General features: G+C 46.6%; 7 protein-coding genes across 20 annotated transcripts; all 7 read right to left on the bottom strand.

Annotated features, from left to right (window-relative positions):
* Window positions 1–5479: 5479 nt before the first annotated feature.
* Window positions 5480–18330, bottom strand: st6galnac (ST6 (alpha-N-acetyl-neuraminyl-2,3-beta-galactosyl-1,3)-N-acetylgalactosaminide alpha-2,6-sialyltransferase). Of its 7 annotated transcripts, none has more exons than XM_011488480.3 (10): window positions 18146–18330; window positions 17386–17631; window positions 14768–15068; window positions 12588–12753; window positions 9708–9882; window positions 9449–9587; window positions 9269–9372; window positions 8958–9041; window positions 6739–6838; window positions 5480–6660 (listed from the first exon to the last, which is right to left on the bottom strand). In XM_011488480.3, exons 2-10 carry the CDS (start codon window positions 17532–17534, stop codon window positions 6490–6492), a joined length of 1389 nt encoding a protein of 462 aa, XP_011486782.1. In that variant the 5' UTR covers window positions 17535–17631; window positions 18146–18330; the 3' UTR covers window positions 5480–6489. The 7 variants fall into 7 exon arrangements, with proteins under 7 accessions (XP_011486782.1, XP_078793075.1, XP_020567519.1 ...); XM_078936949.1 differs by having other exon boundaries at window positions 14768–15065; XM_020711860.3 differs by having other exon boundaries at window positions 18072–18189.
* A 990-nt stretch (window positions 18331–19320) lies between these two features.
* Window positions 19321–33236, bottom strand: cep131 (centrosomal protein 131). 2 transcript variants are annotated; one of them, XM_023949280.2, is made up of 30 exons: window positions 32887–33236; window positions 30988–31190; window positions 30767–30861; window positions 29789–29894; window positions 29577–29689; window positions 29254–29358; window positions 29011–29181; window positions 28813–28930; window positions 28629–28742; window positions 28150–28339; window positions 27962–28050; window positions 27809–27886; window positions 27519–27708; window positions 27359–27432; window positions 27116–27283; window positions 26839–27030; window positions 26628–26756; window positions 26411–26536; window positions 26200–26316; window positions 26013–26042; window positions 25658–25760; window positions 25116–25317; window positions 24900–25007; window positions 23332–23449; window positions 23166–23240; window positions 22956–23098; window positions 22140–22317; window positions 21862–22058; window positions 21441–21501; window positions 19350–19549 (listed from the first exon to the last, which is right to left on the bottom strand). In XM_023949280.2, the coding sequence occupies exons 2-30, from the start codon at window positions 31174–31176 to the stop codon at window positions 19478–19480; spliced, it is 3651 nt and encodes a 1216-aa protein (XP_023805048.1). In that variant the 5' UTR covers window positions 31177–31190; window positions 32887–33236; the 3' UTR covers window positions 19350–19477. The 2 variants fall into 2 exon arrangements, with proteins under 2 accessions (XP_023805049.1, XP_023805048.1); XM_023949281.2 differs by lacking the exon at window positions 26013–26042 and having other exon boundaries at window positions 19321–19549.
* Window positions 33237–33389: 153 nt separating this feature from the next.
* On the bottom strand, window positions 33390–77009 carry rnf213b (ring finger protein 213b). Of its 6 annotated transcripts, none has more exons than XM_011488510.4 (65): window positions 76885–77009; window positions 75049–75173; window positions 74339–74970; window positions 74114–74269; window positions 71812–71981; window positions 71460–71731; window positions 71138–71385; window positions 69398–69604; window positions 69113–69326; window positions 68970–69025; window positions 68728–68893; window positions 68506–68649; window positions 68330–68428; window positions 68113–68241; window positions 66916–67078; window positions 66679–66846; window positions 66460–66609; window positions 65757–66382; window positions 64530–64689; window positions 64222–64439; window positions 63281–63424; window positions 62781–62933; window positions 60806–62051; window positions 60472–60656; window positions 60235–60387; window positions 56370–60116; window positions 56145–56281; window positions 53727–53825; window positions 53533–53645; window positions 53331–53444; window positions 52820–52872; window positions 52569–52725; window positions 52340–52475; window positions 51717–51905; window positions 51484–51617; window positions 51226–51401; window positions 50046–50252; window positions 49174–49361; window positions 48975–49095; window positions 47968–48071; window positions 47706–47885; window positions 46972–47117; window positions 46754–46853; window positions 46325–46436; window positions 45977–46160; window positions 45699–45886; window positions 45427–45549; window positions 44523–44624; window positions 43695–43937; window positions 43416–43497; window positions 42110–42144; window positions 41931–42034; window positions 41717–41861; window positions 41476–41632; window positions 41291–41385; window positions 40962–41210; window positions 38734–38869; window positions 38566–38649; window positions 36752–36935; window positions 35953–36154; window positions 35799–35876; window positions 35514–35711; window positions 34329–34418; window positions 34007–34176; window positions 33390–33656 (listed from the first exon to the last, which is right to left on the bottom strand). In XM_011488510.4, exons 2-65 carry the CDS (start codon window positions 75142–75144, stop codon window positions 33518–33520), a joined length of 15156 nt encoding a protein of 5051 aa, XP_011486812.2. In that variant the 5' UTR covers window positions 75145–75173; window positions 76885–77009; the 3' UTR covers window positions 33390–33517. The 6 variants fall into 6 exon arrangements, with proteins under 6 accessions (XP_011486812.2, XP_020567708.1, XP_020567707.1 ...); XM_020712049.3 differs by having other exon boundaries at window positions 36752–36932; XM_020712048.3 differs by having other exon boundaries at window positions 44523–44621.
* A 762-nt stretch (window positions 77010–77771) lies between these two features.
* Window positions 77772–81685, bottom strand: LOC144987801 (uncharacterized). Its single transcript, XM_078937209.1, has 3 exons — window positions 81528–81685; window positions 80796–80925; window positions 77772–78297 (listed from the first exon to the last, which is right to left on the bottom strand). Exons 1-3 carry the CDS (start codon window positions 81595–81597, stop codon window positions 78063–78065), a joined length of 435 nt encoding a protein of 144 aa, XP_078793335.1. The 5' UTR covers window positions 81598–81685; the 3' UTR covers window positions 77772–78062.
* A 1157-nt stretch (window positions 81686–82842) lies between these two features.
* On the bottom strand, window positions 82843–94405 carry nploc4 (NPL4 homolog, ubiquitin recognition factor). Its single transcript, XM_023949282.2, has 17 exons — window positions 94218–94405; window positions 92641–92721; window positions 90162–90271; window positions 89068–89295; window positions 88950–88998; window positions 88782–88876; window positions 88571–88694; window positions 88273–88452; window positions 88098–88184; window positions 87783–87854; window positions 87337–87463; window positions 86918–87078; window positions 86723–86794; window positions 86559–86651; window positions 86118–86234; window positions 85934–86036; window positions 82843–84579 (listed from the first exon to the last, which is right to left on the bottom strand). Exons 1-17 carry the CDS (start codon window positions 94230–94232, stop codon window positions 84419–84421), a joined length of 1875 nt encoding a protein of 624 aa, XP_023805050.1. The 5' UTR covers window positions 94233–94405; the 3' UTR covers window positions 82843–84418.
* A 5914-nt stretch (window positions 94406–100319) lies between these two features.
* pde6gb (phosphodiesterase 6G, cGMP-specific, rod, gamma, paralog b) lies at window positions 100320–103116 on the bottom strand. Of its 2 annotated transcripts, none has more exons than XM_004080706.4 (4): window positions 102980–103116; window positions 101683–101897; window positions 101563–101603; window positions 100320–101477 (listed from the first exon to the last, which is right to left on the bottom strand). In XM_004080706.4, exons 2-4 carry the CDS (start codon window positions 101826–101828, stop codon window positions 101401–101403), a joined length of 264 nt encoding a protein of 87 aa, XP_004080754.1. In that variant the 5' UTR covers window positions 101829–101897; window positions 102980–103116; the 3' UTR covers window positions 100320–101400. The 2 variants fall into 2 exon arrangements, with proteins under 2 accessions (XP_004080754.1, XP_011486813.1); XM_011488511.4 differs by having other exon boundaries at window positions 101683–101900; window positions 102980–103097.
* A 5223-nt stretch (window positions 103117–108339) lies between these two features.
* Window positions 108340–109887, bottom strand: oxld1 (oxidoreductase-like domain containing 1). The gene is made up of 2 exons (XM_004080707.4): window positions 109665–109887; window positions 108340–109006 (listed from the first exon to the last, which is right to left on the bottom strand). Exons 1-2 carry the CDS (start codon window positions 109713–109715, stop codon window positions 108668–108670), a joined length of 390 nt encoding a protein of 129 aa, XP_004080755.1. The 5' UTR covers window positions 109716–109887; the 3' UTR covers window positions 108340–108667.
* Between the last annotated feature and the right edge of the window lie 14336 nt (window positions 109888–124223).

Here is a 124223-nt window from a genome sequence, read left to right as displayed (position 1 = left end):
CCACCACACACCTGTACAAGGACAGGACGCTCTCCACCACACACCTGTAGAAGGACAGGACGTTCTCCACCACACACCTGTACAAGGACAGGACGCTCTCCACCACACACCTGTAGAAGGACAGGACGCTCTCCACCACACACCTGTAGAAGGACAGGACGCTCTCCACCACACACCTGTAAAAGGACAGGACGCTCTCCACCACACACCTGTAGAAGGACAGGACGCTCTCCACCACACACCTGTACAAGGACAGGACGCTCTCCACCACACACCTGTAAAAGGACAGGACGCTCTCCACCACACACCTGTAGAAGGACAGGACGCTCTCCACCACACACCTGTAGAAGGACAGGACGCTCTCCACCACACACCTGTAAAAGGACAGGACGCTCTCCACCACACACCTGTAGAAGGACAGGACGCTCTCCACCACACACCTGTACAAGGACAGGACGCTCTCCACCACACACCTGTAAAAGGACAGGACGCTCTCCACCACACACCTGTAGAAGGACAGGACGCTCTCCACCACACACCTGTAGAAGGACAGGACGCTCTCCACCACACACCTGTAGAAGGACAGGACGCTCTCCACCACACACCTGTAGAAGGACAGGACGCTCTCCACCACACACCTGTAAAAGGACAGGACGCTCTCCACCACACACCTGTAGAAGGACAGGACGCTCTCCACCACACACCTGTGGAAGGACAGGACGCTCTCCACCACACACCTGTAGAAGGACAGGACGCTCTCCACCACACACCTGTAGAAGGTCAGGACGCTCCTCCACCACACACCTGTAGAAGGACAGGACGCTCTCCACCACACACCTGTAAAAGGACAGGACGCTCTCCACCACACACCTGTAGAAGGACAGGACGCTCTCCACCACACACCTGTGGAAGGACAGGACGCTCTCCACCACACACCTGTAGAAGGACAGGACGCTCTCCACCACACACCTGTACAAGGACAGGACGCTCTCCACCACACACCTGTAAAAGGACAGGACGCTCTCCACCACACACCTGTAGAAGGACAGGACGCTCTCCACCACACACCTGTAGAAGGACAGGACGCTCTCCACCACACACCTGTAGAAGGACAGGACGCTCTCCACCACACACCTGTAGAAGGACAGGACGCTCTCCACCACACACCTGTAAAAGGACAGGACGCTCTCCACCACACACCTGTAGAAGGACAGGACGCTCTCCACCACACACCTGTGGAAGGACAGGACGCTCTCCACCACACACCTGCAGAAGGACAGGACGCTCTCCACCACACACCTGTAGAAGGACAGGACGCTCCTCCACTACACAGCTGTAGGAGGAGGTCAAGACTGTGATTCCCATCCCAGCACACCTGAGCCTCGTCAGGAAATAGAGGTGCTGACGCGCTTTTTTGACCAGAAAGGAAGTGTTGGTGCTCCAGGTATGGTTGTTGGAGATGTGCACGCCCAGATACCTGAAGCTGGAAGCTACTTCCACCACGGCCCCTCCAATGTGAATGGGAGGACGGGGGTGTCTGTCCTTCTTGAAGTCCACAATCATCTCTTTGGTCTTCTTCATGTTGATGCAGAGGTTGTTGTCTCTGCACCAGCCCTCCAGATGTTCCACCTCCTGCCTGTAGTCGGACTCATCGTTGTTGGTGATGCATCCAACCACAGCTGTGTCATCCGCCAACTTCACAATCAGACAGCTGGGGTGACTTGTGAGCAGTCATGCCTGAGCAGGGTGAACAGGAAGGGGCTTAGCACACAGCTCTGGGGGGAGCCCGTGCTGAGGGTGATCAGGGAGGAAGAGACGTCGCGGATCTTCACAGACTGTGGTCTGTCCATCAGGAAGTCCAAGACCCAGAGTGGGGCTCAGTCCGATTGTGTGTAGTTTTTGGATGAGGGTCTGTAGGATGATGGTGTTGAAGGCTAATGTGAAGTCCACAAAGAGCAGTCAAACGTACGAGTTCTTGTTCTCTGGGTGAGGGTTATGTGGACCACAGAGGAGATGGCGTCCTCTCTGGATCAGTTTGACCTGTGAGCGTATTGGTGCAGGTCCTTGGTGATATCGATGGATTCTGTGATGTGGGTTATAACCAGTTTTTCAAAGCATTTCATGACTATCAGTTTTAGGGCCACGGGCCGATAGTCATTCAGGCCCGTCACTGAGGATGTTTTGGGGATTGGAATGATCATGGTGGTTTTCAGGCAGGTGCGGACCACTGCCTGCTTCAGGGAGGTGTTGAATATGTCTGTCAGCACCTCTGTGAGCTGCTGTGCACAGTCCTTCAGCACCCGTCCAGGCATGTTGTCGGGTCCAGCAGCTCTGTGAGGGTTGATCCTCTGGAGGGTCCTCCTCACCTCCGCGGGCGTCACGCTGAAAACTGTTCGCCAGGTGGGATGGTGAGTCTGGTGCTGGGGGGGGTTTGGAGTCCTCAAAGCGGGAGTAGAAAAAGGTTGAGTGCGTTTGGTAGAGAGGGGTCCTCGGGGCATTGTGCATCTCTGGTTTCTGGTTGGGGTAGTCCGTTACAGTCCTGGTGCTGGTGACATCGTCCGTGCACTTTCTGATGTACCCGAGGACTCCTGATGCATAATCCTCAAGGTCCACCTCCTACGGTGGCCCAGAAGGGTCACAACACAACACATTAACTTTATACACAACACACTAACTTTACACACAACACATTAACTTTACACACAACACACTAACTTTACACACAACACACTAACTTTACACACAACACACTAACTTTACACACAACAGATTAACTTTACACACAACACATTAACTTTACACACAACACATTAACTTAACACACAACACATTAACTCACAACACAACACAATAACTCACAACACAACACAATAACTCACAACACAACACATTAACTCACAACACAACACAATAACTCACAACACAACACATTAACTCACAACACAACACATTAACTCATGGCCCAGAAGGGTCACAACACAACACATTAACTTACCTCACAACACATTAACTCACAACGGAAGTAAAGCAGCAATTGGAGTGCTTTTATTCTGAAATTTCTACTGGGCTGAGCAGCTAACTACCTAACAGAAAGTAATGTCACAGTGAGCTGTGGAGGGAGCTGCACGCGGGCTCCTCTCCTCTCCTTTTTTCCGCTCCGTCCTCTCACACAGGCACGTGCAGTCCCCAACACACGCACACACAGGATGGAGCGGAAAAAAGGAGAGGAGAGGAGCGCGCGTGCAGCGACAGAGGGGGGTGTCAGAGCGGAGGGAGGAGTGTGTGTTCATATTGTGTGTGTTTAGAGGAAGGAAAACCGTAGTAAAGACAAAGTTTCTGGCAACACTGCTGCTAGCTTCTCTTGTAACAATAACATGCTCCCTCCACAGCTCACTGTGACGTTACTCTCTGTTAGGTAGTTAGCTGCTCAGCCCAGTAGAAATTTCAGAATAAAAGCACTTCAATTGCTGCTTTACTTCCGTTGTGAGTTAATGTGTTGTGAGGTAAGTTAATGTGTTGTGTTGTGACCCTTCTGGGCCATGAGTTAATGTGTTGTGTTGTGAGTTAATGTGTTGTGTTGTGAGTTATTGTGTTGTGAGTTAATGTGTTGTATTGTGAGTTATTGTGTTGTGTTGTGAGTTAACGTGTTGTGTTGTGAGTTAATGTGTTGTGTTGTAAGTTAATGTGTTGTGTTGTGAGCTATTGTGTTGTGTTGTGAGCTATTGTGTTGTGTTGTGAGTTAATGTGTTGTGTGTAAAGTTAATGTGTTGTGTGTAAAGTTAATGTGTTGTGTATAAAGTTAATGTGTTGTGTGTAAAGTTAATGTGTTGTGTGTAAAGTTAATGTGTTGTGTATAAAGTTAATGTGTTGTGTTGTGACCCTTCTGGGCCACCGTAACCTCCCCCTCATGCAAAGCTGCCTCCCTGAAGACCTGCCAGTCTGTGTGCTGGAAACAGTCTTGCAGAGCTGATGCAGCCTCACTTCTGTAAATAACAACAAACATTTTTTGAGACAGAAGATTTAAAGACAAGCATGAAAGGCCTCTTTTATTTAAAATCAATATCCAACAGCATCTTGAAGCGAAGACTCATGAAGTTTGAAAGCACCAGCAAAGATAAAGATGAAGAGAAAACAGTGAGTTGTGGCCAGTATCACATTCCCGCCACCAGGGGGCGCCAGAGATCTTTCTGTTTTCATGTCAGTCATATTTAATTTTTAGATTTGGGGCTTTTATTTGTGTGAGAGCAGTGTCCTGATAACATCATCAAAGGAACACAAAAGGAGCAAACAAGAATGCAAATGAAATGAAATGATGGGATTGCATCCAAATGCAGAGATTTGCATGTATTTCAGAACGCATCAGTGTTTGTGTTCAAACACGGAGAACAACATGTTGATCATCAAATGAAAGCAGCATCACACGTGAAGCACCAAAATGACAACAAGGTGCTTTTCAAAGATCTGCAAAATGAGTAAAACTTAAAAAAAAAATAGATCACACCAGAAAAAGTTCATTTTTCCCTCTCAGACACATATTTTACAGTTGAGATGAAATTAAATATCTATAAAACACCAGCAGTTTAGTACAGCGGCAGCAGCAGATGCACTCTCCCATCCCTCCCTCTTCCTGCTTCTTCCTCTGAGAAAACGGTGGGCAATATTAAAACACTCGACCCGTTCCTTCTCAAAGCCAGCCCATCATCACCAGAATATTTTCATATCCAAAGGTAAAACTTTCCCCCTTCCTTCAATGTCTTATTCAGACTTTAGGTGAAGAATCCTCGTCCACTGTTTGTTTCAAACTGTTATTTCACACACAAAAAGTCAGACGTAGAGACGCAGACGGTTTCTGTCACCTTTATTTATGGCTTCATGCTGCTGTTGCCATGACGACAAAGTGCTTCATCTTTTTAATCTGGCCTCTGCATGACTTTTGCTTCATTCTTTTATTAATTTTCTCTATTTAATGCATTTTTTTAATTATAAAAGGACTATTATTATGTTTTTAATATACTATCATATTTATTAGAATATTCATTAGATTTAAGGTTTTATTTTAATCATTTTCTTTTATTCATATGTTTCTTACTTCAGTGTTGCACTACCGGCCCCGCCTGTAGGGGGGGGGCTGTTGCCGCGGTGCTCGTTGTCATTGGGTCGGCTGGGGTGGGTGGAGGGAGGGGTCCCATCTGGGTGTCATGGTACTGTTTTCATTTCATATTTTATGACTATCTTTGTGTTTTGAACCGTAATGAAACAGATAAAGTTAAAGTGTAACGGTGCTCAGAAAGAACCGTAGCAGTTCTGAGAGGATCAGGAGAATCTTCCTGCGCCGCTGGAATATGGACGCCTTTCTGTTGGTTTCCTCCAAAAAAGATTTGACAAAATACAGAAATGAGAAATCCTGAGCTTCTTGGTTTTTGGGGAAAAACTCTGACTTTAAAAATGAGAAACCAGCAAAAAAAAAAAAACATCCAGATTTTGTGAACAAATCTCAGTTTATTAGTCATAAAATGTTTCCCCACATTCACAGCTGAACACTTTTCCACATTTGCAAAAACGAGTTTCAACCTGTGAGAGAATAAAAAAACAAACAAAAACATTGTTAATGATGACAAAGTTTCGCAATAAAGGCCTTCCCTTAACCGAGTTCTATTCTAAACCACAGATTTTCAGAGTCACAGCATGAACAGGTCCGTCCAACACCAATGCGTTACAAAGTTCCCTGATTTCCCTGGTTTGGTCATTTCTCCCCTTTTTGTCCTAAACCTGCAGCATTTTTACATTTTCCTTCATTGCAGTGTAGCGCTCTCATCTGCATCGTCGGGCAGGAGGAGTAGAAGCCGGTTCAGAAGAACAGCTCCACGCTTTTATTGTGAAGGACTGCCGTTACGACGGTCCGCTTTCCAAACGCTCCAAACAGAAAAAGCTCCCCATGGAAACTAGAACTTTGAAATGCGCCGCTCAATACTTCACTAAAAGAAAAACAGCAATTTTGTGTCACGTTGACAGACTGTTAAAGTTTTAAAAAGTTAAATAAATTAGACAAAAACCACGGTAAAAAGAGAAACTCATAAGACACATCTGCAATGACACCCCCTCCCAGAATGAAAAAGTCTTTCCAGAAGCGTCATCCTCAGCCGGGTCTCCCATCCGACCGTTTAACAGCATTTAGGCTCCATCCAGCAGAATCCAACATTTAGGCACAGACGGCTCTGAAAAGGTCAACACCTCCCCTCTAGTGGTTCATCCGCTTCCTGCTGCCGTTCCAAACAAACACTTTCAGCAACATTTTTCATCCATTGTTTTTGTAAACCCACATCACAGCCTACAGCATAAATGATTGACAGCAGCTGTTTCACACTACATTCCCTCAGGAAAAGCAGACCATCTGCGGCATAGTCAGTCCAATCGCCCGCCGCTACGCCGCACTTTCCCGCCCTTGACGTAGCCTCGTGGTAACGCCCCCAGATGCAGTCGTGTGGTCACTTAGTGGCGCATGTAGAGCCGTATCAGGCCTGCTTTGTGCAGCTCCTGCCACAGATCCATCTCCATCCGAAAGTCGTGGTTGGCGTAGAAGGCCACTGGGCGGTAGGTGGTGTCAAAGTAGTGGTCAGAGTAGTTCTTGTAGTCGGGGGTCATGAAGCCGTACGCGCTCACCTGCAGGGAAGAACGGCCGACCGTTCAGTCATCTGTCACCCCCATCAGACAAACACTGCGGAGGTCACCAGAGGTTACCTGGTCGCAGGTGTGCAGGGCAGCCAGCAGCATGACGGCCCCCGTTGAGGGGCGGTAGATGTCCCTGTGTCGCCCCTTCAGGATGCCGGCTCGAAGGAATCTGAGGCGAGGGCAGAACATGAGAAGGGTGGTAGGAGCTCAAAGGGATCAGTGAGTAGAAATGTTCCCAACAGCTGCAGAACGAAGCCTTAGGCTTCCAGACGACCAGACAAAACACGGCGCTGAAGCCTTAGGCTTCCACACGACCAGACAAAACACGGCGCTGAAGCCTTAGGCTTCCAGACGACCAGACAAAACACGGCGCTGTAGCCTTAGGCTTCCACACGACCAGACAAAACACGGCGCTGAAGCCTCATAAACATTTTGTTTATGACCATCCGTGTAAAAGATAAGAAAAGGTGGAAGAACATCAGAAATGTGTCCATTTGGTCGCTGGTGCGTCCCACAGAACCATCATGTGAAGGAAACATGGATCTGGGTTCTTATTGGTTTAGAATAAACTGAAGTTAACAAATATTAACAATAAGAATACATTTTATTTATCAGGCGCCTTTCCAAGAACTTTGGGCTGCCTAACGGGGATAAAAGCTCACTTTGCTATTTCTGATTGTTTTAATATTTGGGGAAAACATGGTTGCTGATAAAGTTGAACAGAAGTTCTCTTTTTCCTGTTCTGCTCTGACTGACAGCAGAAATGGCAGATCGATGGAACATCAGCAGGTCAACAATGGATGATTAATTACCGAGTGATATTTTGGCTCCGGTGGTTTTAGACTTTTGGGCTGGAAAACTACGGAGTGACGTTTATGCCCCACCGTTGCACACCATGAGCTTCAAATGAAAACGTTAAATATTTGCTTTCAAATTTTTTTATTTTTTTATTCAAACAAATCTTTTTGCATGCGTTGTGTTTCGTCTCGCCCTTTTTTCCTAGCTTTGATTTTGCTCTCATAAGTTTAATTTTGACGTGATGAAGCTGCCGTCAAACAGCTGCTGATTGGTCCAGATTCTAACCAATCAAATCGTAGTATTTATCTAACGTGGCGTCCGAGGCGGAAGCAGCTCTTTTTATCTCCATTTAGTCTCTTTGGATGAAGACATTTTCATTTTTAATCATTTTAAAAATAATACTTTTTTTCTTTTTTTAGCATTGATTCATTTTTATTTAGTCAGATTTGTGAATTTATGGCTGAAACTGTAAAATAAACTGTAACGTTTATCTGCTGACATTAAACCAGCAGACCTGTGTGTGATCTGTGAATGCCCAAAGTTTGATTTTCTTTAAGATTTGTTAAAAAAAAATGTAGATTTAAAGCACATATTTCATTTTTGTAATGGATTAACAGCAATAATAAGTAAAATAATGATGGCTCACCAGAGTAGACCAAATGTTTTTAACAGAAGAAACATTTTGAACTTTTATCTTCATTTTCACAGCGTCTTATTTTTAAGAATTCCTGTGTTTTTGTCCAAACTAAAAAAAAAAAACCCTTTAAAAAGCTATTTTCTTTTTATATTTAAACATTAATTGATGAAAATAAAACAATAGTTCAGTTATGAATTTAAAATCGTAATAAAAGTAACTTCCAGCTGAACAGAGTCGAAGCTCAGACGTTTTTTCTGCTGCAGACATTTTAAACACTCTAGTCGCTACACAAACATGAATAAATACTAAACCTGTTTGACTTTAGCTGCTTTGCTGCTCCTTCTGGGTTTTACTCTGAAAAACGGGCCAGAATGGTTGGAGACAGCAGAACCCCGTTGGGACAGAACCGACTCAAAGTCCATGTCTGCCTCCAAGCACCGTCAATGTGAGACAGAGACACCTGATTGGTTACAATCTGGACCAATCAGCAGCTGTCTGATGGCAGCTTTGTCACATCAAACTGAAACTTATGAGACCAAAATCAAAGATAGGAAGAAAGTGAGATGAGACGTGAGCCATCAATCAAAGATGTGACAGCGGGCAGCCCGGCCACGTCACGTCCCGTCCCGTCACGTCACGTCACGTCACGTCCCGTCACGTCACGTCACGTCACGTCACGTCACGTCCCGTCACGTCAGGCCTCAGTCCACCCCCCCCGGGGCTCCAGTCGTTCACTCATACTCAGCAGGTACTAGATGTGTGTACTAGTACTACTGTGGTGCTGTTAGGCACGGGGCGCTTAGTGAAAACCCGTTTTTTGTTCCAATGTCTTCATAAAGGACTTTTCTCTGACCTGTTCCTGAGGTAACGGACAAAATCCGGATGGTAGATCTTCAACTTTTCTGCAGACACGTCCTCTCCAAAGTACTTCCTAGGACTGAAAGGAAAGTTTCAGGTTAGACCGACTGTTAACTTCATCCTAAAGTTTTAAAGACCCACTCTGAGAAAAACCCTGTTGGTGACGGAGACATTTATAAAGAAAACAGAGGAAACCTGAAACATTTCTGAGTATCTCTTTATTCAAATGTGAAACCTGTGGTCTGAAAAAGCAAAAGGTTTGAAGCTCACTGAGACAGAAAACCAGAAGGGGGGGGTGTTTCTTACTCTTGTTTCCTCTCAGGCCCCCTCTCCACCAGAGTGTGGGTCGCCGCCGCCTTCGCCAGCAGGTAATCGCGGTCGTGATCCGGGAGGAAGACGTATCTGGTTTCCTGTGCGGGAGCAGCACAGCGTTGGTGAGTCTCTGCTGCAGCTCTGGGGGAGGAGAGACCCGCGACCCCCCCTTACCTCTGACACGGGAGGCCTGCTGTAGCCAAAGCGGGCGTAGCTCCTCATGGAGTTCATCAGCGTGTTGGTGGAGAAGGTGTAGTGAGTGGTCCGGGAGCCCACGTCCTCCTCGAAGCCCTTGGTGATGGCCCCGTTGGTCCTGATGAGGGTCAAAAACGCAGAGTCAGGACTAATGCTGCCTCTGACCCGAAGTCGCCTCTGCTACTCATCCAAACGACACCAAAACCTTTAACCCCCCCCCGCGTGCTCCTCCTTCTACCTGAAGATGTAGTGGTGATGGTCGATCTCCTTGCCTTTCTTTGAGCCCTTCAGAATCCCGCCGTTTCCGACCACGGCACAGCGCCTGCAGCTGGAGGCGGCGCCGCGGCGCTGCCAGTCGTCCAGCATCTCCCGGTTGGCAGACGTGTTGAGGACGGAGAGAGTTTCCACCAAAGCTGGAGACAAAGGTGGGAAGAAAAAGTTACTGACAGTTCTGCAAACACACGAGAAGCCGCAAAGGCGTGAGCGTCTTCACTCAGACGCCGCCGCAGAAAAACAAACACGGTTCCAGAAGCAGACGATGCTCGAAAAAGCAAACAGACACGGAAGAACCCGTTCAACCTCTAAAGAATATTCATCTTTTTGTCTTCTAGCCAATAAAAACGGTTCTGGACTCAGAAACCAGGAGCAGCAGGAACCGCCGATGCCCGTCGGATCAGTAACTCCAGCGGAACCTGGATCCGGTCTCCACGTCCTGAGTGAGACACAGATTGTGCCGTCGAGCAAAATGAAGGAATGCAGACTGTAAATGGAGCCTGTTCAGGGCGTCTGCATCCTCCTGCTGCTCCATCTGGAAGCTGTGAAGTGTTGAGCTCAGAGGTTTTGGGTGTGGAGGCCACATGTTCGCCACAGCTTCTCCAAACGTCTCAGTAACGGAAGGAAAGGACTTCTTTAACCAGTTTAGATCCTAAAAATGAAACCAACAGTCAGTGGTGCTTAAAGCACACAGAGGCTGAAAACTGAAGGCATTAAAGCCCTGAAGGAAAGTAGTGATGTTCCTCAATGGAATGTGGGACGTTCCCTCTCACGAGTGTGGATGACGGGCTGGACGTCCTTCTATACTTCAGCTTCATGTGAAGGATCAGTCGGTGTTCAGAACAGAACAAATCCAACTTTACAGCACAGCAACTTTGACATGAATGAACTCAGAGCTTCAGTCTGGCTGCTTCCTAGGGAAAGATAACGTTACCTGAACACAGTTACAAGCACAGACGTGAACTTGACTAGAAATGTTGCAACACGTTCAAAAAAGGCATTTTCTGAAGCTTGAGGAAGAAGAGGACTTGGACTTTTTGATGAGTCTTCCTCAGACAGGACTAAAGTTCTGCGGTTCCACTGGACCAGGCAAACAAAAGACGGATCCAGCAGGGAAGTGTCTTTCATACAGTGACACATACAAAATAGTTGGTACCCCTCAGTTAAAGAAAGAAAGTCCACAATGCTCACTGAAATGACTTGAAACATACAGAAGTAACAATAAATTAAAATTTATTGAAAATTAAATAATCAAAATCAGCCATTACTTCTGAGTTGTTGATTAACAGAATTATTTAAAAAAACAAACTAATGAAATAGGGCTGGACAAAAGTGATGGTACCTCCATAAAAGACTGAGATCTAATTGCCCAGGGGGTCATGATGAACTCAGGGATGTCCTTTAATTGACATCACAGCTGTTTTCAAACCCATAATCAGTCAGTCTGCCTATTTAAAGGGAGACAAATAGTCACGATGCTGTTTGGTGTAAAGGTGTGAACCACACTGAATATGGACAACAGAAAGTCAAGGAGAGAATTGTCCCAGGACATTAGAAACAAAATTATAGACAAACATCATGAAGGTAAAGGCTATAAAACCATCTCTAAGCAGCTTGAAGTTCCTGTGAAGGGCTAAGAAGTTTAAGACCCACGGGACAGTAGCCAACCTCCCTGGACGTGGCTGGAAGAGGAAAATTGATGACAAATTGAGGAGACGGATAGTTGGAACTGTATCCAAAGAGCCCAGAACAACCTCCAAAGACATTAAAGGTGAACTCCTAGATCAAGGTACATCAGTGTCAGATCACACCATTCGTGGTTGTTTGGGCCAGAGTGGACTTCATGGGAGACGACCAAGGAGGACACCACTTTTGAGACTGGAATTTGCGAAAATGCATGTTGACAAGCCACAAAGCTTCTGGGAAAATGTCCTTTGGACAGATGAGACCAAACTGGAGCTTTTTGGTAAGGCACATCAACTCTGTGTTGGCAGACTCAAAAATGAAGCATCCAACCAAAAGAACACTGTCCCTACTGTGAAACATGGAGGAGGCTCAGTTCTGTTTTGGGGCTGCTTTGCTGCATCTGCCACAGGGTGTCTTGAAGTTATAGCAAGGTAAAATGAAATCTCCAGATCACCAAGGCATTCTGGGTAGAAATGTGCTGCCTAGTGTCAGAAAGCTTGGTCTCAGTGGCAGGTCATGGGTCTTCCAACAGGACAACCATCCAAAACACACAGCCAAAAACCCCAAGAATGGCTCAGAGAAGTGTTGGACTATTCTGAAGTGGCCTCTATGAGCCCAGATCTGAATCCCATTGAACATCAGTGGAAGGAGCTGAAACATCCATTTGGAGAAGACACCCGTCAAACCTGAGACAACTGGAGCAGTTTGCTCATGAGGAGGGGGCCAGAATACCTGTGGACAGGTGCAGAAGGCTCATTGACAAATACAGAAACCGTTTCATTGCAGTGATTGCCTCAAAAGGTTGTGCAACAAAATATTAAGTTATGAGTACCATCATCTATGTCCAGCCCTATTTCATTATTTTGATGATTTAATTTTCAACAAATTTTAATTTGTCACTTTTGTACGTTTCAAGTCATTTCAGGGAGCATTGTGGACTTTCTTTCTTTAACTGAGGGGTACCAACAGTTTTGTCCACCACTGTAGTTTTCCTTTCTACGGGGAAAGACGGTACTGGACCACTGCAGGACACCAAAGGTGAGACCACAGTGCTTGAAGGTGCAGCCGCTGTCCGGCTGCCGATCACCAAAGACGTCCGCAGGAACCGACACGCGCAGACAGGACGGACCATCACCCCCTCTGTGGAAGAACAACTCACTTTTGAAGTCCACGCCTCCCCAGCCGTGAGTCCCTGGGTAACGCCTCAGACGCTGGTACTGCTCAGGAGTTGCATGTTTGAGCGTCTGCAGGACCGGAATCCGCTCCAGAAATCTGCTCCCAAACGCGGAGCTCTGGACTCGAGCTCGGACGCCGTCTGGGCAGAGCTGTGGGCAGAGAACACAGGCAGGACGTCAGCAAACCACACTTCAGCGCCGACGAGTCCGCTGTGGTCAGGCCCAAAACGGCTCTCAAGTTCACATCCAGACCCACAGAGAGAGCGGCGCTGGAAACCTGCAGCAAAACCACAAGCAGCCATAGAAGAGAAACATCCAACAGTTCCCTCCTGAAGCCGTAGTTGGAGGCAATAATGCATCAGCCGCCTCCTGAGCATCTCTAGAGCTGCAGAAAGCCTTTCAACAGCAGGAGAGACGCTTCCGTTACTGAATAATTAACTTGTGGTTTCAAGCTCAGCTCAGCAGCAGAGACATTTAAAGGTCGTTTCATCCGTGTTCAGGTTGTTCTGGGACGGAAAACCGTTCCAACCATCCTTCACACAAAAACTCTGACCAAAGAACTAAACTTCAAAGAGAGGGAGAGAGACAAAGACAGAGGGAGAGAGAGAGAAGGCATCTAGATAGAGAATGTAATTTGCCTCCGGGGTCGTGTCCTTTATATCTGACCAGTTTGTGCTGTTTAGGCTTGAATTTGATTGGAAGGTCAAAGGTTAGCCCCGTTTATCTTTATACAGCTGTGTGTAATAGCATTTGGTGTTGCTCTTCAGTCCTGAAAAAGAAACCATCCAGAGGAGAAAAGGCCAAAGCAGAAGCCTAAAGCTCCTCCTCGCATTCCACATCACTGCATGCTCTGCTTACGGAGGAGGAGGCGTCTGTCTTCATAACTTCAGAACTTTAGGTTCAAAAATCCTCAGTTGACCCTTGTGCTATCCTAGGGACTTTAACATTGGGTCATCTAGACCCACTAGACAGTGCTCTGGAATCTTTTTTCTTCAATGATTTGTGATCTTCACTGGTGTCCATGGATTACATGAAATCTTTCCACCTTTAACCACCTTTGTCCTGGTAGGGAGAACACGTCAATGGAAGGATCCGGTCATCTTGACCCCATAGGTTAGCACAAGGGTTAAGGAAAAGTGAGAGCTCCCAGAATTTACACACAAGACTTGAACCTCAGGTGGTCACTGATGAAGGACAGGAAGCTGAACACACGCGTGCAGCCAACATGAAAGAACGGTGTAGTTGATCCAAAGAGGATTTGTTTAACAGCAGGAGTGAAAAAGCAAACCTCTAATCGTCCCCAGTCCTGCTGCTTTGCATTCTCTCAAATCATTTACATCTCAGAGCTTCAGGTGAGCCAGACAGGTGCAGACGGGCCGGCGCCTGCTGACGTGGAGTTTGACCAAGACAAAAGCGCTAAAACAATGAAAACGATATAGTTCATGGAAGGAAAAGGGAAGACATTTCTGAGAACGGAGACAGGCTTGGTAAACACCTGGAAAACATCTCCAAACACAATGAGGCACAGCAGAGGTAGAGTCATGGTTTGGTTCACGGACACCTGAACACGGAGCAGCTGCTGCATTTCAGCTGAATCAGGACTACATGAAGGAATACTCAATGTAACTGAATACAAAGATTACTCTTCAATCTCAGGATGAACTAACAGATTCTGAAACTTGATGAGAAGTTTAAATAACAAAACCCGAACTGGAAAAACTAGAACTGATATGTAAACGTTCCTTCAGTCTATGCCTTCTGTAGGTTTAGGGACGTCACGCACAGTAGCAGACTTGAAATCAGATAAGCAGCAGGATTATCAGAGCATTTCAGAGATTCATCTGCAGCAACGGGATCCTGCTGAGGGACATTCTTTTGGTCTCCAGCGCCGTTGTGAGAGCTTTCATGCAAACCTGACTTCTAACTCACAGTTTTCCTGGGCTCACCTGTCCTACTCCTCCTTTAAAGGGACTTTCACCAAAAACTCTTGGATTGAAACCAACCGTCACATGTGCACACGTGACATGTTTACATGTTCCTACCATGCAACAAAGTTCAGATTGTGTGTTTTTAATGGTATAGACGGCGTTGGACCATGAGGTTCTTGCATGATCTGCTAACATTGAGGACGTTTAGGTCATTAAGGGAGTTCTGGATGACTCACCGTGTGCAGGGAGACTCCGTCACTCATGTAGGAGTCTCCAATGTACTGCGGATCTGTGGGTCCGATTGGTTTCGTGGGCAGAACTCTGTTCGACTCGTTTGCCTTCTTCACCTGGTCCGAGCCTGGAGGGGAAGTGGAGACGTTCGCCCGTACTTTTCCGTGCACGTGGGGCTCGGTGGCTGCTGGAGTCTGCACATTGTGGCCTGGTAGAGGTTTCTTGGTGGGGGAGGCGGACAGCAGGTCGGGCTGCCGGTGGGGGTCGTCCCGTCTGCCTGGAGGCTCTTTGGGTTCCTCTGAACTGCTGTGACGGACAGAATACCTTCAGATTCAAACCCACAACTCTCTGGTATCAGGCGGGTTCTCTGCCAGCATGAAGGCAATACTGTTTAACCAAGGAGGGTCTGCCATGGAGAGCGGCTTAAGTATTAACATTTATTCAGGGTGTGAAGTCAGCGTAAAGCATACAATGCAAAACATCCATGGACGTCTTTGCTCCACCCTTTCCCAACAGAGCGCTGCGGTGACCGTCTGTTTCACAGAACAAGGGAATGACAGGAAAATCAAACATGGGTCTGTTTAGTCAGATCCTGCAGAAACCGTTCCCGAGTAACTGGACTGCTTCCCCGTGTCACCAACGTCTGAACTGGCCATTTGTTCAGGCTGGTTGCAGTGTTTAGGCCACGCCCACTGTGGTTCCAAAGGGTTGACGGTTCCAGAATGGAAGATGGGACAAAGCAAGACAATGTGAGCCACAAAGCCGAGACATCATGTTTTTTTTAGCCAAACAAGATCCTGAAGGGAAACAAGGACAAGCGGATCGAGCAGAAAACCGTTCAGGTCACATGACCCCACAGACGACATCAGAGGAAAGCTGGAAATAGGAATCTCTGCACTAACTCTGACAGCAGGGAACCGCAATGTAACCGCAAGTTTCTAAAAGAAAAAAAAGAAAAAAAGCTTTAGTTCAAAATTTGGTTTGTATGGAAGAGAATTGACCTCAATTTAAAAAAAAAAAAAAAAAAGCAAAGTTTTTTTCCTTTAAGAACTCCAAACAGGCTGCATCTCCTCATGAAAGCCAACTATTCAAAGTGGAAAAGCCACATCGGTCCGTGAATTCCTGTGATGTTTTCTGGATTATTCAGGGTGAGTCACAGACAAACAGCTACCGTCTGTCTGGGGGGGGGGGCTTTATTACGGTCCCTGCCTGCAGCTTCACAAGCATCAACATAAAGACAAACTTTAAAACTCAGAACAGATTAATCAAAAACTGCAGCTGGAACCCATTTTCTGCACAACAATCTACAGTTCAGGAACTAAAACACGGATCCGGTCCGTGGCTCGCTCATTTTCATTGGATACCTCTACGCTTGTGTAGGTTTGACACGGAGAGGACGTTCCCACCAGCTCCTGTAGTGGGGGGGGGTCCTCTCCTCCAGCCCGACAGGCTGCCTGGTTTCCAGTCAAACACCGGAAGCCACGCTGATGCAGAAACAGGCATTCAGGGCTCGTAAAGCAGGCAAACAACTGTAACCGACAGCAGCCCGAAAGGTCAAAGGTTTACAAGAAACCAGGTGACACGACAGAGCTGGATTACCAGGAGATCAGCACTTTGAACAGCTGACCCAAAAGATCCGGATGTTGGAAAGAGTTCAGCATGAAAACGGCCCAATGTTTGATCAAAGATTAAAACGTTATCAGCTGCAGACGTTTCCACGTTCACCACAAACTGTGCACGTGGCTGCAACAGGATGTACAGGAGAGCTCGCTTTCCGGTTGAAGTCAGAGGCTCCCACGTCATCAGGCCTGGGCTGAAAAGAAACCCTGTCAGCCATTGTGTCCGTTCCTCTGACCAAATGCAGCCGAGAGGTGCTGCTGGCCTTTAGAGCTGGAGCGGTGCCTGTTGGGACAAAGCCAACACTTCCACGGCGGGCCGAGAAAGCCCTGCTGCCAGAAAGCCGGAGAGCCTTTCACGGCACAAGGAGGGAGAGGAGCAGAGAGTTTGACCCGAAAATGTGCACACATCCACATTTGACTCTGAAGACAACAGAAGAGGACTTGTGTGAGGCGTCAACGCTTTAAGAGGAAGTCTCTGGCTCTTATCTCTGACTGAAGGCCGTAAAGAAACACTTAAGGGTTCAAAGTTTTCTGCATGAAGCCCTTTGCCCCAAAGTCACACGGCAGCAGGAGGGAAAAGGTAAACAAGCCGTGCAGGACGCACAATTATTATGACAACATGACAAAGGAGTGAACTTTCCAACACTGAAGGAGGTTTCTTCAAATGAGAGAGTGAAAGGAAAAGTGTAGACGCTGAATCTTTTGGTGTTTCTTTACTTTATTGTCACTTCCTGTTTGTAGTTTTTTAATCGAGAGGTTCAGGCAGAGACTTCCAGACCCCAAACACGTCTAAAAGTTCTTGATGACACTTTAGCTGCTGGGGTTTCCAGCTGAAACATGATCACCTGGATCATGTGTCCAGCCAAAAGAGCAGGAGGTTCTACGCTCGGTGCTGGTCCAAAACTCAAATTAAGAGCTTCAAGATAAAAAATAAAAGTTTTTTTTAAATCAGAATGTTTGGATTTAGGTCCGAGACAAGTGGTGGACGTGTCTGGATGTCTCACCTGTTTGTCCTCCGGGTCACATCCTGTCGATACCCGTGAGGCATCAGGGATGCAGATGGGGGCCACTGCCGGTTCAGAACCAGGACGTAGATGCACAGAATGAAGCTGACCACCCCCACCGCCACAAAGAACCTCCTCAGCAGCGCCATGGCCAGCAGGCTGCGTGTGCTCGCCGAGCTCCGCCGTGCGCCCGCCGGAGCATCAGGAGGCAGAACGTGGAAGACGAGGAGGACTCGGTCCGGTTCTCTGAGGAGGAGGCAGAACCGAGCTCCAATTAGCCCATGTTGGTCTCAGCCTCAGAGAGAGGAGGCAGAGGAGAGTCTGGAGGGAAACCTTAGCTCTGAGCAGAAACAGATACTCGAATGACAAAAACACAGCAGCTTCTTCATCGTCTTTACCAACCGCCAGCTCGGAGAGGAAGACACTAAACCTCATCAGACGTCATGCTAAGACAGGAAACAAGCAGGAAACTTTTGCTTCTGAGGCTCTGCTCAGGTCTGAGCCTCAAGGCAGGAAGAGCTGAGGATCTGCTCCGCCGTTACTCCTGAAAGGCGGGGGCAGATCCTGGCTCCTCCAGTTGTGACTGAGTGGGGGGAATGGAAGGAATGTGCTGCCCTCGTCCCGTTCTCCTGGCTCCAGCAGCAGAAAACTTTGCTTTCACCGCTTGAAAAGTTTCAAGTGCTCACATAACGGTGCCAGCCGGGGTCAGAAAGAGGCGGGTTCCATCCCCCCCCCCCGAAAGAGACGGCAGAGTTCTCACCGCTGCAGACCTGGGCTGAGTCTCCCTCTCCTCGCTGCACAGCTCTTCCTCTCACAGAGCTCTCCTTGTCATCTGCTGCTCAGAGCTGCCAGCCTCTGCACTGTAGGGGCGGGACCATTGTGGAAATGAGCAACAGCTGCTGGCAATTGGTCCCCCCCCACTTCTCTGAAGTCCTGCGCAAGAATGAAGTGGGGGAAGGATCCCACCTCAGGCAGCTCTGAAATGTTCCCAGCGACCAGCAGCCACGGCGGCTGCAGCTTTTGTCCGTCCTGAGGAGGGAAGAGGCTCGCTGCTGCACGCCGGAGGAAAGAGTTTGCTGGAAGACACAGGAAGTGGGTCACGCTTTCCACACGCCATGAGGGAACCGGCGGCTCTGGTTTCAATTCAGATTCACCACAAAAGCAGCAGTTTTACAAACGTTTATTCTTTCACAGCGTTATAGAACACAAAGCGGCTGTGTGAGGTCACGCCGGGTCAGGGCAGGACCAGCAAACACACACGGGGAGTGATCTGCACTTCTGCACAGGCTTATGCGAGGGGCGAGTGGGCGGAGTCGCCAGCTTCAGAATAGCGTCCTTGTGACCGAGTGATGATAAGCATGTGACAGCGAGCGCCTCACTGTTTCTGACGCATCTGTTGAAATGCAGTCTAACGTTCTGTCGCCAAAGCCACGCCCCCAACGTCATCAGGACTGTGAGTGTTCAGGAGGAAGAAACAGTAACAGCGTCCTCACATCCTGGGCCTTTTCACAGCACGGACTCAGGTTCTGAAATAAATAGAGGAAAGAAAAAAAAAAGGTGGATCTTTGGGACCGGCGTCCGTCTTTGGCGCCGTTGCCCCAGTTTCCTGTCAGCTGATTCCCCACGCCGCTCAGCCACGACCGCTGTAACCCTCTACTTCCACATGTGAAGTCTGACTTCCTCTGTCAGGACGGTTCTATTTTTGACCCCGCCCCCCGCTCTGTCTTCTTAATCCTCTCATACTTTGCTTTGACCTTTGACCTCCTCTCTTCCTTCGTCTTCTCGTCTTTCCTTCAGCTGCTCCAACATCCCTCTGTTCTCTCTTCATAAACATTCTGACCCGTCTCCGTTCTGCCCAGAAGGGGGGGGGGTAATGTTTTGGTCGGTATGGAAACAGGTAAATGGGAAACAGCCCCCGCCTGCAAACCAGCAAACTGGGGGGGGGGGGGGGTTTGTGAAACGCCTGAAACTGTCCAACTGTCCACTGCTTCCAGCAGGCGTCCTCCCACAGCCTCCACATGGACTCAGGGAGGGGTGCGGGTGGGGGGGCTGCAGATCCCGTCCTGGCTGGGGGTGCGGCCCGTCCCGTGCATCACTTCTCCAGCAGCTGCTTCCTCTGCTGCTCCCACAGGGCCTCCAGATGGTCGGCCCTCTTCAAGGCAGCCTGTCGGGAGAGAAGACCTGTTCAGACGAGCCGTCCAATCACAGCGCAGCTCTGGCAGAGGGGAGCTCACACCTGACGGCCTACGAGGGAGCGCCAGGTGTCTGTTTACAGTCTGTCCTGCATGAATGAAGACAACCTGAACGCTTTGTCCAGAAAACTGAAGGGGGGACACAAACATCACTTCACAGGAAGTCCTGCTTCTTTGGAACTGCTGGGTTCCTGAGACTCACAGCGCCCCCCAGAGGGCTGGAGGGAAAACGCAGGTCAGCTAAGAGACCCTAGTTCCCAGAACATCCTTCAGATCTCAACCCAGTAAGAGTCATAGAAACGCAGACGATTCTATGTCAGCGGCGCATGCGGCTCCTTCCTCCTTGTGCTGAGGCTCTCTGTGGTTCAGTAAAATAACCATCATGTTCTGAGATTGTTGTGGTGCCTTCAATACTGTCGGGTAGTGCGAGCCGGCAGGAGGAAGAGAGCAGCGTGAATGGGGGGCGTGTCCCCTACTCTGAACACAATGGTACGTTCCATTTTCATAACGTCTCTTAAGGAGGCTCAAGGGAACTATAAGACACACTTGTGCAGCCGCTCCTCTGTTGGACCCTCCAAGGGCCGGACAACCCAAACCTGCAGCCCCCGTACGGGTCCACCCCCGTATGTGTGCATGTAACTAAGTAACACAAGTAATGCTTTAAAGACCTAATGGGGGGAGGGGGGGTAATTTTGCTTTAAAAAGGTGCTGCCTTTGTTGGCTGGAAACACCTGAGCAGTGGGCTGGGCTCTTGTTTTTACTTCTTTAGCCGTTTCATCCATGTCTGCACTAACACAGTCTGTCTCCCAGGACTACAATCAGAAGCTGAATAACAGGGTGAACCTGACGGGGGCTCTGGACAGGAATGGACGCTGAGGCCCTCAGGGGGGCACAGATTCAGACCAGTTCTGCATTCTTGATCTGAACGCCGATGGGAGCTCCAGAGGAAAAAACGGTTCCCCTCAGTCAAAGACGTGTATGTCTGCAGGGTGAGGGTGCATGTTTGGACTGACGCCGCCCCATGTGGGTCCTGAGTCCTGCCGTTTCCATCAATCAGAGGTTTTGCAACACTTAATGCTCAGGTGTTCTGAACAGAAAGGTCACTGTTCCTCGGGCAGGTGTTCTCTCACCAGGTGTATTATTAACTACATTCCTCTCATGCTCTACTGGGTCCTTGTTATACTTTGACTTGGCCGGTTGTTCTCTAAAATGCCATGGAGGGTCTGTAGCTGCAGTTCTGGCTCATTCACAGCAGACACTGTTTAAGGTGGACTGATCCTCACATCTTCAAACTCCCAGCCATTAATGCCTGATGCCATTGATCCCCCCCCCCCCCCCCCCCCCCCGAGTACCCAGTGTGCTCTGGTCAGAGGAGTTCAGTCAGCAGCCGCCTTCACTCACTGCTGACTGTATGACACTGATGGGGGGGGGGGGGGGGGGCACTGCACACTAAATGTCCAACTATCCACTGTCTTTATTGTTTCTATTGGCTTAACTGATCTACTTTAACACGTTTTACTTATTTAATACACTGATGGGTGAATGGAGGCATTTATGTGCCTCATTGAACATTATCAACATGTTTGAAACCAATAGACTGCCGTGTCATTTCTTTAGAGATCAATAAAGTACCCATCCATCCACCCACCCACTCACACATCCATCCATTTATTCATCCATCCATCCACCCACCCACCCATCCACCCACCCACCCACTTACCCATCCATCCACCCACCCACCCACACAGAAATAAAAAATTTTGAGCCTGCATCAGTGGGAATCAAACCAACGGCACCAAATGCTGTTCTGTGATAGGATCAACCAGGATCCAGATCCAGACTACAGAACTTTAGTCAACTCACCTCATACTGTCCTCTGAGGTTCTTCACAGTTTCTTCTTTCTTCAGGATGGCAGACTTCACCCTGAAAGACCAAAGACAGTCGGTCATGAAATCCCCCTGAAGACCTGAAAGCAGCGCGACTCCTTCAGGAAAGACCTGAAAAAGACGTGAGGACTGACACCAAAGCCCATGGAACCTCGCTTTCTTCAAATGGACGTGTGAGCAAATGTTCCCTGTGAGGCTTTCAAGCTCTCCGTGAATGACGTTCGGTATTTCGTGTCGGCTCCCTCCAGAACGACGAGAGGAGCACGATGCCAGTGGAGGCGGAGCCTTCTGAAAACGCTCTGCACCTTCCCCCTCAAATAAAAACGGGCACAATCCTGCGACAGTGTCTGGCTGTCTGTCAGGGACTGAAACGATCCATTTTCCATCAACCCCTCACCGTTGGTGGACTTCAGCCAGTTCTTCCTCTTTCTCCTGGTGGACTCTGTCCACCTCCAGACGCAGCCTGGCTCTCACTTCAGACACCTCCAGCTTCAGCCTTCGGTTCTCCTCCTCTGCTGCTACCAGGCGCTCTGCAAACTCCTGCCTTATCACCTCCGTGAGGCTGCAGCGCTCCTCTGCTAGCTTGTCCCTGGTCTGAGGAGAAAGCTCCGTGGGAACAAGCTGCTTTGCAGACGGAGGAAAGAGCCGTCTGAAGGGCCCAGACGAGCCTCGTACCTGTTTGACGCCTTCCATCTCGGCTTCTTGTTGCCTGAACAAAGTCTGCAGGCGGACCAGCTGCTCCTCCATCTCCAGCTGCTTCCTTCTCAGCTCCTGCTGTTTCTCCACAGCAGCTCTCTCGGAGCTCTCCAGCTCCCTCAGCTCGGCTTCGTACTTTTCCCTCAGCCGCCTCACCCTGCAGACACAGAGAGTCGGGCTGCAGCAAACGGAGGACTAAACGTCAACTAGGGCTGGGTTTGGAGACAGAAAGGATGAGCAGAAGGAGAAGATCACCTTCATTCATCCATCCATCTAGCCATTCATCTGCCTGTCCATTCGTCCATCCAACCATCCATCCATCAATCCATTCGTCCATTTATCCATCCAGCCATCCGTATATCCATCCATTCGTCCATCCTTTCATCCATCTATCTTCTAAAACCCGTGTTTGTCATGTTCAGGCCATGGGGAGGAGCCTAACCCGGCCACTTGTGGGTGAAGACAGGGGACGTCCTGGACAGGTCACCAGTCTGTGGCAGGACCACAAATCACACTCACATGCACGCCTGGGGACAATTTAGAGTAACCAATGAACCTATGAAGTAGATGGAGTATTCAATTACATAAATTCGATTGAATATTAATGAATCAGTTCGACTGTGAACTTCCACGATTCAGACATTTGGAAGTGAGAACCAGCCCAACATCCCACCAAACCCCAAATCTATGACCAGCAGCCGGCTTAGAGGCGGTGCATAAGTCCCCGCTCACAGAAGAAGAGGGGACACGACCTTCTTCTGACGCTGCTTCAGGCCAGACGGCGCTCAGACACACCTGTTGTCAGCTGCACGCTCACACTCTGCCTTGTCTTTGCTGGTCTCTTCCTCCAGGGTCCAGATGGCGAGCTCAATCTCTTTGTCTCGTTCTCGCCGCAGTTCTTCCTTCATCTCGCGTTCACGACTCAGCATCCATGCTTCCTGAGGAAACACGTCAATGAATTCAAAGAGTTCCTGTTTAAGCTGATAAAGTCTCGTCACTTCAAACCTCTTTGTTCTTGAAACTTTCTTCCCACGTCTGCTTTTCCATGTCCAGACGTTCTTGTAACACTTTCACCTCCATCTAGGCACAGAAACCATGGAGCATGAGCTTCCTGCATCGCTCCGGTCGCAGCGGATAAAAAATAGGATGTTTGGGATTGTTCTGTGATCACCTGGTGCCTCTTTTCTTGCTCTTCTCTGCTCTTCTCCAGCTCTTCCCGGAGAGCTCGCTCTGCCAGACGGCTGTTCTCCTCCAGCTGCCGCCGCAGGTCTTCCAGCTCTGAGCGCTGTCTGTCACAGACATGCAGACAGGAAAATGATCTGAAACAGAGCCGTGAGTCCGTGCATCCCACGCTTTCTGCAACTACAACTAGTGTGGAGCCGTTTTTAAACACCTGGAGAAACTGACTTCAAATCTTCTGTGTTTTATTTGTCGGATGGGCTCCACAGAAACCCAGAAATACGTTTGAATTTTGTGGTTTTACAGAGAAAACAAGAATCGCAAAAAAAGACTAGAAAAGTCAGAAAGAGAGACGATGCAGCCGGGCTGACGAAGCCTTCAAAGATGTCATTGAAACAGTCACCAGCTGCTGGAACCACATCAGCGGAGCAACAAAAACATCAACATACCTAAAACCCATGAAGCTCCTGCCTTAACATAACATTAACCACAAAAGAACACCAACGTCCCTGAACTTCAATGTTTAACATCTGGGAAATTACTCCACCCAAAAGAAAAGAACAAAGGATAGAAACTACAGTGAAAAAAACAAACAACCTGTGTTACTGCTGCACACTGATGAAGCCCCACCAACATGACACAAACCACAAGTCTCACAGACTGCAGTTCCACAAATGACCACTGGAGGCAGGTTGCAGATGAAGCAAGAGTCACATTCACACCAAAAATGAAAACATTAAAATTATATTACTTTAATGTTCATGACAAATCTTTCAGTCTGTGTTTGTGTGTGTGTTATCTGTTTCTTTTAGCTTGAATTTGTACCGTTTGTTTTAGGGGTGCAGAAAAAAAGTCATGAAAAAACTCATGTTAGTAGGAAAACCTTACAGACTCTCCACTGGAAACAGTGTTTTTGCTGTTTTTAACACTTTCTTGTAGCATTTTTCTGATGATGGAGGACATCAAGTTGTTTTCCTAGTTTTCTTCATTCAAATCATTGAAAATCAGGAGCAAATGACCAAACACAGTTGAAATAGATGAGTTGTTGCGTATAAACTACAATTGGCGGTTCAAAGTCTCCATGCTCCGCCCCTTTCTGATGCACCCACCTGCAGACAGACAGGTGGGTGCATCAACCGAGCTTTCCACCTAATGTTAGGTTGGGGTTGGAGGGGCTGTAAGCTAGTGGGGGAGCATGTACACAGATAGATGATGGGAAGGAGGGGGGTTGATGCACCCACCTGTGGCCCCGCCCACAACTCAGAGGTGAATTTCTGAAGAACTCCTGCCACTCTGCAGAAACTATGTCCTAGAAAGCTACACTGGTTTTTTGATTTTGACTGAATACGGCGTCTTCATCACTACACGAGCACTAGGGAGGCTGTTTGTTTCTCTGTAGACGTATATGGCGTTTTGGCTTCTTGGAGCCGACAGGTACTTCCTGTCTGGAACGCCAGGGGGCGGGGTCACTCAGTCCAGTTCTCATATGCAGTCAATGTGTTGGAGGTCATCCCTCCACTGAAATAGGACACTGGTTCCCACCATGACCTTTGACCTCACCTGGCAGCTAGCTGGGTCAGCCTCTCTTTGTCATCAGACACCTCCTTGTAGAGGCGCCTCCTCTGCTGCTGCAGGGACAACTCCTCCTCCTGCAGCTGCTTCTCATAGCTGACACAAAAACAGACGGGAAAACCGTTTGCTGCTGAACAAAGACTGAACCGGCTCAAGACCGTCATGAACGGCCTCTTGGAAGTGTTGCAGGGGAGAGCTGCTCACCGCTGCTTGGCCAGGTCTCTCTCCCTCTGGCATTGCTCCTCCTTCTCCTTCTCCAGCTGTAGGCGGAGCTCCTCACACTGGCGGACGTAGCGCTGTGCGGCGCGTTCATCCGCCTGCAGCAGCTCCGCCTCATGCAGCGTGCGCAGCTTCTTCAGCTCCTGTTTGTGCTTGGATAATAGCTTCTGGATCTCTGGCTCCAGTCCTGAGGAGGGGGGGGGGGGGGGGCAGATGGGCTGGTCAGGACTACAAATGCTGGTTTAGCTAATATTAGCAGTTTTACAATCGTATCGTCTGACCACATCCACATGAATCCACCCATTTCAACCATTTATTTCTATGTCAACTCTTTAATTTAAGGCAGGCATGTCCAAAGTCCGGCCTGTGACTCGCTAACAGCTTTCGTTAGCTACTTCTCACTGATACGTAAACCTGACAACATTTGCAAAGAAAGGTTCAGCGAGACTTCAATCTGCCTTGGGCCAAGAACTGAAACGCATACATTAAAAAAATAAAGAGTCGGTTCTACTGTTCAGCAGGACAACCTTTCACCGTGATCTCCTTGATCTTCTTGGTTTTCTCGTCGATCCACCTTTCCCGCCGGATTTTCTCTGAAGCACTCATGAGGTCTTTTAACTTCTTGATTTCCTGCAGGAGTCAGAAGAAGATGAAACGGCAATTAAGTGTTGTCTTTGTGAACAGGAAGTGACAGAAGAAGCTGCTGATGAGAGGAAGAGGAGGGGAAGAGGAACCAGCACCCCGAGCAGCGAAGGTGCAGGAACGAACGGGGACTCACATGCAGACAAACTGTCCCAGAGAAGTGGTGCGACAGACAAATTAAACCAAAGTCAGAGGGGGATGAGCGCAGCGAGGACAAAGGACAGAAGAGGAGGAAGTTACCTCACATAAGGGGCCGAGAATGTGCCACACCTATAAGGTGAGAAAGAACAGAGACAGGTGAGAGGCGGTGCAGACAAAGAGGATGGGAGAGAAGACAGGAGCAGGTTTAGGTCACAGCAGGAGCAAAGCACAGGCCTGCAGGGAACACTAGATGAGAAGTTCCTTTTTCCCACTGCAGTGAACTCACCATTTCATGCTGCTGCTGCATCTGTGCAATCTTCTGGGTGTATTTCAGGTCCACCTGCTTCAGCTCCGTGACCACGCCTTCACAGCGCTCGCTTAGAGCTTTCTTATCACTGATGAGCTGAAGACACACCACGTTATAGAGGGAAGGAAGCGCGGGTGGTGGCAGCGGTGGCGGCGGTGGCGGCGGTGGTGGCGGCTGCACCGCTGCTCACCTGGTCGATGAAGGCCAGGTGCCTCTGGATGGTGGCTTCGTATTGCTCCTTCTGGAGCTGGAAGCTCCTGCTCAGCTCCCGCTCCATCTCCTTCACGTGTCTCGCCGTCAGCTCCCTCTGCTGGGCCTGGACGCCAAGAGACGCACAAACGTACCACTTTTCTGCATGTTGCCGACAAACAACAACCACCAATCCAGAAGGGACCACGACTCCTCACCAGCGCCGTCTGCAGCATGCTGACGCTGCGCCTCTTCTCCTCCAGCTCCATTTTCAACCTCATCATCGAGCCGGTGACTTCGGCCGACGCCTGTTCAGTGCCAAGCAGCTCGTCCTCGGAGAGCAGCGCCTGAAAGCAAAGCCGACAAACAGCAGCTGAGCAAAACGCCGCCACAGCTCACTGATGCCAAAGGCGGCGGGACATTCTGTACTTCTCTTTGAGACCCTGAGGTGATGGACCGGGGTCTCTCCTGCTCTGACGTCTCCATTTCATCCAGGAAGCTCATGATGCTCTGCAGCTTGGCCTCTGAGAGTAGCGCTCCCCCGTCTGGCAGTGACGTCTGATGGTTCATCTGGCCGTGGCGCTCCAAGTTGTCAGTGGTGAGAGAGTTGGAGTCGGCGTCCTGTGACCATGACGGAAAAGACTTTTTTTCAAGAGTCTCCACGTTTTAAGGAGAACCATGGAGGCTCCTGGACGTTCTCCCTGACCTTGTCGATCCAGGCGTACTTGTCGTTGTGGTGGAACTTTGGCCCTGGAAGCCTTTGTGGCTCCTCCTCCTCCAGCAGCTTCAGGGTATCCAGCAGCTCGTTGAGGGTGGTTTTAGACGGAGGTCCGCTAGGTCCCCGACGTTGCTCCTCCATGCTCACAGCCCGCTCCTAGAGAAAAGACGCACCGGACCATGAGAGACGGCCGGCTTTTGCAGTAAACAGAAATCCTTTTCCGCCCCTCACCTGAGAGCACTGAAACCCTCTGGGATTGGACAGGGCTGGAGAAGCAGCTCTGCAGCCGACGTCCCCCCCATCAGCTGCAGCATTTGGGTTCAAGTTAGTGTCTGTCACACGTGTCTTTCAGCAGAAGCTGGTGTGTTCTCCTGTCACTTCCAGGACAAACCTGGGGTCCTGGTTTTGGTTTCTGCTGGTGACATCAGGCCGTTGTTGCTCGGTGACGGGCTGACAGACAGAGAACTTCTCTTGGTTGAAGACATTTGGAGCGGTTTCTTGCGTCCCCTCGCAGCAGAATGCCTCAGGTTTTCCTGCACTCCTTCAGCTGATAGCGGCTGTGGTCTTCTCTGCGGCCCCCCCTGTGCCACCCCCACACAGGGAGACAAAGGGCCCAGAAATAAGAGCATTTTTCTACTTAAACGTTTACAACCAGCTTAAGAAACGGTCTGAGCTCCTCACCTGAGCAGCGTGAAGGCGGCTGAGTCCAGAGTTTTCTTTATGAATCTGCTGAGGAACATCTCCTCCTGCTGTTTGCTCCTGCTCCAACAGAAACCACAGGAAAGTTGATAAAAAATACACATTAACACCCAGGGAAAGGACGGCTGCTATCACCTGAGAACATGCAACGCCTCTGAGGCCGGAGGAAGCAGGAGATATGGCTCTGAAGCTCAGCTCTTCCAGCTCAGCCACCATGTTGGAGTCTTTGGACACAAATGATGGAGAAAAGGATGAGAGGTTGCATCCTTCCGTAGTGTAACGAAACATGAGGGGAGGAAGGATGGAGGCTGGGACGTGCCGACCTGTGTTTGTGGATTTGGTGTGTGTGGGCGACATCACGCTGTTGCTCTGCAACACTGGCGTGTCATTGGAAGAGCAGCTCCTCGGCAGCTTCTTCCCTTCCGCCGTACCAGCTTGCATCAGGTTTTCTGACTGCACCTCGGTCGCTTGCTGCGCTGCCTCAGAGCGCTTGAGTCTTTTCTGCTGCAGCTCCTGTGATTCGCCACAAGGGGGAGACAAAAACAGGTCAAGGGGGAGACAAAAACAGGCGCTAAACACGGGCTCTTATTTACAACCTCAACAGCAACCGAGCTCTCCTATAAATCCACATTTCACTCATGCTTCAAGAAAGCACTAAAAAATGTAATATCTTCTAGGTTTCCAAAAACAGCTTTACGCCTGGCCGCATATCTAAGGACGTTTGTCCTTTCAACACCTCTGATGTCCAACAGTTCCAACATGAAAAGTGCTGCTAACAAAGTTTTCTGGTGGGAGGGGGCACCTGGATGGCAGCGAGGCGAGCGAGCCGAGCTTTCTCCTCCCGAAGCTGCTTCCTTTCCTCCAGTTTTCTCTGCTGCTCCTGGAGAGCGTCCTCCGCTCTCTTCTCCTGCCATTCCTGCTCAGCAAAGACCGACCGTCAGCGTTCAGGAGCACGCCACCCAACCTGCAGAGGGTCTGGGAAATACCTTTTTTTTACGTGCGAGCAGGAGTTTGAGCGCTGCCTTGTTGCTGTGCTTTTTCTTGGCGTGGCGTCTGTACCAGCGCTGAATGGTGACCGCTGCCTGGTTCACCTGCTGGATGAACCTGCAGGTTGACGGGAAGAGAAGTGCTGAGTCACAAACCACAGACCTGAAGCCAGGACATCAGCGTTCAGGCGCTCCGACCTTTCAGCCTCCTCCTCTGTGGCGTCCCTCCGGCGTGGCGAGGCAGGGCTGCACGGACCGGAGGTTCTGTTGTTGGACGCTGATGAAGAGCAGCAGAAATTCTTCTGGGATTTGGTGACGGAGCTGTTCTCCAGAGACACTTCGTCATTGGCTGTAGCCTTCAGAAGGTTGCTGAAAGAATCACAGACGTCTCCTTAGAGCTGATGGCGTGCCGCAGTACAACCACAGTCCCTGCAGACATACTTGAATGACGGCTTTTGGTTGGAGCTCTTGGGAGTCAGAGGCTTTTCCGAATAGTTATTGTGTAGGATGGTGGTAACCGAGTTGCCCACGGTTCCCTTGTTGCTCCTGTGAAAAGCATCATTGTAAGCAACATCATCCAGGCTTTGACACCCCCCCCTGTGGTTTCTGAACACGAGTTTCTGACTGTTTTCCTGTGAGTAGAATTCCCAAAGGCAGTCATATTAGCTGAGAAGATCAACAGGTAGGAAACATGAGCCACAGCGACGCCGCAGGGAGACATCTGGACCATTGTGTGGCTGCGTGACACAGGGGGCGGGGCCTACCTGTTGTTGGCAGTGAAGGACGCTGCTAAAGGGACACCAGGCTCCTTTTTTTTCAGGCTGGTGGGCGATTCCATGCTGCCGGTATTGTGAGCGGAGGCTCTGGGCTGGTCATCCTGAAAACATCCAGAACACCCTGCTGAAGGGCTTTCATGTCCTCTGAGGTCCTCACTGTAGAGCCTGATGTGTGTGTGAGCGTGTCTCATGGTAAATACCAGAATGTTCCACGTGGTTCTTTCTGTCCTGCTTAAACTCGCCAGTTTCCTGCGTCCATCTGAGCTGCTTTCAAACAGAGTGGAGAACTCCTCAGTCTGGCCGGGACTGGAAGAAGACACGAGCGGTTACCGTTTCTCAAAAGCTGCGTGCATATCTTTTGGTTTTGAAGAAGCTTTGCCGTGTTCTGGTTAAACAAAGCAAAGGTTTAGCGAGGCGAATTTGGCGCCGAGCTTTCACGGCAGCTGAACAAACGTGGCTCGCCCACGTCTTCAGGAATGCAGTGAACAGCTGACGGGCCGCCGTGGTCATATGATGATCCTGAAGGCCTCGTGCTGTGGCCCCTCCTCCGCGGGGCGTAGATGCATGCCAACCCCCCCCAAACACAACAGGAGCTGGGATTCAGTTTAACTATATAAATGGGGGGGGGCAGCTGGCCCAGAGAAAAGACATCCAACAATTCAGGCAACACATTCCTTTAGTTTTTCTTTTGAAAGTGATTGATGGAGAAAGCCGGGGTGTGTGCGCGCGTGTGTGTGTGTGTGTGTGTGTAAAAGACCAGAGGTCAGACCCAATCAGACTGTGGACTGCGTAAAGTGTTGGGGGGGTAAAACTTTAAATCCTCTTAAAGGGGAAACAAGGGAGGGCGCATGGCAGCAGCTGCCGGTCAAAAGACACGAAGCGTGGCTCGCATGCACTCCTGATGGAGGGAGGGGTCATCTGACCTGAGAGGGCCCTCCCCCTCATTACACCGGACAAAGCCAAGCCCTGCAACCCGTCCCCCCATCAGAACCCCCATGGCAGCCTTTCCCATGGCTCCTTTTGTTCTGCCAGCTGTGGTTCTGAGCCTGGAGTCCTGCAGCTCGGCGTTGGACCGGCAGACGGAGCTCATTGTGGACCGCACACACTTGAATGTGTCATTGCAGACGAGAAGAACAAACAGCTGGATTAAACCAGATCCTGATGTTCAGCAGATGTACCTTAAGCTGAGTGTGGCCTGCTGGTTAACCTGAGTGGTGCTGTTGGAACGTCTCAGGTTCTTGACGGAGCGGGAGCTGCCCAGGTTGGCATCACCCTGCAGATGGAAAAAGCTTCTTAAGAAGAGAACTGTGCAACAAAGAGCTTCAGGGAAAATCTTCTTCATTCCAGCATCTGGATTAGATCTGAGCTTCCAACCAATCAGCAGATGTTGGTGGCTCACCAGAGGGTTGCGTTTTGTCCTGCTGTCACCGGCCACAGACACTGATATGGACCGAGAGAAGCACTTTCCCGGCGATGCACTGCTGGGTCGTTTAGATATGGACAGCTGGGACCCGGACAGGCTGAGGTCCAAAGCTTCTCCTGGAGAGGCTTTTGGGAGGGAAGAAGGGCTCTTTGTTGTATGCATCATGCGTAAAAACAAACCTGGAAAAGACAGGCACACAGTTCATTTAGGTGTAGAAGTATGAGCGCCGCTGTTTGGACTGCTGGGTAAGGCAGTACTCTCCTAAGGTCAGCACTGGATCATAAAAACGTTTGAGCACGAAAAAGCTGCAGGTGTGGAGCTAAATTATGTTTCCAGTCAAATTTATTGCCTCAAGTATGTCAGGAATGTCTGCTGAATTTCCCAAGAAAACGTGTTTCGCAACACATTACCACCGCAGGCTAGCTGTTCAGCATCATTAGCTATTCCTTCAGCTAATGATGCTGAGCAGCTAAGCAGAACCTGTGTTCTTACCAAGACATTTACACCGGAGGTTCAGCTTAGCTGCACAACACCATTAGCTGAAGGAACAGCAATTACCTAAGGGACGAGCTATTAGCTAAAGGAACAGCTATTTACTAAAGAAATAGCTTTTGACAAAAAGGAACAGCTATTACCTAAAGGAAAAGCTATTAGCTAAATGAACAGCTATTAGCTAAAGGAACAGCTAATAGCTAAAAGAATAGCTATTAACTAACAGAACAGTTATTAGCCAAAGGAACTGCTATTACCAAAAGAAACAGCTGTTGATTAAAGGAACAGCTATTACCTAAATGAACAGCTATTAGCTAAAGGAACTGCTATTATCTAAAGGAACAACTATTGGCTAAAAGAACAGCTATTAACTAAAAGAACAGTTAATAGCTAAAGGAACTGCTATTACCAAAAGAAACAGCTGTTGACTAAAGGAACAGCTATTACCTAAATTAACAGCTAAATTAGCCAAAGGAACTGCTATTAGCTTAATTAACAGCTATTAGCTTAAAGGAACAGCTATTAGCTAAAGGAACAGCTATTAGCTAAATGAACAGCTATTAGCTAAAGGAACAGCTATTGGGTAAAAGAACAGCTATTAACTAAAAGAACAGTTAATAGCTAAAGGAACTGCTATTACCAAAAGAAACAGCTGTTGACTAAAGGAACAGCTATTACCTAAATTAACAGCTAGTATTAGCTAAAGGAACTACTATTAGCTAAAGGAACAGCTATTAGATAAATGAACAGCTTTTAGTTTTAGCTGAAAGGACAGCTATTAATTAACGAAAGGAACAGCCATTAGCCAAAGAAAGAGCTATTAGCCAAAGGAACAGCTATTAGCTAAATGAACAGCTATTGGCTAAAGGAACAGATATTAGATACAGGAACAGCTATTGGGTAAAGGACAGCTATGAATTAACTAAAGGAACAGCCATTAGCCAAAGAAAGAGCTATTAGCCAAAGGAACAGCTATAATAGCTAAAGACCAGGTATTAACTAACTAAGGGACAGGCTTTCAGCTGAAGGAACAGCTATTATTACCTGTATTGTACATTTTTATAAATAAAGTCAAAAATACCAGCTATATTAGCTAAAGTAAAAGGACAACTATTAGCTTAAAGAACAACAGCTATTAGCTTAAAGACAATTTTGCTACCTGACTACACAATCTCAGTCAAAGCATATTTCTTTCATAAATGTTTAGAACAGCCGAACAGAGATGTGTTTAATCACGTCACACATGTCATGTATGAAGTACATCATAGAGATCATTCTCTCATGTCATCTATTGAATTAGACTAATTCAGTGTCGCTGTTTGTTTCTAAACATCGTCGTTGACATGAACGTGACCTCGGCAGGTTTGTTGACTCTTCTCTCACCGCATTAGACGCGTGGAAATCTTGCGTGGGTTCTTCAACAGGCGAACCGAGCGGACCGTTCCGGTGGGAAACCGCTAAAGCCGACGAAAGCCTCGATTTCAATCTGAGCCTAATCAAAACCTAATGCTCTCATACTTTCATCTGCCGCCAGCAGACAGCAACATTCCTCCATCCCCGCCGCTCTGAAAGGAAGCACGGGCGCCGTTACCGGAGAACCGCCGGTCTTCAGCCGGAGCGCTTCTTCCCAAGACAATCCCTCCGGGAAACGGGGAAAGTTCTCCGCAGGATAAATGTGGTCCCGCAAAGAACGCGGACGACCATCGCTGTGGAAACGATGACTCCGCCCATGTCCGCCTCTGATTGGTGGAATCGTAGCTCTGCTTTCTGATTCTTGGCCCTGATAGGCTGACGGAGCGCGTCCGTCATCAGGCCAAACTACAGGGGGCGTGTCCTCCGATCTGTTTGGTTGGCTTTGCAGAGTTGGCTTTTCCTCCACAACAAAATAAACCTTTGCTTCATCATTTATTCGGGACACCAAACAAACGACACCGTTACAAGCAGAAGCTGTGATTGGTCCAAAACAGAAAGACACTTTTTTATTCAATCATCTGGAATGGCTACACGTCCGTCTCTACTTTCTTCTAAACTCCACAGCAGCCCTCCACACGTCTGCCCCTTGGCCCAGCGTGATCTCCTCCGACAGAGCGTCCAGCCCCAGCAGAGGTGGGGAGTCTTTCTGCTCCAGGTGGGTCTCCAAGGTGGACCTGATGCTGCAGACAGAAACAAACAGCTGTGAGCAGAGCATCTGCTTCATTCCCATAGAGCCCCCCCCTGCAGCTGCTGCTTTCATAGGAGCCACAAGCTGCTCTCCTCTGACAGATGGTGCTCGGAGGGGTCACATTCTCAACCTGGAAGTCAAAAGGCCCCAAATCCCAAAAGGAGAAAGGGGGGTGTCTCCAATCTGTAAATGCCTTTACGCTGAGGGGGTCCCTGGAATGTCTGCAGTTTGTGACTGGCTTTTTTCTAAACCGGGGAGGCAAACCGCTGACCCACTGACCAAACCCAGTCCCACGAACAGAAGCAGCTATTTGGAGCTGATGAGCTAAGGACTTGTGCTTACTCCCAGTGTGGCTGGTAACCAGTGCCGCCGCCCGTCTTCAACAGAAGGATTTCATGCAGCTCCAAAATGAACGTGTCAACATCCGTGACGGCGAGGAAATCCTTCAACTCCTTCCTGTCATCCTGTGAAAGCTTCTGCTGAAACTCTGGGGGAAGCTTTGGAAATGGCTCCTGGAAAAAGACAACATGTCCATCCATTTCACATCTGCTTTGTACATGTCTGCCTTCTACAGTTTTTCTGACTATCAGCAATTTGTTGGTGCTTTTTTAAATTTTTTTTAACAACATCCAGTACAGGAGGAGATTTATCTGCGTTCACCCACCTGCTTCCTCTTAAGCATCAAGTCAGATTTCCAACAGGTGAGGAGCTGCCAGGTGAAGATGCTGTGCTCTAACCTGCTCTCTCCAAGACTCTAAAAGAAATAAAAGGATGAAGAAGCTCTAGATGAGGTGACTGTATTGTAAGACGGTACTAAAACTCCCTGTAGGAGATTAGTTGTTTTTTTCTGGGAAAAGGCTGTAAAACATCTTCTGCTTTTACCCCGACGTCTCCCTCATGTTTGGAATAGAAACAAGCCAGAACAGGTTTGTCTTCACACAAAGTCACACTTTCACTCGTTTTTCTGACGGTTGTTCGTTTTTGTGTCAGCAGAAAAAAGTGGGGTTCATGTCATCGACAACAGCCCTGAAGTGTAATTGGTACAAAAATAAAAGCTCTTTTAAATTCAAACGTTTGACTTTGTTCCCCTTTAACACAGAAAACCTCTTCTAACTAGAAGGAGCTGCATTTCCAGAATAAAATGCAGGCTTGGTTGCTATATGGCTGAATGAAAAGGAAACTTGAAGGGAAATAATTGGCCAAAAAAAATTATTGAGATTGATTAAAGAGAAAAAGCCATTTTTGTGATAAATGTGACCACCGGGTATCGAACCAGCAAAGTTATACACCACAGCTATGTTATGCCATTGCACCACCAACCAGGTACAGTTGACATTTCATACATAATCTATATGATCCTGGAATATCTTCAAAAGTTCAAGGATTTGAAGGACCAAAAGTCATAGCTGGAAAAAGCTGAAAGAGCTGGTTAAAATAGATGAAAAATTGTAGAAGGAGTTAAGCAATTGAATACTTTTTATTATTCAACCAATAAGAGCAGCCGCTTCACCTTCCAGTTAGAACATTCAATGTAGCTGAGTTTTTGTTTCTGTTGTGAAAACAGATTTTACCCACAAATACGAAACTTCTAACTGAAAGAAAGAAACAGTTTCAGAAAAACCTGATGTTACGGGTTATTGTTTTCACTGGAAGTCACAAAACCTTTAAGGCTTTGTTCATCTGCTGGGACGGATGGACATCTTTGTAAAAATACTTGAAGTTATTAGGTCACACTAGGAGAAACCAAATAAATGAAGTAAAAAGGAAAAACTTGTTTTTAGAGCCAGACAGGCGGCAGGATATGAGATGACACCAACCAACAGGTCGTAGCGGCTCTGAGGGCTCTCACCTTTGCTACAGTGCTGGAAATCTGGGTCCGCATGTGCAGTGAGTCGTTCAGGTACGACAAAAGCTGAGCCTGGGGGCTACCGCCCGTCTTCCCCAGGAAGCGAAGGCCAATCTCCAACACAAACAGGGCGTCACAAACGTCCGTGTAGGAGCGCAGCGCTGCAGTCATGGTGCTGCTCACCGAGCCCTTCAGGGCTTTCTGCAACGGGAGGGCGACCAGTCGGAGGAATGGGACCACTCACAGGGGGGGGTTCACCAAAATAAAACACTAAAAGTAAAACACTACCTGGCAGATCTTTCCTCTGACTTCACTGAGAACCAGTGAGAAGTCCTGCAGGTGTCGGTTCAAATACCTGGAGGTGTCCTGATGTGAAGAAAAGAAATAAAGCTCAGCAGAATGCTTTCACGGCCTCTGCGTGCAGACGCGTGTTCAAACGCACGGCCTGGATGAGAGGTTTTCCAGCCAGGAAGCGGCGGCGCAGCTGAGTCTGGATGTGCAGCAGGTCGTAGCTGCTGCCCATCTCTCCGCCTTTCTCCAGGCTGTAGTTGCAGTTTGCCAGAACAAGCGGCAGCAGCTCCCGCTCAGGGTGGCACAGCGTCAGCTGGGTCGCTGAAATCCTCTCCAAAGGGACGCTGAACTCACTGAGGAAACAAAAGAAGCTGTTCCAGGAAGCCAATGGACACAAAAAGATCTACAATTTCCACGACTGTCAGAAGTTTTAAAAAGGATCGATAAGGCTACTGCTTAACTAGAAAGACACAAGGGTTCCAAGTCTGGATAAAATGCAGGGTTGTGTCTGGTGTACAGAAATCTGTGCCAAAACATCCAGGGTTTCTACAGATGTTATTTAAGAAAATCCCATCTAGGTTAGGAAACATCCATGCCAACACTAAATACTGTTAGAACAAGCCCAAGTAATACACAAGCATGAAAAATCACCTTGTGAGCTTTTAAGTGTATTATAATGGTAATGCGTCAAAAAAGCAAGATCTCCAAAGGGGTATTTTGATCTGTTAGTGCATTTCTGAGCAGGTTACCTCTAAAAACCTGCCCTCTGAGCACCAGATGTAGTAGATCTGACTTTAAAAGAATGCAGACTTTCTTTCAGCTTAGTCAAACAGAAAGCCTGAAGCATGGCGTACACAGAACCATCACGCCCGTCTGTAGTTCTGACTTCGTTCTGAAGCGGCAGAGAAACTACCTTTAGCAGAGAGCTCAACTGCTGATGCAGGACTGACCTGTCCGTCATGTGGCTCGCCCTCCTGACCTCTCTCACCAGGCTGTTGTGAGTCTCAGACAGGAAGTCGATCAAAGTCTGTAGACACGAACCCGGTCCATGTCGACGTGGTGCCAGGTACTCCCCAGAGCTTTCCGTTGTCACCTCTTTATGGCACAAGTTCACATCCACCCCCAAATCGGCTGCTGGGGGCACAAAGATGAGAAGTAAACAAGCACGGGCAGTTTAGGACGTTTTCATGCAGAATTCCTCAAACAGAAGAAAAATAAAAGTTACTCTAGTTTGTGCTCTCTAGAAGGCCCCTGGTTCCAGACCCGGCTGGGGGACCAGAACCAGAACACCAATGGGGGACCTGAACCAGAACACCAATGGGGGACCACAACCAGAACACCAATGGGGGACCAGAACCAGAACACTAATGGGGGACCTTTCTGTGTAGAGTTTGCATGTTATCCCCGTGCACAAATGGGTTTTCCTCCCACCGTCCAAAAACATGCTTTATAGGTTCATTGGTGACTCTTATGGGTGCGTGATTGTGGCCCTGTCTTAGACTGGCAACCTGTCCAGGGTGTAACCTGCCTTCGCCCATGAGTGGCCAGGTTAGGCTCTGGCCCCGTGTCCCCGAAAGGGACAAAAAGGGGTTTAGACGATGAATGAATAAAGTTACTACAGCACTTTAAGGTGGCTGTAACGCTCAGCCAAATCTCTGTTTTCCAGCAGGGTAGCTGAGAACACTTGATTACTTTTCAGAAAAAAACCCAGGTATGGGTGGGAAGGAGTTCTACCACGTGGGACAGAAAACACAAATGTTTTTGGAGTACAGTAGTCGAACCATTACCTTATCTGCTTTGAGGACCCGGACAGGACAGCAAAGGACACACAGCTACCCTATCTTCCCTGTTGTGGCCCCAACAGGGGCCCGGGAAAATACGTCAAGCCTGTGCTGACCACCTCTCCAATGTGTTTGATTAATCTTCAAGCTCCCCCTGTCAGAGCCCGCTACCCCCCCAGTCTGAAATCTACAAGTCTACCACCATCAGTGTCGTCTGGGATCGGACAGGCATCACCCCGAGTCCCCCATCATCCCTGTAGAAGCTGTCAAAGGCTGGTTTTTAGAGACTGTACCCCAATTCCTTTGCTCAGAGAAGCCATCTCTGCTGCTTCCAAACTGCCCAGAGTCACCTGAGGCATTATGAGTCTTTGGTAAGGATGCTCTTTGTTATGCAAAGCTTTTAAACTACTACACAAAGAATCCTCTTCCTCACAGACCACCTAAAGTCTGTCAAGGCCAGCAGCACGACCTCATCAGACTGAACGCTCTCCTGTCTCTGCAATGCCATCAATTCACAGATGACCCCCCCCCTCCCTCAAAAAGGACAGAGGTGCAAAGCTGTGAAACACAAAAGGTTTTTATGGTCAGTTACAGAACCCAGGATGACTAACTTGGGTGCTCCTTTCTTTTGAAGTTAGTTTAATGTTGACTCCCTAAAGCAAACGGATTCCTGTCTTCAATGTTGATAAACCTGAGGAAATTTCAATTCAATCAATCCATGAATAGATTTTACTTCCTGGTTGTTCACCTTTTAGCATATCCTTTCAGAGGTCACCACAGCCAATCAGCTTTCACTTATTCACACAGGGGGTTTGGCAGAGATTTTTACACCAGATATTCACACAACCTGATTTGATGCATTTCTCTGTCCCGAAAAGACCATCTTTGTTAGTTGTAATGTAGAATTGATACGTTTACTGATAAAAGTTTGTTCAGTGTCTCTAGTTATGTGAGAAGTGATTTCATGCGTTCATCATGCTTACAGTTGTTTGCCACCTCTGCTCTGAGACAGTTCCACACTGTGATGAAGGTGCCCACTCTGTCAGCGAGGGTCTTCCTCTGGTACCCTGATGAAGATGACAGCACTCAGCTGGGCTCTGCACTAACTACTTCCTGTTTTGCTGGTGCATTGGCAGGAGCGACCACTTTACCTGCAGGGATCTGCTGTAAAACCTGTGCGATTGTCTGAGACATGGCACCTCCGGTCAGGAGAGCGCCCCCCCGCAGCAGGTCACACTGTAACGCAGCCAGGTCAGGCAGGTGATGCAACTGCCTCACACACTGTATCTGAGGACCACCAACACAAACACACAGGTTAGCACTTTTAGACCTTCTATTGGAATTTTCTCACTAACTGAGCAGTGAAGATGTGCTGGAACCAGACCGCGTCCAATGAAAATTGTGTTTTTAGTGTTTTTAACATGTTGAAGCATTTTTCTGATGATGGAGGACATAAACTTCATTACCAAAGTATCGTCTCAGCTGCTTTAACTGAAGTACCGTCCCATTCCTAACCAATAGAGTTCAACATGATGCTAGTCCACCTTTTGCAGCTGTTCCAGCTTCAACTCTTCTAGAAAGGCTGTCCACGAGGTTGAGGAGTGTTTCTAGGAGTTTTGGACCATTCTTCCAGAAGGTCATTGGTGAGGTCACACACTGATGTTGGTGGAGAAGGCCTGGCTCTCTGCTCTAATTCATCCCAAAGGTGTTCTATGGGGTTCAGGTCAGGACTCTGTGCAGGCCAGTCCAGTTCATCACACCAGACTCTGTCCTCCATGTCTTTGTGGACCTTGCTTTGGTCACTGGTACACAGTCATGGTGGAAGAGGAAGGGGCCGCTCCAAACTGTTCCCACAAGGTTGGGAGCATGGAATTGTCCAAAATGTTTTGGTATCCTAAAGCATTCAGAGTTCCTTTCACTGGAACTAAGGGGCCAAGTCCTGACAAACAAGCCCACACCATGATTCCTCCTCCACCAAATCTAACACTCGGTACAATGCAGTCCAAAATGTACCGTTGTCCTGGTAACCTCCAAACCCAGACTCTGGTCCATCAGGTTTCCAGATGGAAAAGTGTCATTCATCCCTCCAGAGAAGGCGTCTCCACTGCTCTAGAGTCCAGTGGCGGCGTGCTTTCCACCGCTGCATCGACGCTTTGCATTCACTTGGTGATGTGTGGATGGATGCAGCTGCTCGGCCATGGAAACTATTCCATGAAGCTCTCTGGGTGCTGGACTTGGACTAATCTTAAGGTCACATGACGTTTGGAGCTCTGTAGCAACTGACTGCAGAAAGTCGGTGACCTCTTTGTGCTTCAGCGTCCTCTGACCCCTCTCCATCAGGTCACGTGGTCTACCACTTGGTGTCTGAGCTGCTGTTGTTCCCAAACACTTCCATGTTGTTCTGAAAGAGCTGACAGCTGACTGTGGAAGATTTAGGACATTTCACCTCTGGATTTGTTGCACAGGCGTCGTCCTATGACAGTTCCAGGCTTGAATTCAGTCCATTCTTTCACTAATGTTTGGAAATACAGTCTGCATGTCTGAGGGCTGATTTGATTCCCCTGTGGTCCGACCGAGGGCTTGGAACACCTGATTCTGATCATTTGGGTGGGGGGCCAATACTTATTGTAATCTAGTTTATATCAAGAAAAATAAAGCTTTAAATCACCTTTCGAGTTTTTCTTTATTCATATTGAGATGATTCAGGAGCAGAAAAAATGCCATTGGAATAACCTTGTAGGTGTGATATTGAAGTTCCTACTGCAGGCCAGAAGCTTCCTGCTCCGCCCCTTTCTGATCATCCACTCTCAGACAAATGGATCCATGACCGTCTTTTGTTTTCCTCGTCTGAGCTGGAATCTGGATCAGAACCGTACGGCTGGATCTTGGGGGGTATTTGGGATATGGTATTATTTCTGTTTTGGTCGTTTTTGTGTGATTGTATTTTAATTCCTCTAATACCACAGCTAAAAATATATCTGTTTAAAATTGCTTTTTCATAATTCTTTTTTATATTCTGTGTTTTATACCAATAAATAAAGTTTATTATTATTTGCCAGATAAGGCTTTGGAGCATTGCTTTGTCTGTGCACGGAGTAAACGTCACGTGAGATTGAAACGATTGCTTCTTAGGCTTTAATTGTCTCAGTTACACACTTTCTTTACCGACTGAATGAGGAGGAGAGGTCAAAGTGATCATTAACGGTGTGATTTAAAACGAGGAATCTGGTTCTATAGATAATGAGTCAATCTGTAGAACAGCAGACAGTTGCCACGCCACCTTCCATGCCAAGCGCTCATGAAGTATCAGCTGTTAGCAGACTGTCAGAAGCTAAAAAAGGCCCTGAAAGGGTGGTCTTGTCTGAAAGGGGCTGCTTACCTTCTTCAGAAACAGGCAGAGCAGGGGTAAAGACAACCGTCCCTTTGTCTCTCCCACCCTCTGTGAGAAGCGCTCTACCGTCATCGTCTCCCGCAGAGTCCAGAAAGATGAGCGGTGAGTGGGGCAGCTGGAGGGGAGGGACAGCATCGTCCCAGGATCCCCGTAGAGCACCGTCATCAGGGGGCTTCCAGCAAGGCCCTCATCAGCACTGATGCTGGCCTGAGCTTCGCTCAAGTTTGTCTTCAGATCCTGAAAAAGGTTCAGTCTAAACTCAAGACTGCAGAAAACATAAAGCATGTAAACTGCTCAACAAGAACTATGCTGCTTACTTGGAGCACTGGCTTGATGGCAGAGCCGCAAAGCAGCTCCTCAAATCGCTGCCGTCCCTGTCTGGAGGACAGGTCAGGTGTGGCACCACGGAAACCTTAGTTAAATGTTCAACATCGTTAATGACACACTCATTTCTGGACAGTTAGAAGCCGGGTATGAAAAAGACCCCCCAGGACCAGTTTACCTGCAGAGCATCTGTTCAGGACCAAATGAACTGTAATTGCAGTGTCATCCATGTTGAGGTCCAGAGTCCGGCTCAGCATCTCCATGTCTTTTTCCAGGTGGTCCCACAGGAAGCTGAGAACATTGCCGGGTCTTGGGTGGATCATGTCTCCAACTTTCTGTGTGGACAGAGCAGGACAGGAGGTTTAGTGTCATGGAGCCGCCGTCTGTGGCAGCGATGTGTTAAATCCACCCAGGCTCACCCTCAGGTCTCTGCTGGTGCCTTGAAGCATGGCGAGGTGCGTCAGCAGCCTCAGGATGCAGGCCTGAGCAGACGTCAACTGTCTCTCGGGAGCTTCAGACCTCCGATGAGCCTCCCCAAGAATGTGTCCCGTCCTGGTCTGGTCTCTAAACCCAGAAACCAATCAGACAGCTGTTTGACAAAAACTCTTCCTGCAGGGCTGGAGACGATCGAACCTCTGAAGGTTTTGTTGAAGGAAGCCAGCAACAGGGGTGTGTCTCTCTCCTCCAACAGGAAGCCCACATTCAAGGCATTTGGATCTCTCCATTGGTTTACCGCACTTACAAACAAAGTAAGAATGAATAAAACATTTTCGGAACTCTTTTTGTCATATTTTGAACAAGAAAAAGCTTACCTCTCCAACAAAGCACACATGTCCGTTGGCACAAGCTGAAAACAAACAGAGACACAACGATAGAAAAACTTTAGCTCTGCTCCTGAACAGGCAGCCTTTGTGCTGCCCATGAGTCTGGATTAAGCTTTCCTGTGCACGAGTCACATGCCCCCCTGTGGCGGTTGACCTGTACGGGCCCTGTGGGTTTTGGGTTGTCTGGGCCCGTAGAGGGTCACGTAGAGGAGCAGTCGCATCTAAAGAGGGGAGCAGGTGGGACTTGCGGGTCCCTTTAGCCTCCTTAAGAGACACCGTGAAAATGGAACGTACCATTGTTGTGTGTGTGGTAAGTGTATCATAGAATATTTATAAGGATAATGGAAGTTACACACACTTTTGACGTCCAGTGATGCTGTAGTACATCAGTCTTTATGCTACGCTTTAGTATGACACGCCTACTTAACCTGCTTCACCCTGCCGTGTTTTTAAGGGTTCCCCATGACCTTTCACCTGCAGCATGCTCGTGGAAAACATGCGCATGAACATTTTCGTCATGACCTTGACATTTCTCAGCTGTGTCAGCTGTGTGCCCCGTACTGATGTTTCACCTGCAGACATGCCGTATCCACCTGTGAGGACAGCTGTGACTCATGCTGATTGTGTAGTTTCTCCCTTTTTCATAGGTTTATCTAAATCTACTTTCAAATAGACAGATAAGCAGATGCAGCCAGACATAAACCACTAGAGCTTTTCTGAATCAGAGTGGGATACTACGGTGGCCCGGAAGTTCAAGTCAGATCAACGACAGTTACTCCCTCTTAGTTCGTTTTCAGACATCAAAATGAAATGTGAGAAAAACGAAACACAAGAAGCTGGAAAAAGTTGGTGCAGATCGCTGATTGGATGATGATGTTTTTTCAAAGCGTCTTTCATGTTTGCAGACTAAGTAAAGTTTTCTGATTAGTACGGAGCTGATCCAGGATCGCTTCATGCCAAATGATTTGTGGTTGAAATGATGGACAAATGTCCAACAGTACCTACGTACCTTTACTGGTTTCTTCATTTGTTTTGTTTTTCCATATTTCATTTTGATTTCCAGAAATTACGTTTGTTGTTTGAACAGTGTTTTTGTTTTTTAAATTGGGTTTTGGTTTCTGGAAAGTTCTTCTAAAATGTAATGTTTGTCTGTTTTGCTTTTGAAATTGTTGTTATGATCTTTACATTGTTTTTGCGTAGAGTGATCTGCACTTCCAGGCCACCGTAGAAACTGGATTAAGTGAGAGTTTGAAATGGTGATGTTATTTTTAAATGGAGGAGGAGGAAGACGTACTGTATGTGTGCAGTCGCTCTCTCTGCAGCCACTGTCGGGCTTCACTGGAATGATCGTCCGGCATGGTTGGCAGAAAATAATTCTTGGAGGAAAAAAGGTTTGAAGTTACTGAGTAACACGAGGACGGGTGGAGAGAATGTGAACGCCTCTCCATCACACTTAAGACTTTCAGTTTCAAAGCTGAGATGAGCCGCAGTTTGCAGACTTCGTGCCAGCAGCTGATGCTTGCATCGTGTTCTGAGGTCGTTCAGAAGAACAAACGAGTGGACGGTGACTCACGGTGGCGTTTGCCGGCTGGAAAGCGATCTCGTTCAGAGGAAGGAGCAGAGGGTTTCCACAGAGGAGCACGGAGCCCAGGTGGACCAGCAGCTCCAGGACCGTTTGTCTCTGTGGGGGGAGATTCAAACTGACGCGGAGATGGGAGGACGGACCGCCAATCTGATTGGACAGAAGAGACGAGCAGAAGTCCACCAAGTCCCTCGACAAGAGGTTTCTGAGAAGGACTTCCAGTTTTTCCTTTTCCTGTCAGTCAGAGCGGGACAAGGATAGAAAAGACGGAATGTTTTTTAAATTGTCCTTCATGGGCCTTGTAATCAATTTATTCACTGAACTTTATATAGTGAAATATCAAAGTTTTATTTTCAGATCGGAACTTTAATAAGAGTTTTTATGCAAAATGGCAAAAAAAGATGGAAGAAATGTGGATAAGCACAATCCTCCTGGACAGATTTCTTTAACCCTTGTGCTATCCTAGGAACTTTAACATTGGGAGGTGGGTCATCTAGACCCACTAGACAGTGCTCTGAACCTTTTTTCTTCAATGATTTGTGATCTTCACTGGTGTCCATGGATTACATGAAATCTTTCCACCTTTATCCACCTTTGTCATGGTAGGAAGAACACGTCAATGTAAGGGTGGGGTCATCTAAGATAGCACAAGGGTTAAACTAAAACAGGTCCAACAGAAATATTCTAATGTGTCACTTGCTCTGTGATGTAAATAAATGCATGGTTGAGGATTCGGTGCTTCCATGCACTGAAATACTCCCCACATCCCTACAAGTCCTTTTTCACAACGACAGAAGGTCAAACCAACCCTTCATATACCTGAGAGGAGGGCCATAGACTGGACTCCGGTGATCTGTAGCGGCAGGTGACGCATCGGTACAATGCCAGAACCACAAGGCCGACCTGAGAGCTTCTCAGCTTCTGGAGAAACAAGACAAACATTCATGTTTGTACAGGAGCTACATTATGTGACACAGCATGGGTGTACTTACATAAACCCCTGATGTATGCTTATTTTGTCTGCTTAGAGGCTCAGGTTTTGCTTTTAGGCTATATTGTGTAATATGAGGCAGTGTGTAGGAGAGTGTACATTGCAGTATATTTACATGTGTGTGTAAAAGAGTCCTAAAATGTTTCTCTGACAATTAAGGAAAGATTGAAAAAGTCTCTCCGCCACTTCAGCTCGCCGGCTGTACAGGATAAATATTTAGGGAACACACTAAAACTAAACTTTTCATACTTTAAAACTTTTAAAACTGAACTTTTTTGTAAATAAATATGAATAAAAACAAAGAAACATCCTTTTTGACTTTAGATGCACGAGAACTATCAGTAAAAAAGAAAAAAGAGCCGAGTCAGTCATCCATCCGTCCTCGGAAGCCGCTGAATCCCATTCAGGGTCACGATGCTGCTGGGCAAAGGCGGCGTTTACCTGGACAGGTGACCAGCCTGTGGCAGGGCCACACACACACACACACATGCACACCAAAAGGAACCCGGTTGGGATTTGAACCAGCACCTTCTCACTGTGAGGTGAGAGCTCTAACCACTGCGTCGGCCTGCAGCAGGTCTTTAGGGAGAAAACAAAACGTCTCTGTTTTCACTTTCACGTTTAGCAGCGTCGCTGTTCAGTCATCATTCCCTCCCCCTGACCTTCATCAGGAGAAACGTCCTATCGAAGCCCTTTTCTTTAGGAAACATCTTTGCCGTCACCGGGGTTTACCTGCAGCTGGGCCACAAGTGTGTCCGAGCGGTTCTGGAGGACAGCCTGCACCAAAGCTTCTTTAACGTCTCTGTAGAGCGTCCCGCAGCACAGGAAGGGATCCACATCTGTTGGACTCATCCTCTTTGGATGAAAACGTAAAATCAGCCTTTCAGAGTCACAAACTCCAGTAAATGGAGCAACACTTTGGTTCTGAGAGATGCACACGCTTCATCTTTCAAAAAGACACAGCAGCGTTCCCTGCTCTTGAACGCCACTTTCGATAGATGTACCTGCATTCGCAGCAGATCTGCGGGGAAGATCCAGCGGTGAACCGAGCTGTTCATCAGGGACAGGATGAGGTCCATGCTGGAGAGCCTGTGAAGCGCTCGCAGCAGGTAGATCCTGACCCAGTCGTTGCCTCCATACTCGCACACAGCCCTCACCTGCTGCAGGAGCACGCCGTCCTCCGCGTCCGCATCTGCTCACACACAATACCAAAGCCCAAACTGTCAACGGACGCCAGCGGACGTTCAGCTCTGACACAGCAGCAGTGAAACGTCAGACACACCTTGACCTGTGGCTCCCTGCAGCTGCCGCGCTGCAGCACTCAGGCAAATTCTCAGCTTTGCGATGTTGAGCAGGAACTCTGCAGGATCCTCTTCTCTGGCTGAAGTTTGCTTCCTGGTGAATCTGCCCAGGAAGCTGACGTCTGCAGACGGTCCTCCATTCATGTTTGAACACAACAGAGAGTCCTGGAGGAAAAAGGTTTTTTTGGGAACCAAGGAGAAATTGGTCTAGAAATAAATCAACAGCAACAGTCGAGACGGGAAGGAAACTTTACAGAATGAGATCATTCTAAAAACTAGTTTTTAAATGTAAAACATCAACAAAGAAGAAGAGGTTGGGAGTTTTTCACCTGGAAGCAGTTGACAAACAGCAGGTAAAGTTCAGTGCGGTCCTCTGCATCTAGAAGATTCTCCTCCAGGTCCTTTAGGAAGGTCTGAATGTGGGTCTTCACCTCCTCAAAACTTACAAATGTAAAAAAAACGTAAGGCAATGTTTGTGGTTTACAGCTCCAGGTCCGTCCTTTTTCATTTGTACACTCCTTAGACATCTGTTGGGAAGGAACTTTACAAACCCACATGTGAAAAAAAACACGATCCCAAATGTTTCTGTGACGTTCTTTGACTTTGACATTTACAGAGACTTTTCACGGAGCATAGATGCCAGCATAGGTGTCAGGGACACCCCTGACACACCTAGATGCTCCGTAGATGCTGTCGGGGACGTCTCTGACAGCATCTACGGGGCATGGATGCTCCTAAATGCCGACGCTCCTCCTCACCTGTACTGCAGCAGCAGCTTAGGCAGCACAGATCGGACCACCGGGCTGTTATCCACACACTCCAGGAAGGGAGTCAGCTTTCTGGTACGGTACACGTCTCCTGCATCACAACAAGACGGGTGGTGAAAAATCTACTGAATCTGTCCCTTTCTCTACATTCAAACAGACAATCCTTCACACATGATAGGTAGGGAAAGGGAGCAGAAAATAAGGCCAACCATTGGCAGAGACCAGCAAAGAGAAGAGCAGCTCCACCACGCCCTCTGCAGGCCTTTGGCCCTCTGACAGCCAGAAGCTGGACACCACCTCCAGGAAGAAGGCGTTGCAGCGGCCCCTGATGGCCGCCTGCTGCTGCAGAGCCGCCCTGAAAGCAAACATTTGGTGATCAGAGGCTGCGGCAGCGCAGCTGGACTCACTCCGCTTCTGACATCTTCAAGCTTCAGCGTCACGCCACGTTTACGCCGGCCTCGCCAACCTCAAGCCTCAAGCAACAACTTCCAAAGAAAAGTCGAAGTAAAATCACATATATGCGCTTTTTGGGCCCCTGCGCTCTAAACCCCTGCAGTCACACGGTTTTGCGTCTGTTTTGAGTTTCTACGGACAAAACGTGCTGCTACTGAACGCGTGCTGAAAGTTAAACCAGTTGAACTTTGACCAATCGGGGACTCGGCTTTGGTAGTGACGTATGGGAAGCATCCTTTCAAAACGAGGAAGTACCGGCTGGTTTGAGGGCTGATTAAAGGCAAAAAAACAGCTTTCCTCTCAGGACAGTTTGAAATCTGCTTAGTGGTATTTATATTCTGTTTAGTAGAATGGCGATGGATGTTGTACAGTACAGTACAAATACTCAATCAACACTTCAAAAAGCCAACTTTAAGGTTTTCCAGAATTTATCATGAGACTCAAAAACTCTCAGAAAAAGTGGATAACTAAACAGATATCTGCAACGTACTTGACTGTGTGGGAGACAGTTGGCGTGAAGTCATTCTGCAGCTCCTTTCTGCACTTGGGGCAGGACCGCCGGTGCTGCTGGATGCAGCGCTGCAGACAGGGCAGGCAGACGACATGCTGGCAGGGCAAAAGCGACGGCTCGCTGAGCTCCAGCAGGCAAACGGGGCAGGAAATGCCGAACCTTGAGAGGAAACAGAGGCTTGTGTGGAAGAGCATTTGAAAAAGCATCTCACATGCGAGGCGTCGTGTGCAGGAGGTCCCACCTGAGGCTCCGGCTGATGCACTCGTCATGAAAAGAGTTGAGGATGCGGATCAGCTGCGACAGCGTGTCCACACTCCCCACATCCGACGAGTCCTGCATCAGCTGCTGGAGGAAAACCAAAATACTTCTCACAAATTTTACCACTGCTAGAATCACAAACCTTTAATAGGGACAAACTGACAGGAACATTTTTAGCACTGATACGCCTAAAAAAAAATCACCTTTTCAGTAAAAGACAATCTTTATATTTTGGAATAAATTATGAACTTTTACCAACAGAAATAGAAATAATTCTAAGAAATTAGCCACAAAAAAGAAAAGGGTCTAAATTAGAAATATAAAATATAAATATATATATAAATATTTTATATTTTTCTCATTTTTACAGTCATTTTATTTTTCTCTTTTTATAGTCACCTTATTTGTTCATCTTATTCTATTTTATTCTGTAATTTGAAGTTAGATTCCACGTTTAGACTGAAGTTTGAAGAGAAACGGAATTTCAATTTCTATGTATGTGAAAACATTATAGAGATTGACAATAAAGTTTACTTTGACTTTTGACTAAAGTTGTGTAAAAATATGAAGCTGCTGAAACAGTCAGGCTGATGCAGATTCATTCATCTTCTAAACCCCTTTCGGGGTCACGGACCTGCTGGAGCCTATCCCCACCACTCATGGGCAGGGACATCCTGGACCGTCTGTCGCAGAGCCACAATCACACATCCATGCACTCTCACATTCACACCTATGGACGATTTAGAGAAACCAATGAACCTCTGAAGCATGTTTTTGGACGGTCGGAGGAAGCCGGAGAAAACCCACAAATGCACGGGGAGACCATGCAAACTCCACACAGAAAGGTAAATGTGGTTCAGGTCCCCCAGTCGGGACTTGAACTGGGGCCTTGTGAGGCAAGACCGCTGACCACTGGACCCCCGTGCAGCTTCAGTGAAGAACAGGAAGTCTGTAAGTCATGTCTGCTCTTGCAGCAGAGTTTCTACATACGTTGAGGTGGAGGTTGCAGTGTTTTATAGCCACTTCCATCAATCTGGAGTCTTCTTCTTCAATCTTGAAGATGACGTGCTGGATGAACGACGCAACAATCAGCATCCAGTGCCACAGAGACCTGGGGGGGGGCAGACAGCATAAATGCGGACAGACGGACGGACGGACACCTGAGGATGTTCTGCATCTGCAGACTGACCTGATAGAGCCCAGATGCTGCAGATGGGCAGCACTACAGAGCTCGGCGTAGTTCTGACCCAAAGCTCGGTCCAGACACGGCTGCAGCAGCTGGACTCTGCTCACAAAGGACTCACACTGGTGAAGGGAATCCACCAGCAGAAGTTTGCTTTCTTCAACACAGATGCCAAGAGCCAAAATATCCTCCAGCTGCCAAAACACAACAAGCGACCGGCGTCAGATTCCTGAAAACCTTAAAGCTGCATCACAGGTTAAAACCCCAAATGTGCAGCAAAGATTTGGGGACCTATGCCTGGTTTCCACTGAGCGGTCGGGTCAGAATGGTCCAGGCATTTCAGAGTGGGACCGTCACGGCGCATGTGCAGTGAAGTTTCCATCACAGTAGAGCAACTACAGCACAAGCTAACAACAATGGCGGTCATCCAGCAGCTCTTTTTTTTTTCTTGACTTTTGGTTCTTCTTCCACACAAATCATTTCATGTTATTTGAGAGAAGATTGCTGGCGGCGAGGAGGAAAGCAGCCGAAACCGTTGGCGCTGGTTTGAGTCTTTCTACTGTTGTAACGACCTTCATCGTGTCACAACAGGAGCTCCACCATAACCGGTGCCGTCCATTTTTCTTTGGACCTTAAACCAACGAGGGCCCAAAAATGGTCGTTCGGCTCAATGGGTCCATTTTATGATGGAAATGCAGCTCAGTGCAAACGAGGCTTTAGATTACTGGCAGGCCCTGCGATGGACTGGAGAGCAGCTCAGGGTGAACCTCGCCTTTGCCCAAAGGCTGCTGGGTAGTGCTCCAGCACCCCCGTGGGTTCAGAAGATGGCTGGATGGATTCCTGACAGGGATGATGAAACAAAAACAGTCTTTTCTTACCACCTCCTGCGATGGCGTCCTCTTCCAGCACTGCTGAAGAACGTCAGCAGCGAGGTGCGGCTGCAGCAGGAAGAGGTGGCTGAGCGTGTCGACTCTGGCTGCGCAGACCTTTGCAGCTGCTGTGATCCAGGGAGGAGAGAGCTCAGCAGGGACTCCCATGGAGGCCTGGAGCTCGAAAACCAGCCCCTGAACGGCTTTGGTGAACACCTGCGGATGGCGCCGGAGATCCCTGCTGCTTTAATGGTCAAGGCCGTGTCACAGCTGCTACATATATTTAGTGCATACTGCACAGATGAACATTAGTCATACGTGAACATATGTGGACAAAGGGAGAAAAGTTGTGGTTCTTTACGTGACATTTTCACAGATGGATCAGGAATGAACCACGATAAAACCATGGAAGAAGTACGAATAAACCACGCAAAGAACACGTAAACCAACGTAGAACATGAACCGTGTGATCATTGTGCTGTTTATATGTAATTCATTAGTGATTCATGCATCAATTACGTCATTTCAACGTGTTAAGTGCGCCGTATACAGGATAAAAAAGTTATGCATCAGTGGTTCATGCATGAAAAGTCTGTTAGATAAACGTAGAACGGTCACGGAAAGACACACATTTGTGTAGGCATGTCACAAAAATCACACACAGTTGTGTAAGATTTACGTAATAATCGTGTATAAACTACTAAAATACGTGTAAATGGAGGTGATTCTCATCCGACCAAGAAGTCTGAACAGCTCAAAACTGAATTCACGTAAAGACTCGTAGGCTGAAACCCTCAAAGGACGTCTGAGCACAACGACGAACACAAGAAACACGTATGAATGACGTAGATCACGCCTTTATCACAAATTTCATACGTGGAAAATGTGCAAAATGTACGCAGCAGCTGTGTGACACGATCTCCAAACAATCAGTCCTTGAAGGTGAGAATGAGGAAGGAGAATGAACCCTATTCGCCTTCTGAGAAGATCACAGAGCCCCCCCCCCAGTTCTGAGGAGGACTCCCACTTCACATTATGCCCTGTAAATAGAAATGTTTGCTTCCTGCTAATACACCTGGGGAGGTGGGGAACACATGTTGACCAATGATTGAGCTCCATTTGGAAATAAAGCAGTCGTTTTTTCCCCCTAGACCTCGTCCGGTAGCTGCTGTGCGCTGAACGTGCGTACCTTCAGCTCGTCTTTTGACTTTATCTTCAGGGACAGCAGCAGGAAGTCCTGCAGGTAGAGGAGGGCGTGCTCCTGCCTCTCCGCCTCTGAGAGCTCCTGCAGGAGAACGCCCAGCCGGCTGCTGTGGAAGGCGCTCACCAGCTGCACAATCCGCTCTGTGCAACCTTTTTGTGTTACTGTTGAAAGAGGCAGAGATGAGACGACAACAACAACAACACGCTTCCACATCTGGGGGTTTTCAGGACAGATCAGACTAACCCGGCATAAATTCTGATTCTTCCCACAAGCTTTCAAGGTGCAGTCTGATGAGCCAGCTAAAGGGGGCCAAACATGGCAGTTCTTCACCATCCAACATGAAGTAGTGTTGCACCAACACCTCCTGGTCTGACTCACTGAAGGTTGAATCAACAACATAGTGACTCTGAACTGTTGGGATGTCCTGTGAGGCTTCAGAGTGGGTCACATAGAACTCTGTTTAAACCTGTCGTTACCTTGAGCTTTTAAGAGGTGAATGGTGGAGAATTTGGGAATCGGCCAGGATGTCCACCCACAGGCGGAGCAGGCCGCCGCTGAGCCTGCGGGTGGAGAGCAGCTCCAGGTTGGAGTATCGATCCATGACCTCCAGCATGCCGGCCAGGAGTGGCATGACCGAGGACTGCAGGCACCGCCACAGAGTGTGTCTGCCTCACAAACACAAAGGACGCTCAGGTCAGTTTGATCCTCAGAAAGCACCGAAGGCCAAACTCCTTCCAGTTAGAACTCCCGAAAAACCTGCACTGAAACACCCTGCACAGGTTTTATTCAAGATAGAATGAAACTTTATTGATCTAACAAAAGGGAAATGTTACCATAGTTCTATTAAAAACAGCTGATACAAAAAATAAAGATAAAGTGAAATCATCTTTGAGTGTTTTTATTAAGGGCCTAAAAATCAGAATAAAAATGAGTCTGCACATGTAAGAAGCTGAAGAAAAAACCTTGCTTTGTTTTTTTAAGACGTCTTGGTGTCGTTAATGTTAAAATATAAACTCTTGGCAAGACTTTCAGAGAAACGGCTTATGGAACAACAACAGTAAAGTCCTTTTCTGGAACGTATTTTCAGGTGGATTTCTACCTGAGGGTCCCCCCCTCCTGCAGGGCTTGCCGTTTTTTGGCCTCCATGTTCACCCACTCCTTAGGAGCCCTCATCAGCTCCTCCCTCTGCTCCAAAGCCTCGGCCAGCCTGTCCAACAGCGCACTTTGGAAGCGAGCTGCAACACAAACCCCAGTTTTCACGCGACAGCTCTATAAAACGCTTTCAGGCGGCTTTCATCAGCCATACAGCAAGAGCTTTGGATGTTTACCTCCTACGTCTTCCTGATCGGACTTCAACAGACCCAGAAGGATGTGCATCCTCTGCATGCTTCTCGACGGCCTGCCGTCTGGGTCCCGCAGCAAACTCACAGCTTTCTGGACGCATGACCTCACCAAGGACAGGGGGTGAAGGTGCGCCGTGTCCGTCTGTGATCAATCCAGAGCAAAGAAAAACGGAGATTCATGAAGGTTTCATTGACTAAAGCTGGTTTTACGTTTAAGACTTGGCGCATTCACTTACACTTCTGAGCTCGTTAGAGCCTCTTCTTGTTTCTTTGGCTTCACTTTGATTTTCTGCGTAAAACCCAGAAGCCACTTTATTTGGCACAAAAATACAGAAAGTACAACGAGGACAGACTCAAAGCCTAAACCTAAAGAAGTAGCTTCATAAAGGTTTGGTTGAGAAAAAGACTTTAACCCCATTCCAATACAAAGAAAAGTCAAACGGAATGGTTTGGTAACAAAAAGCACACTGTCAGCTGCCTAACGCCTACCTAGCTCTTAGGGTTACTACGTTTTGTAATTACTGCATTTAAATGTATTTATTTACTGCTATTTTTGAAAAGAGCAGTAACTTAAAGCAGGTGCCGGCTGGTGAGCTGCAACTTTGGTTGGTGGTCATTCGAGTCACGATCTAGTCTACATCCTTCATGTTCTTCACACTAGAACGCCAATGACTGTTCAGACCATTTAGAAGAAGAGTTCAAAGAACATCAGGACTGCGGTGGGTGTTGAACATGCACAGCTTTTACCTGGCAGTGCACGCTTGAGCAGGCTGCTAATGCGAGTTCCACAGAAGTCCAACAGGTTCAGACTCATGTCTTCCGGATCCCTCAGGTCATCGATGTGCACTGAATTCCAGACACCTTGCAAGGAAAAAACAGAGTTTATGTCCTTTGTAGGTCAGACCAACGGCAGCTCTCAAAACGATGATGGAACTGCATTGTTCCTTGCCTCCTTGGAAACCGATGTACTCTGACTGACTGGAGATCCTTGAAACCTTGATGATGAAAATCACCCAGCAGACCCCGTCCTCCAGTGACGTCACGTAATTCATGGTACAGTACCTGTTGATGGATAACCACACGCCGTCTCTGTCTGAAGCCTTGGAATGAACAAAAATGTTGTGGGGTGACTTTGTGACCCACTTTGCAGATGCAATGAGCTCATCGCTGCACTGGGATTCTTCAAGGTCCATCTGGATGAAGAGGAGGTGAAGAGAGCGACCAGCATGATGCAAGAAGCTCCTGAGAGAGAGAAACCATATCAACCGCAATTTGATCTGCCATCCATCCATCCATCCATCCATCCTTCCGGCCATCCATCCAACCATCCATCCATCCTTCCGGCCATCCATCCATCCAACCATCCATCCAACCATCCGGCCATCGTTCCATCCAACCATCCATCCAACCATCCGGCCATCGTTCCATCCAACCATCCATCCAACCATCCGACCATCAATCCAACCATCATTCCGGCCATCCATCCATCCAACCATCCGGCCATCTTTCCATCCAACCAACCATCCATCCATCCTTCCGGCCATCCATCCATCCAACCATCCATCCAACCATCCGGCCATCGTTCCATCCAACCATCCATCCAACCATCCGGCCATCGTTCCATCCAACCATCCATCCAACCATCCGACCATCAATCCAACCATCATTCCGGCCATCCATCCATCCAACCATCCATCCAACAATCCGGCCATCCATCCATCCAACAATCCGGCCATCGTTCCATCCAACCATCCATCCATCCATCCATCCATCCATCCATCCATCCTTCCGGCCATCCATCCATCCAACCATCCATCCAACCATCAATACTTCCGGCAATCCAACCATCTGACCATTCATCCATCCATCCATCCATCCATCCATCCATCCATCCATCCATCCATCCATCCATCAAAACTAAAAACTAACACCATTTGGGACATTTTTGCTGCGTCTTTATTACCAGAACCATTACTATAAGAAGGCATGGATCAACATCGAACAGTCCCATGACAATGCCATCACGTATTTACATTGTTCCAGCACTTTTTCGCATTTTAGTATTCGTGGTTTCACGTATTCACATTTTTTCCAGTCATGTGACTCCTCCGGTTCATCACAAAAGCTCAGACAACTCAAGACACTTGTTTAAGATTTTTGCATCCAGGGGATGTGCCGCGCGAATTTTTGAGGAGGGGAGTGGAGATGAAGAGCACGCCGGCCTGTCAGCTTCCTTGCCGGCTGCTAAATAATATGTCACGGCAGGTTTCAGCGGTTCCTGAATCGCTATTACCGAAGTTTGTGCTCCTGCACAGAGAAATGGCATCAGCTGACCCAGATCTGACTCAATATTCTAATTTTCTTTAGTAAATGTATTACAAAGCATCAGAAATGTTTCAGAAGGGTTTTTGGGGAAGGATCGGTGACGGAAATTCTTCGGCTGTTGGAGTTCACTGCATTCATGGATTCTGCCTATTTGTGGATGTCTCTGGTCTCTAACCTCCATGAATACGGGGGGTAAAGTACATTTTAATATAGAGAAGTTTTCAGTGGCTAAATACTGACTGTTCTACACTGTAGTAGTCACAGAACAGAGAACATAAGCTTCTGTTAAGGCTTGTGTTCTTCAATATGTAATTCATAAATACTGTATTTTCCGGACTATAAGTCGCCCTTTTTTTTCATAGTTTGGCAGGTGGTGCGACTTATACTCCGCAGAGACTTATATTAGAAATAAATTGAAATAAATACATTGTCAACCCTCCTGTTATGTTCATTTGTGAGGAACAGAGATGATGTTCCTGGGTCAATTTGATGTATGAGGTATGTTAAGTGTTAAGAGTATGTTAAGTGACTCAGAGAATCAGCAAACTTTTTTACAGTAAGATCTTGAAGGTTAACAACATAATATTCTATTTTCAATGATTTCATAGATTCAGAAATGCAATAAAAATGACAACTGTTTCTACAAATACAGGATGAAAACAGAGTATTAGTTGGCCAATGATGCTTCATGAAAGGAATAAATAAATAAGTATGAGAAAGAATTACTGTGAAATTATGAGATAAACATTCTGCTATGATTGTGTCATATGAGGTTGTGAAAGTTATTAGTTCTTGGTCTCAGATTTTGTCAAATAAATTTCCTGTCAAAATGCGACTTATAGTCCAGTGCGACTTATCTGTGTTTTTTTCTACTTTATAATGCATTTTTGGGCTGGTGCGACTTATACTCCGGAGTGACTTATAGTCCGGAAAATACGGTAAATAATCAGCTTTCCTGTTACTTCAATAGATCATTTAAGACAGAAGAATGTATTTCTACACTACAGGATAAGTCTCTAACCACTGATTACAAAGCCAAGCAGATTAACAGCGAACACCACTACACTATAAACTATATCATTATATATTTTATAAGACACTTACTAGATGTGGTCACACCAAACTTAAAAAAAATAAAAACATGGTTTCATAAAAAATGACAAGCACTTTATAGTTTGATGTTTATGTTTAACTATTTCCAATCAAACAGGATTAGGACAGAGGTCGAGTTCATACCGTATTTTGTTGCAGAAGGAGACCTCGGTGTCAAACTGGTGGAGGGACAGCAGCATGAATCTGTCTGGATGCAGTCCAAGAGCACGGGCCATCACCCTCACATCTGACCTGGTTAACAAGCTGGAGAAGGTGGTAATCTGCGCACAACCACAAGGTGCACAGTGCTGTCAGGTTTGTGGGGCGCATGAGGAGATAATGAATCGGTAGCTCCATTTTATGCCTCACCTCCAGAAACCTGCAACAGCCGTCATATCTGCTCATGGACTCATCCAGAAAATCTCGAAGGGAGTGGTGATGCTGCTGCTGGAAGTACAGTTTTTGGAGTCTGCCCTTTTCCTGGTTTGACAGGTCGCAGTATTTGAGCCTCACCACCGCATCCGGAGTAGCACAGTTCAACAGCAGACTTTTGGCTAATTCAAGGACATCCTCTTCTTTCTGTAGCTCGGCAGATTCTGCATAACTCTCTGTCTCCATAATCTCTTCATCTTCCAGCATCTTTTTGCCAGCCTCTTTGCTTCTGTCCTCTGTTTCCTTTTCTTGCTCAGTGCCCAATGCATCAACAAACCGGTCGATCAGTTCTTCCTCTTCATCTGACTGAAATGGTCCCATGTTTTCCTGTTGATGCTGTCCCGATTCCCTCGTCACATCTTTTTGTTTTGTCTCCTCCAATGCCTGCAACAAGGCGCTAGCACACGCATCATCATGGAAGCCAATAAAAGTGTCAGATGGCTTGAAATCCTGGTTGGCCTCACCTACGAACCCCTCCACCCACTCTCTCAGTTTGTCGAGAACTCTGTGCTGCCATAACTCCAGATCAGTACTCCGATCCACTCTGTGTTTTTCCAACCTGTTGATGAGGGGAACTGGGAAATGCTCATAAACCTTCTTCTGATCTTCAACCACAACTAGTCTGAAGTTTGGATGAACACGACATTTGACTCTGTGGGAGCCCAGACCGAGATCAACATACTGCTGCGCACTGAGGTAGACATAGTACTGGTTCAGTGCATCGTACAGGCTTTCGTAGAGGTTCTGCATGTTGAGGAGGATGACGGTGCGTCCGGTCTCCATGCATGTTTTCACGCGGTTCACGTTACGACATATTTGAGAATATTCCTGGTCCTTTGGGAATCCTGAACCAAAGATGATTTCAGGAGGTGAAATACTTTTTGCAAAGACTTGCTGCTGAAGGATATGAAGAGCAGCATTGTTGGTGGTCAATAGGAGGAGATACCTGCTCTCTGTGCTGGACTCATGGTCCAGGTTCTTTTTCACCATATCCAGAGTGCTGGGTCTGGGAATTTCATGACTATCTTGGAGAACTTCTTGGAAAAACGCAACAGAGTCGAAACCTTTTGGCTGTCCGCTGAAGTTCCGCAAGATGGCCTCCACCAGCTGCTGTCCATCAGGCTCTTGCTGTGTGGCTTTAGCTGATGTAAAGAGCATTTTGATGAGGCTGTAGTAATCTCTCAGACCAAAGAATTGATTTTTGGAAGTTTCTCTGCAGATGTTCAAGAAGGCTTTTGCCAAAGATGGAAAAAGGTGTTTGATTTTGAGGAGAATCGGATTGATGGATGAACAGATTCCTTGGGCGGTAAGCACAAGCTCCTCCTCACTGGGATCCCATCTGGACACAAATATTCCTCTGTTCATCTTTGCTGGGTCAAGAGCCCAGTTGGAAATGCCGACAAAGCCAACCTTCAGGTGCGGATCTGGCTTGTCGTTGTCAATGCATCCATCCTCCAAGAGAGGATGAAGAGTTTTTAGGGGCATCTGAGGAGAATCCTCTGCAAGCCCGATCTCATCGAGAACCACCACTGACACGTACTCTTCCATATTTTTGTCCTTCTGGAAGCGGGCGCAGTTTTTGAAGGTCCCAATGATGCCTTCTGGACTTGAGTGAGGGCTGCACTGAAAGGAAACCATGTGAACCTGCTTGAGCTTCTGAAACAGTTCCGAGTGCGAGTTCTGGCCCTGCATGGCGTCAGCTACAACTGTTTTAGCAAGAGACTTGGAGCTGCCTGGTTTGCCAACCAGGAACAGCGGAATCCTGAGCTCAATGCAAACCACCATGAGGAACACATTCTCTGTCAGGGCGATGTTTTTGGCAATGGTTTCTCGGGTCTGAATGTTCTGAAGGAAGATATCTTGACAGGAGGAAATATCCGCCTGCAACGCTGCCGCGGAGTTGAGAGGGTGAGGAAAGTGAACACAGATTTCCTCCAGGTACTCTTCTTTTGTCACCAGAGATGGATAGTAGCACACTCCAACAGCAAGAATCAAGCACTTCAGCACTTTGCAATCGTCACCGAGATGCTCGCAATTGTGGAAAAGGTCCTTGCTGTGCTGGTAAAACCAAACCAGTACTTTCATTGACCGCTCCACATCTCTGAGACTCACAAAGCTGCACTCATCTTTCCGACTTCTCATGTATTTCTGGGAGGCTGCCAGCACTTCTGAAATAACCTTCCTGCACGCATCCGGCAGACTATGATCGGCTGATTTTTTTTGAACAATCTGATTGATGTAAGAAAGCTCGGTTGCATCACTCAACTGACCAAAGTCCCACACCAAAGAGACCAAGCTTGAAGGGAGAGGGTGCACTCTGTAGACCAGCTGCCTCAGAGGAACTTTGCCAAAGCGGTCTTTGGTGTCCTCTGCCCTCACTCTGTACCCCAACCCTGCCAGCTCCAAACGTTCCACCATTTTAGGGGAGTGCTGCCTGTAAGGGTTGCAGGCTGCTATTATTTTCAAGCCGCTTTGTGCCTTCAAAGGTTCCCCTTGCACCGTTCGGTCACACAAGACTTCCTTAATGGCAAAAATGGCATCTGTGGTGTTGGCTTCGTCAAAAAACAAAATGGTGTCAATCTTATGTGTTTGCTGGTTCTTAAGGGCAAGAGCCTCAGCCTCCCGCACTTTCCTGTAGATCATTTCGGCATTTGTTCCGCCGTGAACCTTGACAAGAACCATGTTCTCCACTGGTTTGTCTTCTCTCTGCAGAGTACAAAGGAACCGGACCAGTCTGGTTTTCCCACATCCCGTCTCCCCCATGATGACAACTGGAATTCCACATCGGAACCTCATGTGGATAGCCAACATTTTCATCACGTTGTCAGCAGTCAGCTCGTATGTTGGGTCTGGATCAAAGCTCCTGTCTGTTATGCCTTTCTTTGCACCAACAACACAAGAAATCCTTTTGATTTTGTCTGACCGCGGCAAAAGATCAAAGTTCTCCGTCAGACAAATCTTTTGCCGAAGCAAACCTTCGTAAAGTTTCTGTGGCATCACGTTCTGGATCAGAACTTTTAGGCTGCGAGGATCAACTGCATTTAGTGCGTTTCGACATCGCTGTATGTTAAAACCAAGAAAAGACATCGATGAACGGTCTGCGTTGAAGAAGATGTATGGATGAGGCTCCTCTTCCCAGCGCTTGCGAATCGTCAGACGAGTAAGAAGGTCTTCATCCTGAGCGCGTCCCGTGTTCCTGTCCGGCACAGGGCTTTCATCCGAGTTGTTAAGAGACGGGGAGGCAAAATCTCTAGCCATGACAATCATGAAGCTTACAATGAAGCTCTTGAAATTAGGCAGATGGTCTGCAAGAACATCAGGATCACAAAAGACTGAGTTCTCACAGTCTTTCAGCTGCACATTGAGGAACCAGGAGAAGTTCTTCAACTCGCCCCACGACGGATCTCCCATGCCGCAGTATAAAAGGAAATGATGGAGACAGTCGCTCGGGTTCCCAACAACAGATCTGTCCTTGTAGCTGAACCGATCCAGATGCTGGTTTTGGTTGTAGAGCCTTAGGTACTGATAAGGTCGTTGAATCCCTTCACTTCGAAACTGTTCTTCATTCATGAGTGGATCAAAGGATTTTTTGGACAAGGATCTTGGATTTGCCAAAAGTTGCCTAACCTCTCTGGGTGGTCTACAATGAATGGTGGGCAGAACGTCAAAAAGTTGAAGCTTTCCCTAAAAGGAAAAGAAAAAATAACTACCAAACAGCAAAACAGAACAATCATTTTGGGGTAAGTTACAAGCAGTTTTCTAATGAGAAACAGCATCTATTCCCAAAAAACGACTGTGCTACCTCTCTAGGCTGTTTTTGAGGAGCTGAGTTTGGTTTCAGGACCTCCACAGTTATCAGCTGAGCTCCATTTCTTCTCCACAAAGTCCCATGGCCGTCACTTAAACAGCCCAGGACCAACAAACGAAACAGGAGCTCCTCCAGTCCAGAGCGAACCTGAAACAAAGAAGTCAGTCGGGTTCTCAAAGGCCACGAACGACAGAGCCATCAGTGCAGCGGCACAAACGCCAGCCTACTTACTGCAGCTGTGTCTATGTGAAGAAGAACGGGGTCGTGCTCTCTCAGGGCACACAGTCTCTCTGTTAGACTCTTCGTCAGTGAATCGGTGTCCACACACGGCTGGATCAGTTGGATCCTGATGTGTTTTGCTCTTGGATATTTCTGTTGGAACTTTTCAAACAAACGATCCACAAAAAGGGATTTCCCTGGAAAAAAAGCATGCCTTCTTGTTTCATGCTATAACTTTTGACGAGTATAGATTTAAAAAACAGTCAATAGCAGTGTATTACTAAAAAGCTTTGACTCAGGACAGAACACACAGCAGCATTTTCTCCCAGCAAAAGGGAAACCTTACCGACTGCAGGCCGCGCCGATGAAACCATCCAGATGGAGAGCTGGTCCGGGGAGATGGATGCCACCGGGATTGATGTGTTCTGTCTGAAGTGGTGGCAGAGATACTTCCTGGCAACCTCTTCTCTGATACTCTCACCTGCCTGAATTTTGTTGTTGCTGAAGTAGGACGGCACACATTTGTGTTGGTGAGCGACAGGACTCACAACTATCAACCGAAAATGCGAGCTGGCGCTCCTCTCAAGACCCTCATACGTCTCCACTAAGGCCTCACTGACATCATATCCCAGCAGCCCAGGATTAACCAGGGCGTAGATCTTCTGCCAGTTATGGCTGAAGACTCGACGGAGAAAGACTTCCACTTCTTCTCGAGTGGTCTTGTCTGTGCACACCAAAACTTCGTCTGCAGATGGCAGCGGCTGCTCTGGACTCTCCATGTAAAAGGACAGTGTGGTGGTAAAAACCTCCGCATCTGGACAAAGCACAAGGTTGGGCTTCCCTTCCTGGATTTGTCTGGGAAGATTTCTGATCATGTGCATCTGATTTGTTTCCGAAAGGCATGCGAGGACGCGGGCTAGAGTCCTGATGTCCAGGCACTCCCGCAGGTGTTTTGACTTGTCTCTCTGTAGTTGCTTCCATTGGTTTCTGCCTCTGATCTTGTCTGTGAGGTCGACGTCCCATTTCACAGCATCTTCATCATCTGAAGAGAACTCCATTAAATCATGAGCCTCCTCCCCCTCCCTGCCTGGGGATCCACAGTCCTTCTCTTCGGTGTCAGACCCTCCCTGCTGCTGTTCTTTGTCCTTTGAGGTCAAACTGGCCGCGCTGGCATAAGCAGCTCTGATTTCGTTCAGCGTGCACTGAGACTTTACGGGAACCAGTAGGTTCCAGAGCTGCTGCGGAGCTGACGCCTGCGTCAGACAAACCCTGTGAATCCACCGGCACAGGTACACCATCTGCTCCGTGGTGTAGTAGTTCAGCACGCTGAAGCTGGAGCGCATCTCACCGATGAAGTCCAGCCATTCTTTGTGGCAGAAGTCCATCAGTTCAGCCAGCTGCTGCAGCTGCTGTGACACCTCGCCGTGGTACTCCATCTGCTCACCCCCCAGGGATGAGAAGGTGATCCTGATGCAAGGCTGCTGCTGCTGTGCGCAGCAGAAGGCCCGGGCATGCCAGTCCCAGAACAGCATGTTCCCAGATGTTTGCATCTGAAGAAGGATGGCCCCCACTCTCTGAACTCCTTCAAAGACCTGCAGTGCATCATGGGGTGGACAAGATGCCAAACATTATTCCACAGACCACTTCAAACAGTCCATAAAATGAATGAAATATCTGATGAGTCAGATGAGCAGGTTCAGCTACGGCTCCGGTCATATCGCCACATCCACGCTTTAAGCTTTTTATGTCATGTTTTTAACTCTGTCATGACTTTGACGCCACCGTCATAATAAAATCACTGGTTTCATTTTCCACCAACATGAAAGGAGAAACTTTCAGGTTTTAAACAAACTAAAACCTGTCTTATAAGAACCAGACGAGGGAAGAATCACAGTTCAAGAAAGCATCTTTTCAGAGAAAAAGCTACATTGGTTCTGGTTTCTTCAGACAGACGAGAACTTATGTTTTGCTTTACAAGTCTTTAATTTTTCCATCAAATATTCAGTCAGATGGTGGTGCCACGATACTGGCTGCATAAGTGTTGCAGTCTGCACCGGCTGCAGTTTCAGCGAGACAGAAACAGGAGGGATTTTCTCACCGGCGGAGGAGCAAGCAGGAGTGAGGGAACCCTGGTGCGCAGGTTCACTTTTGAATTAGCTTCACTCATTTCAAAACTGTCAAAACTTCAGTTTATGCATTATTTCTGTGTACTACTCCTCCTTCTAAACTGAGATGAGGGCAATATAATCTAAAGGGCAAACCCAAATGTGAGTCAGACTGAGTTAGGAGTTTGCACATATTAAAGGCAAAAGGCCTCTGACCTCAGTAAACCTGGTAACTTGTTCTCTTCCATGTTCTCCCTTGGAGGACATGAGCATGAGCTTGTTCTGGAGCTCCAGCAGATCCTCGTGCTTGTAGCTCTTCTCCTCTCTGCCCCTGTTCACCGTCACCTGCACCATGTTCTGCAGGCATCTCTAAAAGGGGAAACAGGTCAAAGGCTCATTCTTCTTCATCAGATATTAAACATTTTGACTTTAAAGTGGATGAAGAATACGCTATTGTGCAAAATGGCTTTAGCAACTTTTTAAGGCTTTAAAAGCATTTTTTTAATGTGGTCATCAGCACAGTTTTTGTGTGTGATTTCTTTTTAAAACAGGCTGTTTTTTAGTCTATTTTCAGTCTAGTACAGGTTTAGGACCAATTGTTTTTGGGAAAACAGCTAATGATCTCTTTAAAAAAAGGAATCTGGTATCTAGAAGTGAGAAAACATGAAGAAAAAAGGAATAGCCCAAAGGTTTTCATCTCAAGACTGTCCACTCACCCTTTCCGTGTTCCTTTCAGACCATCCAACTGAATAAACTCCGCACTCATTGATGGAGGAAGCAAGCGAGAGCGAGGACTGCTCCACAGAGCCATGAGTCTCCTTCAGGGCTTTCAGCCAGTTCAGTAAGCGAGTTGACTCTCTCTGGAAAACAAACCAGGATGTTTCATTCTTCCTCTGAACCAAACACGCACCGGACACTTTATTAGGTCCACCTTGCTGGTACCGGGATGGACCCCCTTTATCCTCGGTGTCATCCATTCAACGAGGTACTGGGAACATTCCTCAGATTTTTTGGTCCATACAGTTAGGGGTAAAAAAGTATTTGAACCGCGCTGTGGTTTTGTAAGTTCTCCCGCTTAGAAATCATGGAGGGGTCTGTTATTTTCATCTTAGCTGCGCGTCCATCCTCTATGTCTGGAAGTCACATTGCATGACTTTTAAATAACTTATTTGTATGCTACTGCTGTAAATACCCCTGAGAGGAGTTCCTGTTGTCTTTCTATCAGCTGGAACCAGTCTGACCTCTGACCTCTGGCATCAACAAGACATTTCTGCCCACAGAACTGCTGCTCTCTGGATATTTTCTCTTTTTCAGACCATTCTCTGTAAACCCGAGAGATGGTTGTGGGTGAAAATCCCAGTACATCAGCAGTTTCTGAAATCCTCAGACCAGCCCGTCTGGCACCAACAACCATGGTTCAAAGTCCCTTCAATCATCTTTCTACTCCGTTCTGATGCTGGTTAGAACTGCAGCAGATCATCTGGACCATGTCTACGTAAATGCATTGAGTTGCTGCCATGTGATTGGCTGATTCAGGTGTACCCGATAAAGAGGCCAGTGAGTGTATTCCAGCTTTTATTCTCTTACGGACCTAAAGTCTCCCAGTTGAGAGACCTTTGAATGACTCAACAGAGGCAGGGCCTTTACAGGTTCATACCAGTTTGTCAGGAAGCTTTTCGTCCCGGCTGTGGGCGTCCCACACCAGCTGAGCACACTTCATGAACTCCTCAAATCCAGCTTTAGGGGAGAGCGAGTAAAGCAATGGAGCATAGCCCATCACGGCGTCATGGAAGCAGGCCACCTGGTCGATTTCCCGGTCGTTCTCTCCGGCAGAAATGGAAGCAAGATCAACATAGACCTTCACGTCACTCATATCTGTTGACAGGGCCAAAAGGTTCAACAGTAAGAACCGTGACCTAAAGCCTCTGGAAAAGGAACAACTGTATTTGAATGCAGCCGTCTCACTTCTGAGGTTCTCTTGGACCCAGCGGGTCAGAGTTTGGCTCCTCAGAAACTCCTCCAGACAGGATGTGTGCTGCCTGGTGACGAAGGCGAGCTGCTGCCCGGCACAGAGCAGGTCATCAGTGAGGGAGCTCAGCGGCCTCTGTTTGAAAGACGCTTCTTCCTGTTAGAGGCAAAAGCAAATCCTTAGAACACCATGAAAAAGGCTGTGCATCTGTGGAAGAACCTTCAGGCCCAACGTCACACGATGTGAACTGAGAAGCTTCTAGCAGCCAGGAGGACACAGGATACAGCAGTGGTACAGGAGAGCCTGAATAGAGCAAGATCCTTTTAAGAATGAGTTAGACAAGAGAGGTAAACAGAAAATGGGAAAATATTGTAAAGTAAAGGTGATGGGAGAAGTAGAAAACAACCAAACGAGAGGCAGAATGAGCATCTGTTTGGAAAGTCAGAAAGCCAGCAGGACACGGGTCCACAACGATGTGACGGAAACGGGTTTTCCCACAACGCTGCATTTGAAGGACCCTGAAGACAAAATGTGCATGTTTATAAAAATCTGGACTACATAGACTTGTAATCAACACACTGAGTTTCATTTTCTTCCTGCTGCTTGTTTCATGGCACGATCTAAATGAATCAAACGTGAACTGAAGGGAATGTGAAGGTACAGCATGAACAGTCTCAAAAAAGCAGAGCATCCATGGTCAGGATCTCAGGTCAGGATCTCAGGTCAGGATCTGATCACATGACTCAGCCACAAAAAAGCCAAAATGAAAAGATAAGCTGAAGCTGTTACGGCTCGTAACTGAGTGACCCAAATGCAGGAAAGACTCGAAAGCCAAACGTTGAGTAGTCAAAGATTTACTCGAAAACTCGAGGAAACAAACATCAGTGACACTGAACAAACAGGACACTGCGACACAGAAACCACAGGGACAGGAACCTAAATACACAAACACAAATTACAAACAGACAACAGCTGAGATCCAGGTGATTGCCCAGGAGGAGGAGGAGGGAGCAGCTGCCAGCTGTAATCATGACAGAAGCAGTAAAAAAGCAAAAGCAAAAATACTCTTCAAGTTCAATTATTCAGAATGCCCAAAAGGCAGGACGGGGATCACAAGCTGGAATACTTCAAGAATATAGGAAGAGTTTGGAATTGGATGATTTGCTGAGGAAGCCTCAAAGGAAATCAGTCCCAGCTGCGTCCGTCATGAACGCGCTCATTACCATTTGGCGGAGGGTCTCGATTGCAGCGAAGTTCCCAGAAAGCTTCATTTCCTCTGCGATCCTCAGCACGGCGCTGGCTGCAGCCGCCGCTTCGCGCAGCTTTCGATACTCCTGGATCTGCCTCAGCCTCCGCTCCACCCAGCCCTCCTCAGCTCCTCCAGCTGCAGGCATCGCCCCGGACATCAGAATCAGCTCCTGGTTCAGGAGCCGCCCGTCACCTAGGTCGCCAGAGTCCACCACGACTTGATCGAGCAGCTTAAAGGAGATGTTGGCCTGCGAGATCCCGACTCCCAGGTGCAGGAAGTCCGTCAGCAGAGGGCTCCAGACGTTCTCACAGACGTGTGCGAGGGTCACCTGCACAGGTGTGGAGCCTGGAGGCTGTGCTGATGCCCAACGTGCCGATTGTTTGACCCAGGAGGACAGAATGAGGTTGCTGCTCGTCAGCTTGTGCATCTCACTGGCCATCCTCAGGACATTCAGGCTTGGGTTGTACCAAAGCACGGGGGCAGCATGCATCTTCTTTGGGCCTCCATCTGCACCAAAGGCCTGAACCAGCACCAGTTTGCTCAGGCTCACTCCTGTGAGGTCTGCGGTGTGCTTCCTCTCGATAGGTGCCATGTCTGGGGCTGAGGAAGCAAGACAGCACAAGAAAAGACATGAAGACTGAAACCACAAGGAGGTTTCTGGTTGGAGTCCCCCTTACCTCGAATGCTTTCCTTAATCTTAGCCATCATTTTAATCAGTGCGTCCATGTGCTGCCTCTGCTGCAGGAAGGAGTTCAGATCCATCTCTCTCTGAGCTAAAACAGTCTCCACATCCACAGGAACCCTTTCAGAATTTGGGTTTTTCTTGTCTGTAGAAACATGATCATTGGTCATTGATCAATTGTTTGGGATTTTAAAAAGCTGATCAAGGCTCATACATTGCTGGTAAAGTTTCTTCAACTGCTCTCGATACTTCAGGCAGGTCTGCAGGTCTCCCAGGGTCACGCTTCCTCGGAGAAGCGCCACCAGCAGAGCCGTCAGGGCCTCCAAGCAGCTGTGCACCACCAGTCCGGCCGTGTCGTCTACCTGCAGAGACCTCCACTCCCCTGAGGCAAAGGCGCAAACATGAACCAGGAAGAGTCAACACGTGTAAAAAAACGCTTTCAGCCGCTCACAGTTAGACAGCAGGAAGTTCATGGCCGACTGCGGCTCCAGCAGCTTGGCCACCATCTGGTCTCTGAACCGGGATGAAGACTCCACAATGATAGCGGACAACATGCCTTGGGGAATTTCCCCCTTTGAGCAGAGATTTCGCAGCAGGTCAGCTTCCTGTGCTGCCTATAAAAAGACAAACATCCAGTCGGAACTTTGTACAGGTTGGACGAGTCACATGACCCGTTCTGAAAAGAGAAAGCTGCAGAACTATAAAGGCCACTCAACATTTCCTACCAATAAATAACATTTTAACAAATACTGACGTAAAAAAATGTTGTCGCTAAAAAACTGTTGGTTGCCTGCATGGTGGAACTACATTTTTTATTCTTTATGTATAAGGCTCTATATCATGCTATTTTTCCATATTTATGATCATGAATGACCTTTGACAAACCAAAGAACGATTTAAAAAAAAAAAAGTTATTTTCAGCTTTTTCCAAGACGACTTGATCTCTGAGGCTCCGCCTTTCTCTCCTTGTGGGTGCCGCCCATTTCATGACACCATCCTAGAGTCTGCCTCAGCGGCGTGTCTCTGTTTCTCCCACGAAAACAAACATCTGAACTTTTGCAAGGATGGACGTTCATTTTGTTCATGTAAAATGAAAGCATTTAGCTAGCTCCATGGAAAAAGTGGGTGTGTCTGGTAGCCTGGGGGCGGGGCTGGTAGCACAGACTCCTCCTGGTTCCTCACTTTGTGATGTCACAATGTGAGGAACCACTGGTTTTCATAGATTGGGAGGGGCTGGTGCTCAGACTGCAGGTTTTTAGAGGAATACTCAGAAATGAGTGGATCAATATACCACTTCGGGTTGTTTTAGTGAGGAATAATACATTTAAAAGCTCAAAACTGTGGTTTTGTATAATACAGACCCTTTAAGTAAATCAGGAAATGAGGGTTTATTTGTGAACAGTAAAATCAGTCTTATGATAGATCGTTGGTTTTAAACCTTTAAACCTATTACATAGGTTTTTCTTTAAATAGGAAAGTTTATTTCTGTAAATTAGTTTGATTTGTCTGAAGGTAAAAACTCCGAAAAGGGTCACAGCAAATGAGTGAAAGTCTACTATAAAGCAGGCTGACTTTTCTTCTGATCCCCCCCATTTGAACATTCCTGCCAGCTCTGAATGGACCCCCCCCCCCCCCCCCCCCCACAGACCTGACAGATGCTCCTGATGGCAGAGTGACCCAGCTCGTCAAAGCAGCGCTGCTCCACACGGTGACTCCTCCTGATCACAGACTGCGATGACTCCAGGCAGCAGACCAGGACTCTGTCCACCTCAGAGAGCTGCAGAGGAAACAGACGTTTCTGTCTGTTAGTGCGGGCTGGACCTCTGCTGTCACCAAAATAAATGGACCAATCAACAGTCAGCGACCTCACTTATCCTCTTCCTCAGGTCTTTCTCCAGGCTCTGACTCCAAAGGGTTAAAATGTCCTCAGAGGAGCTTTCCACACTGAGCAGTTCATCCCACATCTGATAATTCACAGGTTTACAGATACAGGAGACCGGCATCTCATGGTGAATTAAAGCGGTTGGCTGGAATTTCAAACCTGGATTTCTTTTGGGTAAGTCAGGCTCCTTGCAGTCAGGAGTGGTTTCCGCAGCACTTCGTCTCTCCACTCCCTGATCTGCTGCTGCACAGGCAGAATCCAGTCAAGGAGCTTCTGCTTCATAGTTTTCACATCATCTTTGAGCTAAAACCCAAAAAGGACTAAATCAATGCGCTTTATATTCAGGACGTCGGGCTAAACCGAGCAGACGTTTTCCTTTACCTCCTTCCTCAGTTTAGCTTCCAGAATTTCTGCTAACTTCACAACCAGCGTGTAAGACTGAACCACCGCGCGGTACTGAGGGACGAGCCGCACAATCGCGCACACGTTTCTCAAAACACCGATGCTGCTCATGAGAGCCGGCTCACTGTTTCCAGATTCACTTAGCCTGGAGACACAAAGCTGAAGTTAGAAAGGACAGAGCAAAGCCCACCTCTCCACAGGGACGCTTCAGATGTCATTACCTGTCTCTCTCCTGCTCTACTTTTGTTAGTATGTGGGTCAGGCATTTGTCAGCATGCTGCATGCAGACGGGACAAAGATAACAGAGAACACACATTAGGCTGAAATGGTCTACAAAAGAGGAACATGTGGAGCATCTTGGCACCTTTGCGGCCTCCTCATATCTCTGCAGATTCCTGTCATGTGCAGATTTGCGAATCCTATAAAAGAGACTCTGGATCAGGTGTTCTGAAGGAATCCCTGAGAAGTTTGAAAACTCAGGAAGATCCTCAAAGGCCAGCAAAGACGACCAGCTCAACTGAAGCAGAGGCATCTCTGCAAGTAAAGGCAGATGCTTCCGAAGCAAATGGAGCAGCGCCCTGCAAAGACAGAGGAACCGTGGTAAAAGCATGACAAGAAAAGACTTTTCAGCTGGATTTCCTTTGCTCACCGGCGTTTGTCTGGGTGTGACTGCATTTTTTCTCTGAACGCCATGAAATCGAAGCCAGCAAGTCCCGACCAGTCACCCTCCTCAACAGCTGGACCCACTTTTTGGGCATCAGCTCCTGGATGTCTGAGCTTGAACAGCAGAGGAAGGAGCAGCACCACTTCCACCACCAACAGCTGAGCGCAGTGGTTCATCAGACCTAAGACGGTGCTGGAGGACGGCATCCACATAAACACAGGTTCTTAGCAGCAACACACTGTAAACGATGCTCAATTTAAGTTCACGCATGCACATGAGTATGAGTCAACAAGCAGAAGCATCTCTCCGACCATCTCACGGTCCTGCGTGACCAATTTCAGGGTCATGAGGTTGCTGGAGCCTATCCCAACTGCTGTTGGGCAGGCTGCCACGCTGTCATGTGATCCAGGCCACATGATCACACCTGACGGATCATGTCGGGGACAGCTTAACCCGTTTTTGGAAGCCACAGAAAATTTGTCAGGGAAACATGCAAAGTCCACAGAGAAGAGTCCCAGTTGGGATTTGAACCTTCTCACTGTGAGGCAAGAGGGCTAACCAGTACACCAGTGTTTTTCAAGCTTTTTTGAGCCACGGCACACTTTAACCTTGACAAAAATCCCGCGGCACACCAGCATCCAAAAAAAGAAAAAAAGAAAAAGGAGAAACTCATAGTCTGTATTGATCTCCAGCCCCTCCACAATCTCACATGCATTTTTGTGATAATTGTGGCAGAAAAAGTTGGAAGCTGCAGCTGTGACTCATTGTGCGCTAAGACGCTGTCACTTTAACCCAATGCATCATGGGAGATGTAGTGCAAAAATCCGCCGACCGCAGACAGACAAGCGTCTCTGAGCTTCATTGTTTTGTTCACTTGTTCCACGGTCTGACACCGGATTCTGTGGAAACTACACCACTAAAGACGAGCTTTAGCTGGTATTTTTGTTGGAACTGAGGGACTTTATGAGCAGAATCAGAACAAGGAAGTGAAGACTTTAACCACTTCTGATTGGTCAGACTGATGCCGTGTGATTAAGCCTCAAAGAATGATTGGTGGAGACAGTTGAAGGGGCGGGACTTTTCCAAAAACAGAGCAAAAGCTGAGGCTAAATCGCGGTACAGTCATTCTTATCAAAATGTCTTTAATAGAATCAAATAAACACAAAGAAAAAAGTATTTAATGATCTTTTATATTCCTAACTTCTCAGTGTTTTATCAGGGTTTGTTTGGATGAACACAGAGCTGATATCCTGGAGATGGGAAATGTTTTTACATCAGTGAATGAGGGCAATTTCCCACTACACACTGGTTAAAAAACACTGCACTACTCCACTGTGCAGAAGCAGGTTTGAAAATGCGTCATTGAGACGAAGATAAAGTCGTGTAATGTCTGAGCCCACATTTACAATTGAAAGCCGCCCGTCAGCACCGAGCCGCCGGATACAGGCTCGGACCGGTTCGAACCGCACTGAGCATCTCTGTGGATGGATGAAGATGTTCTACCAGAGCTGGGGGTTGAACTACAGACTCAACTTTCCACTCCACTGACATGGAGTCTTGAGGGGATGCAGAGCCTCTTGGCCATCTGGGAAGCTGAAATGCTAACTCTTTTTCAAACGTACAGTAACTTCGGAAAGCTCTCGCTTCAGCCACAAGATCCCCAATGCACCAAAGGGTTTCTGTGGTCAGATTCCTCAACTCCGGCTTTTTTCATTTTAGACTTACTATTGTGGTTGACTGAAGAGACCATTCAGCTCCTCCAGGTTTTTCTTGTCCATCGCGGAGTCCGAGGTCACCAGCTGGCAGAGTTCGGCCCATCCCTGAACTCCGAGGTCGATGTTGCATCTTCTGGTGGCCATGAAAACAGACAGGCCCAGAACGAGGCCACTGGTGTTCCTGCAGGTCTGTGGAAGTGCCTCCATTGGTTCTCTTTTCAAGATCCGTATCAAACTTTCGGACACCAGCTCTGACACCTGCAGGCCAAAGCAGTGGTTGGAATTCTGCAGGGGCACCATGGCTGCAAAAGGTCCCACTTCTCAGAACTTACCTTAAGTGTGGGAGAAGAACCATCTGGGTAACGAATTCTCTCTTGACCCAGGCAGTCAGCATAACACATCAAACTGTCACACATGCTTTCTGTGCTACGTTTGTCTGACGGAGTCCACTTCTCCAAGATTCTCCTCAGCAGAACTCTTGCTGATCTCTGCCAGGCATCGGAAAGCTCCACGCCTTTTGGTTTTCCCAGGCCAACCACCTGAAGGCCAGCTCTGAAAAGGCTGGCCTCGTGCCGGCAGATGAAGCCTTCGTAGAGGTGAAGCTCTGCAGACGTCACAAACAGGTCTGTGATTGGTGGAGCTCATCTAAAGGAGCAGCAGCTCACACAACATGCCAGCATTTACCTTTCACAGTTGGGTTCTTTGGAATGTGTAGAACTCTGGTAGCACTAGCAGAAATTTCTTTTTGTCTCTGCTTCACACCATACCAATATCTCCATGTCAAACCTCTTTCCAGCTGGTTTTCTTCCACCCAGAGAGTTGCTTCAACCAGATAGCCTTCCTGCTTCATGCCACTAAAGATATAAAAGAGATGTGTTTAAACTGCAGTTTTTCATGACACTCCAGAAAAAACAGCTTTTCTGGGCTGGCCTCTCCCCTGATTGGTGTCTATGCGACAAGTTCCAAACTAAAGTTAACACCAAACCATGCTTCCGTTCTAAAGGGAGGCGTCTACACATTTGTCCAATGAAAAAACAATTCCTGTCTAAATCCTCATCGTCTTTCATGTGAGCCTCTGCAGACAATTTGACTTTGAAATGAGCTCTTCGACTGCAAACCTGCATGTTTGCTTTGCAAAGGTGAAGGTCTGGAATTTAATTTAGTTTATTAAGCCAGAAATGACTGGATTTGGGCTTAAACAAGAAAGCTACGTGAATTAATCTTTATCATTCTATCAGTAAAAGACAAAATAACCCATCTACAACACATTTTCTTAACCTGCTGTTACCCTTTTGGGGTCGCGGGGCCACCAGAGCCTAGCCTGGCTACTGTTGGGCGAAGGCCGGGTTCACCTGGACATATCACCAGGATGTCGCACAATCACACACACATACACACACACACACACACTGCTTTTTCAGTGTAACTCCACGGTCGTTTGGTTCAAGACCAAGTTATCCGGTAACATTTTAAATTAACAGTTAACAACTGGAGTCAAAGCGTGAGTCCAGTTATCCTGAGAACTGACATCAGGTCGATGTCAATGTGGGCGGCAGTGGCTCAGGCGGTTGACCAGGTCATCCAATGATTGGAGGATTGGCGGTTCGATCCCCGCTCCCCACAGTCAACCGTCGTTTTGTCCTTGGGCAAGACACTTCACCTTCCCTGCCTCCAGTCTAGTGTGTGAATGTGTATGAATGTCCCGGTGATGTTCAGAGCGGGCCGTAGGCGCCAACTGGCCGCCACGCCTCTGTCAGTCTACAACAGTAGTTACCATCACCAAGTATGAATGAATAATGGACACACTGTAAGAGCTTTGAGCGCCTGGAAAAGGGAAGATAAATTTAATCCATTATTATTAATATTATTTATCTCCAATATTTCCAACATTTAAAAGTGATGCAGTGCAACATCAAATGTGTTTCCGCCTCAGCACTGTCCCTACCGACGACACAAGAGTGTCGTGTGCTTCACACGTCAAAACCTTTAAGCCGGTGATTTGATTTGAGCTTCTTTAAACATCTTTAAGGCCAACAGAAAACCTACAAAGAATTTGTCTGAATTTTTCATTCCGTCCATTGTAATCTAATGAGTACGGGACAAACTACACGTCTTGCAACATTTTGGATTTGCAGCGATTTAAGTCACAGCAGAGACAATTTGACTTTCAAGTGTCGATTTGGAAAAAACGTATTTCTGAATAAAGATGTTTAGACTGAAAACCCAAACAATTCTCTAAAGAACCAATTAATCCAGTGGTTGTCAAACTGTGGGACGCGCCTCCTTGGGGGGGATCTAAGGGGGGGCCCCGAGTCACCCGGTGGGATAAGGGCTGGGAAGTGGGGGGAGGGACTAATGTTTGAACCTGATCCTCACCGGGACATTTGAAGACGTAATTATTGTTGTTAACGGCAGTTTTATTTTCTTAAAACAACAGTAATGCCGCCCAGACAGAGCTAGGCTCAAAACTGAGAGTTGCAGTAACAAACCTGCAGCCTGGTTTTGAACAGATGTGTAGCACAAAGCAGAAATATTGCAGCCATGAACACAACTTTGTGTTTCTTTTTGCACATGGGTTAAATGTTATTGTTCTTACAAAGTGAACCATCCTTTATTTCATGTTTTCTAGTCTCTAGCAGCAGGAATGATTGAGATTTTGATATGGTATTAAAGTTGAACTTATTTGGCTTATTTGGTCACAGGTTTTTCTTGGGGGGGGGGTTTGCCATTTCCTCCTCCAATTGGGGAACACACGCACACATACACACATGCACACACGCACACAAACTGATGGCGGCTCTGCTGTTGAACACTGGCGCCAACCAATGACCACCAGGAGCAATGCGGGTTTAGTGTCTTGCTCCAGGACACTTTTGCACATGGAATCCAACCTTCTGCTTTCTCATCAGAGGTCGCCCGCTGTACCACTGCATTACAGCTGCCCGTTTACCTGCAATTACGTCCTAATGACTGTACGAATACTCACTGAAAATATGTTATTTGAAGGGGCGACCATCCTCCATCGTAGCACAGAACAAGGGTGTCCCAATCTGGATTGAACCGGAATTTTTTGTCCAGCACGGCGTAGATGTGAACACCGAACATGGCGGCGGCGGGAGGCGCTCTCACCACACCTCCATCCCTGCAGACACAGACATTCCCGGTAACGGATGGGGCTGGGCCAGCGTGGGGTGAAGGTGTTGGGTCTTACCGGGGCCTTTGATCGGTCTTTCCTGTATCTTCTGATGAAACCGCTTGGGCATACGACTTCGGTTTGGCTTCTTTCTCTGTTGGAGCCGTTCCCGACTCGCCTGAGCCTTTAGCGGGAGGACGCTCCTGTTCCTCAGGCTTTGACACGGCTCCGTCTTTTTCTGGAGTCGCAGCGTCAGCAGCATCGGTGGACTGCGGCTCAGGTCCATGTGTGGCTTCCTCTTCTGTAGATTCAGTGTTAGCCGGACTATCGGCGCCAGCTTGGCTCTTGTCCTGGCCGGCATCGTCCCGCTTCGGTTCAGTCCAGTCGGTCTGTGTTTCCTGGTTCTTTTGAGATGCGACTAGAGTCTGAGTAGATTTGTTTTTGCCATGAAACCCTCTTGTTTGAGTCTCAGCTTCCGCCTTTGGAGCAGGTTTCTGGTCATCGTTGCTCTTCTCCGTTTGCAGCTTGTCTTCAGGTTGGACGTCGACAGTCTCACTCTGGACGGATGTCCTCCCCTTATCCTCCAGCAGCTCTTTCTCTCTGCTTTCATCTTCTTTTTCTCCATCCACTTTTTCGATAGAGCTCCTCCTTTTCTTTCTTTGCCTTTGTCTTCTCCTCTTCTTCCTTGGGGAGTTTTCAGCTCCTCGCTGCTGGAACAAACATTGGGTCGGCTGTCAGAAGAAGCTACTGACGGCTAAACCTAAATATCAAAGATGGTGGACGTCTACCTCTGTTCTCCTCCGAGGTCCTTTGCTGGAAACGTTCTCTGTTTCTCCAGATTTTATACCTGAGGAGCTCCAACTGCTTCCTGCCCCCCCCTCCATCTAGAAGAACGTCTTCAGGAGAGTCGCTGCTGCATACCCGAGAAAATAAAGACAGTTTGGAATAATTCCCACAAATATCCACGAAAAAACATACCAGATACAAAATAGTAAATTCATGTAGGTTGGAGATTTAAAGACGTTTATTGGGAATGAACCTGTAATGAGGAATCACAAATTCAACAAACTGTATTTCACAGCATTACCTTATAATTATAATAACAAAATTATTGAGGATGGTTGAAGTTATTGATCTCTAATTATATCACTTCCCTTGCCCAAAAAAGTCATGATTTATTCTAATGAATAATAATAATCTGCACATATTTTAACTTTTGATACTTGATCTCCATATGCTATGATGATTTCAGAAACAGTGTTATGTCATTTTTTTCTGATATTGTATTATTTTTTAATCATAGTCATGATTTTTTAATGAAAATAATCTGCATGTATTTTAGATAACTGATCTGCATGTGCTATGTTAATTTCTAAAATAGTTATGTCTATTTTTATACAATAAATAAGTAATTCATCTTTTTCATGTGCTTTATTGATGTTTCAGGATTCTTAATTTTTGTCTGATAGAAGTTATGAACCAGATATTGATAAATTATGTAGTAAAATGGTTACGGTAGAACAGGGGTGGGATTATAGAAGTCCTCTTCTTTCCACTCCCTTTCAAGAAATATTTATTAATATGTCTAATTATCCTAAGTTTGATACGTTTTTGTGTGAATGTATAACTGATGATTGTGTGGTTTTTGTGCATTACTTTTATTTGACTGCTTGAAATAAACCATTTGAAATCAAATCAAATCAAACTGTCTGCTATGGTGAGATTCAAATGAAGTCTTATGAAACTGCAAAAAGTTCCACAACCAATCAATAATTTGAATATTGAGGAATGTTTTAATTTTGGTTCAATTAAATATCTACTATGCTTTATAGTTTGCCCCTTTTTCCACGATAGCATTATTAATGTCATCAATTCATGGTAAATGAAAACAAATGTTGATTATTATTTCTTGATTTTGAACCTATGGCTGAGATTTCAAAATTGACTTATTTCAAAGCAGATTTTTTGGCTCCAAAATCAATTAATTTCATATTTATAATGACCTTTTCAGCAGAAAGACTGTCTGTGAGGTCAGAAAGCGGGTCGGGTCTGTTTTACTGTTGTGGCTCTTTGCTGCACAGCATTGTGGGTAAGAAAGTCATGTGGGATTGTGGCAACCCTACTGTAGGCGATGAAATGTGGACAAACAGTCAGCAGATGCTCGTCTGAGCTGTTTCTGAAATATTCTGGATTGAATGGATGCAAACACAGCCAACAGGTGAGCGTCTAAGCCCCTCCCACTCACCCACTGATTGACAGACGCCCTCCTGCTGAAAAGGCCCACGTGACACCTGGGATGGTGTCTGAGGGCATTGATGGTTTACGTCTCAAATCAATGTGGAAAACAGTTTTAAAAGCCATAAAGACGTTTCAGATCCACTTCCTCTCAACGAGGTCACCTGCCTGTTTCCAGGTAGACCCACAGTGAGAGCTGGACCGGACTGCTGGCTGTCTGCAGCCCGGTCCAAATTACAAAAGAGGAGACACCAGAACTGAGATCAGAAACGCCGAACCGCTTTCATGAAACGTCATCAGGTGTGAAACCTAAAGCTGACATAATATAGATAATGATTCGCCTATAAAAGCCCCCAAAACGGTGAAAGGCTGGCAGCATGCAGACCTACCTGTTGCAGTCAGAACCGAGCTGTCCGGACAGCCAGAACCCGCCCAGCAGCGCAGCAGCCGCCCGGTCTGCGTTAGGGACCGTCTGCAAATGTCCCTCCGCCCCGTGTCTGTTCCTTCACGTCCCTTCCGTCCGGTCCTTCCTTGATCAGCTTTACCATGTGGAAGGTGGACCCGGAGGAAAAACACGGACAGCTGATGCTTTTTTGCACCATATTTATACTTTCTTCTGAAAACTTTAGAGTCATGATTTTCGGATGAACTCTAAACGACGTTTTCGGTTTCGTTTCTGACCGAATCAGAAACTTTGGAAAGATTTATAACAAGGCATTTATGTGAAGACCTTCAATTATTTTACGAACTTATTATTTTTGGATATTTTACACACACGGTTGATTCAATGCAGAGAAATTTTATTTAGTTACTTTATAATTATGGCTAAATATGCCATCAAAATCCAGAATTTTATGTTTTTCAGAAAGAAATGATTCTGTATGCAAACAGTAAACCCTGCAAAAAGCTGTTAGAATAGTTGAAACATGGTCACTTTTAAAACTTTAACAGATTCCTTTACCTTTATTTCTTAACTTGTTTTTATATTGCTATTATTATGGCCTTTTTTTAGATATATACATTTTTTTGTTCATTGTCCTGGCAAATGAGAAAGGTTTGTGTTTTGCACATAGTGTGGCGTGTTATTGTTTGGTATAATGTATGTGTAATATTTGTTGATAAAGTTTCCTAAAAAAAACTTGAGCTGCGTTTTCAATCCAGCTCAAAGTGCGAGTCGTCCTTCTTCAGGTGATCAGCTGATTCATCCACAATCAGAGAAAGTGCCCTTAGTAACATGTCACCGGTCTGTAATCAATGTTTTATAGAGAAAAACAGCTTCTTTACTCTAACTTTATTCATCTGGAGGAGAAGATTAGCTCTAAAGAAACATGCAGGAAAAAGCTCTCAACTTCCAAGAGATGCAATCAAAAATACAAAAATAAAAACACCCAGTTTAGTGATTTGGAACTGCAGAATCATCTGTCAAAAGACCAAACATTTTAAAATATCATTAGTGACTTGCTCATCATGTGTCACTGCGACTTAAGGAGGCCATCAGCATCCAGGTGGAAATCTGCCACCAAACCTCTGTTGGATGTCGCAGCAAACGATCACGTATGCGTTGTGGTCAGTCCTGAGAAGGTCGGAAGATTCTGCGAACGAGAACTTTGCTTTTCCTTCCCCGGGGCCTTGCAGGGACTTCTTTAGGTGGTGCACCTGGAGGTGGTGGTTTCCTTCCTGAACGCGTAGCATCCACAAAGCTCTCCACATAATCAAATCTGGCTGTGAGCTCCGTGAGCCGCTCCTTCAGGGAGTTGAACTCTTTGTATAGATCTCCCAAGGCCTCAGACAGCAGCTGGATCCTGTGAGGAAGAACATTTCTCACCTTTGAGGAAGAGAGCAGGTGTCTTCAGTACTGACCATACTCCTGGATTCTAATGGAAGCTTGTTCCAGATTAATCGTTTTAATAGAAGCTGGAGAGTAAACAAACTCCAGTGCATATGCATGTGATGTATGCATGTGATGTATGCTTGTGATGTATGCACGTTATGTATGCATGTATTGTATGCATGTGATGTATGGATGTGATGCAATGTATGCATGTGATGTATGGATGTAATGTAATGTATGTGATGTATGGATGTAATGTATGCATGTGATGTATGGATGTAATGTATGCATGTAATGTATGCACGTGATGTATGGATGTATGCATGTAATGTATGCATGTGATGTATGGATGTAATGTATTCATATAATGTATGCATGTAATGTATGCATGTAATATATGGATGTAATGTATGCATGTAATGTATGCATGTGATGTATGGATCGAATGTAATGTATGGATGTAATGTATGCATGTGATGTATGGATGTAATGTAAGCATGTGATGTATGGATGTAATGTATGCATGTGATGTATGGATGTAATGTAAGCATGTGATGTATGGTTGTAATGTATGCAGGTGATGTATGGATGTAATGTAATGTATGTGATGTAATGTAAGCATGTGATGTATGGATGTAATGTATGCATGTGATGTAATGTAAGCATGTAATGTATGGATGTAATGTAAGCATGTGATGTAATGTAAGTATGTAATGTATGGATGTAATGTAAGCATGTGATGTAATGTAAGTATGTAATGTATGGATGTAATGTAAGCATGTGATATAATGTATGCATGTGATGTATGGATATAATGTAAGCAGGTGATGTATGGATGTAATGTACGCATGTGAAGTAATGCATGTAATGTAAGCATGTGATGTATGGTTGTAATGTATGCAGGTGATGTATGGATGTAATGTAATGTATGTGATGTAATGTAAGCATGTGATGTATGGATGTAATGTATGCATGTGATGTAATGTAAGCATGTGATGTATGGATGTAATGTAAGCATGTGATGTAATGTAAGCATGTGATGTATGGATGTAATGTAAGCATGTGATGTATGGATGTAATGTAAGCATGTAATGTATGGTTGTAATGTATGCAGGTGACGTATAGATGTAATGTAATGTATGTGATGTAATGTAAGCATGTGATGTATGGATGTAATGTAAGCATGTGATGTATGGATGTAATGTACGCATGTGAAGTAATGCATGTAATGTAAGCATGTGATGTATGGTTGTAATGTATGCAGGTGATGTATGGATGTAATGTAATGTATGTGATGTAATGTAAGCATGTGATGTATGGATGTAATGTATGCATGTGATGTAATGTAAGCATGTGATGTATGGATGTAATGTAAGCATGTGATGTAATGTAAGCATGTGATGTATAGATGTAATGTAATGTATGTGATGTAATGTAAGCATGTGATGTATGGATGTAATGTAAGCATGTGATGTATGGATGTAATGTACGCATGTGAAGTAATGCATGTAATGTAAGCATGTGATGTATGGTTGTAATGTATGCAGGTGATGTATGGATGTAATGTAATGTATGTGATGTAATGTAAGCATGTGATGTATGGATGTAATGTATGCATGTGATGTAATGTAAGCATGTGATGTATGGATGTAATGTAAGCATGTGATGTAATGTAAGCATGTGATGTATGGATGTAATGTAAGCATGTGATGTATGGATGTAATGTAAGCATGTAATGTATGGTTGTAATGTATGCAGGTGACGTATAGATGTAATGTAATGTATGTGATGTAATGTAAGCATGTGATGTATGGATGTAATGTATGCATGTGATGTAATGTAAGCATGTAATGTATGGATGTAATGTAAGCATGTGATGTAATGTAAGCGTGTAATGTATGGATGTAATGTAAGCATGTGAAATAATGTAAGCATGTGATGTATGGATGTAATGTAAGCATGTGATGTATGGATGTAATGTATGCAGGTGATGTATGGATGTAATATAATGTATGTGATCTAATGTAAGCATGTGATGTATGGATGTAATGTATGCATGTGATGTAATGTAAGCATGTAATGTATGGATGTAATGTATGCATGTGATGTATGGATGTTATGTATAAGGTGATGTATGGATGTAATGTAATGTATGTGATGTAATGTAAGCATGTGATGTATGGATGTAATGTATGCATGTGATGTAATGTAAGCATGTGATGTATGGTTGTAATGTATGCAGGTGATGTATGGATGTAAGGTATGCTTGTGATGTAATGTGTGCATGTGATGTATGGATGTAATGTATGAATGTAATGTAATCTATGCATGTAATATATGGATGTAATGTAATCTATGCATGTATTGTATGCATGTAATGTATGGATGTAATGTAATCTATGCATGTAATGTATGGATGTAATGTATGGATGTGATCTGTGGATGTGTTGTGTGTAAGTGTGTTCCCACCTGCCGTAGTCAGGCAGCACCGCATTGTGATCGTGCAGCAGGAGATCCTTCACCTGAGTCACGATGGCAAATTTCCAGTTGTCTAGAACTAGTGTCAGGTTGGCACATCCTCTGGTGTTCATGGCGTCAGCTGGAGGCCAAGGAACCAACGGAGAACGGGTTTATTTCAGACCAAGATCTGCTCTTTCATTTAAACGGGTCAACTTGGGAGCACCTGAGCTTTTTTATGCTTTTCTAAAAAAATCCAAATGTTTTCCAGTCAGTCACCCAACTTTAATGAGCTGACAAAAGGATTTCAGTGATGTAAACTCTGGGTTAACATCAACTGTCCATCATTCTTCTAACCATTATGAAACAAAGAAACACTAAGATTCATCACTATAATTTCATGGAAACTGTGGTGAGATTTCTAACTTAACCATTTTTCCATAGAATTCAAAAAACGTTTAGTCAGTATTTAGTTAAAGTGTAGATAGTGAGGGCAAAGATTTAGTAAAAGGAGACTCAAGTTAAACATAAAAAAGAAACCTTTGTAATTATAAAGCAAATATGTTTACTACATAGTGTAAAAGGAAAAGTACTTGGTTATACTGTAGTATTGTGAAGGCGTGTTTTTATGGAAGAAAAAGCGCAGGAGGACATCTGTGCTGGTATTTCCATCCACAACTCCAGCCTGTATCTGAACCTGCATGTAAAGATGTGGTCATTAGAGCCAAAGCCGTCAGATCTTACCGCCATCCTCCGGTCTCTGAGCAGCACCGAGGGCAGCAGACAGAACCAGCAGAAGTCCGGCGGGCTTCATCCCGTCACCAGCAGAATGTCGGATTCAGACTCCAGGATCTGCTGTTGGAGTTTGAACCACAGCACCTGCTTTTTATCTGCAGCAGAAGGGGGGGCTCCGGGTCTCCTCCCACCATTTTCCTGCAGTCCTCCACCTGTACCGACTTAGTCTCAGAGGAATGGCGTTTGCTCGGCTGACAGCTTGTTACTCATTTTTAGGGAGGCTGCAGATGCAGACAGCAGCTGAGGGAGGGGGTCAGTCCTCTGGGAGCTTTGGAGGAGATGTTTGAAGGTCACGTTCCTGCTCCTCATCTGCTGCCAATGTGCACCAGTGGAACCAGATTACACTGAAAGTCTTACACTCAGTCATAGAACAAGTTCCACAGCATCCGTGAGATTCAGAAATCAGCTTTTAAAGACAACAAAAAAGAACAAGAACTATTTTTAAGCCTCGTTTTAACGTCTATTAGTTAAAAAAAAACTACACTTTATTGCCAAAAGTATCGTCTCAGCTGCCCTGACTCACACATGAACTGAAGCACCGTCCCATTTCTGAACCATATGGTGGACAAAAGCAGAGGAGTTCTTAAAAATAAGACTCTGTGAAAATCAACATAAAAGTTAAAAATGCTTCTTCTGCTAAAATCATTGATTCTACTTTGGTGAACCGTCGATTCTTTTGCTTATTACTGCTGTTAATCTATTCCAAAACACTTGTGCAGCATAAATAATATGTGCTTTAAATCTCTCTCTATTTTTCTTTAACAGTTCTTAAAGAAAATCAGATCAACTTAGTTTATTTTACAGTTTCAGGAAATCCTCAGCCATAAATTTACAAATCTGACTAAATAAAACTGAATAAATGCTAAAAATAAAAGTATGATGTATTGTTAAAATGTTTCAAAATGAAATTTCCTTAAATCAAGGATAAAAAGAGCTGTTTCAGCTTCTGAGCCTCAGAAACCATGAGAGATAAATACAGCGATTTGATTGGTTAGAATCTGGACCAGTCAGCAGCTGTTTGGTGGCAGCTTTGTCACGTCAAACTTAAACTTATGAAAACAATATCAAAAATAGGAAATAATGCGACATCAAAGACAACAACATTTGTGTTGCAAACGCAAGAATTTTTTTAAAGGAAAAAAATAGTTTTTGAAAGCAAAGATTAAATATTTACATTTGCTACTTAAATAAATCTCACTTGATAGGAATAAAAAATCCATCTATTCTTCCAAGCTAAAGAGAAGAGAAGAGTCAGCCACAAATGCACTTTTTAAAAATTAATTTATTAATTTTTGTTTCAAATTCAGGTCAACAGCATACAACTCTCAGGGCCCAAATCTCACGGAGAGCAGAAAAGTCAAGGAGCATGAGCGCTCAAAGGAACCGGGCCAGGATCAGTGCAAAAGGAAACGGTCCGCCTGTCTGTCTGTCTGTCTGCAGGAGGGAAAACGGAGCAAATCCACACGGGCAAAACACAAAGAAAACCCCCTCATCTGCTCAACTAAGAAAGTAATGTGAGGAGAACACGGCAAACCTACTGCAGAAGACCCGTCCTCAGAGGAGGCCCGCCAGGAACTCTATGGATCCTGACGGGATCCTCAAGTCCACGTGGAACAAGGAGGCCATGAAAAGCTAAGAACTGGGGCTGACGTTTGGGTGTGTGAGCATCAATGCTCAGGGTTCCGCTTTGGTCACAGCTCTATGGCTTCAGATGGACATCAGAACCATCTGGCTCGTCTAAAGCACTTGCTGCATCTCTGGGTTTTGGTCCCAATCTAATCCTGCAAATGAATGAAGCCAAAGTGAGCCGGAGTGACGGACACCGCCTGCAGCGAGCTTTCCTGCCGACTGAAGTCTCCAACCAGAGAGGACGACTCCAGAAAGCCCCCACGTCCTGCCGAGGGTTAGCTCAGGACGGGACACAGCCACCAGTTAGATAAATCTGGAAATCTGTCAGAAATATGTTTGCAGTGAAAAGCCTCCCACCAAAGACGACAGGAAAACCCCTTTCAGATGAATCCGTCTTTCAGCATCGCTGCGTCCGTGCAGAAGAAGCAGACGAGCAGAAACCAGCACTTTTCAGCTCAGGGGTCTCAACCGCTTTGACCACGGCTAACAGCTCCTCCCACTGCCTGACGGCAGAACCCACAGGAACCCGGCCCAGGAGAGCTGCAGAACCACCGGCATGAGAAGAACCCCAGGTTCTGCAGGAAGAGGAGATCTGCCCGTTTCAAGCAGCAGTTGGATTTAAGCTTTCTCTGGGCTTGTCGTCAGGGAAACAGAGGCTACATTTCACGTCTGCTGAAGTCAGAAGCATCCAAACCGCTCGGAACCACTGAAAGGTCTGATGGGAGAAACCAAGCAGCTGCTGTTTGCCCCTTCTGGACCTAAATGTGGCTCTGCCAACAGGAACAGTGAAGCTGTGCAGGGGATTTCTGGTGGAGCTGCTGGCATTCTGCGGGGGTGTGTGGTGTGTGTGTGTGTCTGACTGATGTTGGTTCTGTAGGCCTGTGGGACACCAGCATCTCTGAGCATGAGAGAAGACCCCCCCCCCATCTGATACAGCTGACAAAAGACCCTCAAAGGAGAAGGACAAACAACAAAAATGTTCCGAAGCAGCCGAGGAGCTGAAACCTTCACCCCCGTCTCCTAGAAGGCGGGGGCTGTTTGGAAAGCTCTTCACCAAAAACCCGCTGCTGGGGGAGGAGAAGGGGTCCTGAGGCGTTTCCCTTCAGGTGTACAGCAGCCCGAGTAACAAAGGAGGGGAAAGCTTGGAGGGAGCCTTCATCTTGCAGCTGATCCTGGACCAGAGAGTTTGCTCGGGCTGGAGGGGGGGGGTCTTAACTGCGAGGCAGACTGCACATTTCACAGTGCTCTGTGCCGGGCTGGTTCATGAATGTGCAATGGAGACAGGACCACATGGCCGAGGACGAGGCGGGAACGGAGGCGCCGCCCATGGCCCCGTAACCCAGAGAGCTGGATGGCTGGCCGCCCACTGTGCCTGAAGAACAAGAGACAAAGGTGAGGTGGAAGGTTCTGCTCCGAAACACTACAGGTGTACGCAGAGCAGCGTCCCGCCAGCACGTGCAACGCCTCTTTCAGTTCCTCAGCTCCCTGGATGTCAGTTACATGTTGTTTTTTCCATTCTCATTGGCCCCATTTACACTGCATGGTTCAAGTGACCCAATTCGGATCTTTTCCTCTCATGTGGCACAGATCGGACATGACCGGTGAACGTGTAAGCAGGACAAAACCACATGGATTCCATTTTTCTCAGATCAGATTCAGGCCTCATTCATATGTGGAAATAAATCGGATCCGAATCGGATACGTGCATTTGCGTGTGGCATGTAAGCAGACAGATCGGATATTCCCCAGTAAATGAGAGTCGTGTGTCAGTGACGTCAATTCAAGACACCACCAACTGAGATCACATGACTTTATAGGTGCTTTTGTGCTGATTTTGCTGTTGGAGGACAGCTGGAGCCCCATCAGCGTGTTACCTTTCAGCCTCAGGCTTCAGACTGTAGTCGGAAACCGCTGTCATTTCCGGTCCGGTCCCGGTCAGGACGCAAACGGTAACTAATCAAGCGGGACACCGTTGCTCTGGAACAGGCTAGAAGCCGTTTATTTCTTTGCCTGAATCAAACTGTTAGTGCAGCACAACGTCTGCAAACACTTCCTCATTCAGAACTCAGAGAGAGCGCATAAGCCTTTAAGCCGGCCGAGCAGCCCATCTTTTTCCCCTCCTGTGCATCCCCTCGTGTGCCTGCCTCATCCTGGAGCGCCCAAGGCAACGCCTCCTTCCTTCGCTGCGTTGCCTCCATGACAACCGCCATGTTAAACGTTTGCCGTTTGGACCAACACGCATCTTCTAAATGTGATTTAATTACTGTTATGATTATTATTAAGGGCCGGCTTGCTCATACTTTTTTTAATCCGTGCGGTCAGTGCTCAGGTCCGCGGAAGGCGGAGATGCTGCTACGTCACGTAGTCCTCAGAACGTCTACGTTTGATAGCTTCAGCATTGTATAGTGTAAATGCAAAAATCGGATATGGTCACTTTTAAAAGATGATATAAGCGGGTCATCAAAAGAATCGGATTTGGGCATCAAGACCTGCAGTGTAAATACAGCCATAGTGATCTTCTAAGCATAGCCAAGAGGATGGATTTTACTTTGAAGGAAAGACCTGATTTCAGGAACCCTTTGAGTCTTTCCCCACCCTGGACTCACTGGGTGCTTGGATGGCTTGTGGGATGAAAGCCTCAAAGGTTCATTGATGTGAACCGGGACACCACTCAACATATCTTTTTTTACGCTACGTTTCACCGCTGTTAAAGTCTATTGACTCACTGCACAGTTGCTCAATGGTGGCCCACTGCTCAGACTTCTTCCAGGTCTGTGCCAGGTCCTCGTTAGACGTCTTCACTGCGTCCAGCAGGAGCCCGATGCTGTCCTACAAATTAAAAAAAAAAAAAAGTCAACGGCTTCCAGACCGCACAGGAAGAGGTCCTCATTTCAGAATGGAAACACTCACTCTCAGGGGCATGACTTCATTGGTGACGAGGAAAAGCAGCAGGTGGAAGTCTGACACGATGTCCAGGAATGACGTGGAGGAGCACTGGGACAGGTACGTCGCTAAGCTGTGAAAATCCTGCAACCCAACAAAAGGACGATTCTGCAGGTTCTGACACAGAGTCAAGCTTTAGCCCCCAGCAGGGAGGGAGTCTGACCTCCTGCTGGAGGAGGTGAAGCTTCCAAAAGGAGTTACAACGATGAAACACAGAAAGACCAGCAAGCCCTTCATTTCTATCTGTCTAAATGCCTTTTCTTTGGTTCCATTGATACATCTACTGGTTTCTGAATCAATAGAAGTCATTCCTGACATTATTTTCAAATATTTCAGGATTCAGACAAGACGAGGCTTTTATTTTGACAGGACCGGCCCCCTCCCCAGGCCTTCCGTGATATCACTTACTTGGGTCTCTCCAAGAATATCCCGGTTCTCGATGGGAAAGCGCTGCGTGGACGTGAAGGTGTACTGGGGGTCCTTTGGAAAGGTGGTGGTTATCTGGGAAAAAGCACGGCGTCAGAAGAGCAGACGTGGCTGAGCCCCCCTCCCCAGCAGATCCTGGGACTCACATCTATGATGAGGTACTCCACGGGAAGAGGGCGAGCCAGAAACGTCACGTCATTTCCAAATTTGTCTTTGTCCTGTTGGGTCCAAGAAGCCCCACAGAAACACAAGCAGCATGTCAGCGTTTTCCTCGTGGGGCCGTTTTTTCAGCAGCACGCACTGTGGGGGGGGGGGGGGGGGGGGGGGGGGGGGGGTCTGACCTTGAAGAAGACGTCCGGTACGTACTGCTCGGGGCTGGACTCTTTAGCGTAGCCCAGCTCTGGAGCGTCTTTGCAGGGCAGGAGGCACTCGTCTCTCACCAGAGCCATGCACTGGTTCGACACCTGGTACCCTTCAAAATGCACCTGGTTATCAGGTCCGCCTGAGCTCAGGACGAAACGGGCCATTCGGGGGGAGAAAAACACTCATCAGCCGAAGAAACGGTCAGAGAAAAAGACAGAAACTAGAGCCCAAAAAGAGTTTGAGCGCCGTTTGTCCATAGGTGGCGCCGACGCAAAGCTGGAAGAGAAACACTCAGAGGTGGAAAACCCAACAGAGGCCTTCACTTTTAAAAGAAGGAAACATCTCAGCTTTGACTTTAGGATCAGACTTTTCTGCATGTGGAGTTTGTAAAACAGACCTGTAGCCACCACAGTCACAAACTTGGATCCAAAGAAGCCGTCTCGAGAGAGTCTGCATGGGTTTGGATGCTGGTTCTGGAAGTACCCAGAAGTGATGCACTCCTCTGCGCTCAGATAGTAGGAATCCTGACACACAAAGTTACACATTTATTTAGCCTTTATACACCTCTATGATTTACAGCAGTATCACAAACCTCTGATCTAACATTTGAATTCCATGTGCGTCATGTCTGAACCCTTTTTACATAAATTGGACCGCAATTACTTTTTTTATCCTTAAAAAACAACCACTAAAAACAGAACCAGGACAAGACAACATCAGGTTCAAAGACAGCAGCACACAAAGGCTGAAAGAAGCTTTTCCTATGAGACGAATGAAGCAGCGCTGGTTCGATCCCGGCAGGTTAGATGGAGGAACGCAGCTTTGGCCCTCTGGGTTATTTACCTGGTTCCTCAGGTAACGGACCGTCCCTATCCTTGTATCTTCAGACAGCAGGTCGGTGAAAATCCATCCCACCTAATTCAGGAAAGAGGGAATCCATGTGTCATTTGGGTGAGAACAAGGACTGTTTCTGCTGGCAAAGCTATAAAAACCAGCAAGACAACCGTTTATACTCAGAAACATTTTTACTACATATTTTGAAAAAGGGAAATCAAGTGTGATTTAATGACCCGATTCAGAAACTAGGGTTAAAGGTCAAAGCCTTGAACTGTTGAGCAGACAGGAGAATCTGAGGATCACAGAAGGAAACAGCTCCACCTTGCAGAGACCCAGTTTGGCTGCGATTTCATCCACAGCTGCAGCTTTCGGGTCCTCCAACAGCTCCAGGCTGTTCTGGTTGGCAGTCTGTAACCCATACAAAGGTTTGGTTACACAAAGAAAGAGTTTCCCTTCATCCTGGAGGGGAGGGGGACGTGTCGGCTGGGACTCCCACCTGTGGGGGCTCGTAGATGGCAGCCACCTCGGCTCTGATACCCAGAGGGATGTCTTTGTGCTCCGTGTACCTGCCGTACAGGTATCCCACCCTCTGGCTGCCCGTTTTCCTCCAAAAGTCCAGAAAGCGATCTGCGATGGTGTGGTTTTCAAACATGATGTTGTCCACATGTCTGTATTTCTAAAGCAAGACGGACACAAACTTATCAAAGTGGTTGTTTTGTGCGAGCCACAGAAGCCCAGTGCTGGTTTTTCCAAAAGAGCAGAAAGCCTCACGGAGCTGTGCTCTGACAACACACCTGTCTGTTGAGAGTTATGGCACTGGGCTGGCACTTGGTGCAGATCCCGTCTGGCCAGGGCGGGTGACCCTCGCAGCCCGACTTGATCTTACAGCTGATGTTCTCCAGAGCGGCGAACTTCCCTCTGCGGGGAGGGGAGTCCGGTCAGCGGTGAGTTTGACAGGAAAACCAGAGGACCGGAGCCGACCGTGACGAGCGGCTCCTCACTTACTTATCTGCTCCACCAGTCAGCTTCCGGAGGTTGGCGTGGAACGACATGTGCTTCACCGGCGGGTCCAGGTGGTTCAGGTAGTCTTCATCAAAAGGCTGCATCCAGATGCAGAACAGATGTTTAGGGGAGGAAAGCAGTTTGGTTTTTAGAGAGAAAGGAGGGATTTACCTCTAATGGAACACAGTGTACACATTTCCCAAGGGCGCCATGGCGACACCTGGAAGAAAACAGAACGGTGAAGCTTCCAGCGTCGGATTCCGTAACACAGCAGCATCTGGACTCTTACAGCTGTGGATCTCTGTTCCGGTAGATCTTGCCATCCTGCTTAGCCAGATACTGATCGATCTCGTCCTCCTGGACCTGGGGGGCCGAGGAGGACCGAGGGATCAAGGAGGATGACGAAGAGGAGGAGGAGAGAGACGGTAGTGATGAAGACGAGTGCGGGATGGCTGTATCCATTTTTTCCCCGGAGGAAGAAGATGTAGACGGGAACAGAAACAACATGTCCCCATGCCTACAGTAAAAAGATCAAAAAATGATGACAACCCGACTAAAGTACAGGTACAACCCAAAACTTAGATTATTAAAACAAGATGTACTAGCTGTACCAGTCAGTTTAATGAATGCAGCTTGCATTGTGTGAAGATTAAAATACTTTGAGCTTCACTTTATCTTCATTTTAATAAAGGAAGTGTAGCTTCTCAGAAATAAAATCCGGCTGATCAAAGGAAGGATGTTCTCCACACAGATGTTCTGTTCTGTCAGCCGCTCATTCCTATGATGGGAATTCTCGGTTGGACCTGGTGTTGCACGGATGACAGCGTCACGTTCTGCCCTGGTTCTGCTGACAGCTGCCTTCAGGTTCGCCGGTTCTGGCATCTCATCTTCCTCTAAACAACGGTCCATAAATCTAAATATTCAACAAACTCGAGGTTCCTGTGTCGGTGTGAGCAGGTAGCAAGTCAGGGAGAGCAGCAGGAAGAGCGGTACACCGTCCCGCCAAATGCAAACCTGACTTTGGACCATTGAGCAACAGCTCCTCTCTATACCTCTGAACCATTCAACAGAGAGTGTCAGAACATGTGTAGGGTCAAAGGAGATGAGATGTAAATGTATCAACAGTTTCCACTTTGATTCTCGTGACCAGGAGCGGCCTGAGAAAAGACCCGATGATGCTCAGACGAAGCTCAAAGTCTGAACTAAACAGCTGGAGAACCAACAGAAGTATGAAATCTGACAGTCATCAGGCACATCCGCGTCTTCTAGCACTGGAAGATGCAGCTTGAATGTTTCCGACGATAAGTGTGCAGAGGGTTTTACGCTGTCATTCTCAACACAACGGCTGTAATGTTGATTCAGGAAGAGTTTTCTTGTACTTACTTAATCTTGAGTAAGCTGAGGGTTTTGTTCTGAGACAGGATCTCTCCGGTCTTGTTGCGGTTCAGATAAACTGAGAATCCATTGGAATTAAAGCCAAATTCTTTGGCCACCTGCAGCAGAGATGAAGTTTGTAGAAGACACACAAGATTTCTTAATATTGTCAAACGGAAAACAAAGTACAAGCTCCAGTGTTTTCCCCAAAGACAACTTTGTAAATACTGAATTCTTGCTGCAGTACAACAAAAACAGCAGAGCCTCCTGTAGAGCAGCTTGTCGTAACCCAATTTTCAGCTGCTGGGACGGGAAGGCCGTCCACCACAGTGCCTGACAGAAAACCAGCCCCACATCTCACTGCGTTGAAGGAACTCCCTGCTATCATTCATATGTCGCTTGTTCTGACAGGAATTAAATGACCACAAAGAGTTGGTTTCAAGTCAGAGAGCAAATGTCGTCATCCATCCTCACTATTATCCAAAAACAGTCGCTGTTCTCAGGTGAACACAGACGCTGTGTCCCAATTCCCACCGTAAGCCCTACATACTGCCCTCTATAGTGCCCACGCGATATTTAGAACTGTCTGAATCTACAATTCCAAAATCCAGTGCCCTAGAAATTTCCCAGAAGTCTCTGCGAAAAACCAGTGTGTATCGATGCTCACTAGATCAACAAATATAGACCACAATGCATTGCAGCGGAAGAATTTTTGCCAATTTTTTTTTGTTTTTTTTAAATAAACCATCAACATTTTTATCTTCAGAAGACAGTGGAGTCATACTGTAAATAATCGTTGCAAAACGCTCATAATAATTAGATTTTAACTTCATGAAATCCATGACATCATATCCACCATTAAAAATAAAAAAAGTGGTGAGCGTGGTGTCTGAACACTAGATAGTTTTTTAGCAGTGACGTGCAGTCAGGAGAGGCAGGTGAGGCTGTGCCTCACCTGTCATTATGGGAAGAAAAGAGAAAAAATAAATTCAATTATTATATTTAATCAGTAATTTGTGCTTTGCAGTCTTTTTCCATTTAAATTTACCATTTCTGGGTGTTTTTTTCTTTTCAAAATCGCTGAATTTCCGCATTTGCCGTTCAGATACTAAGAAGTGATGTGTGATGAGGCACCAGCCCGCTGAGCCTCACCTTGGATTGCGCAATACCTATGCAGTCAGACGGTGCTGCTGTCTCTCTGTATGTCGGTTCAATCACTTGTACTATATGAGCTGAGTTTACATAATTTAGCAGATATATTTGATGCACAGTGCTTGTTTTTATAAATAACTGTATGTGAGGGACGTGTTTCTTGTGCTGAGCGCTAAACGCCGGCGAAAAAGCCGCTGGGTGAGGCCAGCAGTTCTCGTGCCTCATGTTAGGGGGCGCCGGTGAGCCCTGAGATTATGACGCTAAAAAACAATAGAATAAGTGATAGCAAGCGGCAAGTCATTTTCTTCAGAAGGAGCGGCGTATGGACTTTATTTACAAGTAAAGGTAAGATGATAATAATGTTTGTGCTTTTTTCTATGCTGCAGTTTGTATATGAAAAAAAACATGTTGAAATGATATTTTAAACAAAACACGTTAACTGTTGTCAATCAAATGGTGAATAAGTTACTCAGTATGGTTCATATGTTTGTAAATCTGACTGATGACGTCAGTGCCTCACCAGCCATTAACCTCACCGCACGTCACTGTTTTTTAGTAGGTAGGGGTTAGGGCAGGAATGTGGACACAACCACAGACTCATGGTTTGCCTCTGCAGACAGTCTGCTTCAATTAGGATTTCCTGTTTAAAGATTGTTAAACTCCCCCCCCCGGCACCGTCACATACATTCATACATCTTTAATGAAGAGATGCAGAAATGCTCTGTTGAAGTTCAGACCTATTTAAACCTTTAGAAAGTCACTAATCTAAAGCAAGCAGCTTCAGGGCTCGAGTGTAAATTTAAGACAAACAACCCTAAGTTTGCATTACATCCACTCAAAAGTCTGGAGGTGTCAGACGTGTCCCCCCTGGAACCTGCACGACTTCACGCCCTAAACAACAACAGCACCAACTAAAGACGGGGAACAGGACTATAAAACCTAAAAAATGAGGATAGATGTTTGGCTTCTTAAATTACCGCCCTTGAAAACTGGATCATGGGTAAAGCCGTTTCATTTAGGATAATCGACTTTTTTTAAACAAGTTAATTTGCTAGGTGATTTTATTAGTGTTTAACAGTCTGATGTTCAGAAACCTGATGTCTTTTCTGACATTGATTTTCAGGATGCAGGTTTCAGGAAAGAGCCTAGAAACCTGAGCATCCCTGAGTGCAGAGTCGCTCTCTGCTCACGTCTCTGGAATAATTCACTCTGTTTGTTGAGGACAGTTTCACAGGCTCTGCTAAAGACAGACGCTTGATAAAAATCATTTCAACAATCAAAGATTCATTATTCCAGAACAAAATCAAGGGAACGACTCCAGACTTTGGGACATTACCTTTTTTAGAAAAGCAGCTGCCGTCTCCCTCTTGGTAGAAGGAATTTTTCTCATTCCATCAGGGGATTGAACCCTAATGATCTGAAAACAAACAACAACACGTCCTTAAATCATCCACAGCAGCCCGGCCTGTCAGTCAGAGACACAGCACCTGAGTGGACGTGGAGGCAGAGAGCGGTCCGCTGAAACATAAAACACTCAGCTGCCCTGCTCCAACCGTCTCCCAGTAAAATCCAGTGTTTGTTGGACTTCAAATGCAGCCAGTTTTTTAGCAATTTAAAGCCGTTAAGTGGTTTGGAGCCTAATGAGGGCCCTGGGGTCAGCCGGTCCCTTTGGGAGTTCAGAGAACCACGTGGAAACATTTAGAGTCTCAAAGACAGTCTCAAGACCACCTAGGACCGGGTCCAGTTCAAAAACCGCTGGACCTGGACTGCTCCAACCTGGATTCAATTCATTTAGATAGTAAAGAATACATTAAATACAGTTTCTGATTTGTAGTTGATCAGTCTGCCCATTGTTGTGGGGTGAGCTGGATTGTAGACAGGCAACACAAATTCACAAGACGGGAGGCAACAGAAGTTCCAGACAACAAATGTTTACATTTGAAACGGGTCCAGCGGGTTTTCGAACAGGACCTGGTCTGAGGTGGACTCGGCGTGTAAAATGAGATAAAATGACCCTATTTCACATTTTCACAAATCAGACGAAGGTTTCACAAATCAGCAACTGTGTTTTATGTATTCTTTACTATCTAAATCACAAGTGAATCCAGGTTAGTCCAGGTCATGTGGTTTTGGAACAGGACCAGCAGGTCCTAGGTGGTGTTAGTGTGAAAAATGCAGTGGAAAGTTCCTTTAGTGGCCTGGCCAATCAGAAACCAACTTCAGCGTAGTTCACAGATCTTCAAAACATCAGGATGGACTTAGACCTCTTCATGTTGAAAAATTTGAGCTTGGTTTCATCATTTGCAAAACTATATTATTCTTCTGTTTTTATTTTATTTTTTAGAATTGATGTACTTTTTTGGTCAACTGTTGCTTTAAAATATCAGTAAAGAAACAAATATACCCAGACATCAAATCAACTGAATGATGTTTCTGGAGAATTTGTTTCCACAGTACATAAAAACCAGGAACCTTCTCTGGTTCTGTCAGCGGCAGAATTACCGGCCCCAACCCAAATTAAAGGTTCATTTGGAAACCCGTTTAGTAAAGAGAAAAACAAACTTCTGCTGCTGTCACTCACTTATTGTTTTTGAGACACATCATTGTCAGCACTGAGTGACTGTGGCTACATCATCTATTGAAAAAACTGGGATATATTAGAAATAAAACTCACAAATTAAATATTTAAACAAAACGTTTTCCATCTCCGGCTATTTTTAACCGAAGCTTGGAAGCAACCTTGAAAGCTAATCTGAGTGGAAGAGCTCAAAAGGCCGCAGTCACTCTTGCTAATGTTAGCTAACTGCTGAGCTAATTCTGCTGCCTCATCACTCCCGACTTCAGCTAAGAGGCTAGCGACCGTTAGCCTGCTAGCTCCCCGCGCAGAGTCACCCGGCCCGCCGACACGCTTACTATGCTGTCCGCCATGGTTCTTCGTGGAGGATCTCCGTCAGTGTCGCTGTGTTTCAGACCAGATGCAAAGAAACTAACGATCAGGTACAGGCTGAGTAAGAGCAAAGCTCCATCACAGAACTCAGTTTGACACCAGTTCAACAACGGAACGAGCCCGGTGGAAACCACCAATCGGAAAAGAAAGGTTCCCCCTACTTCCGTTTAAAAAAAGTTTTTGTTTCTGTTAGCTTTCACAATTATTAGAAAAGTACTATTCTTGAAAAATAAAAAAATAAATCTTAAATGTCTCAATCCAAATGGTGTTTTTCAAGATGGATTATAATCCATTGATCTAATTTTGAAACGTTTCTTTGTCGGTATCGGGTCGATTCGATTCGATTCTGCCTCAGATAGATCGATCAGGTTGGATCATAGGAACAGAAATAGATTTATTTATTAATTGTATAATCGTTTTACCCCTAATCATATATATTAAGAAATACATTTAAATACATCAGCAACTTACACATATAATTTAAAATATATAGCAATATATGGAGGAAAACCTATTTCTGGATTTTAAATATGTAAAATCTCATAGTTTGTAAATAAACCTTTTCTCATAATTGCTTGTGTCTTTGTTGAAATAGATGTTTTTGGTCATTAAGTAGAAACCCTAAATAAGATTTTTCAACCGACATTTTTTATTATAAGGAAATGGATGAACCCCATATGGCTATGTAATTTATATAACTTAATTGTTGTTGACTGTAATACTACATGGTTGTTTACATAATCCAAAAAAGAAAAAAAGTCTTTGAGTCATAGCTATATGTATTTGTTACATGTGTAACATCATATAAGTCTGGGTGTTACGATTATGGGATAATGATAAATCATGTAATAAAATGGTTACGGTAGAACAGGGGTGGGATTATATAAGTTCGCTTCCTTCCACTCCCTTTACAGCAATATTTATTAATATGTCTAATTATCCTAAGTTTGATTCGTCATTGTATGAATGTATAACTGATGATTGTATTGTTGTTGTGTATTATTATTATTATTTGATTGCTTGAAATAAACCATTTCAAAAAAATAAAATCAAAAAATATTTTAATATTCTGAAAAATATATTACTTCCATATATGGAACATATTGTCAATACATTAAGAGAAAGAAAACACTTGAAGCTCAAAAGCTTCCTGTTACATTAACCCTTCATATACTTGCTTTAAAATTTGCAAAGGCCTTTTTTATAGGTTGATTTCTTTAACTTGATGATAAAAAGGGTTTTTGCTGCTGAAAGTAAAACCTGGTTAGGTAAAAGGTTCAACTACCATTACTTTGTGGGACTAGTTGCTTGTTTAGTACGATTCAAATCATCATTCATTGAGCTCAAAAACATAAAGAGCAAAGCAGATAAAAGGTTCATGGGGTTATCACTCTGACTATGGTAGTCATAAATCTCCATCCACCAATCCTTCTATGTTTATCAAAGTCGCACCAATTGACAATTCTGTGTACCACAGAAAATCAGTTTGAGGTCAGTAAGTAAAATCAGAAAGTATACTTATGGCACACTGCATCATTAGGCAGATTTCTTATTTTTGAACGAATTCAAAGATTACAGTTGTGCCTAATGGTTTGAAAAAATACAGTAAAGGTCACCTGATAAGCTCTTATGTATTTTTAGTTCATTAGAATTATACATTTCTGGCTGAGATGCACCACAAATTGTAAAATCAATGGATTTTTATCACACTATACTACTACATTTGCTGCAATGAGATGATCCTTTGTGGCACAAGGTGCCTTTTATTATGAAAAGAAGTCATGTGAACCTCATATTCATATTTAAAAAAAAGGAAATTTATTCTTTACATTTGATTTTATGTCAAAGAACACTAGTTATTTTTGATTGACCATAAAGTACCAAAAACATTCATGCATTATATGTGTCTTTGTTTTTAAATGGAGATATAAGACTTTTTGGCTCCTGCTGGGTGGTCATCGGTGGGAAATCGACCCTGACTGGTTCTTTAAGTAGTAAAGGTTGCAGACCCCTCTAGAACTGTTCAACAATGCATCTGAACATGTCTGCATTTTCATAATTACAAAAAACATTAAATATGTGAAAATTGCTTTTTATTCCATTTATTAATATTGTGGCGACCTGGGGGTTAGCACTGCCTTCAGCCCCTAAGTCTCATGGGAAGTGGGGAATCTTGGGTGTGAAGTTCCTCCCCATGAGTGAAGGGGCTTTGAGCAGAAGTGACCACAATGCTGTTTGGCTGTTTGTAGATGTGTTCAAATAAATGGGCATTGATTTCGGAAAGGAGATTATGCAATCTGTTTCTCTGTTTACTTCTCCCACTCTGAGACTGTTCACAATCGTGCTGTGTATGGGGCACGGACAGGTCTCCAACCCAGCCAGTTAATTAGCACCTCGGGTCTCGTTTCCCTGCTACAGTGAAGTACCAGCTGTGTCGTTACATTGGTGTCAGAAGTGGGATAGTTTAGCCGGTGCTGCTACGCCATGGTAAGCTACGCCATGGAGTGAGAGATGGCTGAAATAGAGCGACATACGCACCCTGGAGTCAACTCGGGACAATCACCTCCCTGATGGTACGAGCAACCGCCGTCATCTGCAGCCTGACCCTGCGAGTCAGGTTTCCACGCCAGTGATGAACCTTCCAGAGCAGTCTGTGATGACAATGCGCAACCCAATCAAACTTCCGCGATACAATGGCTCAGGTCAACTTGGCGGGTGGCTATGGGGGCTGGAGTCCCGAAGAGACTGTTACACACCTAGCACTGGCTTTGTAGGGTGCTGTACTCCAGGTACTGCTGGACCTCTCTTCTGCAAAGTAGGGATAACTGTCGGCATTGACAGCAGCATTGAAGGGACACTTTGGAGAGCAGATTTCGACGGAATGAAACTGACAGCAGCTGGAGTCTCGTCACAGTAGAGATAAGAAATGCCTGGGGATCTTCGCTTGCTGATGTGCAGCTCTTCGCTCGGTGGGGTTAACCAACCTTTCCACCTGCAACATTAAAGTAACTGAGCCTACATGCCTTCCTCAGAGGACTTGCTCTGGAACGTCTGCGCCAGCATGCACGTCTGGCGAGACCATTTACCCTAGAGGCAGCACTGCGTGAAGGTGAGACTGCAGAGGAATTACTGCTAGCCGACCCACACCACCTCATGCTCTGGTTCGAGCAGCTGGTGTGGAGGATGGAGAGGAACCAGTCTTGGAAGTACCAGTTAACCGGACTGAGTCTGCTCCCCCAAGGCGACGTGCACCCCGAGAGTTGCTTTGCCACCGCCGCGGGGACCAAGGCCACCTTGCCAGAGAGTGTTTGGCTCCAGCACCCAGAAGCATGAGTAGCGGGGCGGGAAACGAAGGTGGGGCGAGGTTGTGAGAGGGAAGCCTCGCCCTGTCACCCCTCTGTCCAGTGGTGGGACTGTTTGTGGAGTGCAGTGTTGGGGATTACCATTGCAGGGTATTGATTGATTTTGGAACCCAGAAATGTGAGCATCGTGGGGCTGGATTTACTAAGCCGATGGAGGGGCACAAGTTGACGTCTCAAGGGCTCGACTTTACCTCGGTGCAGAGATTGCGCAACTCTGGTTCAACCAAGACCCCCGTAAAGACTCACAAATCAAGCCGAAGGAACCACCGTACCCAAGTCGCAGCCTGTGACCAGCCTACACCAGACTGCCCACCCTCTGCCACAGCAGCTGCAGCCGCCAATCAGGGAGTTAGCAGCCCGGTGTGGCCAATCACTAGATGCAGGACAGAAAGAGCAGCTGAATCACCTCTTGCTGGAGTATGTGGACATTTTTGCTGCTCGAGACGAGGACTGCACTAGAACTATTCTGGTACCACACCACATCAACACTGGGGATGCAGCTCCCATTCGCTTGAAGCCACATAGACTGCCCTTGGCCAAATGGCAGGCTGCGGAGGATTGTATTCGCAGCATGGCAGCGAATGGAATTATTGAGTCATCGGACCTTCCATGGACTGTACCTGTGGTCATGGTCCGAAAAAAAGATGGAGGATGGCGCCACTGTGTGAATTACGGATGACTGAACGCAATAACGAGGAAATATTCCTACCCCCTCCCATGGATTAATGATGCTCTGGATTATGTCGCTAGGTCCCAGTGGTTTAGCTCCTTGGAATCAAGGAGCGGCTACTGGCAAGTTGATCTGGCCAAACAAAACAGAGCTGAGACTGCTTTTAGCATCGGACAGGGGCTGTGGCAGTTCACTGTGATGCCATTTGGACTGTGCAATGCACCTGCCGCATTGTGAGTGGCTCATGGAGCGGGTATTGAGGAATATTACCCGCAGCCGCTGTGTGGTGTACTTGGATGATTTGTTGGTGTATGCTCAGTACTTTGACACTGCCCTGGATAATTTAAGTGTTTTAGCCATTTGTGAAGCAAGGCTGCACCTTAACCCAGCAAAGTGTTGTTTATGGCCAGAGAAACCCACTTTTTGGGACATGTGGTCAGTAGTGAGGCCGTGAGTACTGAACCAGCGAAGGTGACAGCAGTGACAGAATGGCCGCAGCCAGCCTATCTCAATGAGTTGTGGAGTTTCCTGGACCTGGCCTCTTATTACTGCAAGTTCATTCGAGACTTTGCTACAGTAGCTGCACCGCTTCACCAACTCACCTTCAAAGTCAGTTTGACTGGACTGGAGACTGCACTGAGGCATTCCAACGACTCAAAGCTGGACTGACACGGGCCCCTGTTTTGGCTTATCCTGACCCTGGACAGCCTTTTATCCTGGACACTGATGCTAGTGGCGTTGGGGTTGGTGCTGTGCTGACCCAGCCTGGAGAAGGTGGGGAGAGAGTGGTGGCTTTTCACAGCTGCAGCCTCAAGAAATCGGAGCAGAACTACTGGGTCACCAGATGAGAGCTACTAGCTGTGGTTTTGGCTGTGAAGCACTTTCTGACTTACCTGCTTGGCACCCGGTTCATGCTTAGGACCGACCATGCCTCTTCCACCTGGCTGCTGAACTTCCTTCAGCCAGAGGGTCAGGTGACCAGATGGATTGAGGTGCTTCAGGAGTACGACTTCTCCAGAACAGTGGCATGCCAACACTGATTCACTCTCCCGGCGCCCTTGTCTCGTTAAAGGAGTGTAGATACTGCAGGCGCCAGGAGGAGCGGAGCCAGGGGACAGCAGTAACGGTGGCTGTGGCAGTGACATCACCACAGGAGCACGGTGACGGGGCGGAGCTGTTTTTGCAGGAGCAGCTACAAGAGGCACAAGAGGCAGACCAGGCTTTTGCCGAAGCAAGGAAGTGGTTAAAGGAAGGACGGCGTCCTGATTGGTCAGCTGTGTCAGCTGGTGACCCAGGGCTGAAGACGCTGCACTCCCTCTGGGGTGACCTGGAGCTCCACAATGGTGTCCTGTATCGGTGCTGGCGGGCCCCAAGGGCAGGTCGAGACCGGCTGCTGCACACCTGCCACACACTGCTGCACACTGCTGCCCACTGCTGCACACTGCTGCACACTGCTGCACACCTGCTGCACATTCCAACCTGGGTCTTAGGCTGATTCTAGTTTTGACGGAGTGGGGGGCTTTTATCAGCCCTCTGCTGGTGAAGCAGCAGGTGATATTAATTAAGTGATCCTCTGCCTGCCAAATATACATATGTACTTTTGTATCTTGAGGCTGGGCTGTGAGGTAGTGGTAAGCCCTTTTTCCTCACAGTGAGAAGTCTCTGGTTCAGATCCCAGCTGGGACCTTCCTTTGTGGAGTTTGCATGTCCTCCCTGTGTATGTATGGTTTTTCTCCAGACACCCTGGCGGTCTCCCACCGGCCAAAATCATGCTTCATAGATTAACCGAGGACCCTAAATCCACCCTACGTGTGCATGTGAGAGTGTGTGATTATCTGACCCTGTGACGCACTGACTACCTGTCCAGGGTGTGGCCTGCCTATGCCACAGCAGCTGGGACAGGCTCCAGCAACCCATGCCCCCAGAAGGAATTCAGAGGGTTTGGAATATGCAAACTGTTGTTTAAATAGCCAACAATTCCCTTTCATGATGTGCCAAAGCATCCGACTCCCAATGAGTCTAATAAGAGGAAACCATTTTTATTTTACCCTTTTTATGCTTTATTTTTTCCCCATCGTCCTGTAGAGAGGACAAAGCTCCATTACTCTTTCCATCAGATCTTAGTCATGTGACTTTTGTCATTCATCCCTCTGCCCTCCGTCAGTGCATCCGTCCATGTGGGAAGGAGACGTGGAGATGAAACCGCAGACAAACGGGACTCAGAGGGATGGAAGACAGAATGACTTTGTGGGAGTGTTGGAACTAAAAGCTTCAAAATATTAACATGACAGACAAGCATGGTGAAGTTACATAAACACACTGAGAAAACAGGATATATGTATACAAATATTATACAATACAAGGGATGTGTAGAAAAAGGAGACATATAAAGGATGTTTTCCACTATTAAAAACGATAAAGTTTATGAAGTACTGACAATCACATCACTCTGAACTGTGACCCAAAACATCTAAGTGTTTTCTGGACATTTAAAAAGGAACAACTAAATGACTGAAATGACATAGAATGGAAAAATGAAGCATTACATAAGAATAGGTTGATCCTGCTTGGTTACGCTCAGCAATGGCCAGCTGGTGTCTGCTCTCTACAGAATTCAGGTTATGTCTTTTATGAAGCGCGGCGTGGATGGAGGAAACCTCTACGCTGGGAAAAGAGGTGCCGCAGCGCGTGAAGTGGGGACCCACCCACCTCACGGGTCTGTTTCTTTACTCACTGTGAGGCTGCCTTGCTTGCGTAAGTTTCTTGTTTTTCCCTCAGGTGTATAGAAAAAGAAGAAAGGATGCAGAGCAAACGAGAAAAGAGCAGGAGAGGAAAGGTTCTGGTCCGGTCTAGAGAGTGACATGATGAGACAGAAATCGACAGATCCTAAATGTGAGCAGTGGTGCTGCAGACAGAAGAACAGTCCAAAGACACAGAAGAGAGAAGGTTTTTTTTTTGTGACAATTTTTTCCCATTTTTCAATTTTTATGTTTGTTGCAGTTCATCACTGTTTCTTTTGAGCGGTTCCATGTAAATGTTGGAGATGGAGCCTGAGGCAGATGGTTTGAGAAGCACCGCCTGGAACCCTCAGAGGGTGGCAGGGGGGTGCAGGAAGGCTCAGATGATGCCGTACTGGGCCAGCTCGTGCAGCTCCAGGTGACTGAAGGCCTCCCAGGGGCAGATAACAGTGATGTCTGAAAGGAAAGGCGGATCATTGAGGTACATTAAAACACCAGTGTCTCATTTGTTCTGTAAATGTTGGCCCTTAGGTGAACTCACCCGTGCCCAGGCCCTCCATGCCGGGGATATCGTCACCAAAGCTGTGGAGAATGATGTGAAATACTCAGTTTGACGTTTGTTGACTGAAACCTACTGACTAACTCTGCGTTTACGGCTTACCCCTGCACCCCCTTCTTAGGAGGCTTGCTCTTGAACTGACGGGTCTGCCTCTGCTTGAACTTGGGGGGGCCCTTGCGTGGGGTGGCGGGGCCTCCACTTACGCGGGTGGCCGACTTGATCTCGGCCTTCGGTGGCTCAAGATTCATTTTGAGCAGTTATGCAAATGTGTTTTGACTCTTGGCCTCAGAGATGGCTCTCAGTCGTCGCGGTGAAATCTGCTTTGGGGAGACAAGAACCCCTTCAAAAGGAGAAAATAAAAGCATCCTGCCACATGTTTCCAGCCTATAAATCTCATTTGCATCCATTGTCACCTCTGCCTGACATTCATCTTCAATCCTCTTACAGGCCTGACAAACAGGAATTACTACCCTGTTGGTTCCCTGCAGCGCGTAGAGCCTTAGCCTGTCCTGCAAAGATGATCCAATTTCCCATAATCCCTTGATCAACTTAATAAGTTCTCGCCCTTTCTGTCTCAGGCTGGTCATGTTCAGGTAATCTTGTTAAAGAAAGGACGACGAGGCAAAAGTGCTGAGCTGGGCACTGAGGGTCTGAGCCGTGGATCCGTCTTCTGCGTCCCGCTGACATTGACGTGGACTGCCTTAGTGCTGTTTCACCGTCAGCAGGGATTCAAACCGAGGCATCCAGCTTCATTCAGCACCAAAACAGAGCATTGGGATGTTTGGTCTGTCAGGAGAGACTTCTCATGCCTTAAACTCAACAGCCACAAATGTTCATTCACGAGATTTAACCCAATTCACATATATTTCATGAAATAAAGCAGAAATCCCGGCATGGAGGTTAAAGTCTTCTGAATGTCAGAAAGTAATCTTTTCAAAATGTAGGAATTCAGGACAAGAAAGTTAAAAAAGAATACAAAAAGAAACAATATAATGACTAAAAACATTTGACTTTATTTTTGGATTCAAACAATGGGAATATTTATTTTAATTATTTCTCTCTTCTGATATTTTCTGAGGACAAACTTTACCTTTTCAGATATGTTTACCAGCCGATTACTTTAGGTCTTTTAGTCTGCTTTAGTCACCCCCCCCCCCCCCCGCCCACTCTTTAAAAAGAGTTTAACACAACTTTTAAATCCTAACAAGGTAAGAAGTTTGCAGTCAGCTCCTGCCCTCACCCATTCAACAGCTTGGACTGCAGTGTGACTCTCAATTCTTCTGGTCTGATGTATCACAAATGTGAAAAAAGCCTCAAAAAGAGGTGAAAGTTGATCTTTTCTGGCTGGCAACACATTTCCAGGAGCCTGCAGAGAAGTGAACGATGTGGCTGTACTCACCGGCTGCTTGGGTGAAGAACAGCCAGACGAGTGGGTGTGAGCGCGGCGCTGCTCCGATGACTGGACTTCTATGCTAGGCTGGCTGCAGGGACAAACCAGGATCCCTTTTATATTCTGGGCTCTGCAGATTAAGAAGGTGCCGCCTCCAGCTTCTTCTGCACCTGAGATGTCTGCGTTTGAGCCAAAGTTTACCTCCGTACTGCACCTGCATGTACCCTATGTGCACTCTAATGTCCTGCATGCTCTCATTCTTACTATTTTGTCAGAGAAATTCACCTACACAACAAAGAAAAACACAATTAAAAAACCACAACAACTAGTTTGTTGTGTGACTCCCATCACCCTCGTCTCTCTCAAAGGACTGCTTCTCCCAGAACTCCTTCTATTAAGAATCCAAGTAGGAGGTTACAATTGACAAGCAGAGAAACAAAGTTGAAAGTTCATCAGGGGTGTCTTGCAATGAACCTTTTAGGCATGTTTTCAGCTATCTGCTAAGGACATCCCCCTTCTCCTAGTTGGGGGTAAACGCCGGCGAGAAAACCCAGAATAACTGTTGCTAAAAGCTAAAAAGGTCAGTTTGAGTTGACATTTTAAAGCACATTTAAACTATGATAAAAAATAGGACTGCACCATGAGGAAAACTCACAATACACGATATTAGTGATCAATATTGCGATGACGATATAATTGCTGCACATGAACAAATAGCAAGACAACCAAAAACACACAACAGTTTAATTTATATAACAGTCAACCTTAAATTATTCTCCAAACGAGCCTCGCCTACACAGGAGGCAAACATCTAACATAAAGTAAAAGGGCCCCATCCGATGGGTCAAATGCATGGATTTGTTTGATTCATTAAATACTTCAAGCTGCCATAAGATTGTTTTAGCTTATTTAAGGGAACCATTTATCGCAATTTTCGACCACTCTTGCGATATGCATAGTGCACAGCTTGATTTAATGATAACGATAGCTTTATTGTGCAGGTCTAAGAAAAACACTGACCAAAAATACAAACGCAACACTTTTGTTATTGCTCCTATTTTTAATGGTATGAACTCAAAGATGTGAAACATTTTCCACATACACAAAATAACCAGTTCTCTGAAATATTGTTCACAAATCTGTCTAAATCAGTGATAGTGAGCACTTCTCCTTTGCCAAGACAATCCATCCCACCTCACAGGTGTGCCATATCAAGATGCTGATTAGACAGCATGATTATTGCACAGGTGTGCCTTAGACTGGCCACATGAAAAGGTCACTCTGAATTCTTCAGTTGTATCACACAGCACAATGCCACAGATGTCGCAAGTTTTGAGGGAGCGTGCAATTGGCATGCTGATAGCAGGAATGTCCACCAGAGCTGTTGCTAGGGAAGTGAATGTCCATTTCTCCACCATAAGCCGTCTCCAAAGGCGTTTCCGAGAATTTGGCAGCACATCATACCGGCCTCACAACCGCAGACCACGTGTAACCACACCAGCCCAAGACCTCCACATCCAGCATGTCCAGCTCCAAGATCGTCTGAGACCAGCCACTCGGACAGCTGCTGAAACAATCGGTTTGCATAACCACAGAATTTCTGCACAAACTGTCAGAAACCGTCTCAGGGAAGCTCATCTGCATGCTCGTCCTCCTCATCGAGGTCTCGACCTCACTCCAGTTCGTCGTCGTAACCGACTTGAGTGGGCAAATGCTCATGTGCAATGGCGTCTGGCACGTTGGAGAGGTGTTGTCTTCGCGGATGAATCCCGGTTTACACTGTTCAGGGCAGATGGCAGACAGTGTGTGTGAGCGGTTTTCTGATGTCAATGTTGTGGATCGAGTAGCCCATGGTGGTGGTGGGGTTATGGTATGGGCAGGCATATGTTATGGGCGAAGAACACAGGTGCATTTCATTGATGGCATTTTGAATGCACAGAGATACCGTGACGAGATCCTGGGGCCCATTGTTGTGCCGTACATCCAACAACATCACCTCATGTTGCAGCATGATAAAATAAAAAAAGGGGTTCAGGTGGTTGAGCGGGTCGTCCAATGATCGAAGGGTTAGCGGTTCGATTCCCCGCTCCCACCAGCCAAATGTCGTTGTGTCCTTGGGCAAGACACTTCACCCTCCTTGCCTCCAGTGTGGCTCCACTGGTGTGTAAATGTGTATGAAATTGTCAGAGGAGCCGTAGGCGCGAACTGGCAGCCACGCCTCTGTCAGTCTGCCCCAGGGCAGCTGTGGCTACAACCATAGCTTACCATCACCAAGTATGAATGAGGAGTGAATGAATAATGGACACAATGTAAGCGCTTTGAGCATCTGGAAAAGCGCAGAAAAATCTAATCCATTATTATTAATCCACGGCCCCATGTTGCAAGGATCTGTACACAATTCTTGGAAGCTGAAAACATCCCAGTTCTTGCATGGCCAGCATACTCACCGGACATGTCACCCATTGAGCATGTATGGGATGCTCTGGATCGGCGTGTACAACAGCGTGTTCCAGTTCCTGCCAATATCCAGCAACATCGCACAGCCATTGAAGAAGAGTGGACCAACATTCCACAGGCCACAATAGACAACCTGATCAACTCTATGCGAAGGAGATGTGTCGCACTTCATGAGGCAAATGGTGGTCACACCAGATACTGACTGGTTGTCTGAGTCCCCTGACCCCCTCAATAAAACAAAACTGAAGATTTCAGAGTGGCCTTTTCTTGCGGCCAGTCTAAGGCACACCAGTGCAATAATCATGCTGTCTAATCAGCATCTTGATATGGCACACCTGTGAGGTGGGATGGATTGTCTTGGCAAAGGAGAAGTGCTCACTATCACAGATTTAGACAGATTTGTGAACAATATTTCAGAGAACTGGTTATTTTGTGTTTGTGGAAAATGTTTCACATCTTTGAGTTCATAGCATAAAAATGGGAGCAATAACAAAAGTGTTGCGTTTATATTTTTGGTCAGTGTATATAAAAAATTTCTTTCACAGTTTCTTATTTTACCCAAGATTTTTTGCAAGAACGCCTACACCACCGTGCGCAGTGGTTAGCGCAATAGGCTCATAGCAAGAAGGACCCTGGTTCAAGTCCCGGCTGGGGGACCTGAAGAACACCACTGGAGACCTTTATGTGTGGAGTTTGCATGTCCTCCCTGTGCATGTGTGGGCTCTACCCAGGGTCTCCGGCTTCCACCGTCCGAAAACATGCTTCATTGGTTAATCTAAATTGTCCATAGGTGTGAATGTGAGAGTGAATGGGTGTGTGATTGTGGACATTCTACCCTGCAACAGACTGGCGACCTGTCCAGGGTGTCCCCTGCCTTCGTCCGTAGGTGACGCCAAAAGGGAAAAACGGAATAGAAAATTAACAAACGAATGAATAAGGCTTAACTAGTTGTGCCAATGTTTTAACCAAAAGTTTTATTTTGTGATCATCTTTTTCCCAACTATAATCCATTACGTACGGATACAACTTTTCTAAATCCTTAAATGATTGACATTTTTTGGTTTATTTGGAGTTTGAAATGTCAGATTTGGAAAATCTTTTTTCTGCTCTTGACATTTCAGACTATGACAGGAACTCAGCACCTCCATGAGCAGAAAATGTGCCTGATGGTTAACCCCCCCCCACACACACACACACACACCGGCTAAAAACCCGGTGAGGGGAAATCATAGATCACTCGATTATTTCTAAACCTGTAAAGTGTGAAGAATTATGGGTTCTTTTCCGCTCTGGAGCAGAATGTAAATATTTGGTAAGGAGACTGAAAGCCTCTCACACAGCAGAGGCTTACGTTGCACTTTTCTTTGCACCACAAACCTGCGTCACTTGTTCTAAACCAGTTAAATGTTACAGTCAGCAGAAAAACTGGTCCAAAAATACTTGGATTTTTCCAGCAAAGTCTCCTCAGAGGCCATTTTTCTCCTGTTTTATGGTCTTTTCAACACAAACACGGCTCAACACAACACCAATGAATCCACAGTTACCAAAAACAAAATTCCTGCTTTCAGAGTCAGTTTGGAGGAAAAAGAGAAAAATAAAGAAGTGAATAAAAACCCTTGTGATGTTAGTCATAATGAAAGTGTTTGGTACGGAGGCTGGATTGAGATCCATATGTTCTTAAATCATCCTTGGTGAAGCTCTGGAGCCTTTTTGACAGAACGTGTGGCTTTGAGGGGAGCTTTATCAGAGCATGGAGGTCTGATACCAAGTGGCTGTGAGACACGGCCTTTACGGTCGAGATGCCTCCACCATGTTAAATACCAGGAATTGATCACTGCTGGTTGAAGAGATCAATATCTGTTCCTCATTAAGCACCAAACAGGGAAGAGAAGACATGCTGCTAAATGATAAGTAAACACAGAATCAATAAAGTTCATTTGAATCCCAAATGTTTGAACTGTTTCCACCAAATGTAAAGAGCTCAAAGAACAAAAACACACTCAGGTGAATCCATCAGAGGTTTTCCGAGAACACAGTTGCAGCAATGTCTCATCAGCGGACAAACGTTCAGTGACCTATTTTGGGTGCAGGGGGGCTCATCAGCCTTCTCAGTGGGGTCTCGCTGAAAGTTTGAGGGTTTGTTTTGACTTGGAATCATGAGAAACACAAATAGTCTGGAAAATCTAAAACTGGGGTTTTAGTCTGGTCCTGAGTGTTCATCAGTGTTCAGATCCGACCTGTTGATTGTGGCGTTTAGGCACGGCGTGTTCCCAGACTCCTTTGACATATGAGACATTACACTTACTTTCTGTTTTCCATCTAAAGCTGAAGGAATCAATCATGAAAGGTACAGGAAACAGAAAACTACCATTTGCAACAACCTCCACCCAATGACTATGCAGGTTTACATTCCACAGAATAAATCCTGGTGGGGCCGGTAATCTTCCCATCACGTCAGAGTCTCCTGTGTCGGACCTGCGTGGTGAGGAAAGCACCTCCTTTGTAATCCGCTGCCCCACAGCATCAGTATGTGTGATCTGTGGAGTCAGAGCTGCAGCACTGGACACGCTGTAATTAGGACTCCCAGCGCATGGCTCTAGTCAGACAGATGCTGAGTCAGTGCAGGGAGATCAGGGTCACCTGCAGAACCAGCTCTGTCCGACTGAAACATCAGCAGACGGCCTGACGTCACCCCGGAGGTACTTGATCACTATCCCCTCATGCATATGCACTTTATTGTCTTTATATAGCATCTACTTGAAAGCAACATGAGTGACATTCCTTTTCCAAAATAACTTATGCAGCTTTTTGTTTTCCACATCTGAACACACCTCCTCCACAACGCTGTCCTTTTAAACGTCACATATAAACCATTTTATTTCATGACTTAAGAAAACACAATCACACCAAAATAGTTGTAGATCACATTTAATCGTCATTTCAAATATATTATTTCAAATATATAAATAATATAAATCAGATATAAAAAGTTAACACTCAATCCAGAAACGTTAATGAACTGCAGCTTCACTAAAATGTACTTTGACGGCGTCAAGTCACTTCATGTGTGTAAGTGTAACACTCTTGGTGTGTTTGTGACCAACATGACGTTCACAGCAAAATCAACCACATCAGTCTGAACTGCACCGTCTGAACATCCCATAACCTCTGAGACTCTGAACAGAATCCAGGTCGTTGGCAGGACGCCGAGTCGGCAGCAGCAGCAGCAGCAGCAGCGACTCATCGTGTCTTTTGCAGTAACCTGATCTCCATCTTTAGGTACGCTTTCAGGTTCTCATCGAGGACGTTCTCCTCGATGGCTGCCAGAGCGCGGTCGCCGCCGTCACGGTAGTACATCAGCAGCTGCTCGGCGTGCTCGATCCACACGCAGTTGTGGCAGCCGCTCATGCAGCAGTGGGTGGGAGCGGGTGGGGGTCCGTGGCTCGGCGACCACGGTGAGTTCTTCTGGTTCGGTTCTGGATCTGGGGAGTCAGAGAGGGCTGGAGGAGGAGGGGCAGGGGTCTTGGGCCCACGGGGCAGATGGCAAACTGCCCCACTGTGAAGGTAAGCCTGACATAACTGTGGGGGAGAGACAGAACAAAAGAATGACGTGATGGTTTATTCCGTTTGAGAGTATTTTACAGATCAAATGATGTTTTTCATCTGCAAACCAGAAAATTAGCCAGAATGGAATATTTCTGTGCTTTTGCAAAACAGGCTTTCAGTGCTGTAGCGTGTTCTGCACGCGGGCAGAAAATGTTTAGCCTGATCAACCAATCAGCGTCTGTCTGCTGCCAGCCTTCCGCCTCTCACCGGCCAATCAGATCCCAGAGTGTAACCCTGATCGATGCTCAAGTGTCAGTTTACTTAGAGTCACTGACTTTTAAGTGAGATGACTTCTACCGTTTTTCAAATCATTGTCTGGTGTAATTAACGGTATTAAAATCCTGAACTTAGGTTAGAGACTGAATGAGTTCAGGGTCATGATGATTGAGCAACATACAACGATATAATTATTCTTCATGTGTTTAAGCTTTGAAACGCTCCAGTGAAGTTAAAGGGACATAATTAGCTCATAGAAATAGTTTCAAATGATTCGTCTGTAAACAAACTAACAAGCTGAACGTTAATAAATCCAAAAGTTTCTAGAAAATAGAGGTAAAGGTCTTTGTAACTGTAGCCATGACCGAAGACTGACGTTTAATCACGTCGACTAGCTTAGCGCTCAGCTCCAAACCTTTAGTAAATGCAGCGAAGAGCTTCCGGGTTTGAGGCACAGACACGGCATCTTCCCAGCGGCCCGGATGCTCCTAAAACAGGTTACTGAGACCCGCGACCATCGTATTTTCCATCGACACAGCGGTGAAACCTTTAAAAGTGGTTAAAAATGTCCCACTATCAACTTTGACCCAGGCTCGTAAACAAATCACCGATTGACCGGAGGGAAAACACCATCAACCAATCAGATAACAGGAAGTGCGATTTTAACCAATCAAAAAAGCAGACTTTTCTGGGGGCGGATCTACAGAAACAACTGCATTTTCACACATTAGCCACAAGGTGTCACCATTAATCACACAAACCAAAGGGCTTTTTGTTTTTTTTGGAACCAAGACGGTTTTTTTTTACTGTAGGAAAAATAAAAACGACGATGCCACTTTGGAGAAAAAAAAAATCCTTTCTTGAAGTTTACATGCTGTGGTGGAAACCCACTATCTATAAGATAAACAAACACAACAACACAAAGTTGCAAGATGTCAGTGTTCCAAAGGAAGTGGATTTTTTCATTTGACAGAATGAGCAGTCTCAGGAGTCCTATCGTCTCACGTCAGCTTTTGTTTGTTTTCTATTGTCATGGAGCATTTTACACGGCTGTCTAATTGAACACGTGTGCTTCAAAGACCGTGTGCGTCTCATCAAAGGCTGAGTCTCCACTAATAGTTTGTCTTCAGCTCCACAGGAGCCTCTCTGTTTACACTTCCATCTACTCTCTGCTCGCTCCATCACCTCTCCGGTCTGAAGTAAAACTCTTCATCATCGTCTGTTGTGTTTATAGCAGCATAAATGAATTAAAAGTGTGTCATCAGAACTTGTTGGAAAAGTAGGATCAGAATCAGAATGACTTCCATTGGAACTCCTACCATCACACAACTGTGCAGTCTGCCTCTTCAACAACAACTTTAAATGAGTAAAGCCTGGAGAATCCCCTTTGATCTGAAGCTCACTTTGTTCGTTGGTTTACAAGTTCACAAACAGCAGAGTGCCTTTCAGTGTATTTGTTGATGACAAAGTGGATTTTTATGGGATCCTACGTTATGTAAGAAATGTCCATCAGACGTCTGGAAAATGTGACCAAATTCCAGCTTCACAGGAGGACAACTTTGTGAGCCTCAACTTTCTGTAAAACAACCCAAAAAGAACACAAAGAAATTCACAGTGACAGCCGATAATCCAGTTTAAACAAGAAAACACAAGTTTTTTGTTTGCTGAGCAGATTATTTGGAATGAACCTTTTTAACAAGACAGTTTAATTTAGTCAGGATTTTTCCTGTGAAGACTCTCGTGCATCCGCAGGGTTCTATGGCAGAAAAAGGGTCACTTGCCTCAGGGTTTTAAAGTCTGATCCAAGAGACCTTTGTACTAAGGCAGCCGAGAAGTTCTGATTGGATTTGAATGTTTTTTAAAATTGTGGTGACCTTTGGTCACTTTCTTCTCTGAAAAATAAAACACAATGAAGGAGAAGCATCAATGCCTTTCCAGCAGACTGTTAGAGAGAACCATCCATCCATCCATCCATCCATTCGTCCGTCCATCCATCCATTCATCCGTCCATCCATCCATCTATCCGTCCATCTATCCGTCCGTCCAACCAACCATCCATCTGTCCGTCCATCTATTCATCCATCCATCTATCTGTCCGTCCATCCATCCATCCACCCATCATCCGTCCATCCATCCATCCATCCATCCATCCATCCATCCATCCATCCATCCATCCATCCACCCATAATCCGTCCATCCATCCATCCATCCGTCTGTTCGTCCATCCATTCATCCATCCAGCCATCCATCTATCCATCCATTCATCCGTCCGTTCGTCATCCATCCATCCATCCATCCACCCATCATCCATCCATCCATCCATCTATTCATCCATCCACCCATAATCCGTCCATCCATCCATCCGTCTGTTCGTCCATCCATCCATCCATCCAGCCATCCATCTATCCATCCATTCATCCGTCCGTTCGTCATCCATCCATCCATCCATCCATCCACCCTTCATCCATCCATCCATCCATCCATCCACCCATCATCCACCCATCATCCATCCATCCATCCATCCATTCATCCCACCATCCATCCATCCATCCATCCATCCATCCATCCATCCATCCATCCATCCATCCCTCCCTCCCTCCCTCCATCCCTCCCTTCATCCATCCATCCATCCATCCATCCATCCGTCTGTTCGTCCATCCATTCATCCATCCAGCCATCCATCTATCCATCCATTCATCCGTCCGTTCGTCATCCATCCATCCATCCATCCATCCATCCATCCATCCATCCATCCACCCTTCATCCATCCATCCATCATCCATCCATCCATTTATGCATCCATCATCCATCCATCCATCCATCCATTCATCCATCCATTCATCCCACCATGCATCCATCCATCCATCCATCCATCCATCCATCCATCCATCCATCCATCCATCCCTCATCCATCCATTCATCCACCCATCCCTCCATCCTTCCATCCCTCCTTTCATCCATCCATCCTTCCATCCATCCACCCATCCCTCCCTCCATCCATCTATCCGTCCATCTATCCGTCCGTCCATCCATTCATCCGTTCGTTTGTCCATCCATCCATCCAATCTATCCGTCTGTCCGTCGATCCATCCGTCCATGTATTCATCCATCCATCCGTCTGTCCGTCCATCCAGCCGTCCGTCCACCCATCATCCATCCATCCATTCGTCCATCCATCCATCCGTCTGTCCATCCGTCCATCCACCCATCATCCATCCATCCATCCATCCATCCACCCATCATCCACCCATCATCCATCCATCCATCCCTCCCTCCCTCCATCCGTTCGTCCATCCATCCGTCCATCTGCTGAACCCACTGAATCACTATTGTTTAAATACTGTGGCTTTGCCACCACCTCTAAAACCTCAATGTTTTTTTTAAAGTAGTGACTGATTAATAAGGACAAATGCTTTGCTTGAATTCATAAATGCACGTATTATTCTGTCTGGATTCACACTGATGGGTCACTTCTTCCTTAATCACATTCCAAGCTGCCCTGATATCAGATTTGTATTTTTCCAGCAATTATTCTGTTTTTGCGCTCTCAGAGTTGAATGTCAGCTCCGTTGTGGATAAACTCAGCTGGTGCATTTGCTGAGGCTGCACTTCAGGCGTTTTAACCGTGCAGAGGTGCTCTGCACACCTCAGTGTTTGGACTTGTCATCCTTGGTAACACAAAGTGGAAACACAGCAGCTGCTCAGCACCGATGGGAAATGGCAGGTGCATGATGGGCCATGTTGTCTGAGCAGAGGTCTCCTGTGGCCTCGCCGGGACTTCACCCAGCCGAAAGACGCCTCCCTACCGTTTCGTCCTGGCTCGCTTCGCCGCTTTGTTCACTTAAAGGTTTTTGTAAAACAAGAGAAAAGATTTCCAGAGGAAAAACAATCAAACCAGAGGAGCTGAGCAAACACTCGTAATGTGTTCAGTGACTCAGCCCTCTGCTGCTACAGTCAAAGCTTTGAGGCAGAGCACACAATGGGCTCCGTCCCACAGGCACAAAGATTCCCATTTCACCACAAACAGAAGCAAACCACAATCCATTTACTGCTTGTAAAAATAACATCACATACAAAGAGAAATGATCCTTATTTGATGCAATTGTTGTTTCATGAGGAATGGAAAGTTAAACAAAAATGTCCATGAAAGCTGTGACAGCAAACGTTGGACGTCACAGAGAAAAATCCAAACCCCCCATTCATGCTGACACACGCTCAACCAAAGCCAGAGGTCCCTGGGAAGCAAATTTAAACAGACAGTAACAATCAGAGGACAAACAATGTCGACAGCAAGAGACACAACACAACTCCAGGGAGAAAACCCACAAAATACATTCAGCATCACAATTAAAATGCTACAACACAAATAGACAGCATGAAAGAAACAAACAGACCAGAGATTTTGATGCACAAACTTAAAGCAAAGATAGAAAACAGAAAACAACCGTAAAATAGATGTAAACAGGCAACCCACTACACTAAACCAGTGTCACTGTATACACAGAGAGAGAGTGAGTCAGAGTGACAACACACAATAGTTTATCTCCATTCCTGAGTCAAAATAGTTGATAGATTTTCATATCCAAGGTTTTCTGTCTGAATCCAGGGCTTTGAGTCACCATGAGGACACAGCTTGGGAATCTCACAGGTATGACAGGTATTTGCAGCCAGGCCTCCTTTGTCTGCAGGATGGCAGGCGGCCAGCCTTTCCTTCAACCAAAGACCTCCTGGGTTAGGTTTCTCTCAACCATTTCCTGCTGTACATCGGAGAGGCGTTTCCTCAGACAAACTACAGAATCTGTCAGGCACATGTAACCGTCCGGAGGTTCTGACTCCTTCAGGCTCCCAACAGGTGGTGTCCGGACCTCCAGTGGAGGTTTGCAGACAGACACCTTTACCGTTCTCATCCTGGCTTTCAAACACAACAATGAGGATTTAGAAGATCTGCAGGTCAAATAAGTACAAGAAAACAAACCTCCATGTGGAGGGGTGTACTAGACTGTTGATGGATTCTGACAGAACCCCCCCCTGGCTGTTGACTTCCTGCAGGATTAGCCGGATCCTTCATGGTCCCACTGCCAAACAGGCAAGGAAAAGGCCTTCAGTTGGTTCAGAGCTGGTCCAAATTCCTGAAAGGCATCAGTCTGATTCTAAATATAGTACAACACACTGAACAGTCTCTTCTTTTGCTGGGAATGTCCTGCTGTGGAGGCTTTGGGTTGATCTGACAACAGACTGCTTCTTTTCGCTGCACGTGTCCTCGTCACGCTAACATTATGGAAGGCCGTCGTTTCCATGAGGATGAACTAATGCTAAAAAGCTAGATGAGTTGGGATTTTTTGTGCTCAGGTGTCTACAGAGGATTCACAGCAGCAGCTTTGTCCTGAGCACACAAAGACCGTGTTGTGTGGCTGCGATGCCTCTACAGGAGGACGAGTGACTGACACGCGTCACGTGGTCATGGGAGGCAGCAGGAGGCGGATGTGAACGCACAGAACCAAAAACAGTTCTGCCGGGAACCTTTTTCTTCTCCACTGAGATTGTTGGGAACAACCACATGAAGTTTGCTTGGTTATTTTGGCTTCAGGCTTCTGACATTCATGTATTGTATTGCTTAAAAAAAGACAACAAAGAAAGGGATTTCAAGACAGAATCCACAAAGAGGTTCAATAGAAACATGTAGAAAACTTTGGCCAGAAATCAAACCAGCGCTATGAGGACTCCTGAAGTGGTCTTCATCTACGTGCTCGACCCTGGAGGACCTGCTGCCCCCCTGGATGGATTTGGAGGGTTAAAGCAGCAAACAGTGACCCCTGAAGGTTTGGTCAAGTTCACATGTTCACACCGTCAGCAGAGGCAGGAACCTTCAACGTGAATCGGATTTGCACGTGGCAGACGACGATGGTCCCCCACCACCCAGTTCAGTGGCTTTGCAGTTTCGTTCTCCTATCTTCTCTCAGTGTCCCACCAGGTTTAAATTTCCAGCCACAATGTGTTTCTGTTATTGAACCCTCAGTCTTTTTGCATTGGAGTTTTCTGGCAGCTCTTTTCCCATTTTTGTCATCATGTGCTGGTTTTTGTTTTTGGTGTCTGCTGCAGTCGCTCTCCCACACTTCCTGACAATGAAACACACAGACTGATTGATGAGAACTGATTTTACCTGCTAGAATGAACATGTCAGATGGCTAGAAGGTGTTTGGTGGTGCTCAAAAATAAAGCCTTCTCTCTTATGACAAACAATCCTACATCGGTTCAGAAGTCAAACTCAGTCTAAAACTGAAAAGGGTGGACAAGCTTTGTGGAGTTTTTGGATTATTGTCTCAAATGCTAAAACACAAAAAACAATCCCCTGAAACAAATGACCAGTTGTCTCAACACATTTACTAAATATAGCCCTCATTTTCCAAAATCATAAACACATTTCACACGAAGACACAATTCACAAAACACAATGCTCCGTTCTCATATATCTTAACATGTTTTTCTTTGCTAAAACACAAGTTGCAAAAGAACTCTGCTTATATTCTCAAATGAAAGCTCATCTAATGCAGAATGGTTGCCACAGTCAGCAATATTTGAACACAATGAACACACCTGGTGTCAATCATGAGACACAACAACTCTAAACTGAAGACACTTGTTGATAATGCTGTGACCACAAAAGTAAGTTCAGAGTCACAGTTTGATGAAGATTTCAAACAAACACAATGGATGAAGGCAGAGTCAGGGGAAGAAGAATTCGAGTCAGAGGAGGGAGAATGGCTGGTCATGGAGGAAGAGGAGCATGCCAACGAGGAAGAGGAGTTCAAATCAGACAAGGAAGAGGAGTTGGCCATCGAGGAAGAGGAACCAGCCAGCAAGGAGGAGGAGATCAAATCAGAGGAGGAGGAGGAGTAGGCCAACAAGGGAGAGGAGGAGGTCCAGGAGGGAGAGCAAAATGAACTTGCACCATCATCACAGATGAGATGCGAACAACAGTCATTGACCATGACATTGTCCGTGGCATGACAATGGCTGAAGCGGGAATAAGAGTCCGTCCAAACCTGAGTAGGTTCCTCGTGGCCACCATAATCAGGGCATTCAACCTGCAGAAACGAAGGCAAAGACGGCGTAGTATCATTGGCTAGAGAGCCATCCCTGAGGTTCCTGGCCAGCAGGGGGGTAATATTCCTTTCTGTGCAGCGATGGGTTTGGAGGGGCATGTCCACCGGCATGCTGTCCTTGGGTCTTACAACACCAAAAGTCTCCTCACGTTCCTAGTTGAGCCAAAAGACATCCTCCTAGAACACCAACATTTGACATTTGTGTGATCATCTGGGACAATGTAAGAACCCACAGAACAAATCAAATCAGAGAGTGGTTCACCACTTTTTAAACGTCTGTCAGCCACCCTCATCCCCTTTCCTGAACCTCATAGAGGAGTTCTTCTCCTTCGGGGAGATGGAAGGACAATGACAGTCACCCATATACGAGATTATGCTGCACAGTGATTGTAGTGTGAATAGACTACATAAAATAACTTCACACCCTGATCATGTTTTCCAGAGTGCTATAGTGTGCTGTAGATTCAAATTTTGCACTGAAATGTGTTACAGTAGTGTAGATGCGGAATTGACTACAGATTTATACTGTCATGGTGCCTCTGGCGGCTCTCCTCCCCCTCCGCTCTCTGCTCTGCTCCTGACTCGAACCAGCTGTGACCACTCAACTCATCAACCTCCAGACCTACTAAGGGAGATCCAGATCCAGCATTCATCGTCAGTTTGTTGCCCTTGATGGTGCTTAATCTGGTCACTAAGTTTATTCTTGACCCATGTATCTATGCTCTTTGTCCTGTGTCTTGTCTTTAGTAAATTCTAACCACAACCACAGTAGTCTCCAGTCTTCCTGAACAGAAGTCCTTCACGGAATCCTTGGGATCCTTCTGCCAAGCCACAAGCCATTACTACCCACCAGCCATGCCACAAGCCACTGCTACCTCCAGCCATGCAATGAGCCCTGATCCATGATCCAGCCATCTGCCTTATCACAACTACGAACCACGCTGGACAAAATAAATCTTTTTACTTACCTCAAGTCTCACCTGCGTTTTCCTTCCAGGTTCCAGCGTCTGAGTCTGCTTCGCTAAAGCTAGCCATGACAGAACGAACTGGCCAAACTCCAGACCCAGCTGACCCGGAAGGCTTTCGTCTCGCAGTCACCCAACAAGGAATCATGCTAGGACGCCAAGCTGATGCGTTGTCCCAAATGGCTTCCGCTCAACAAGACCTATTTCGTCGCCTTGACGGTATGACACAAACCCTTATTGAACTAACCGGACAATATTCTAATCCTACAGCTGCCACGACCCTTCCATCTTCCGGCAACATCTCCACTTCCGCTTCCGGTTCCGTCACCTCACAGGAAAACTTCTGCCTCCAACTAGAACCCTTCTTCGGAGACGTCGAGGTGGAGGTTTTCTATTACAATGTCAATTAATCTTCCAGCTAGCACCCAGGTATTATCACTTCAATCACAGCAAAATCACTTAAATCCTCAACTCTCTTAGAAATAAAGCTCTGCAATGGGCCAAAGCGTTCATAAAAGCCAATCCTATTTCACACCTGCAATATGATCGTTTCATTAATGAATTCCGGATAATCTTTGACCAACCACGCAAGCAGGAAGAAGCCACCCGATGTTTGCTGAGCCTCAAGCAATGCAATCAATCGGTTAGCGACCATGTTATAGATTTCCGTATTTTAGCGGTAGAAGCAGGATGGCCTAATCAATCCTTAAAAGGAGACGAGTGGCAAACGGCTTTCAACACACCCCTCGGATACTATGAATACCTAGTTATGCCCTTCAGGTTAACCAAAGCTCCTGGATGGTAAACGACGTTCACAGAGACTTCCTCAATCGTGTTGTCTTCTTTTACCTGGATGATGTTCTCATTTATTCACAAAATCAAACACAACATGAAAACCATGTCAGGTTCTGGAAAGGCTTTTGTAAAACCAATTATTCGTCAAGTATGGAAAATGTGAATTCCACGTCAACACTGTTCAATTTCTGGGCTACATCCTAGACGCTGGTCGCATCCGACCTGATCCCTCCAAAATCGAAGCCTTCATTAAGTGGGAACCTCCCGACAACCGTAAAAAGTCCAAACGACCTTCAATAAACTCAAAAAAATCTTCATTTCGGCTCCCATAATCATTCAACCCGTCCCTTCACGACAATTTATTGTGGAGGTGGACGCCTCAGATTCAAGAGTTAGAGCGGTCCTTTCTCAAAAGGAAGAAACCTCAGTCAAGCTCAAACCCTGTGCTTTTTTTTTTCTCGCAAGTTGTCCTCAGCTGAGCAGAATCATGATGTCGGAAACCGGGAGTTGCTGACCATCAAATTGGCTCTGGAGGAGTGGCATCACTGGCTGGAGGGAGCGGAGCAACCTTTTATCGTATGGACTGACCATAAGAACTTGGCCTATCTGCGTACGGCCAAAAGACTTAACTCCCTGCAAGCCTGTTGGTGCCTCTTCTTCGATCGTTTCCACTTCACCATCACACACAGACCCGGGAGTCGCAATGTCAAGCCTGATGCCCTGTCCCGCAAGTACTGCCCCACAGAACGCACCACTACCACTGTCCTGCCCACTACCTGTATTGTGGGCAACCTCACCTGGAACATTGAAACCAGGGTGCTCCAAGCTCAGGGTGAGGAACCAGATCATGCATCCTGTGCCATGGGTACTCTTTTTGTCCCATCCTCTCTCAGGGCTGATGTAATCTCTTGGGGACAAGCCTCCCGGGTGTCCTGTCACGGCCGAGTTCACCGGACCCTTGACCTTATCCGTAGGCGGTTCTTCTGGCCCTCAATGGGAAAAGATGTCTGGGAGTATATTGCTGCCTGCACCACCTGCGCCCGCTCCAAATCGTCTAACTCAGCCCCTGCTGGACTCCTCCATCCCCTATCTACTCCCAGCTGTCCCTGGTCCCACCTCGTCGTTGATTTTGTTACCGGCCTGCCTCTCTCACAGGGTAACTCGGTCCTATTTACTATTGTCGACCGATTCTCTAAAATGGCTCATTTCATCCCCTTACCTCAGTTACCCACCGCCTCTGAAACTGCTGACGTCCTAGTTAATCATGTGTTCCGGCATCATGGCATACCCTCGGTTATTGTGTCAGACCGTGGTCCTCAGTTTGTCTCTCAGGTTTGGAGGGCAATCTGCTCCGCCTTAGGTGCTATGGTCAGCCTTACCACCCCCAGTCTGATGTAATCTCTTGGGGACAAGCCTCCCGGGTGTCCTGTCACGGCCGAGTTCACCGGACCCTTGACCTCATCCGTAGGCGGTTCTTCTGGCCCTCAATGGGAAAAGACGTCTGGGAGTATATTGCTGCCTGCACCACCTGCGCCCGCTCCAAATCGTCTAACTCAGCCCCTGCTGGACTCCTCCATCCCCTATCTACTCCCAGCCGTCCCTGGTCCCACCTCGTCGTTGATTTTGTTACCGGCCTGCCTCTCTCACAGGGTAACTCGGTCCTGTTTACTATTGTCGACCGATTCTCTAAAATGGCTCATTTCATCCCCTTACCTCAGTTACCCACCGCCTCTGAAACTGCTGACGTCCTAGTTAATCATGTGTTCCGGCATCATGGCATACCCTCGGATATTGTGTCAGACCGTGGTCCTCAGTTTGTCTCTCAGGTTTGGAGGGCAATCTGTTCCGCCTTAGGTGCTATGGTCAGCCTTACCACCCTCAGTCTAATGGCCAAGCAGAGAGGGCCAACCAGTAATTAGAAGCAGCCCTCCATTGCCTGGCAGTACAGAACGATAAGGACTGGTCTCAGTTTCTAGTCTGGATCGAGTATGCTCATAAAACTCATCCTTTTTCCGCTACTGGGGTGTCTCCGTTCGAGGCTGCCCTCGGGTACTCACCACCTTTGTTTCCGTCCCAGGAATTGGATTTGGCGGTGCCCTCGGTCCAACATCACCTTCAGCGTTGTCAACGCGTCTGGCACAAAACCAGGGCTGCTCTCCTCTGCGCCAAGGAGAGCAACTCCCGCATCGCCAATCGACACAGGGTGGTGGGACCCACTTACCACCCTGAACAGAGGGTCTGGCTCTCAGCACGGAACATACTCATCCAAGCTACTTCCCGGAAGCTGGCTCCCCGATACATCGGATCCTACATTATCAGAAAAAACATCAATCCCTCCGGTGTCCGCCTCCGACTACCGGCAGCCCTCAAGGTACACCCTTCATTCCATTTTTCACAGACCCTCCAAATCGACCAGTTTGGGAGGGTTACGGTCCTGAGGTGTGGTCCTGGTTTTTCCGTTCCCTCATCCTGGACCCATCCCTGATCGACGACTTCTACCGGGCCCACCCGGATCGGCGTCCAGGACCGCCCGGAGGCGGTCGTTGAGGGGTTTACTGTCATGGTGCCTCTGCCAGCTCTCCTGCCCCTGCTCTCTCTGCTCTGCTCCTGACTTGAACCAGCTGTGACCACTCAATTCATCATATCCAGACCTACTTAAGGAGATCCAGATCCAGTATTCATCGCCAGTTCGTTGCCCCCGATGGTGCTTAGTCTGTTCACTAAGTTTATTCTTGACCCATGTATCTATATTCGCTTAACTTCGTCTTATGCCTTGTCTTTAGTAAATTCTAACCACGAGTGGTCACCTGACTCTCCAGTCTTCCTGAACAGAAGTCTTTCACGGAATCCTTGGGATCCTTCTACCAAGCCACAAGCCATTACTACCCACCAGTCATGCCACGAGCCACTGCTACCTCCAGGCACGCCATGAGCCATGATCCATGATCCATGATCCACCCATCTGCCTCATCACAACTACAAACCACGCCGGACAAAATAAATCTTTTTACTTACCTCAACACTCACCTGTGTTTTCCTTCCGGGTTCCAGCGTCTGGGTCTGCTTCGCTAAAGCTAGCCATGACATATACTCTTCATATGAATCTTTCAAAACTAAATTCCTAATCTTCTGCAGAGATCTAAGAACATCAATTACTGTAAAGTTTCTACAAATATATATTGGCAGTTGTGAAACAAGATTCTTCTCACAAATTGAGGATTGGTTTTTCCTTTGGTTTGCTGTAATGTGTAATGATGTAAATTTTGTTCAAAGTTTTGAAAGCTTCAAGCTGCTCTTTTGCTGTGAAAGTTTGAGTATTGAAGTGAGAAGGTGTGGTGTTTACGTAGCTTTAGAAAAGGGTGTTGTGTGTAGCCCTTGTGCTATCTTGGATGACCCCACCCTTACATTGATGTGTTCTCCCTACCATGACAAAGTTGCATAAAGGTGGAAAGATTTCATGTAATCCATGGACACCAGTGAAGATCACAAGTCATTGAAGAAAAAAGGTTCAGAGCACTGTCTAGGGGGTCTAGATGACCCAACTCCCAATGTTAAAGTGCCTAGGATGGCACAAGGGTTAGACGTTGGGGAACATGGAGGACACATTTGTAAAATGTGTTTTAGCGTTAAAGAAAAACTGTGAAAGGTGCACTAATGCCCTGATCAATTCAACCACAAGAGGGCACTATCCAGTGCTTTTGGTTGTTTTCAAAAGGGAGCCTCCCAAAGACGAAGAACAATGATGCTCTGACTTTTCCTGAACCAAAACAGTAGAAGTTACCCGAATGCATAACAAAGTCACTTCTGGGTTTTATTCAAGCAGGCGGTTTTTGTTTGTCTTTTGGTTCAGTTTGGAGCAGTTGTTGGAGATCATTTCAAGGTTTAAACACGAAGCCTGACCATGTGGTCTGAAAGCTCAGCTCCTGCTGACATCCAGTTGGTCTGTACTGTAGCTCTGAGATCTGCAGCCTTTGACACGTGTCCAGTTCTGCCTCTGAGCAGCAGCAGTGGTGGTCGTCAGCTTGTTTTACTCTATAACACCTGAACATGCCGACCACCTCTGGTATGTGAGTTTCTGTAAGCATTCAGACTGACCTTGTGAGAACAGCGTTGGTGACTGGACTACATGTTTACCCTGCTGGTAAATCATTAGCCTGTTGGCTGCGTAGGTCACATGAAGGTCTCCCACGCTTGTGTTTCCACAAGCAGAGTCCTGAATGTGCGGCCCACCACCTCTGTCCGCCAGGTTCAGGTGCGATGACAGCCCTGCCCACTCGCTCAGTTTCTCTGTGCAAACCCCGCAGAACATGAAGCTGTTCAAGTACAGCAGGTTCTGGAGACACGTTAAAGTACTTATGCATCACCCCAGGGCTGAAAACGGGGGAGGTTGCCAGGCCTCTGTGCGCCATTCTAGCTGCCAACTATGTCTGTTGGTCTGAGTGAGATAAACATATCAAAAACTTATAAAGCAGCAGCGGAAAACATTTCCCCCACTGTTGACAGGCTTGTTTCATAATCAGCAGCTTCTATCCAAAAAAGGACCAACAATTATTTTAAGAGTAGAAATGTAAATGTGGAAACACTGGGATGAGAGTATCTGATCCGGCATCTCTGGTGTCTATGAGCAGAAAGGATGTGATGGTGGCATGAATTCCAGTTATGCCCAGAATAAAAGGCAGACTGATGAAGAACTGCAGTTACTGGGACATTAAACTGTCCGTTTCCATTCCAGTGGTGCTCGAGCCTCGCCGCCATCCCAGCGGCTGGAAGATGAGGCTGCCCCGCTATCATGCAGGTACGCTCCCCCTTTTGCCTCACCTGTCAGCTCAGCACCTGCACCCATGTCTCCTCCTCTCCTGTTTATTTTATTTGGATGCTCCATAAGGAAGGACCGGTTCTTTAATGCGGTCAATCACTGTTTTCCAGGAGCTACGGTTCTGGATATCCTGGAGAAAATCCCAGATGGTTCTGGATATCTCCTATTTCTCTTACTAATTATGGTTATTTTATTTCTGGTGCTTCCTCTGTTGGGTCCTCTCCCTCTGGGTCGGCTGCTGTTCAGCCGCTGAAGCTCTAGATGGGGACCTGGATCACCTCTTAGCTGTAGTGAGGCTGCCCCCCCCCCCCCCCCCCCCCCCATTAATGAGGCTGGTCCCCGCCTGTGGTTAGGCTGGTCCCCCCTGTGGTGAGGCTGCCCCCCCCCCCCCCCCCCCCATTAATGACGCTGGTCCCCGCCTGTGGTGAGGCTGCCCCCCCCATTGATGAGGCTGGTCCCCCCAATTAATGAAGCTGGTCCCCGCCTGTGGTGAGGCTGCCCCCCCATTAATGAAGCTGGTCCCCGCCTGTGGTGAGGCTGCCCCCCCAATTAATGAGGCTGGTCCCCGCCTGTGGTGAGGCTGGTCCCCGCCTGTGGTGACACTGGTTCCCTTTGTTCTGGTTTAAAGAACTTTGCTTTATGTTCTGTTTGAAAATTGCTTTTTAAATCAAGATGAATTTGATTTGATTATCAGGTTAGTATTGTTTCTCAGTTCAGAAGGGAACCAGAGGAGAACATTTACAGCTAACAGATAAAGGATATGGTTTCGGAAAAATCTGTCCACTGTTTGCCAATGAGGTGGATCCCTTTGTTTTCCAGGGTTTGTTCCATTTCCAAGAACCATAAACTGGTTTATTAGTGAGTTAAAACTGCAGTTTGGGTGTTTCCATTCATGAATTTCTTTCCTTTTAAAAATGATTTAATGGCGGTGTGATACCAACCTTCCTGTAGACCTGACTGTCTCCTCACAGCCACTTTCAAACGAGTCACAGGTTGGAAAAACACTTAATAAATAATAAGGCTTAGGGTTGACTATATGTAGGAACTTGACATACTGACTCCTCCCCCCTGGGGTTCCAAACAGGAAGTGGTTTGAGGAGCCAGAATCCCATAGACTTCAATTGAGAAATAAACAGCTGTTCCTCCGTCATTCTATTGGTCAGAAGAACCATTCTAGATCTGATACTTTTTTTCAACATCTTCTTGAAAATCCTCTTTTTTTTCAGGATATTTTTTCTTTATCACAAATTATTCAAATCAAAAACTAACCAATCAGACCCCTCAAAAAAGCATGT

Source organism: Oryzias latipes, chromosome 19, assembly GCF_053564925.1.
Source record: "Oryzias latipes strain Hd-rR chromosome 19, Olatipes_Hd-rR_3.1".
NCBI lineage: Eukaryota > Metazoa > Chordata > Actinopteri > Beloniformes > Adrianichthyidae > Oryzias > Oryzias latipes.
Note: the sequence above shows the minus strand (reverse complement) of the source record. Positions and strands in the feature narration are given on the sequence as shown.

Coding starts and splice junctions, on each gene's coding strand:
- pde6gb (XM_004080706.4), bottom strand. CDS start 101,828: ATGAATCTTGAGCCACCGAAGGCCGAGATCAAGTCGGCCACCCGCGTA. Junction 101,604..101,682: donor CCTAAGAAGGGGGTGCAGGG/GTAAGCCGTAAA, acceptor CATTCTCCACAG/CTTTGGTGACGATATCCCCG. Junction 101,478..101,562: donor CATGGAGGGCCTGGGCACGG/GTGAGTTCACCT, acceptor CTTTCCTTTCAG/ACATCACTGTTATCTGCCCC.
- rnf213b (XM_011488510.4), bottom strand. CDS start 75,144: ATGGAGGGGGGGGCAGGAAGCAGTTGGAGCTCCTCAGGTATAAAATCT. Junction 74,971..75,048: donor GACCTCGGAGGAGAACAGAG/GTAGACGTCCAC, acceptor TGTTTGTTCCAG/CAGCGAGGAGCTGAAAACTC. Junction 60,117..60,234: donor CTCAAAAACAGCCTAGAGAG/GTAGCACAGTCG, acceptor TTTTCCTTTTAG/GGAAAGCTTCAACTTTTTGA.
- st6galnac (XM_011488477.3), bottom strand. CDS start 17,774: ATGAAGAAGCTGCTGTGTTTTTGTCATTCGAGTATCTGTTTCTGCTCA. Junction 15,069..17,385: donor GTGACCCGGAGGACAAACAG/GTGAGACATCCA, acceptor TGTCCGTCACAG/CAGTTCAGAGGAACCCAAAG. Junction 9,588..9,707: donor CATCACCACTACATCTTCAG/GTAGAAGGAGGA, acceptor GACCCTCATCAG/GACCAACGGGGCCATCACCA.
- nploc4 (XM_023949282.2), bottom strand. Junction 88,185..88,272: donor CCATCTACGAGCCCCCACAG/GTGGGAGTCCCA, acceptor TATGGGTTACAG/ACTGCCAACCAGAACAGCCT. Junction 86,652..86,722: donor TGGAGTACCTCATCATAGAT/GTGAGTCCCAGG, acceptor GCTTTTTCCCAG/ATAACCACCACCTTTCCAAA.
- LOC144987801 (XM_078937209.1), bottom strand. CDS start 81,597: ATGAAGCCCGCCGGACTTCTGCTGGTTCTGTCTGCTGCCCTCGGTGCT. Junction 80,926..81,527: donor TCAGAGACCGGAGGATGGCG/GTAAGATCTGAC, acceptor CTTGGCCTCCAG/CTGACGCCATGAACACCAGA. Junction 78,298..80,795: donor GTGCTGCCTGACTACGGCAG/GTGGGAACACAC, acceptor TCTTCCTCACAG/GATCCAGCTGCTGTCTGAGG.
- oxld1 (XM_004080707.4), bottom strand. CDS start 109,715: ATGCCGTGTCTGTGCCTCAAACCCGGAAGCTCTTCGCTGCATTTACTA. Junction 109,007..109,664: donor CTTCGCTGCATTTACTAAAG/GTTTGGAGCTGA, acceptor TCTCCCCCACAG/TTATGTCAGGCTTACCTTCA.
- cep131 (XM_023949280.2), bottom strand. CDS start 31,176: ATGATGCATACAACAAAGAGCCCTTCTTCCCTCCCAAAAGCCTCTCCA. Junction 26,317..26,410: donor ACCTGGCCTTCATCGACCAG/GTGAGCAGCGGT, acceptor GTGTGTCTTCAG/CTCATCAGTGATAAGAAAGC. Junction 22,318..22,955: donor GAGCGTGCAGCTGACAACAG/GTGTGTCTGAGC, acceptor CTGTGTCTGCAG/GGTGAGGCGGCTGAGGGAAA.